We start from the raw sequence: 136,732 nt of genomic DNA, 5'->3' as shown, positions 1-136,732 counted from the left end.
GAATAATGGGAGCTACAAGTTGTCTCTCCATTCCACGGCGTGTGCTCCCGTCCTTGCACGGCCAAGATAAGCCTCGCTCTGCAAATTAAAATTTAAATCTTCCTGCTGCTAAAAGAATTATCTCAGTGCTACATCAGCTCAGTGCGTCCCCTGCCAAATAAAGTTCTCCAAAAGCCTTTTGCGGCACAAAACTGGGAATAATTTCCTTTTTCCTGGTCTATAAAACACAGGAACGTCCTACTGGTGAGGTGATCCCTGCTCCCAGCCTGGGAGCCAGCCCTCCCCAGGGCAGGGTCCCTGGATGCACCACAGCTCCCAGTCACTGGCATATAATTAGTCCATATTTTTAGTTCCTGGGTAATTCTCAACGGTAGCTGGGTCTATTAAACTTGATTCAGATGTGACAGCTTAAATTGTAAACAGCTGTGAGGAGTTTCATACTTAATTACCATATTTAAGGGGTTTTTTGCCATAAAGCATTTGCACTTCCATCAAGGATGTAAATAGCTCCGACATTCAAATGAGCTCTGCTGCTTCCCAGCCTTAATTGGCACTGATGGCTTTGGGGGTCTCCTCAACCCCCTGCCTGGGTTTTGGGGTTTTTTCTGGGCTTTTTTTGGCTGTACCCTGTGTGTGCCCCCCCCCCCCCCCAGGAGCTGCCAGGGGTGCAGGTTCCACCCCGGCTCATTCACAGCTTGGTAAAACAAACTCAGCCCCGAGGCTCGGGCAGTGCTGGGAGCATTCCCCGTTCCCTCCAGGTGCTGGAGCTGCTCCTGAGCTCTGCCTGCTCCTCGTGGAAGTGGCATTTCTGTCACTGTGGCTACACCTGCGGCAGCTGGAGCAGCTTTGGCGCTGCTGCAGCTCAGGGAGGGCTGGCAGGGAGGGTGTCCCTGCTGCTGCCACAGCCAGGCTGGCACGGGACAGACCCACACTTGGAGCATCCTGGAGCCCGTGGCCGTGCTGGGATGTCCTTCCTGAGCTCTCTCAGGGGCTGATCCCTGAGAGATGGTGGTGGTTCTGGGGGTTCTCCACGGCAGCTGCAGCAGAACCAGCCCGGGGCTGGGTTTGGGTCACGCTGAGGGGTGGGGAGCAGGGAGAGCCCCCTGAGGAGCAGCTGCTCCTCCCCATCCATCAGCTCCATCCCTGTGACATCCCTGTGACAGCCCTGTCCCTGCCTCCCCCTCCTTCCCTGGCACCTGGGGACGTGTCTACAACGAGCTGCATGTCCTACACAGAGCGAGCCTCTGCTCCCATCAATGTTTGATGGCTCTCCCAGCCCGGCAGGAGCAGGGACTGCTCAGATCCAGGTTAACACCACTCTGCAAAGCCAGTGATGGCAGTCCCTGCCTGCCCCAGCAATGTCCTGCCTCTCTGTCCCTTGCAGGCTCAGGCTGTCACCCTCACCGTGGCTCAGGCCTTCAAAATCGCCTTCGAGTTCTGGCAGGCAGCAAAGGAAGGTGAGCTCTGTCCCCTCTTCACGTGGAAGTTCAGGGGGTGGCTCTGGTGTCTTTCCAGCTTTCAAGTGCCTTTTCCCCTCGCCTCCCAAATGTCCAGGTTTCTCTGACAGCCCTGTAAATCCAGCCAGCTTTTGGCTGTGCTCCTTTCCTGCTGAAGGGCCTCAGGTGCCTCAGAGCCCTGGCACTGCTGGGATTTTTGCTTTCATCTTCCATGAGATGATAAAAGCACCCAGAGGTGGCCTGGCCAAGCTGTCCCCATCCCTCCTCCCTAAAAGCTGGCAGGCAGTGATGGGGTTTCCTTCTTTTGCAGAGAAGGAGAAGCGGGAAAGGTCCATCCTGGAAGCAGAAGGGACGAGCAACCCCGGATCAGAAGCTCCTGCCAGTCCTGTCACACGTGAGCCACCAGAGCAGAGCTGTGCTGGGGGATGGGGACAGCCTGAGGGATGGGGGATTCCCCCAAACAGGGATGGGAACAGCCTGAGGGATGGGGGATTCCCCCAAACAGGGATGGGGGATTCCCCCAAACAGGGCAGGGAACAGCCTGAAGGATTTTCCCTGAGCAGGGCAAGCTCCTGGGAGGGCTCTGAAGGCCAGGAGGAGCAGCACTTCAGGGTTCTTGGCTGCCAGCTGAGTGCTTCCTTCTCCCCCTTAAACATCTCCTGCTGCCACCCCAAATCCTGCCCCAGGCAAATTGGCTGTGACCCTTATGAGCTCAGCCTGGATCTGCACACCCGAGCTCGGGTTTGGGGTTGTGTCAGACCCCAGACACTCCCCTGAGGGAGGGGAGGTGTGTGAAATAAAACAATTACATAGTAAATCTCCTCAGGATTTGGGGCCTGGCCCTGGGTCCTCTGCTGCCTCCGAAGGGCAGGGCAGGGAGAAGTGGGACAAAAGGCTAATCCCTCCTCCCTGCTGGCCACGGAGATAAGAGGATTTGGCACGGTGAAAAATAGCATTGAACTGGGCTTGCTTCCAGGCTGGCACATCCTGCTTCTTCCTGGGAAGGCTCAGGACTGGAGGAATCTCTCCCAAAGGGTGGCACATTGGGATAATCCAGCCTGGGGCTGCCGTGGATGTAGGAATGGGCTCCAGCCTCTCCCTGGGGGATGCTGCAGAGCTGGGATGCTCCTGCATCCACCCCAGTGCAGGGTGCTGGGGAGGGTTGGAGGCTTCCCAAGGTCTGAACTTCCCCCAGAGCAGGATTTGCCCTCAGTCCTATAAAATACCTTTGTAAAGTGTTGTGGGCTGAGCTGAGGATGTTGCCCAGGGGCTCTTCCCACCTGGGAATGGGACGGCCTGGGGCTCATCCTCAGCATCAGTGGGCACCCAGGAGCCTTCCCAAGGGCTGCATCCCCCCTGGGAGCTCCTCAGGTGCCTGACCTGGGCACCCTGGATGAACCACAGCCTCCACTGGGGTGGGTGCAGCTCCTCAGTGCTCAGGTTTGCGGCCATCCTGGAGGAATTCGGTGCAGCCCTTTGCTTGCACTCTTGAAGGGAAGCGGCTCCTGCAGGAAGGTTTGGCTGTGTCTCTGCTCCTCTCCCCTCATTCCCTCTCTGCTCTGCCCACAGCAGCAGCCACAGGGAACTTGCTGGACTTTGAGGACCCTGCCAGATCCCCCCTGGGCAGCAGCACAGAGTCCCCACAGCTGGACAACAGCAGCTTCGGGCCCAGCCCCTCGGTCAACAACAACGTGGTGTGGGTAAGGGACAGCCAGGAGTGCTCCAGCTCCCATCCCGGGGCTTTTCCTGGGATAAACCCAGAGCTGTGGGGTGGCTGAGCTGCTCAGAGAGGTTTTGGAGATGCCCACAGCCGGGAAGGATCGCCGAGTGTTCAGCGCCTGCTGCCCTTTTTAGGTGTGAGGAGGAAATGAGCAGGACACAAAGGCCCGTGAGGAACGCTGCTGCCAGGTCCTTGAATATTCCCTGTTCTGGAGCAGCATTTCTCAGGGGTTTGTCACTTACCTGAGAGACCACCCAAGTGCTCTGTGCAGGGGCAGGAATCAGGACATTGATGGCTTTTGTTTACTGCTCACTAAAACCAGGTTATATTTATGTTCATTATTACTCTGACTTCTCCCTGCTCCTGTTCATGGCTGTGGGAGCTTGGATGGCTTCTTGGAAATGCCCTCAGTCCTCTGGCTGTAATTGTTTCGTGGATCTCTGATAGAAAAGTGATGGGGCAGCCCTGGGTGTGCATCCATCAGGGAGCCTCTCCATGCCCCAGTGCTCCATTGTCCCCTTCAGACTGGAGGAGGGTGGGGTTATATGGGATATTGGGAAGGAATTCCTCCCTGAGAGGGTGGGCAGGCCCTGCACAGGGTGCCCAGAGCAGCTGTGGCTGCCCCTGGATCCCTGGCAGTGCCCAGGGCCAGGTTGGAGCAGCCTGGGACAGTGGAGGTGTCCCTGCCTATGGCAGGAGTGGGAATGGGATGGGATTTAAGGTCCCTTCCCATCAGATCATCCTGGGATTCTCTGATCCCCAACCAGGCTGGGGCTGACCCTTGAAGCCCCACTTGACCTGGGGTCTCATCCCTGCCACAGACCCCGTGCCTGCTGGATTTTGGGGAATTGCAGGATAAGTGCCTTTGCCTGGAGCCCATTCCTCGAGCCTGGCGGGCCTGAGGCTTTCCAGGTTAAACCTGAAGATCAGCTCTAAGCCCGAATCAAATCCTGGAGGCTTATCAGCAATCTCCAATCCCTGCCTGCTTACAGAGCTTTCATACTTCACTTATTAATTGCATTAAGTCTGTAAGTGCCTCACAGGATTTGGGGAACAGCCCGGTCTGTCCGTAGCAAAGCCCTCGCACCGAGCAGGGAAAACCTTCCTCCCGAGCAGCTCCAGTGCTTTCCCTGGGAAACCCTGGCAGCAGAGCAGAGATAAAGGCTCCCAGAGCTGCTTTTCATGTCCCCCCCTGTGCCAGTGCAGAGCTGCTCTCCGTGATGCTGATCCAGAAAAGCCCCAAGGGACTCCTGGAGCTCTGTCCAGGTCCCTCCTCGTGGCAGAAACTGCGGAGCTGGGAGAGTGAGGGGTGGGTTAATCCCTGTGCTCCACTCGTGGGGTGGGTCTGGGGGCAGGATCAGCCTGTTTGGGGATGGAGGGAAAGGACCAAGCCCCGGGACCACCAGGAGTTCACCTTTTCCCCTGGAGCTTGGGCAGAGGAGAGGAGGCAGATTGCAGAGGAGGTGACTGAGGCACTCTGAAGCCAACAGACACAGATATTTTTTGTCTGCCTTGCTCGAGTGCAGAGCCAGATCTCTAAATACACTTTTGTGCAGTTCTCTTAGCAACTACTTGTCTCTCTTTTTATCTCTTAACAAAGGAAATGGATGATGGGCTCGACGAGGCGTTTTCAAGGTAATTCTCATCACTCCCTTCACGAGTTCAGCACTGGGGAGCAGCCCCAGAGACTTGACTGGGGACTGGCTTTTAATAATGCTCCTTAATCTAATCAGGGCCGTGATCTGACCTAGGCAGCTGCTCCATCAGTGCCTCAGCTGGTAATTGAAAGATAGGCTTTAAGGCTGCCTGATCAGCCAAATATTTTGACAACCTTTTAAGGATGGAGAGAGGCTGTGTGTGGTAGGGAATTTAATTCCCCGAGCAGTTGGTGTGTCTGCTCCCACTTGCCGAGGCTTTTTCAGGCTGCTGGTGCCAGCTTCTGGCACTGGGGGCTTTGCTCTTCCTCAGCCCACAAACTCAGCCCTCAGTCAAACAGCCCTCAGTCCGTGGGGTTTATTCCTCTTTCCACTCCAAATTAAGGAGTGGAGCCCGTGCCTGCTGAGCCATCCAGCAAAGCCAAACAAACCCGTTTCCTTTCAGGTGGGTTTTCCTGCCTGTCCTGTGGGGTTGGTGGAGTTTATGTGGGTCCCATCCTCCTCTTCCTCCTCCTCTTCCTGCCCCTCGGGCTGGGAGGTGCTAGAGGAGGGAGTGAGGCAGAGAAGGGTTTGCAGCAGTTCCTGCTCAGCCCTTGGGGTCTCATTTGGCTCTCAGGGATGATTTACAGCTTCCCCTTCCCCGGCAGCCTCGTCCCAGGCTGTGGCTGATAACGGGGCTGATGGATGTCCTGGACTCTCTGTTTTCCTCACCCCACGGGGTGCAGCAGATGGGGTTGTTTTTGGGGTTTGTTCTGCGTTGCTGGATGCTGAGCTGTCACATCACCCTCGGCCCTCTGGTGACTCAGAGTTTGGGCTGCTCATCCTCTGGCGCTCCCAAAACCATTCCTGCCACATCATCGCAGCTGCACATTGTCCTTCTTTATTAAAAATCAGGGCTTCATCTCAGGCTTCTTGGGACGTTGTGCCTCCCCCTGGATGAACCCCCAGATGGCTGAGTTAACCCCCAGCCCCCGTGCTGCAGTATTTTCACAGGGGGGGATTTAAATCACACAACAACAAACTGGGGCTTCTTAGGTTTTGTGAAACATCTGGGCTGAGAAGCTCTCCCAGCTGCTCCTGGGGCTGGTAAACATCAGCTGAGCCCTCGGAGTCCCGAGCCAGGGAGCTGCTGCTGGGGCAGGGCTGAGGCACTGCTCCTCTGGGGAGCAGAGAGCAGAGCCCAGGGGTGGCTCCGGGGAGGAGAACGCTGCTCTGCCAGGCCAGTAATCTGTGGGATGTCCAGCCTGCAAATTCCCGGGATGCCTGCAGGGGAATTGTTGAGAGAAGCCAGCAGCAAAGCTGCAACAGACTTGAGAGTGCTGCGAATGTTCTGTGCCAGCTCCCCCCTCCTGAGAGTTTCCATTCTGCTGGAGGGTGTTGAAACACGGAGCTGCAGTGCTGGGGGTGCAGCAGGCACGAAACCACCCGGGTTTGTGTTTCACTCTGTGCTTTTGTGCCCCCTCAGACTGGCCCAGTCGAGGACGAACCCGCAGGTGCTGGACACGGGGCTGACGGCTCAGGACATCCAGAGTGCAGAGACTCTGTCCCCTGTGGACTGGAACAAAATCGACCCCGGCACGGCAGAGAAGGACGATCTGTTCATGTTCTGAGGGCAGAGGCATCCAAGAGAGGAAAACCACTCGGAGCCTGTGGCCTGGATCGTGCTGTTCCGGGTGCTGTAGCCGGGGAACCTTCGCAGGGCTCTCCAGCAGCTCAGAGGATGTCACAGCCCAGTTTAGACCAAAGCTTCAGAAACCTAACGCGGATTTTTGTACCTTGCTTTTATCTAAACCACGAGATGCTCTTGGAGGTATTTATTCACAGTTTACAGGTGTTCCTGGGAGGTGTGGAGAGCATCTGCAGCAGTGCCTGTCCCTGCCTGCAAACAGCCTGGGCACCACCAAAGCCCCTCTGTGAGCAGCCCCCAGCAAAGGGGGGAGGCAAACGCAGCTCTGAGTGTTTCTAATCCACGGATTCGGGAACAACACATCACCTGCCTGGCCAGGGAGAGGGTTTGCAGCAGCTGCTGGCAATGTGAAATCAGAGAGGGAGCAGAGCTGGAGCTTTTGTGTGAGTGTCTGTGGCACTCTCACAGCTGTCAGTCACCCCGCGGCTCCCGGCTCTCCACGTGGGAATTGACGCTTTTTAACCCAAAGACTCTGCCAAGTTTTGCACTTTAAAACTCGAACTGAAAGCGATGGTCCGAATTGTCAAGGTAAGCAGTGCCTGGAACTTCTCCTCAGAAGCTATTTACCCAAAAAGAACCCACCCTGGCAATGCTGCAGCTCAAAGCTGACCCCTCACCTCTGACCGACTCGAGATCCTAAAGCTCCGTTGGCTTTAAAAGCAAAACCACCAGGGAGGAAGGATTTGTTTGGTTAAAATCTCTTGGAAAGGGCAGCTTGGGAGGCCCAGCAGCACCACAGATCCGTGTTCCCAGCTTGGCCCTGTGGGTTTTCCTGCCCAGGACTTGTTCCTGCCTCAAAGCCACGTGGTTGTTGCTCATTCTGTGGAGTTGGATCAGCAGGAGCAATACCTGGCTGTCCAATTAGCATCAGGTGCCCCTCCCAGTGGTGCTCCCACCCCTTCTCCCTGACAGCCACAGCTCCCAGGGGGCTCAGGAAGCTCCATCTACCCCTGGAACTGAAAATCAGCAATGCAGGTATAAAGTTTATGCTAATCAAAAGATTAAGTTTAATGATCCTAAACAGTCTCACTGACATCTCGCAGTGTTTGTGGCCTTATGTGAAGTGTACTAATCTGTTTTATAGATTTGTAACTTGGGTTTGAAGCACTAATTCATTCCCCAGATAGCTCTTTAGAACTCCCCTAAAACTGCTCGCAGGAAGGGAAAAAACCCTCTCTGTCAGCTGTAAGAATTCCTTGGGAAGCAGCTGAGTGACTGACTTAGATTGGAGATATTTTTTTTCCCCCCCAAGTGTGAGTGTGAGAAGGTGTTGAGGACTTGTGGAGCTGACTCATCACGGCTCTGATGGAACCTGTGCTCTGTGTGTCCTGCTCTGGGCTGTTTAAAGCAGCTCCTGTGTGCAGCAGCAGGATGGGAGGGACCTGCAGAGCTGTGCTGCAGGCACAGGGCAGGGACAGGAACCTGCTGCAGCAGCCCAGCAGTGCTGGAGGCAGCCCCTTGCCCCAGCCCAGGGAGCTCTGATCTCCCCAGGAAGCTGTGGGATGGAGTGTGAAGGTTTCTCTGACCTTTCTCCTTTCCTAGAGACTCCAGCAGCAGATCCTGGAAATGCACAACACTACCCTTGTGTGTTTAGAGTGCTTTTTTTAAGAAAACCTGACGCTGTAAAGAATACTCTGTACTGAGGGGAATAAAAACTCTGCCATTTTTTGAAGCCTCTGTGCTGGGTGATTTCATTCAATTTTCACTGTGCTCCCTTTAATGTGTGGCAGCTTTTGTGGCTCTGGTTGAGTTCTGTCTGTCCCTGATGCATGGCAGGATGTGATCAGAAACGTCCTGGGGAGGTGATTCCAGAGGCATCCAAGTGGGGAGAGAGCTGCAGCTGGACCCTGAGCCATGGTCTGCTCCCGAGGAATGCAGTGGGGCTGGATGTGGCCCCGTGGGATGCACAGAGGGAGCAGGACCTGTCCCTGTGTGGCTGCTTTGGCCTCCAGGTGAGGGTGGGAGGAGGGGGAAAAGAGGGGAGGTCAATGCTTCAGGCTCATCTGCGCACAAAGAGGAACATCAAACCCCAAATCTCTTCACTGGCAGCGTTCCTGAGTCACAAAGTGCTTCCCTCTGGGAGCAGCTGAGTTTGTGCAGTTGCCTTTTAGGTAAAGAGCCCAGCACAGCCCTGCGTGCTCAGCCCTCTGCAGCTCCCAGCTGCCCTCACCTCGGCTGGGAAGCACCTGGAGCATCCCTTTGGGGTGCTGACAGATGGAACCCGCGGGTGCCACCCCGTCCCTCCGGGTCCCTGCAGGGCTGCGGGCAGAGCAGGGAGGCTCTGCAGAGCCACCGCCCCCCCTCCCGCGGTGCTAACAAATATAAACCCACTAAAAGTCCATTTTTCAGCTGAAACTGCCTGTTCCAGGGTGAGCTGTCCCAGATTAGGAGTGCTGAGCCCTCATGCATAACTGATGGCCCTGCTGAGGAACAAATTGATCCCTCAGTTCTGATGTGACCTTTTTTTAACTGCCAGTTAAGGAACTTTCAGCATCCATTCCCTTCTCCTGCCAGGGAAGGGAGGAGGAATTCACTGCTGAGGGGTGGCTGTGCCATGAAAAGCAGGCTGGGGGCTGCTGGCTCAGCTCCCCCAGCCCCACATTTCTCCAGGGGGGACATGGGGTGACTTTGGTGCCTGTCCCTCCCCCGGAGCAGCCGCAGCAGCAGCAGCACAGAGGTGGCAGTGCTGTGACACGCTGGGCTGTCACCCTGCCTCGGCACGGGGTGTGGAGGGGCTGGCACAGCTCCTGGCAGAGCTGTAATTTCAGTGCCAAAGATCCATAAACTTCCACAGCACCGAGGGGACCCTGGAGCCCCCAGGAGCAGGTGGAATAACCTGGAGCCTTGACATCCCTGCTCCTCCCTGGCACCCACTTGGTGCTGAGCCAGCAGGTGAGAAAAACCCTACTGAGACACCAAAATATTCCCCAAACACCTCGTTTGTCCCAAACTTTGGCCACGACAGTTTCGGTTTTGGAGCCACCGCCGCCGTCTCTCTGGGCACAGCGGGGGAGATGCCCTGGGGATTTTCCTTCTCTCCCTTCAAACCAGACACTGCAAACCCCACACCTCTCACTCTCTGCCACCAAGGGTTTGTTTTTTTTCACCTTTCCAGCCCTCACTCAATCCCTTCCTCAGCAAACACCCCAGCCTCCACGCCGGGCTTTTCCCGACGTTCCCTGCCAGCCACAGCGGCGCTTTCTGTCACAGCTGCTCCAATCCCACGGATGGCAACACCACTCCAGGCAAAGTTTTTTGCTTAAAAGCCTGGCTGATGATACTTTGCAGGGAGTTATTTGCCTTGTACCTTTGTGTTTCCATCTGCCTGCGCTGATGCTGCTGGAACAAACCCCGGACTCGCTGCTTGTCAGGGCTTGTTTTAGCTCCGAGTACTCCTCCCTGCCAGCTCCCAGTGTGACATCCCAGCTCCCAGTGTGACATCCCAGCTCCCAGCCTGTCACTCGGCCACTGCCTCGATCACAGCCACGAGCCCCAGGTCTAATTAATGGAATAAAACGTGTAAAAGTACAAAATCTGCTCAGACGTGGCAATTCTATCACTTCTCCAACGCTGTCACAGCACGAGTAAAACTGACAGCAAGGAATAAAACAGTTACGTCTCTGGCATTTTTTATTACTTTTAATGTGCTGTCCTTTTTTTTTTTCTGTGAGTTACTGGAAATTTAAATTATAATGGTATGCTTCACTTAAAGAAAGTATCCATAGCAACAGGAACATCTAAATTATTGCAGGCTGATCACTTCTCTCCTGGAGTCACATCACACGCCTTTCAAAGGCAGTCCCAGAGGTGCAGGATTTTAATAGAATTTTTTTTTTAACCTTTATTCGCAAATAAACAAGCGAATACACAGCACTTTCTCCATCAATGCAATACCTACAGAAAGATCTAAAGTGAGTAAGTGCCAGCTCAATTTGCTACTCAGAGAGGGGGGCTCCAGGCTTGCTCCTGAATCAGAGACTTTTTCCTCTGAGTCAGTGGTTATTCCGTGTGAAACTGGAGAATTTCTGTGTGGTTCAGCTGCTGGAAATTCTCTTGAACAGGGGGAAGGCAGCAGGGGAAGATCACTGAGCCTGCAGCGTCGGAACTGTGCTTGTTTGATTCCAAGCTGGCCATGGGTTTATTTCTATTTTATTCTTTCTACTTGACAAAGGGAAATGGATGAAAACTCAAAGAAAGTGGGATTAGATGAAATATTGGGGAGAAATTCCTTCCCTGTGAGGGTGGGCAGGCCCTGGCACAGGGTGCCCAGAGAAGCTGTGGGTGCCCCTGGATCCCTGGAAGTGTTCAAGGCCAGGTTGGAGCAGCCTGGGACAGTGGGAGGTGTCCCTGCCCGTGGCAGGGGTGGAATGGGGTGAGCTTTAAGGTCCCTTCCCACCCAAACCATTCCATGATCCCCTAGAAAACAACTTCTGCTTGACATTTCAAAGGCGATGGGTGAGAGAACACCCAGGTATTTTGCTCCCTCCATCTGTGGCTTTTGGGCTGAGGCAGTTACAGCTTTCCACCCTTAAACAAATTCCTTCGCTTTAATCACGGCAAAAGCCCGAGTGATGCACGCGCCGAGCTGTCAAACGTGAGAAACAAACTCGCTGGAAGAAATAGAAAGGCTTTTTTTTCTTTAATTCCAATCTCAATTATAGGAATCAAATGCGTCATCTGGATCAATAGTAGGTTGAGATTGCTCAGCCAGGAAGAGTTTAGATATAAAAAGCTGCAGCTGAGAGCCTTCCTCCGAGCTCATGTGTTATTGTAAGTGAAACGATGACAGTGAGCCATGTTTGCAGCCTCCCTTGGACAGCTCAGGGTAAGAACAAAGCTTTGATCAATGTCCTCGTGTGCAGTAACAGGATCCTGAGCCCAGCCAGATCTTATCGTGGTCAGGAGCAGCAGGGATTCGCCTTTAATGTCCTTTGATCCCCACTGCCCCGTGGTCATCGCATCCTTCGGGTCTGCAGTTCACGAAGATCTGTTTGCAAAGAACGTGCAAATCACAGGGGAAAGAGGCAGCCTTTAAAAATACGGGATATTCCTGCTCACTTAACCTCTGTCCAACAAGAGCTGATGTGCAGAGAAGTGGCTGTGGCTCGCCCAGCCCAAAGGGAAACATTAAAAACCGGGAAAATGTGTCAGAATTCTTTGGGTGATTTGGTCGGTTTGTAAGGAAGGGTGGAGGTGGCTCCCTGTCCGTGGAAAAGGGGAGGGCTGCAGGTTTTGGGCACGGGGTTATCAGGGTGACAGCAGCAGAGGCAGTGACAGGAGCCAGGTGCATCTTCCGTCAGCGACTTTCAGATCAATGTGGTTTCACATGGGAGTTAAAAACAGTCAGCACAGAAGGTGGGTGGTTGAAGAGGGTTGAGAATGATGCAAAAAATCTGCTGGACCGGCAGATCCGGCTCAGGTTTGAAAATCACCCTCTCCACAGCTCCCGTGAAATCACCTTTTAATGAAGAGCCTGAAACAGGAACCTGTAATTTCGTGGTTGGTGCACGAGCCAGAGGATGATCCAGCTGACTCTGGCAGAGCTTTCCTGCAGCTGTGGTCCAGCTGGAGTCAGGAATATTTACTGGCTGTTGAGCATGGCTCACCCAGACATCCACAGCCCTGGCCTGCAGAGCCAGGCACGGAGCTGGAGCATCACTGCCCAGGCTCAGCTCCCTCTCAGCTGTTCGGCATCAGGTCAGGCCTCCCCCTCCACAGCTGGAGCCCTTCGACTCACAGCTTCCCCAAGTCCACCTCCTCACCTCTCAGAGGAACCAAATAAATCCCAAAGCCATGGCCACAGGCTCTGGAGAGGATTTGTCACTGTGGTATGGGGCTGTGCTGCTCTGCTGGTGATTTGCTTTTTAAATGGGGCCAGATTTGATCCCCCACATTTGTGTTTGAGGTTTGATGGGTCCATGAGAGTTTGGGGGGCAGTGGGTCAGCAAAATGTGGTTGTGTGTGAAAAGAGCCAGTGCTGGGCAGGCAGGAGCTTTGCTTTTAGGGGACATGAGAGGCTGGACTTGTTTTTCATGCTGGTTAAAGCATCGTGATCCAGCCGGCGGCTGGTGGTGTATATCAAGATTAAATTGGGGAAGGTCTGTCAGAATCTGGGTCACCTGCTCCTCTGTGGTCTCCCGTTTATATTTCGAGCTGGCCTGACTCACGTCTGCGGAATGCAATGGGAGAAGTGGGAAAGCTCCCGGTGCAGTTATTCAAGGGCTGCAGACAGGTAGGAACACACGAGGCATTTCCCAGCCCCGACAGGAGAGGCTCGGCTGCCACACCGGCTGTGCATCACCGCTGCTTCCCCCTGCCCCTGACGCTTTGAGCCTCTCCAGTTCTGCTTTTCGCGTCCTCAGGACGAGAGCGTGAGCTCTGAGGTGGGGATGAGACGGAGCAGCCCAGGCTGGAGCTGCTGCTTGCAGTCCCAGGCGTTCCGTGTCTCGTTACCCCCACTGCATGAGGAGGTGCACTAGTGCCGAGCCCCAAACTGCACCCCTTCCTCTCCCACCTGACACAGCAGCTCAGAGAGCTGCAGACAAGTCTAAAGCTCAGTTGTTTGCTCAGAGAAGAGGTCTGGGCTCCGGCTGAGTGCCCGAGAGCCCCGGGGAGAGCTGCCTGCGGCTGCCGGAGCCGCGTGATGCCAGCGCGGGGCTGGCCCTGGGCACCGAGCCGTGCGCTCCGCAGCGAGCCCGGACCCACGGCAGCCCTGGCGGTGGAGGAGAGTCTGTGACGGGGCTGCTGAGGGTAGGCAGCAGGCTGACCAGCCCCAGGGGTGCTGTGTGTGTCCCCACGCCGCCTCTGCCGGCGGCGTGACCCCGCTCTCAGCCCCGCTGCGGTGCCCTCGTTGTAACCCGCAGGGAGGCAGGGGTGTCCCTGCCCTTGGGTTGTCACTGCTCCTCCGGTGCTGGCCCTGCCAGCCTCAGTGAAATGTCATTGAATCCGTCTCTTCCGAGTGATTAACCTCCCTCAGAGCCTCAGGATGAGCCACACGCTGGGCCAGGAGCTGGGAAATGTCCAGGCTGAGCATCCCAACCTGCCCCGTGCCTCCTGCCGCAGCTCCGAGCGAGCGGGGAGTGACAAAGGCTCCTTTAAAGCTGCCTGCCCTGATGAGCTCGGGCTTTATCTGATTTGGGCTATCTCAGGGACGTGCTGGAGTGATAACACAACACATTATCTGCAGGGGAGCTCCTGGCTGTGTGTGAGAATCAGTAACGGGGGGAACCACTCTCAGCGCCTGCTCTGGCTGCACGGACATGGCTCAGAGATGTCACTTAATGACACCTGTGCCGAGCTCCAGGCTGCCACCTGAGCTATCAGGGCTCTTGAAAGCCACACACAGCTTTTCAAACTTGTTTTTTAAAAATAATTTCCTCTCTCTGAAAGGTCTCTCCAGCCCTGGCACAGCCCCGTATTCCCTCTCCTCCTAACAAAGTTTGATCCAGCAGGTGCCAAACTCCTTCTAAAGAGCAAGGAGGTGGCAGCTGCCTCGAGAGGAAAGCCCCTTCCTTGTGACCCGAGTGCCATCAGCCATGTGATCATCAGCCCCTGGGTTTTCCTGCTGTCTCTAGGACTCTCAGCAAAGGATGTCTGAGAGCTTAAGTTCCTCCTCTTTTATCTCTCAGAGCTCAGAGCCAGCACTGGGGTGTTCTGGGATGAAGTGCAAAGAGCCCTGAGCAAGTTTGGGGGAAAGCTTTGGAAGCAGCCCCTCAGCCAGGCATTAAAGGCTGAGCTGGGTTTGCCGTGGGCCGTGCACTCACAGCCTTCCCTGGGCTCTGCAGGCTTCTCCCAGGGTTTGGGATGCCCCTGGGTGCTGCAGCTCCGTGTCCATCCCACAGAGGAGGAGTCCCAAATCCTCCCTCCTGTTTGTCACACGGCCCAGGGCTGTCCCTGAGGGTCACTCGGTAGCCTGTGCCAGGGTGATGGCTGGGACGGCTGACAAATGGAAGCAGACACAAAGCAACAGCCTCAGATCTGCAGAGGTGACATCGCTCCTCCCTCCCAGGCAGCTAAAAATGAGCAATTCCAGCCTCCCTCCCCACGTCCTGCACAGCATTCCTTGTGCTCCAAGGGACATCAGCCTGGCCCAAGTGTCTCTGGCCTCCAACAGACCCAACACCTGGGGGAAAATCACCAGTGGAGAGTTGGCATTGCAGTGACCCAGGCTGGACCATGTATCCCACAGGTCTTACCAAGAAATTTTGGGTTTTTTTTTTTTCCCTTCCCAAAGCCAGGACAGGAGGACACAGCCATGAGACGTTCATTTCCCTACCTGTCCCTTCCCCCAAGACTCCTCGATCCTCCCCTCCCTCGCATTCCTGATACCCGGCAGGTATTTTTATAATCCCGTAATTGTTGTTTTCCCCAGCTCCCATTCTCTGTGTTCCAGCCTGGCCAGAGCCTTTCCCATCTGCATGCAGCCTGCGTGGCTGGAGCAGCCCCTCGGAGACCGGCACGAAAACCTGTGAGCTCGAGCAGCACAAACACCTCCTCTCCCCTTCTTTGGGCACTGGTGTGAGCTCACTGCTCGCCCACACACGGGGTGGGGACAGGGACAAGGCACCGACCCAGACAGGAGCTGTCGGGGTCCCTGGGGAGGATCTGCTCAGGCTGGGTGAGGATCCAAGGAAGATATTTTTGTTTTTTCCACATGGATTAAGCATTGCTCTGCATGCGGTTTTAAAGGAGGAAAAGGAAAGATGAAATAGAAGTGGTTCTGTGGGTGCCTGTAGGAGATTTGTCATTTCAAGGGATCTCTTGGATAATGTGGAATGATGAGTCTGAGCTGGGACCACACGGAGACACCAGGAAGGAAAAACATTTCCCTGCTTCACACCAGCAGCATAAAATTGTTTCATTTTCTACCGACCCAGGAAAAATTGAGAGGACACTGAGGGCATTTCTGAATGGACCTGGAGGGTGAAACCTCCCTCTCCCACCAGCAGCAGGGGCTGTGCTGGCACAGTGCCACCAGTAAAGAGCCCTCATCAGGTCCTGGGTGATACTGGAAGAGAAAACCCCTCAGTCAGGGGAGTGCCGAGCCCTGCCCAGCGCTGGTGCCGTGTCTGTGCCACAGGACGTGTTCTGCTTGCGGATGCCACGAGGAACACGGGACATCAGACTGGCAAAATGACAACAATTCGGTGCAGACCTCCCCAGGCTCCGGTTAAATATAGTGCAGACAGTGATTCATCCCAGCCAGCTTGGGAGTGACCTGTTTTGCAGGTCGGCACAGATGAACTTCACCCTCAAGGTGACTGAAAAGTTATTTTGGGCTGCAGAGAACCCTCTCCTTATTTCAGTGTTTGCCAGGGAGTTGGTGCAGTGCACAGCTGAAGGGGGTTTGGCCTTGAAGAGGGATATGGGCACCCAGGGAAAAGCTCATTTTTAAAACAGAGCAACAGTCCTGCCTTTCATGGGGAAAAAATAACCTGCAGAATAGGCCTGTGACAGCAGCACGTCTGCGAAGTGCGCGTTCATCTTCTGTCACAGCTTCAGCTGCCGCCTTCCCGTGATCATTTAAAATCCTAACTCCTGCTCCTGGCCTGGGTTCCAGTGGTGGGACACAGGAACTCCCACTCTGGGAAGGCTCCACAGGGACTCTGTTTTCCTGGTTTGGTTACTGGCTGGAGAGAGAAAAGGGTAACTCTGTAATTTGGCAAAGCAATGCACAGCCAAGCGCTTCAACAGCTTTGGCTCCTCTCCGCAGGGAACAGAAATATATTTATTGGAATATCTGCCCCATTAACCTTATCTTTCCTTCTTCTCTACACATTATTGACCTCTTTGAAGGTGGTTTAAATTCTGCTCACCTCGACAGCCCCTGGGGAGGGGCTGCACCTCCCAGGGATCCGTGCAAAACACGGGAGGAATTTCTCCCAGTGGATCACCTGGATCACTGCAGAAAGGGGCTGGTGGCACCTGAGAGGTGCCAATAAAACACTCTGTGTAAAAATCTCCACAGAAGATTCTCCTGACTGGCTCCACCCTCCAGCCTGAGCCACTGCACAGCTGAGGGATGATTTCAGCCCAGCCTTAGAAGCCACCTGAGGATGGCCAATGGATGCTGCTGGGAGCTGGATTTCATTGCCATTTTAAAGGACTTTTAGCTCTCTGGAAATGCTTCTTTTTTCCGCTATAATGGCAATATTTGTGTTATCCCATTCAAATGCTCTGAGGTGTTCTGATTTCTCTTGGCCTGGCTCATAGCAGCCCGGTTCAAAGGCATTAAAGGGAAATGAGCTCGGCACCAAGGGAAGGGGGGAAACACCTTTCCCTCCAAGAGGGATCTGTTTGCTGGCTCTGGGATGGCACAGGCTGCTCAGTGACCATGTGCAGGGCAGGGACTCTGCAGCCAGCTCAGGGTCTCTCTGCAGCCCTTCAGGAGCCCAGGAAACAGTTGAGAGGGGCTGAAGGTTTGACCCAGGGAGTTTATCAAGGCTTTCCTACACACAGTTAGAATCCAATTAAAGTCAGCAGGGTTGGGCAGTAACTTATCCTCTCTGTGGACAAATGGCCAGAGGAGCTCTGTGGCTCATGGAGTTATCTCTTGCCATTAAGTCTAATAACTCTGATTAATCTGACCCAAAAGGGTTTTATACTGTTATCTCTTGGTGAAAAAACCCCAAACCTCTGACAGCTGATTTGATAAGGGTTTTTGCAATGTCCATAAACTGGTGGGGTTTAGTGTTTGACTTGTCTCCTAAAAACAAATGTCCTCTGAGCAGCTCTCCACATGGTTTATAGGAAATTGGGGTTTTTCCCCCCAGTATTTTTAACAGATTGCTACAGAGCAGTGAATTAACCCCTGGGGTCTGCTAACCACAAGCTGGAAATGTGTCCTAAATTATTGTAGCACTTATCTATTAGTCCAGAAGAATTCACACACTGATCTTCATCTGGAACTCTCCCCGTTGGGAAAGATCCTCTTCAGACCCGACCAGAGCTGAAAGCTGCCCCAGCCCTGCTGAAATCCCAATTATTGATGAGGGGAGAGCCCAGGCAGAGGGGACAACGCAGGAGCTGTTCCTGAGGAGCTCTGAGGCATGGCAATGTATGGCTGTGCTTCATCTTTGGCCAAAACACAGAGCAGAACTGAAAGAACTCTTTTTCTTTTTGCCTTCTGGTCTGTGGACAGTGAATAGGATGAGCAGAAAGGTTTCTCCTCCCCTGCTCCCACAGGAGGATTCATCTCCCCAGCATTTGGAGATGTTGGTCCCTATTTTCTGGCTTGCCTTGAAGTCCACTTGCAAATGTGTTTATGTGATGAAAGAAGGGGTTTTTTTGTGAAATGTGCATTTGTTTCAAGGTCCTTGAAGTAAACTGAGCCCAGCCCTTGGAGGAGAGCAGGGATGGCTGCTGGCGTGTGAGGAGGTCTCTGGATGCAGGATTGAAGATGGATTGTGCACGTGGTCATCAAGTAAGTTGAAATTCAACCTTTGGGAGATTATTTTCCTTAAAAACGAAACCAGTCCTTCACAACTTCTACAAAGCCCAGCAGTTTCCAATGACATTGCTCTGGTTGGCTCCTTCTGTGGCTGGAAAATTCCTGTGTTTTCTCAAACAGGGTCCCCTGGCTCATTTCTGGGCTGTGCTTGGTCCCCACCCATGTCTGAGGACATTGTCACCGCCTGGGTTCTTTCCAAACAGTTCAGGGGTCTGCAGACTTCTTAGGAAACATTGAATAGCCAGATTTTACCTGAAAAAGAGAGGAGATCTTCCAGCTCCAGACAACTCCAGACAGAATCCTGCCACAGACAGCAGGTGGCTCATTCCCAGGAGCCATCGGGGCCAAATCCACTTTGGATTGGCTCCAGATGCTTCTTTGACTCAAACCAAATATTTAAGTTTGCTTGAAGATCGTTGGGTTTTCTTAATTCCTCTGTTTGTCCAAGACTGGGTTTGTTTCTCTTTCACCAAGTTCCTCCCTAATTTGCCTTCGGGTCTGGTTTGCCTGAGCTGCATTTCCTGGCAGGTGAAGTCTTTGGCTGAAAATTATTCTTAGACCTTTCCCACTTGGGATCTTATTTCTGAAGCCATCTAAAATAGGCTGTTGCTCCACATTTGCAAGAGCAAACTCATGGCATTCCTCTGGCCCTCTCCTTATTTAAGCAGGGGAAAATGGAACACAGACGTTCTGATGATGCTGATTTTAATGAAAAAAAGGGGGAAAAAGCTGCAGCCTGCTCCATTAGTCACCTGGTGTTACAGGAAAGTAATAAATTGAAATGTTCCTGCTCTCTCCTCCATGCACCTTATGTTGTGTTTCTGCCTTTGTACTATTTTTCAGCGTGTTTGATATTTTCCCTGGCACACAGGAGGCAGGATTGCTGAGATGTAGGCCTGTACCATAATTAAGCAAGATTCCTCCTCCTGTGAGAGCTCATTCCTACACAATTCCGGTGTGAGGGACTCAGAACAGGTTGTTATCTCAGATGTGAATGGGTTTTTTCCCCCCTCTTCTGGGATGGAACACGAGTCTGGCTGAGGTGATGGGCTTTACGTTGTGCAAATGTCTCCCTCCTGCCTGCAGAGAACCGTTGGAATTCTCAGCAAGGCTTCTGTGCATCCCTAAGTGTGACTCTTAACTCAGATAATTAATATCTTCTACATAGAGAAGAACGTGGAGTTAACAGCAAAGCAGCCAGACCTGCAGATCAGTGTGTGATGATGCCCCTGAATTCAGAGCTTTTTGGGGCTAATTATCCCATTTTCTGTGGTCCGAATGTGGCTGTAGCATTTCTGCAGCTCCAGGTGAGGCAGCTGCTTTCTCTGCCCTGGCCATTCACTCCTGACTGGCAGAGAGGGGGCTGAGGAACCCCTTTTTTGCAGGCTTAGCTCGCTAAAATTCTCTGAATGAAATCAGGGCAAGCCCCACTTCCAGTTTATCCACTTCTGTAACTTCAGCCTGCAAGCGTCCTCCTTGGCAGCACAGGATGGTCAGGAGGTGCTGAGGGGGTCATTTGAAGGAGGAGGAGAAAGGCTGCTCCAAAGAACATCTTTCTACACCTTCATCCTTCTCCTGCCTTCCTTTCCCACTTTATCCATCAGTTTTCCCCCACTTTGTGCGGGTCGGCGCCCCAGGCTGTGTCGGCTGAATTCCTCTGGGTTCTCCACCCACCCCGCACAGGTGACACTGCTGTGGTTGGATTACCATTACAATTCAGCCTTTCAGGTGTTTAGTTAGAGTAATTCCTGCCCAAACAACGCCGGTAATCCCTCAGAACTGTGGTTTAATCTGACAAGCAGTCCTGCCCCTCACTCCCAGCTCCTGGAGTAACTCGAGGCAGCAGCACTCAGCACACCTGCAATGCACGTTCAGGGAGCAGATAACGAGCTGCCTTAATTACCCAGCCTTCTCCGCAGCCTCCTGTCCTCTGCTCGTATTTCTAAAGCCTTAAAATAATCGATACCACACAGATTTCTCCTGTCCAGAGTCATTACAGGCCATCAGGGATTGTTTTGCTCATTCTGCCCGCAGTGGAGATGAGCCCTGCTCGGAGAAGCTCCGGGCTGTTGTTCGCAGAATGCCTCGGCCAGGTTTCAGTGTCTGGGCTTCCCCTTATCTGATCCCGAGCAGATAAACCAGGGGCAGCTGCAGTGGGCCTGACACAATTAATAACACCAGCCCGTGCCGCTTTCGGGGGAGGAAGAGCGGCTTTGGAAGCTTTGTCCTTCCCCAGACATTCCCGGCTGGACCGCGGGTGAGGCAGAGCCGGGTGGGAGCAGCGGGAGCCGCTGTCCCAGCGGGATGCTGAGATCAGGCTGCGGAGAGCTGAGCCCCAAACTGGGCTGCACGGCCCTGTGGAGTGTCAGAAATGCTGGGAGACGGCTCCTTGTTCTGTCAGCCCCGTGCTTGTTCCCCGGGAGGGGAAGGATCCCTTCGCTTCCACGGCTGGCAACTCCAGCAGGGTTTGTTGTCACCGCCTGCGCTTTGTAGTAGCTATCAGCAGGGTTTAGGTGTCTGGTTTACACGCCGGGGCTGCCCTGTTTTAGGGATGCGCTCAGATGTACGATCCCTTTCCACTACAGGGGAACAAGGCTGGGTTGTTGGGTTGATTTTCTTTTCCTTTCCTTTTCGTTCTTCCTTTTCACTCCTTTCCTTTCCTTCTTTTCCTTTCCCTCCCTTTCATTTCTTTCATTGACTCCCTTCTTTTCCCTTTTCCTTCCTTCCTCTGGCCTCTCCTTTCCCCTTTCCCCCTCCTTCCCTTCCCTCCCCATCCCCAGGCTGTGTTGGCTCTGCCCCTGCTGCCACTGCCACAGAGCCTCTCTCCCATCTGCCTGCTCCATCCTTTCGTGGCTGTGATGCCCAAAAATCCCCGTCTGGAGCCATTCTGGGAGCCAGAGAGGGTTTCTGGAGTGCTATTCCAGCACTGGGATTCATCCTGGCTGCTCCCGCAGCCAGAACCAGGAGTGTTTTCTGCTCTGAGAGAGGAATAAACATCGAGGCTCTTTACAAGATAGTCTGGAGGCTCGAGTGCAATAATCGGGCCAAGCTCCTTTGCCCTGAGTGTCATCTATCACTCTGTAGTTTGCTTCCTCACAGAAAGGTGGATATTAAATTCTATTTTTCTTACGCCCATTAAAAAAAAAAAAAAAAGTAATTTTCTCTAAATTATTTCTTCCAGAGCTGCTAAAAAACAAGAATCATAATGCAGCAGGACCCCCATTTCCCCAGTAATTACACTCTGCCTCCTAACTCCTTCAACACCAATTTCTCGATTTATTTGCCTTCCGTCTGGAACTGCAGTCACAGGCAGAGTTGGGCTCTGTCTTATTATTGCACAGACAAAATTGTTTTTAAAATGTAATTAAACATTTACCTTGAAGACAATGCTTTGTCTTCTTTAAGAAGCATAATATCTTAATTTAACCTAATCTAGAAAACCTTCCATTTCCAAGCTTTTACCTCCAAGACAATGTTATGCTAAACACAAAGCAAAACAAAAAGATTTCCTAATTTAACCTAATTAAAAGATAAGCCTCCAACTTTTCCACTGCCGCTGCCTGGAATGAGGAGCGAGGCTTTGGTTTGCTCAGAACTGTCTATTTTATCATCCCTCTGGTTTGTTCTCTGCTGTCGATTTTTATTTATTATCCTCCTTGATGCCCCCAAATCCTCTTAGGAAGTGGAGCTATCCAACCTTTCCCATCCTGGGGCCATCCCTAAGAAGATCAAGGGACCACCACCACTGGAACAGCAGAGAGCTTTGGTTTGGGGGGCTTTTCTTTGGTTGGCTTGGGGTTTTTTTAAAATAAGGATGAGACAAAATGCAGCCTGGTTGCTGTGTGAGGTTTCCCCAGGGAAGAGGAGGTTTAAGGAAGGTGAAGGATTATTTCTGTTCAGTCTGAGGTGAGGTGTGGGGAGAAGGCATGTGGGAAGCCCACGGTGAGATGGTCTCTGGCTGGTGCTGGTCCCCGGGGGATGCCCGAGGTAGAAGCCCTGCCAAAATCCATTCCTGCTCAAAATAATGGAACTGGCAGCTGCCTCACAGGGTTCTCCCCTCCTCCCGAGCAGAGCCAAACCCTCCTTCGCAAGCCGCTCCCGCGGGCCGTGAGGAGCCTGTGGAGCATCTGCCGTGCCCCGGGAGCGCCGGTGCCAACCTGCCAGGATGGAGCAGCCCCATCCTGCCCTGCTCTCCCTCGTGGTGCAGCCACAGGGCAAGGAAGGGAGAGCAGCTGTGCCAGGCTGGCTCCAGCAGCTGCTCCGAGCAGAGCACGCCGTGCCCGGGCCATGGTGCCCGCCTCTCCCTCACGCTCAGCAGGCCCTGCCTGCGAACCACGGCGGAAAGAGCGATTTCAACCCCAAATCATCAAGATGCAAATCCGCCTCGGAGGGTGGCCACCTTCAAGGTCTGCCGGGCAGCCACTGGAGCTAAAAGCATCACGGTTTTTTGGGGTTTATTTGGACTAAACCTGCAGCAGCTGTGGAGATGAGGGGAAGGTGAAGTAGGACGATCGCCAGCCTGGGGTCAAGGGCAGCTGCACAATCCTGTCATGGCACCTGCTTTATATGCCTTAAAGCACTTTTCACAGGAAAATGACAATATTAGCTGTGTTTCTGATTCTCAGAGAGCGTGGGGCCCTGCAGCACGCTGCCGGCAGCCCCAGCCATCAGCTCAGGTATTTGTCCCCCGCGGTGCCGGTTATTGTGCAGGAGGCACACACTGAGCACAGGCAGACACAAACAGCAGATGATTTCTTCCCTCGTAGCTCCAGCTCCTTTCCAGCCTACAAAATGTTCCCTTTTAGCTCTTCCAAGTTTAGTCACAGCCGTTCCCTGGTGGCTTCGTTCACCCTTTCCTGGGAGCCTCATCCTGTCCCCCTCCACCCATCCAGTTATTCCTGAGGGGTTTCAGATGCCTCTGGCTGTGGGTTATGCCCCTTTTTTACCTTTCATTGCTAGTTTTGCAGGTTTGAGTGCATTTTTTGTTACATTTACGAGCAGAAACTCTGGTTCACTGTCTTCCTCTCTGATACAGTACTAACTCACAGGGTCACTCAAATTTACCTGATGACACGTTGAAGGTTAAGGTGAGGATTTAAGGATTTGGGATTAACATGTACTTCACGGCACTTGGAACATGGGCTCGTATAAAAAAAAAAAAAAAAAAAAAAGGGGTTCCCAGGATGTCTCCAAGACTCCTGCTCCCCTCCTCGTGCCAGGCAGCGAGACAGTGCCCTCAGGGCCGTGGAACCCACAGGGTACGGGGCCCTTCATGGGGAATCTGTGGGCAAATCGGTGCCTCATATCCCTCACGGGGCATGAGGTTCGGGAACGGTGGCACCAGCCCGACCAGCACCTGCCAAGCTCTCACAGCCTCTGGAGCCGCCTCGCGCCCGCAGCCCCTTTTTAAAGTAGCGGCGCCCCCCCTCCGCCAATCGCAGCGCGGACGGGGCGTTCCTCGCAGCCAATGGGAAGCCGCGGCTGAAGGAAAGGGGCGGGGCCACCGCTCTCCGAGCTCGAGCCGGGCAACTGTGGTAAACAAGGGGGCGGGGCCCGCGGCTTTCCTGGCGCGGGCAGCAGCCAATGGCAGAGGCCGGGGGAGGCGCACCAGCCAATAGAGAGCGAGGGCTGGCGGAGCCGCGCGCGCTGATTGGCTGGCGCGGGCGCGGAGTGACCGTTGGCGGGAGGGGGCGTGGCGGGGGGCGCGGCGGGGGCGGGGCCGGGCGCTGTCGCAGTGAGCGGCGGGGCGGGCGGGGCTCCCGCGCTGCGCGTGAGGGCAGCGGGCAGCGCTGCCCCGCCGGGCCCCGCGCCGGGCACGGAGCCGGGCGAGAACAGAGCCTCCCGAGTAGCTGGGCGCAGTTAGGTGCTTCCTTCCTGGATGCTCGGATGGGCAAGGAGAGGAGCTGTCCGCTGGAGAGCGCAGCCGCTTCCCTCTCCTAATTGAACGGGCACCCGGGAGCGCTGGCAGCAGCGAGGGGCTGTCGCTTTTGGGATGAGCGGGCAGGACTGAGAAGATTTTGCTCACTGTAGGAGCCAGAGAGGCTTGGATTTGTCAGAGGGGTGAGTAAACAGCGCTAGGGGTAGGAGAGCGTCCGCCCCAGCGGGTGTGACGGTGCTTGGGGGGCAGCGCTGTCCCTGCCCGCAGGAGAAGCGGCGATTTGGGGGTCGCACGTAGGGTTTCAAGCCGTGTCCTGCTGCCTTGCGGGGTCTGAAAGTTGAGCTCTGTCTCTTCCACAAGGAGAGGATTTGTGTGTGGGGGGGGTATAGATAACTCTACCAGACAGAGATTTGGGAGAAATTTGCCGGGATCTATTTAGCAAAACCAAAACCCTTAAATTTTTGTTGTTGTTGTTGTTACTGGTTTTTTCCTCGAGAAGCTCAGCCCGAGCCGAGCTTTCCGCATGGCTGGTTTGCAGCCCCATCGTCCCCAGCCCTGCGCTGGCGAAGGCAGCTCCTGGCAGAGGAGCGGAGCAGCCCCGTCCCTGCCTGCCTGCGCTGTCCCAGGGCACCCTGCCTCTCCCGGGGTGTCCCAGAGCACCTTGTCCCTCCCGGGGTTCTCCGTCTTGTCCCCGGGGCTGCCCCGCCAGCAGAGCCCGGCATCCCGGCGCTGGAGGGGAGATGGTGCAGAGCTGGGAGCTGCTCGCAGACCGGAGAGCTGATGCCAAGTCCGGACAGAGGGAACCGAACTAGTGCCGCTGGAGGGTGGGGGACCGGCCGGGGACAAAGGCTTGTCTCGCCGGCCGCATCTTTGGCGGTGTTGAATGACCGCGCTCTTGTCTCCCCCCACCCCGCAGAAATGCTGCAGCATGAACCCACCGCCGCCTAGAGAGACGGGCTCGCACCGCCCCGGCGCCGCTGCCTGAGCCAGTGCCGGAGCACCGTCCGGCCGGGAGCCCGCACCGGGACCGCCGCCGCTCGCAGCCCAGCCCAGCCCAGCCCAGCCCAGCCCCGCGCCGCCGCTCGCCGCCCGGCCCCGGCGGGATGCGCTCGCCGCCGCCTTCATGCCGGCAGGGGGGACGCTGAACCGCCGCTCCGCCCGGCCCGGAGCCACCCACGTGCGATCCCCGGTAAAGGCGGCCGGTGGTGCTCAGGGCGGGCCCCCGTGAGCCTTTCGCCGCAGGAGCCAGCGGCAGCCCCCGGCGTGGCGGCGGGTCCCGCCCGGCGGCCGCGATCCGGTGCCCCATGGTGGTGCTGCGGAAGCTGCCGGGCATGCCGGGCTGGCCAGCGGCGCTGGGGCTGCGGCTGCCGCAGAAGTTCCTGTTCCTGCTCTTCCTCTCGGGCCTGCTCACGCTCTGCTTCGGGGCCCTCTTCCTCCTGCCCGATTCCTCCCGTTTCAAGCGCCTCTTCCTACCCCGCCGGGCCACCGCCTCCGCCTCCTCTTCATCCTCCGCCTCCTCGTCCTCAGCCTCCTCCTCCTCCACCCGCGACACCGACCTGCCCCGCAGCCCCCCCGCGGCCGCCGAGCCCCGCCACGCCAGCCCCGCCGCCCCGCGCCGCCTGCGGGAGAAGCTCCGCACGGCCGCCCGCATGGCCGGGCCGCCGGCCCGCACCGCGCCCGGCTCCCGGCAGCAGGTGCAGGGCGGCGAGAGCCGAGCCCAGCCCGCCAGCGCCGCGCCCCCGGCCCGGGAGACGCGGGCCCCGTTCCGCTTCGACTACGAGCGGTTCCGCCGGAGCCTCCGGCACCCGGTGCGGGGCGGGCGGCCCGGAGAGGACCCCGAGACCCGCGCCCGCAGGATGAAGATCAAAGAGGTGGGTGAGGAGCGCTCGCACCGCGCCGGCAGCGCTCACGGCCGTGTGCCCGCACAGTGCTCCCTCGCCTCCCTCCGTGGCCACGGCCCCCTCGGGCAGTCCTCGCCTCACCTCAGTGCTCACATCCCCCCTCGGTCGGCTTTCACCTCGCCTCACAGCCCCATCACCCCTCAGTCAGTCCTTGCCTCCCCTCACAGCCACATCGCACTCAGGCAACCCATGCCCTCAGTTTTCGGGGCCATGTCCACCTCAGCCCTCACATCTGTGTTCCCCCTCAATCAGCTGTCACTGCCCCTCACAGCCACGTCCCCCCGAGTCAGCCATCGTGCCCAGGTCCCTCCTCAGTCAGTCCTTGCCCCTCTTCACAGCCATGTCTCCACCTCACTGCCCCCACTCTCCTCACCCACCTTTCACCTTGCCCCCATTTCTCACACAAGCTGCCCGTGTCCCCTTCTCCCTCCTTTTCCCAGGGAAGGTGGCAGGAATTGGGGTGTCCCTTTCCAAGGGAGTGTCCCTGTCACTGAGCACACACCTCCACGCACCAGAGAGGAGACGTTAGGGCTGGCTGGTGGGGTGTGACTGAAATTAGGGAAATTTAAATGTCAGCTTGGTTATTAGGAGGGGAAAAGGGTTATAGGGGGAAAAAACTCACTTGGTGGGAGATGTTTCTGGTTGTGCAAGAGGCTCCATCTCTTGGGGGGGTCGCACAGAAACTGGGAGGTGACAGAACTTGGCTGGTCCACAGGGACGGAGGGACGGGATGTGCCCGCACAGGAGTCGGGGAGGAACGGGAGGCTCTGTCCCTGTAGATCCCTGTGGGACTGGCACTGGAATTGTCACCCACTCCCGGGAGCTGCCCTGGCCCTGACCCCGCTGAGGCGGGGTAGCCTCGCTGGGGGGGCTCCGGGGGTGTCAGGGCTCGGGGGGTTTGGCCCCGTGCCTCCGGATCGTGCATAAAAGCCTGGCAGCCTCACAGACATCACGGAGCAGGCTGTGACCCAGTTAACCAGGTTTGTGTGGGATTCGATTGTGGCTGTCGGATCCTTTGCCATGATGGATAACCAACTTGGAGGGAATTTTGCTCTCGGAAGAGGTGCCAATAAGTAAAAAGCACAGATTTAATTAAGCAGAGTATAAATTTCCTGGGTCTGTGCTCTCGCAGAGGTGCAGGCATCCAGCGACGGTGCTGCCCTGGGTTGAAGAGAGAATCAAGTCAGAGAATAACGCACCGAGGGCTTTCATCCTCTCCAACCTGCCTCTGAAAAACAGTTTTTAAAGCTCCCCCCTCCCGGTATCTTTGTCCGGCACTAAAACAAAGGCTGCACCTCTGGTGAAATTTCAACTCCTCTGCCAGGCGACCAGACACAACACACCCAGGGGTGCGGGGTTTCTTTGTGATCCCAGGTGGGATTGAGCCATCCTTTCCTGCTGCAGGGTGTTTGGAATATTCCAGCACCCGGCCCTCACGTGTGCCTGGATCTCTGCAGATTCCCACCTCCAAGGTGTGTCAGGCAGCACGACATACCCGGGAATATAACCCAGCTTCCACTCTGTGCAAACTAATCAAATGGAAAAAATCAAATTTAGGGGAAGCGAGTGGCATTCAGTCCTTCATTTGGAGTTAATTATTTTTTAAATATAGCATTATTTCAAGCTGTATGGATTCAGCCCCATCTGTTTCTAACAGCCATAATCAGTGCTGGGTAGCAGAGTTAGAGTTTTCAGGGATGAGAATCCATAAATATTAGTTTTATGCTGACAGCTAATTACTCTTCAAACAGAGCCCTTATTTCTTAAAAGTGCCTACACTTCTGTTTATTCAGAGAGAGAGAAACAAATATGGTGCTGAGATATGAGGCTGAACACGCCGAACAAGGGAGGGTGGTGCAGCCTGGGGAAGAGATAAGGTGTGTCTTCTTTTTGTTAATCAAAAAGACAAGAGGAAGACAAACCAGGAAAGTTGGAAGACAAATGCTGTGTAAAAAGAAGCAGATGGAGGGAAAAAAAATAATTGCAAGGAAGAAGTGATGATACAGCCTTTGGATTAGCAAATATTGCTCACATGATGTGAGATGCCAGCAGGGCAGGGGGTGGCTTTGCTGGCTGTTCTGAGGTGTGTGCAGTAGCTGCAAGTGGCTTTTCTCTCCTTCCTCCAGAGCTTTAAGTCCTGTAACTTGCTAAAACGAGTCCCAAACTGTCCTTGTGCTGGAAGCTTTGTTATTTTCTTTGCCTTCCCTCAGGCCATTCTCACAGGTCAGCACCTCTGTAAGGGGGAGGGTGGATGTGGATGGGATTTGTTGGTGTTTTTTTCCCCATCTGCCTGCCAGATGAAGGCCAGGAGGAAAAACTGGCGCGTGATCAAAGATGCCCAGAGGTGATGCCCAGCCTAGAGAGTTGGAGCTTTCTGTTTTCCACAGGACCCTTCAGTCTGAGGAATTCCAGCCAGGAATCCGAGCTGCTGCCCATTCTTTCCCACCGCCTCTGAGCTGCCTGATGCTTCAGCTAAAGAAGAGGCTGTTCTGTGTGGAAGGTGTCAGCTCACGTAGCCCTGCTAGACTTTTCCTGCTTGAAAATTAAGAGTGTGAAGCCCTGTGGCCTCTTCCACTTTGTTGCTGTTTGGGAAAGCCCTGTGGAGCGTGAGGAGCACTGGAGCTCTTTGCAGAGTGAGGAGCCAGGCTGGAGTGGATCTGCCTCGCTCATTGCTTTGCGTGCCACTTCCTCGTGGTGCAGAGAGAAAGAGAGGGGGCTCAGCCGCTGGAGGTGGCATGTGGGAGTCTGTTAAGAGAGTAAATGCTGCAGAGAGCTGGGCTGATGTGTGCGTGCAGGTACCTTTGCCTCATACAGACAAGTCCAGGGGTCAGTTAACAGTTGTTTTCTCGAGAAGTAAAAAAGAGAGCACCTGTATTGCACAGCCTTTGCTGCTAAAGGTCACCTGGAGAACGGTCTGGGATACACTGCTGTGTGCTCCTGTGGGCAGCCCAGGGCTGGGGCACTCTGACCTTTCCAGGAGAGCTGCAGAAAGCCAAATAACAAATCTCGCCATGCCGCAGGTTGGGAAATTTTGGGAGGGATTATTCATCTCTTAAGATGACCTCTGGAAAAGGTATTAGTTGTGTAATTGATCAGTCAGGCATGGCTTTGGGGATTAGCTGATTTTTTACAAGTGCCAAATACAAATCACTGATGCTCAGGAAAAAAAGAGAAGTGGTTGTAGCTGGCGAGTGACTGCAGAAATGCCACAGTGGGATTCCATATTTATTTGCTCTCAACAATTTCCAGATCAAATTGGCTCGGGGAAAAGTCAAAATTATTTCCCCTCCAACTGCTGCCTCTGCAAACTCAGCCTCAGATCTGAGGAAATCAGACCGTGTGGTTCCTGCCTTCTGCATCGTAACCAGTAATAAAGATTTTGCTGGTGGAGCTGAGCTGACAGTTTTGCTGATGATGGATGGAGCCAAACAGGCTGCTCCTTGCTGCACTCCTGCTGCGTTGGACTCATAGATCTCATAGGTGGGGGAAGCAGTGGGGAGAGAGGGAAGAGCATTTCTTTGAAGTGTTTTTATACTGATGCCTTTTCCTGGTCTTAAAATCAAGAGTCAAACACGGTTAGAAGGGGAAAAAGGGTTTTACTTTGGCATTTATTTTAAGGATCCTTAGGTGCACACATCCAGGTTGAATGCACCGAAATGCACCCCACAATGCCCCCCCAAAGATTGGATATGTAATTATAGGTGTTACTAATTAGCAGATCTATCAAAGATTCCCTAATGAGAGGCTCGAGTGAGCCCCCCTCCCCAAGGAACCTTCCCCTGGATGGTTCTATCTGAGTTTACAGAATGTGTTCTGGAGAGGACCTTGGGCTCTGGGGCACACTATCCTCTACCTACGAAGCTTCTGAAATGTTGAGTCTCCTGGCTGAGCAAACAAGTCCAAGAATGGAGGCAAAAAGCCCTAAGAATACAGGAGTTGTAAAAAGGTATAACAGGGGTATAAAAGAAAAGGCAAAAAATTATCATGGCATCAATACCAACCCTGCTAATGCCAACCACTGGAATGAGCCAGAGCAGAAAGCTCATCATTAAATACTTCTAGCTCAGCCGTGGGGTGTGAGAAAAATGTGGTCAGAGAGATTTACTAGTTTTTCTCCTCTGTTTTGGGTGCAAAAGGCATGTTTCCATGCCTGAGGTGTGAGAATGCCTCATGCCTGAACCTGGCAGTGTCCTCTGTCCCTTTTAAATAAGGGAATGTGTCAAATCCAGGCAGGGATTGTACCCCTGGCTCTGACACCTGCAATCTTGTTTCACAGTGCAGTTCTCTTCATCCTGGCTTTTCCTCCCATCTCCACCTCTACCTGCCTCACCTGGCTGTCGCCTGTCCTCTTCTGACACAGCTCTGAAGATGTGTTTGTTCTCAGAAATCACCCCCTGGGGGGAAGGAGGCCACCACAGCCGGTGTACGCAGTCACCCTGCAGTCACTCCACACATCAGCAGGTGGATCAGTCTTTCAAGCACAAATATCTTGACAGTTTATCACTAAAAGGTAATTAGCAAGAAACAGGGATGTTACCAGGAGCTCGGCTTCTGCACCAGGGAAGTCCCTTGGTGTTGGTTGCTGAGTTCCCTTTGTGTGTTTTTGACAGTTGTGACTGCAATGAAAAAAGTGCTCATTCTTGGGGCAGAGCTGGGGAAATGCTGCAGGTTGTCCTGAATTTGTGCCACAGCCCTGACCCCTGCCGGGAAAAGTCTGAGCTCTGGTGCTGCTTGCCTCTGGCACACCTGTGTGGGTGTGGGTGGTCTCCTGGAGCTCACAGGTGCACTGGGGGTGGGCTGTGATCACCAGTTTGTCAAAAGCAGGGCTCGCAGCAGTTCTCAGGCCGAGCTGGGCTGTGAATCCATTATTGGTCATTTCTGACCATCTCCTTTCCACAGCCAGCAGGACAAAGATGTCAGACTTCTCCCTTTGCCTGCACTGTGCAACTTTCTACTCTTCCGTTTGGAGAAAATGCCTTTTCTTGCTGTAATCTGGGGCTGAGCAGCACTCCAGGCCAGTCGTGTAATCTGTCCGTGGTTTCGGTACGTGAGGAGCACCACGCACAGTTCCAGCTGGAAATGCACCTCCTGTGCACATCTTCCTCATGGAGCACGTGGGAAATGCCTGATCCTGTGTGCAGGTCAGATGGAAACCCAGGGACTTCCAACAGACTCGCTCAGGCTGCTGGGGGTGAGGAAACCAGTTCTCAGTAAAATATTTACTATGATGGAGTGGAATTATGATCTCAAACCAGTCAGCTGTGCTGTGATCAGATTGTGATTCTTTCTCTGGGGTAGAAATACCTCTGCAAGAGAGAATTTCTGTGCAGTTTGAAGCACTGGCTGGCTCCAGCCTTGCTGGAATTTTCCTTTGCTGCACACTCCTCATGCATTTATTTACTGAACCTGTGTGAGGGGTACTGTAGTGTAAATCCCACAAATGGTGCATGCAGTGGGTTTTTTGCTTCAGTAGCCTCCGGTGGATTCATGCAAACAGAATTTAGACCTGACCTCGAGCCTGTTTCAGCTGTAGGGGATGCAGTTAATTGACTAAAAATGTATTTGTTCTGTTGGTAGAGTGCATGAGCACAGGAAATGCCTGGCGTGCTGTGATCAGCGCTGCAGAGCTGCTTGCCTCAGTGATACCTCAGAGCTCTCCCGAGCTGAGGGCACTGTGGAATTTGGGAGTGCTCTGCAATTTGCAGACACTTGCTCTTCTCTTCCCCAAATCTAGCACTGAAAGCACTTGTTCCACAACAGCTAAATTTGATGCTAGACTGGTTTCTGAACTGCCACTTAGAGCCAGCGCACGGCTCCAGCACTGCAGAGTTGTTGGCGTGCGGGTGATGAGTGACTGCGAGTGCTGGGCGTGGGGAGATGAGTTTCTAGGGTGCCCACAGATGTGTTGTGCTGAAGGACCTGCACCTTCCTGAATCACTTCAGGAAATGCACATCAGCTCCTTGAAGTTGCTTGGATTGGAAGCCAGGTTTAGGGCAGGGGGATGGAGCCTGGCTGTGAGCTGTCGGTAACATCCTGCTGTAACCTCCCTGCTCTGCTGACAGTCTGGGGCCTGTGCACGTCCAGGTCTTCAAATATTTACTAAAAAGCAGTCACCTGCATTAAGATTCCATCTTTCCAGCCAAAATTTTTATGGGCTTATGATTAACTTCTAATCAATGATTAAATCTGCCCCTTAATGGGAGAAAGATTTTCGTGCTAAGTGTTCTTTCCTTTGGTTCTGTATGCAAGGCTTTGCCATGTGAGGTTAATCCATCATGTTTGGTTCCCTCTGTGATTCTGTTATTGTATAGATTGTTTATCATTTTGATGTTTTTGAATATGTTTTCCCGTATTGAAAACAATTCAGATTTTAGATGGGGAGGCTGAGGGGGAGAAAGGGAAATGTACCTTAGTACTGAATGAGAGACTGACCTGAATATAAAGCTGACATGGAGCTGTCAGAAGGAGAAGGCAGGAAGGAATATTCACTCCTGTGGTGGGAAGAGGAAATCTTGGTGCTGGGAGCATTCTGATTTCTAAACTCAAGGAAGAGACTACATTTACATTCCCCAGAAAAATACTTTTCAGTGGATGCTGTGAGTGGATTTGGCATGAGGAGCACACACTGCCGTGATTGCTGTCTTTACTCTGGGTCCCCTGGCACTCGAGTTCATCATCTGACACCACATTTTGGAAGGGCTCCAGAGGAGCTGTCGTGGGCAGTGGTGTCTGTGAGCCACACATAATGTGAGGGCTTTGTGCATGATGGACCCAGAGCATGGCAGGAGACAGAGCACAGTGGGAACTGTGCTGGAGGACTGGATAATAAACATCCCCTCTTTATGGGACAGGATGGCACTCATCTGTACCCTGGCTGAAGGGGCAGAGCACCCTCTGGTAATTAAAAGCAGGACACTTTGTGTTCTGTTCCTGAGGGCAGATCCATCGTGGCACCGTGTGGAGCCAGCGGGCACCTCTGTGAAATGGGCACACAGTGCTTAATCCCTAATCCAGCAGGGGAATGTGCAGCAGGACTCTTTCCTCCTGGGCTCTCCAGCATTCCCTGGGAGGACACTGGAGCGTGAGTAACAGCGAGAGGTTGCACTAAACTGAAGTGACTTCCGTGCTTCCCTTTTGCATCTCCTTATCCTGCCAGCAGAGCTGCAGGGTCCCCTGTGAGAGTGAGTGTCTGCTGCGTGCTGGAGTCAGAGGAGAGCTGTGCAGCAGGTTTGGGAAGGGGAGGTGTGTTCGTGAGGCTTCTTCCCTGAGCCAAAAGGTAACGGAGTGCAGCTTTCCAGGAATGGGAGCCCTGCACGCTGAAACCCCCTCGTGTCCTTAGAGCTGTCATGCAGCTGGGGACCTTCCCCATCCTTGTGTTTGGGATTCCTTCTGTCACCTGTCCCTGCCCAGTGTCCCCCTTGGCTGGGCGAGCCAGAGGCACCGATCCCGGCCGCGGTGCCTGTTCCTCAGTGGAACAGCAGGAGCCTTGCACTGGCCCCCTCAGTGGGGCACTCTGGGGGTCTCCCAGTGCCGGCAGCTTGCACTGAGCTTTGGTTTCTCTGTGACCTCTCCCCTCTGTCAAACCCAATTGAAGTTTTCCAGCTCAGGAGTTAGCGGGGAGGACGGGCAGACGACAGCGGAGCAGAAAACGGTTCCTGGGTTTATTTGAGCTAATTGTTCTGAAGGCTGGGATTGAGTGGGAGCCAGGAGCTCATTAGTTCTGATCTGGCCTCCAACACTTGCCTTGCATGGCCCTAGAGCTGTTAGATTTCCTCTCTTAGATATTGCAAGAATAAGGCTGCAAAGAATATTAAAGGCAAGAGATGGAGAAATCCTGCAGCATCTCGTGCCAGCAGCGCTAGCACAGGATGATGATATATGGTGAATGTTCCTCCTAGAGAGTGTCCCTTCCCTTCAGAGGGACTCAGTGACAGAACTCCTGCTGATTTATGGAGCAGGATGGCTCTGCAGGCTGTCTGTGCTGAGAATTGGAGCCGTGTTAGCAACGTCCGAGCAGCCGTGTTTAAAGCAGGGCTCTTGCTCTAATTGTGTTAACATGATTTCCCTGGGCAGGGAGGGAAGTGCAGAACCGTGTACTTTGCGAAGTAACAAAGGATAATTATAAAGTAATCGTGTTTCATCCATCCTGAAACCCTCCTGCTGCCTGGGTTAGCCAGCAGGATAAAATACAAATAAAACACTTCCAGTGGAAACGGGATTTCTGGCTCTCCTTCCATCTGAGCCTCATTTTTCTCTAGAGTTAACTAGGAAGGACACGTATTTATATTGGAATTCAGCGCTGATGAACCCAAACAAACCCTTGGCTGCTTTCTGGTGCTGTTTTGGCTTTCCTGAAAGCCATTCTCCAGCACCAAGACCATGTCAGGGTTCCTCAGTGCTGATCCACCATGGCTGCATTCAATTATCTTATCTCTCAGAGGTTTGTTTTGGGTGTTGCTGATCCCAAACAACCAGAACGTTGTTGCTGCTGCCTGTGGCTCTGCCCACTCTCATCCGTGGCTGCGGAGCAGAATAATTTAAAAGGTTGATTTCTGAAAGGCAGCTCTGGCTGGCGTAGGATGAAGCCATAGACAATTCTGTTCTCTATCTGGTTCTTTCATTTCTGGCTTTCAAAGGTTTAAATAAAACTTGGAGATGAGTGTTAGGGTGGGATTTGGTAAGTGGAGGCTTGTTCCTTAGGCCTGAGCAGTTCTGTGGGTGCCGTTTCTGCACTGATGTGGAGTCTGTGAGCAAGGTGGTGCCTCCTGCCTCTAATTTGGATGTCTTTATGGCTCTTTTCTGTAGTTTATTACCCAGGTCCCCTCAGTGCTATTCCTTGCTCTATGCTGTCAGCAGCTCATCAGTCACTGTCGTGTGATGGCTGTGCTGGAGCAGTGCCAGGGCCTAGCCTTGATCTCTCTGAGGATGGGAGGTCAGGCCCAATGCAAGCCAGGCCCCTCCATCCTGCCAGCTGAATCCTCACACTGTTCTCACATCCATTCCACCAACCTCATTTTCATCAGAGATCCGTTGTTTGCAACCTGGTTTGTATGTATATTTGTATGTATTGTGGGCTCTGGCACTCTTGGAAGGGTTTATCAGCCTCTGGCTAATAAATTCGCTACTGTGGTCCAAGAATTTCTTGTACCACTTTTGTAAGGTGACAGCTGTGACACGTGGCTCTGGGAAGGCTCTGAGTGAGTTTCTTGTGTCTGTTATTAGCTATTACCTGTGATAAATTGTTGGGCTAATCTCAGCTGACTACTTAATACTTGAGAATTGCTCTGTTCCTCTCTTCAGAAGTTCTGATCACGAGGAGCTCTGCAAAAGGGAGAGGACAGCAGTGCTCCAATCTGTCCCTCTGAGCAAGGACTACAAAGACAGATGGGGAGCAGGTGAACCAGCAAGAAATCATTAAACTAAACTCATCCTCCCAGATTTCTCCTGCTAAGCCATCCAAGTGTGAGATGAAGCACGAGGTGTGCTGGCAGTCCTCAGCCTCCCTCTTTCTCCTGTTCCAGCATTTGGACTGAGACAAAGCCAGTTTCCAAACAGATGTTCCTCCTGCTCCCTAAATCCATTCTCACAGTGCAGAACAGGAGCGATGCAGGATAACTCTTGGCCTGTGTTTACATTTTTTTCTTCCCTTCTTTCCTTCCTTCAGTTCTCCCATCTGCTTCTGCTGTGTTTTGGGCCCCTGAGCCATCCGTGTGTCAGAAGCAATTCACACCTTGTGGGTGCTGGGGGGAGAGGCAGCTCAGCTGCTGGGCCTGGAGCGGGAGAGTGAGACTGAAATGGGGACAGTGAGAGTGAATTGAGCCTCTGAGGGAACCTGGGACAGGGCTGTTCCCTCCTGATGGGAAGGACTCCTTTTGTCTCTTACGGATGTGGTGGTTGTGAGGCTGATGTTCACTTTTTATCTCTGAGAATGCTTTGGAAACGTTCCCCTGGCTGAACGGGAGCTCTTCAGCTGTCCAGCCTGGGCAGAGAACCCCGGCTCTGGTGCAGCCTGATTTCCACCCCACACAGTGACTGTCAGGGTGTTGCTGCTGTGGGCAGGGAAGGCTTTATTCACCTGCCTCGGGATGGCTCTGTGCCAGATTTACACACAGATACTCCAGAGCCTGTTGAGTCTCTCTCTTCCAAGCCCACCCAGGATTCCTGCCATGCTCCCACATCCAAGGCTCGGGAGTACCAAGCCTCCTGTCTTCTCTGGTTTGTTTCTTTTCATTATTGATCTCTCTGCCACTTGTTCCCCAGCCTGTCAAACAGATGGGCCCAATTCTAGAGACTTCGTTTTTCTTTTTTCTATTTTCCTTGAAAAAGAAAAGCAAAATGTTTCCACACCTTTTCCTTTCCTTCCCTCTCCTTGCAGCATTTTGGGTTACTTATGGCTACAGCTCCTTTTGAGCATCCCCCTGGGCTGTGGCTCTCCAGAAATGAGAATCCTGTGCAGATGGTATCTGTAGGGGAAGGGAAAAAGCCTTCCCTTGTCATAATGCAGGTCTGTAAAAACAATCCTGCTTCGTGTTTGTGTTTTCATCCCCCTTCCCATTCAGTGTGGGGGGATTCTGGGGAGGAGCTGATGGATTCTGGCCTGGCTGTTCAGCTGCTGCCCATAACTCACCTGGAATGCTGGGCACTTTCTAGGAGGATTTGTAGTCTGTGTGTAATTAGGGATTTACAAGGCCCGTGTGCTGTACATGCTTGAAGGGAAGTAGCTGAAATGGAAGAGCCCTCAAGGCAGCCTGCAGGAATGAGACAGTGCCCAAAATCTTGAGAGCTCAGGAAATTCCCTGAGTGGTTTGTGCTGCAGGCACAAAACCCAGGAGGGGACTCGGAGGTGACATTTGAAGGAGTGTCATTACGAGGGAAGTAATTTTTCCCCCACTTCCCTTCCTTAAAGCATGCTGGACTGCAATAGCAGTCCCTGAGAAAAGCCAGACTGCCCAACCTGGAGTGAAAAGGACCTGAAAAAATGCAAATAGCAGTGTCACCAAAGTGTGCTGGTGGCTTTCTGGTCCTGCTGCTGTCCTGTGTGCCTGCAGGCCTGGCAGCAGCTCAGGAGTAGTTGTGTTTGACAGACATCTCCTAATACACAGCAAGAGTCAGCTTGGGAAGTGAACTGGGACATTGGGGTGTAAAAACCCCAAACCCCTTTTATCAGGACCTTGCATTTCTTCCCTGATTTCCTCACGCTTACAGACATTGCTCAGAGAGCTTCTTCTGCCTTCTGTGGTGACAGCAAGGGAGACCAGAACTATTCCTTTGGTTTCAAGCTCATCTTTCTTCAAGTGTCACCTCTTCAATTTTCAATCCTTCCTGTACCCCGCTATTCACCTTCTCTGAGTTTGCTGCCACAGCGTCTTCGCTTTGGCCTCCCTCACACAAGCCCCAGTCAGACCTGCCCTGCCACACTGACCCCAATCCTTTTTGCAGCGTGCCAGGATGACCTGTGGAGTGTCCATCTAGGGACAAACTCATCTCTCTGCTATAACAGGGTCAGCTTCCCTGGCTGGGGCTGCCGGGTGCAGACCGGACATCAGGGGTTGCATTTTCCTGCCAGCTCCCCAAACCTGGTGACAGCAGTGCCTGAGTGGCCTCTGGAGGTGATGAGCTTAGCACAGGAGCAATATTTATGGTGTTTATTGCTGGTGTGGCTGTGCAACACCAGCCTGGCCGTGCTCTGGAATATCCTGAGTCTGATCAGCTCCAGGGGCTCGCAGGGAACACGGAGCTGAAGTGTCAGGGTGGCCAGGAACACAAATTCCTTTTATTCCTCTCAGAATTTTCCCCCGGCTTTGATTCTGGGAAGCGAAGGAGCCGAGGCTGCAGCTCCCCTCATCTCTGCACTAAATCACCGGGTGCTTTGGTCTAGACTTGCAAATTTGTTCTCAAACCGTAGTCGGCCTCTTCCAGGCCAGCATCTCATTACAGAGCCAACTGCAGAATCAACTGCTCGTGCTGACGTTTCCTGATTTAGATGCAGCTGGATCCAGCTGGGGTTTAATGCCTCAGATAGCCCTAGAAGGGTTTTATTTTTTTTTTCCCCTCTTGACACCGTTAAATCTAGTTGCATTAGGAATTTAATTGGGTGTTAGTTTAATTGTGGTTTGAGCTGTTTTCTCCCATTCAGCTTTCCTAGCAGGGACTGAATCAGGGAGACTCTTGAGTTCTATTTTTGTCCTTGCTGCTAACACTGACAACCTTGAGCTGCTCTGTGCTGGGCTTTTTTCTGTCCCCCCCCCCAGTGCAAACCAGGCTTCCAGTCCTGCTTTTCCCCTGATTGTGGTGGGCAGGGGGTGCTTGGCTCTGCAGGTCTGGGCTGGAGAACTCACCATTGCCCAGCTGGACTGGCTGGCTGGGAACAGTAAGGAGAGCTTAAAACTTATGTTTTTTTATATTGTAACTTGCTGGAAGGTGATTTGTTCTGACTTCCTAAAGAATTTCCCCATTGTTCCAGTGATGGAGATCAGTTTTCTGAGCAGTGTCTTTGGCTGTTGTGCAAGAGAGGGTGAGCTGTGATAGCAGCTGATGGCAGAAAAATCCACCCTTGCAGGTTTGAGAAGGAGCTGCCAGAAAAAAATTGAAACCCCACTCACCTGTTGCTGGAACTGCTCTGTTACATTTACTTCCAGATAAAGCTGCCTGTAGCAAGCAATTCCCAGCTTCTATCTGCCATCTCCACTATCAGCTGATGTGTTTGCAGGCAGGAGCTGACAGAGATGGAGATTTTGGGTTAGAATCCTCCAGGAAGAGCTGGAGCCTCGGGGAGGAGTTCTGTGCCCAGGCTGCTGCTTTAGGTGTGGAAAATGAGCTGTTATCTTGTGTTTAAGGAAAACTTGAGTAGAACAGTGGCAGGTGTCAAAGAGGCGAGGCTTTCCTGAGCTCTGGGTGTCATTCCAAAGGGAGTATTTGCAGAAATCTGCTTTTGAGGGAGTTGGTTCATGACAGGAATCAGCCCTGTACTGTCTGGGAGGCCAATCAGCCTGGAAAGGGTGTGATCCCAGCACTCCAGGGACACCTTCCACTCTCCCAGGATGCTCCAAGCCCCATCCAGCCTGGCCTTGGGCACTTCCAGGGATCATGGGGCAGCCACAGCTGCTCTGGGCACCCTCATTGACCAAGCGAGCTCGGGCTCGAAGCACTTCAGCTGTTTCTTTATCCAGTGCACTCTGGATATTTCTGGGTTCAATACGAGCTGGGTATTTCTGTGTGCAGTACACTCTGGACATTTCCACCATGCCCAGGGGTCTGAGAGGAGAGGGCTGAGGCTGTGTTGTAGATGGAGGCACTGAGGCCCAGTGCAGTGGAAGTTGCCCAGAGGATGTGTCAGAGTGGTCAGTGGAAGGCACAGAGGAAGGAGCTGGAGTCGGGCTTGTGCTCTCTTGGCTTCCCTTTGGGAGCGACAGGCTCAGGTTTTACCCCTTTGCCATCAGTTAAAAGGATGAGTTTGATTTAAAGTGGGAGAAGAGAGGGGGTGTTGGATCAACAGGTGCCAAGGTGAGGCTCTCGTGGTTGGCAGCTGTGTGAAGGCCGATTAAATGGAAAGCTCTGCAGTTCCCTGAGTGCTTCATTCCAGGCAGGAGCTAACATGGCTGCTGGAAAACAGGCAGGTTAGCCAGCGTGTCTTTAAATTGCTCAGGTTCCTGTTGGGATCTATTGGATTTACTGTAATCTTTAATTATAAAGTGTAATTACTTTAGGATGGATTATCAATGTTGGTGTCCGTCTCTGGGAGTTGCTTGGTAACGTCCCTGGAGCTGCAGCTCCTCCTGCTCTGCACTTCCAGGCTTTTAAACCCAGCCAGTGGCAGCCTCTGGATATCAGTGTCTGCCTAAATGGAACATCTCCATCCACTGGAGTGAGCACACAGCCTTTTTGTTATCATTTTGCTGTTACATAAAAGCATTACCACGGACAGTGGCCCAGAGAAGTAACCTGAGAAGTTGCTCAGCTTTCTATTAAAGGCTTTCAGATGAATTTTTGTAGCATTCTGCCCTGCTGTTTGCATGGATATTTAGATCTCTATGTGATCATACTAAAGGCAGCAACACAAAATAAACATGATGCCGTTTCATTACCTTTTCTACAGATCCTGAATTATACAGGTTTATGCAAGTCTGATGAGGGAAAAATACATCCATTATTCCAAACAGAAATGAGTTATCCCAGTGTGTTCAGGCAGACTTTTTCTTCTTCTTCCTGCAAGACTGACAGTTCCTCTTTTTCTCTGCCTCTTGTCATCTGGCAAATTATATCTTATACAGCAGGGGAAGATGAATGGCATTATTGCAGCTTAAAAACCCAAACTGGGACAGGGCTGCCGTGGGGCAGCAAGGAGGTTAAAGGTGGGAAAGAGCAGAACAGGTCCTACTTTTGAAACTGATAGGACAAATAATCTGCTTCCAGCTGCAGGAAAAGGAAGAGAGGTGGGGGAAAAAACAAGTTAGGAATACAATGGGGAAAGAAATAATTAGAATTACACTCATTCCCCCCTCCTTTTTTTCTTTCTTTTTTCTTCCCTTTTTTTTTTTTTAACCCAAACTGGAAGTTTCTTTGATACTTTTTAGTTAAATATTTGAAGGGGAGTTGAAGGAAGGAGGCTAAAGAGCCACAGAAGTGGATATCTTGTGAGATAATGGCTTTGTGTAATGTTCCTTGGAAGTGCTTGAAAGGGGCTGATTGGTTGGTATATTTAGATTTCATCTTTTAAGCATTTACTAATTATCCCAGTCTAGATGGATAAAACTAATCAAATAGCTGTTTGGGAATGCTCTGCATTTGGAAATCTTCCCTGTTAACAAAAGGAGGGCAAGTGATGCTGGGGGGGAGCTTTTTCTTCTTTTTTTCCCCCCTCTCTTCTCTCCTTTTGCAAGTCCATAAACCCAGAGATCTGGAGTGGTTTAGTTATTAAATGTGCTAAAGATTTGCTAATCTCTTCAAAGTGAAAATGCTTCCTTGGTCAAGTTTTCATCCAAGACCTGTTTCATCATTACCTGGATCACAGCATCCTCTGAATGCTTTTTGTTCTGCTGCTGCCTCTAAGAAACACAGATGGGCTTGAAAGGCAGGTCCTTTTTGGGTTTGGATGGAGCAAAGCACGAGGAAAGATAAGGGTCTAAATGGTGAAAATGATAGTGCAGGTTTTCAGATTTCAGTTCTGTTGTTTCTAGATGATTTTAATACAGAATTGTCTGGCTGGGCAGCTGAAACTCTCCAAAGTAACAAGTGACTTACAGGTGAAAGAAAAGAAAAAAAAGAAAAGAAAGAGCAGTCTGACAAATTAAGTTATAAATTTGGAAGTCCCTGCTATAAATCAGTTGAGACCTGCAGTGATTAGAATACCAGGGCCACATAGATAATTACCTATTAGGTGGCAGATGGCTCACTGGTGAGAACAAAATCTAAAGTTATGGATCTATTTCCGTAATTTTTGTGGTTCTGGTACCATTTTTCAAATGCAAAGTGGCACAGCGTTAACGCTGATGTATTGTGATGTGCCAGGACTGGAATGGCATAAAATACTCACTTCTAATCCTGGTGTCTCATCAGAAATGTGCCTGGAACACCTCACCACACACATTCCCCTCCCAGCTCCATCCCTTCCCTTCCAGCCTGGAATTTGGGATCTCTGCTCAGAGGAAGCTGCTGTGAATGTGCAGTCCCCACTTTCAGGACTTTGCTGAGTCCCTTCAGTGGTTTGGAAGCTGAGGTGCTAAATTTGGACTGGAGAGGCAGCTGCAGGGAGCCAGAACGGGCAGAGTGGTGCAGATGCTTTTTTGGCTCTTCAGCTTTTCCAGTTGCTGCTTTTTGGAGCCGTCAGTGCAGAGAGGAAGGCTCTGGGATGCTGGGAGATGAAAAGCTGCCACATTCTGCATCCTGCCTCCCAAGTCTAGAGGCTTTAAAGGCAGCCAGCACAGCGTGCTTCACCTAAAGGGAACCTGGCAGCTCGATGAGGCAGCACTTCCAGTCCCATCCATGCCCTGTCTCCCTGATGATCAGCTCAGGACTGAGCAGAGCTTGAGACAGAAATCTTTTGGGGAGGGAACTTCTCGCAGCAGCGTGACAGAGACAGCTGGAAGGGCTGAATAGGCAGATGAGGAATGCACGTGTTTGCTCCATCAGCACTCGGAGCCCTGGGTGAAGCAGAGCACTGTGGAGCCTGGCAGGCCTCAGGCCCTCCCTCCTTGCGTGAGGAGAAGGGAAAAGAGGAGATTTCCCCTGCAGGAGATGTGGCTGTTGGAGGCTGACTGACAGGAAACCCCTGGGTAGTTTTCCATCACCTCCCTGGGATGGAAGTGTCTGCAGACTCTGGATCCCAGGGGTCTGTGCCAGCGTGGCAGAGATGGCTGGGTTCACTCTGGACCTTCTGGAACTGAGGGGTTAAAGAAGTTGAGGGAAGGAAATAACTTTAAATGTCATACTCATCTTAAAATGAGGCTGATTCAGAATTACAGCATTAGGAGTTCAGGGAACAAAGCAGAATCATTTCCACATCCTCTGCATGTCCAGGCTCCCTGTGTGCCAGAAGGGTGGGTCCTTCTTCCTCAGCTCTGATTGAGAAGAGAAATGAGCCCAGGAGGTGCCTGGCTGTTTCCTTTTGGTGCAGGAGCCCTGCTGCTCGCTGTGGGAACGCTGTCTGTGTGGAAAACACTGTCCTTCCTGCTGGGAGCCTCAGGATCAAGCTCTTGATACATAAAAGCCTTTGCTCTGCATTGTCCAGAGAGAGGCCAGAGCTCCTCAAAGATTCACCCTGTTACGTTCCTGGAGAGTGAGAACTTCCCATTTAGAATCTGCTGCCACTGGGGAAAAAACCCCAGAGATTTGGTAAAAATGAAGTGAACACCCCGAGTCATATGACTGGGACAGGTTCGAGTGTGTTTTGTGGAGGGTTTCTTCCCCCACCCCAGGTCATTATTTAGTTCCCTCAGAGCAGAGCTCTCCACTGACTAATTCATCCCACACTGAGTTTTTAAACCCCAAATTGACTTTGTTTGTCCAGCATTCCATCTCCTGGTGGTGTCGGAGCCTGAATGTTATCAATTGATTCAGCAAATGTTTATCCTCCTCCATATGAACAGCTCCAGGAAACTTTGCTTTGGAAGCTTGACGTTTAAAAAGGAGGGGGGAATCTGGGGATGTGGCTTCTTGCTAATTAAGGAGGATACTGCCAGGGGCTTGTGATGCTGGGCTTGTGAAACACACAGCTGGAGGGAAGAGTAAGAACTGAGATGACAGGAGGAATTTCAGACCAAAGTAACCTGCAGATTCTGATCCTGAAATAGAGCAGCAAATGCTGCCACAGACATGAGACGGGAGCACTCTGTGGAGGAAGGATTTGGTTTAAACTGTCATTTTCCATCAAAAGTCTGGTCTGAGGGAAGTGTTTCAGACTTCTCTTATCTTTGTTGAGCTCGGTGGAGAACGTGGTTGATTCTCTGAAGCCCCTTCTTCCCCTTTGTTATCTTTTTTCCCAGGGATTTAATCAAAGGATGTCAGGTCAGTGCGATGCTGGGGTGGAACTGCTCAGAGCCAGGCTGGGGGGTTACAAAAGGCAGCTTTATTTAAGGCACTCCTTAGAAGCTGACAAGTCCCAGTCTCTCCCACATGAAGAAAGGACACTTGTAGGTTTAATTTTTCCTCCCAGCTGGAGCCAAAGGGACAGGAGGACAGAAAAAGCTGTGCTGGGGTGTGTGTGTGTGTGTTGGAACTTGCACAAGCAATGCCTCGCAGCCCTCGGGGGAAGGTCAGTGTGCTGGGCCCGGGCAGGACAGTTCAAACATCCCAAAAGGAATTGTTTGAGTTGGAAGGGGTTGCTCAGAAATCACCCAGGCTGTGTGCAGAGCTCTCTGAAGAAAGGACTATAGGGTTTTGATAGAAGATAACAAAATGTCACGGATTTGCCCTTTGTGAATGTATTCTGTTAATTAATAGAATGAAAGCCTCTGTGCAGTCCTTAAGGCCAGCTTCTCCCTGTACTTAGGGACAGATCAGCTTTGGCCTTACAATTTTAGCCCATTTTAAGAACCATTCTAAAACACTGATGCTCCCTGAAAAAGGTTGGAAGTTCAGAGATGGAGACAGCTTTCTACAATTCCCGTTTGGTTTGCAGGGCCAAGGGGGAAAGCGGGGTTTTGGTGTGAGATGTGCCAGGTTCTCCACCAGAAATGATGAGTTGGAGACTTCATCCCACCTCTGGATGCAGCCCCACTCCTCGTGAATTAAGATTTTTATAATTAATGGACCATGGGTGTAGCAGTGAGTGGGGCAACTCCCATCGATTCCCACAGCTCAGGCTGGAAAATTCTCAGTTCTGCTAACTGTTTCCATTCCCTTTTCCCCTCCCAGATGATGAAGTTTGCCTGGGACAACTACAAGCAGTATGCCCTGGGGAAGAACGAGCTGCGCCCGCTGACGAAGAACGGCCACATCGGGAACATGTTCGGTGAGTTGGGCTCAGTTTACTGCAATCTCACTTGGCTTGAGCTTTTGAAGGTCCCATGTCCAAGGCAGCTCCTCTCTCTGCAGTGCTGTGAGGTGTCTGTCACAGCTTTGATCTCGTCCCTCTTGCTGTTGGTGTGAAGCAAGGCTCTGAATCTGTGTCCTGGAGGTGAGCAGGGCTGGGAATCTCATCCCGGTGCCAGCCTGGGTCACCTCTCCGTGCAGAGCCAGCACAGAGTGCAGAGAACAGAACTAGAATGAAAGTGTCTTTATTAAAACATGAAGCCAGCCCAGCACTGACAATGCTGCTATTTGTCTGAGCTTGTAGGCTTCAGGACCTGACCGAATTGAGCATTTTCTCTCTCGTTTCTCCACTGTTGAGCAAGATGTGAATTCCATGAAATATTGAGTGAATCAATATTAAAAGCTCCTTATGCTACGTGCTAACTGGCTTGTATCATTCTACTCTTTAGCAGATTACCTTTTTTTATGTGAGCCACTTTCAGTGCTATTCCCCTGCTCATTCTGGTCGGATACTTGTGGTATTTTTGGGGTATTTGTTGACTTTTTGACAACATAAATTGTCTTTTTACTCCTCTGCACTCAGCATTTCCCTGCTCTGCTCCCTGAGCCCCTGCCTGTGCCATGGAGAGCCCAGCACAATCTGCTTAGGCAGCCCTTCCCTCTTCCCTTCCCTCTTCCCTTCCCTCTTCCCTTCCCTCTTCCCTTCCCTCTTCCCTTCCCTCTTCCCTTCCCTCTTCCCTTCCCTCTTCCCTTCCCTCTTCCCTTCCCTCTTCCCTTCCCTCTTCCCTTCCCTCTTCCCTTCCCTCTTCCCTTCCCTCTTCCCTTCCCTCTTCCCTTCCCTTCCCTATTCCTGCTGTGCAGAGGGCTCTGGGTTCCTTTCCAAGGGATCTGTTGTGCAGAGATTATCTCCTGGAGTTCCTCACCCAGATCAGGGCACAGCAGAGTTCCTCAGTGGACAGGTTACCCATGAGCTGATTTCCTCAGTGCAGAGGATGGGACCAAGGGTCTGGAGAACCCTCCCATCCTGTTTTACACCCTGTAGGTGTCCAGGTCCTTCTCCACATCAGCTCCAGGACCTGGGGGGGACCTTTCAGGCTATGGAGATCTGCTTTGTGTGGACCCCAACCCTAATCCTGCTCAGCTTTGGGGGCTGAGATGTGGGACAGGGAAGTGTGAAGGTGGAAGTGGCATCAGGTGTCTCTGACACTGTCAGCCTGGAGAAGGTTTGGGGTGACCTAATTATGGCCTGCCCAGCCCCACTCTGCCAAGAGCCCTGATTTGGGTGGGTTTGGCCTTTGCTTTGCTCTTCCTCCAACCCCCTCCAGCAGCAGCCAGGTTCTTTACTTGAGCATTTGCATGGAGTTCAGCACCAAGTTGAAGCATTTTGCAGCTCTTCCACTCTGGCAAGCTTGTCAAAATTCCTCAAGGAGTGTGCCAGTAAACAGACAAAAATATTGAAAGCTTTAAAATGCATTTATCGTGCTAAAACAATTGACAGTACTTAGGCTTGTTTGTAGTGTGCCTGTGAGCACTCTCAAGGAGAATGCTTTGGAGCACGAGGATTTGCAGACAATTGCAGAAAAGCAGCTACATGGTACATTTCAGCCTTTTAATGGGCTTTTCCTGCTTCTAACTGTGCCTGCTAAAGCAGGGCAGCATCAGGCAATCCCTTGGTGCAGCCCTCTGCCCCTCTTGCCCTCAGAGACTTAGAGAAACGAGGGCAGGGCACTGTGGCCGTGCTGTGCTGCCCATTCCCCCTCCTGTCACATCAAGTGTCTTTTTATTCCAAACTCCAGATGGAAAGGAGGCAAACCGGGTGCTCTCCAGGCTGGAAATGTCAATATTAAGCTGAGATTTCTCTGCAGCTGCTTCCACGTGGGAGGGGAGGAACCTCTTTGGGGCTGTTTTCGAGCGTGTTTGTGTGCATGGGAAGCAGTCAGCTTCCTGAAGGGCGATACATTTTGCTGTTGTGGATGTGCTGCTGCTGCTGCTCACTTGGAGCCTTCAGTTCGGCAGCCTCAGCCTGGGGGGACCTGTTCTGGATCAAATATTTCCTCTAATGCAAGGAGAAATACAAATGAACTCTGAATTCTGCTGCTACAGTGTCCTGCTTCTCCTGACAGCCAGGAGAGAGCATTCCTCCTCCTTTTCCTGCCCAGGTAGAAAACTCTTGGATCCCCAACCCAGTTAATCTCTCCAGAGATCCAACTTTGCCACTTCCCAAGTATTTTCCAACTACTCCACAGGCAGCATTCCCACTCTCCTGGACTTTGATCTGGTGACTTGGTCTCGCATTCCTGCTTGTGCTCAACATTCTCCAGCTCCTGTTTCTAAGGCATCACTTTCATCCAGGCTCTCCCACGTTTCTGGACAGAGTTTATTTGCACAGAACTCCTGTGATTGCTGTCATTTACAATCACTGCAGCTCAAGAGCCCTTTCCTTAAACCCACAAGCTGTGCTCCTTTCATCAGCATTAATTATTCATCAGTGATGCTTGCGATAAGATGTGCCACGCTAACCAGCCCTGCCCGTGCCCTCCAGTGGGGTAAACATGGGTTAGACTTTCAGATGTGCGATGATTTCCCTGGAAATGATGCCATGGGAGTGGGCAAGAGCGCTCCACGAGGGTGGAGGGATGATCTGTGCTGGAACAAACCCCACATCACAAGGTTCCAGGGGCTCCAAATGCTCCTAAAAGGCTGCACAGCGGGAGGGGGTTCAGGATTTCCTGCAAGAGCTCTCTGTGCAACTCAAGGAAAAGCTGCAGAATGCCAGGCACCGTTCAAATCAGGCCCCAAACGTGCTGATTTAGGAACATTCAGGGGAAATGGCACAGCTGAGCTTGTGGCTGAGGGCGAGACTGGAGATCTGCAGGTACAAATTCTGCTGCCAGTGCTGATGCAGTTACTTTAACCCTTCTCAACCCCCTCAGCACTCCTGCCTTTGGTGCTGTAAGCATGAAATTCACTGATGTTTGCAGGTGGTTGCTGGGGAGGGCAGCAGCTCTGTGTGTCACAGCCCCTGAGATGCACCTGTCACCGTGAGCTCCAGAGCACTGGATTATTATTCTGCCCACTCCCCAGCTCTGTCAGAGCCACTTATTTTTCTGACAAAATGTTTTTAAATCCTGTTAGCTTTACAGAGCTTCTGTAGCTACGGGAGAGTGAGCTGGCATCTCGTTCTGCTCGTGCATCAGCTGAATTGTCAGTTACATTTTGATTGCACAGTCTTTTAACAATGATAAGGTGAGAAGGCTGATTTTCAGATATCTCTTGAAGTGTGCAGTGCTAGCAGCAGAAGAATCCTTCTTTGACTCATAACCTGAGCCAATTTGCTCTGAAATCAGTGACAGCAAGTAAATATGGAACCTTGCTGTGCTGCTAGGTGCTCTTCACCACCTAAATGCATGTTGGTATATTAATTTCAGTTTAAAAATAGCAAATCCCTAACCAGGTTTCTCCCCTTTTTCCCTCTTTCTCCACTCGAAATCATGCCTGAAATCATGAATTGCCTCGTTGCAGCCATTGCTCCTCTCAGCATATGCTGAATTTCTGCAACGTGGTGAGGCTGTGGAGCTTCAGCTGATGTGAATCCATGTGACAGCTGTCACAGCCAGGACACTGCCAGGTCACCAGGACCGGGTGGCAGAGCTCTGCCAGCAGCTGGGTTGAAAGGACACGAGGTGTTTACTCCTCATCCTGCAGCAGGGCCCTCGTGTTGCTCCATGTCTGATTGCCCAGTGACAGGGGACAGGGTGGAGAAATTCCTGGAAAAATCCGTGGCTGCCTGGGCTGTGTTTGTGTGCTGGGCTCAGACTTTGGCCTGAGCTGTTTGTTTTGAGGATAGGAGGTCACTGGCCTCAGCTGCCTGGAAATGGGGCTGGTTTGGCTCTCCAGGATGGAAAAAGGGGATGAAATGGCTGGGGAAGAAAAGCAGTGACCACAGGAATATACCCAGAGAGGCCTCTGCAAAGGACCAAACTGATTGAGGTCCAGAACCTTCAGGTTTCTTCTGCCTCACAAATGCCACGAGACTTGTTCCCTGCCCTGTGGCACGGTGACCTGCCGTGCTCAGATCTGGATGGAGATTCCAGGAGTCCCACTGGAAATTCCAGGAATCTCCACTGCATTTAACACCACCAAGCTGCTGTGACAGCAGCTTTTAACAGCAGCTGCTCTGGGGCTCCCACCTCAGGTGCTGGACCCCAAAACCCCAAAATCTCCATGTCCTGGGGTTAGTCCCTCCAACCACCCCGTCTGGCCAGCTGAGCCAAGCATTTTCCAAAGAGCTGCTTCCTCCATCCAGGGTTTAGCCAGGATTTAGCAGGTAGGAAACACACCCACCTCAATTAGAGGCGACAGGAGTTGGTCTATGAATATATAACAGAGGAGAGGTAATTGAATGAAAGTATTAATTCAGCAATATCCCCACCACCAGAAGAGAAACGGGAGCCTCCATTGTGCAATCACTTGCTGCACCTTTGCTCTTCTGTCTCTGGGTCTCTTTCCCTGTGATCACAAAATTGCAAAACCCTGGAGAGTCCTTTTATGTGATTAAAATAATAATAATAATAACAATAATAACAATAATAATAATGGCTCTCTTAATTTTTATGCTGAATTATGCCTGCTGCCTATTGCACATGACATTGGATGCTTGGCTCCATGGGCTCTTTAAAGAGAAAAATACCTTGTAATGATGATGTTGCTGGAACTCTGTTGCTCCCTGGCATCATCTTTTTTTTTTTTTTTCCATGTGTAATGTTCCCCAGATGAATAATTTTCAGGAGGGCATTTTGAGTTGACTTTGGCTTTTGCTGTCAGTGAAATCTGCAGCAACAAACTTTATTTCCTGGCAGCAGGAAGCAGGGAATCAGGATATCCTCCAAATCCCAAACTCACTGGAGTCTGGCTGCATGTTGGAGCTGGCATTTAATCCCTTTTGTGGGGTTTTTTTCCCCTGTTTTGAGATCAATCCCGAGCTAATTAATCCTTCAGGAGATTTGTCCCTACTCCGCTCTCATCTTGGGTCCTGCTGGCAGTGGTGGCTCAAACATCAGAGCTCCACTGAACCCTAAACCCCACACAGGGGTTTACAGGGGCTCAGCTGACTTCTCAGCTTGAAATATTGATTTTAAAAGTTAAACCAGAAAAAACCCCAATGTCTCAGAGTGGCCTCCAGCCTTCCTCAAACACCTTTGCATCAAACCTTGGTTCTGGGGCTGAGCAGGGCAGTGACTGGTGAAAAAGTGTCCTTTGAACCGAGTGGATTCGTGTTAGATTTACGTCTCAGCAAAAAAATAAAGGCAGAAAGGAGAATTGGGTGGAGAAGCTGAGATGTGAGAGCCCAGACTGGGGGATCTGGGGACTCTGGTCAGCACAGTTTGGCCTGGGCCAGTCCTGAGCAGCAAACTGGGAGAGCTCCACGTTATCTCCATGCAACCCCATTAATCATCCCGGCTTCCTCATGAGCTTCCTGAACTTTCCACTGACCCCAAACAGAGTCTGGAGCTTAATGAGGCCTAAAAGTAGGAGAGAGTGTCTTGGGATTTGTCAGAAGTGCTTCGCACAGCAAAACGGGGGAGAAGGAAACAAAACAAGAAATAGAAAAACAGCCATTAGAGTAGCAAATGGAAACAGGAAAAGGGAGAAAAATGCGTTGAGCTGTGAGTGGAGAGGGTTCTGTGGGGCCTCTTTGGGCTGCTGAGGAGAGGAGCAGGCAGAGATGTGGAGGAAGCCACACATGAGCGGCCCCGTGGCCGAGCACACAGGGAACAATCAGGCTGGAGCTATTTTGTTATCCTTTTTTCAGGCTCTGGGTGTAATTTAAAATAACAGTCAGCTCATCTTCAAGATTTTTCCTTCTTTCCTTTTAATATTTTCTTTAAGCACCCCATTATGGATGTTGCCTGTGCCTCATTCTGGACACTAATTATGCGGAAATAATTGTCTAATCTTCAGAGATATTGAGCGTGTGATTAAAAGGCAGCCAGCTGAGAGTGGGTGGAGTTGGACTGCTCTCAGATCCAGCTCTGGATTAGGAGGCTTTGGTGGCAACTCCACAGCAAAAGCTGAGTTGGAGGCTTGGCACTTCCAGCTGGTTTGAACAAACATCCTGCACCCGCTCCAGGGACCTGGGCACGGCTTGGGAATTGTATGGAATGTGCTGCTGGACGGGGCTTGGAGCAGCCTGGCAGGGTGGGACCTGTCCCTGCCCATGGCAGGGGGTGGCACAGGATGGCCTTTAAGGTCCCTTCCCACCCAGACCAGTCTGGGATTCCGTAGGGAGGGAAATGCCACACCTGGAGCTCCTGACTGCCCTGCTTGGGCTGAAGGTGTCTTTTGGGAATGCTCAGGGCCGGGTGTCTCCTGGCCCCTGTTTGCAGGCTGCTGCTTTATGAGATCTTTTGCCAGAATCACCAAATTAAGGTTGGAGAAGACGCCCAAGGCCAGCCTCTGACCCAGCACCACCCCCTGTGTTCAGCACTAGGCCACGTCCCCAAGTGCCACATCCACACTTTGCTGAGCCCTTCCTGGGCTGTGACTCCACCACTTCCCCGAGCAGGCAGTTCCAGTGCTCAATAACCCATTCAGTGACGAGGTCTGCCCAATCCCCCTCTGGCTCCTGCTTTATTCCAGGAGGAGTTTGCAGACACGACCAGGAACTACAGAAAAAAACAGAGCAGGTTAAGAATATTTTAAAAATACACTTTTAGCTCTGCCTTTTAATGTTGGAAATATCTTGAGACTCCTGGGTTTCTTGCCTTTATCCCTCTGTATTTTAGCTTGTTCTTCTTTATTCAGAGGAGATGGAAACTGTACAGCAAAAAAAAAAACCCACTTACTTTGGTTTTAATTCACTTGGTTTCCACTCTTGAAACTTCTGAAGAGATTAAGCAGGTTCCAAACTGGCTTTGCTGTGTTGGATCTCACATTTAGAACTTACCTGCTTTATCACATCATTTTGTGCCGCTGCTGAGGTTTCTTTCCACCCTCATTATGTATCTCATTGGATATTCATCTGGATTAGTGTTAGATTTTGACATTTTTCTCTTCACCTCCAGGAGATCATATATCAAATGGGTCCTGCTACAGCATTTCTTCCTCTGTAATTTCTCCAGGTGCTTGTTTCTGATATTTTGTTTTCATCTCCGCAGCCTTTTCAGGGGAGAGAAGTCCCTTATCTCACTTAATCAGTGGGTTTAACTTCCTCCCACAGGACATCAACTTTCAGATTTGTCACTGCTGCCAGGGCTGGCTCTGTGTGCTCAGAATGTTGTGGTAGGCATTTGTCACTCGAAGACCTTTATGCTTTCAGAAAATACTTCCTTTTAGCCTCCCAGGATTGTTCCTGTCTCTAGAGAGGATATTTTGGAAGTTCAAGGGAATCCCTTAGCCTTTGCTTGAGGCATCAGTGTGAAACACGGGGAGGATTTTTTTTGGACTGACTAAAACTGTTCATCCTTCTTCTGATGTTTTATTCTCAACAGCACTTCTGCACCCTGACACACTTTATATGCAGCTCCCAAAAGGGGGGAGGGGGGGGAAATGAGAAAAAGCTCAGTGCAGGAAAATGAAAGCGTTTCAAGAGAAAGTTCTAAAGGCAGAGGTGGTTTCCTCCCAATTTCAATATACCCAGAATTTACCTCTCAGGTACAAACACAGGATTAAGAAGACCTGAGTTATTCCTGTTTCTCTCCACAGTGCTTTTATCTGAACACAGGATTGCACTGGGATCATTTCCTCACAGAGCTGGGGGGTGGGAAAACACAAACTGTGTGAATTCTGAAGTGGGGGATCACAGCATGCCGGGGCTGGGCTTACAGCAGCCTTGATTGCTCCATTTCATCTCCATTTCCAAGCTCCAGTCTGTGCTGTGTTCTGCCAGGAAGAGAGGGAATTCGGGAACAAAGAAACTGAGGATCAAGGTTTGCCCTTTCATGGACTTCTCCTTCAGGCAGCTGGAACTGGAAGTCGCCTTCAGGCATTAAAATTAACACCTCTTGCCTCGGCTAGAACATTCCTTCTCTCTTGGCAGGCTCCATCCTGGTTGCTGTGGGAACCAGCATTTTTAATTTCCTGACTTGTGTGTACATCCCAAATTGTAGCTGTGATGTTCTCTGTCACTAAGGTAGCTCTGGGGAAGGTTTGCAGGGAATGGAGCCATCAGAAAGCAAATTACAGAGCACTTCCTTCCCTCGGGACCACTCTGCTGCATCTCCAGGGGGCATCCTCAGGAGGCTTTTTGGAGACCTGCAATTCCCACTCGTCTCAGGGAGCAACAAAACACAAAAGTAGCAGCGAGGGGTCATTGAGTCCTTCCCTTCCCGAGGCTGGAAGGTCCTGGCAGGTGATCCTGCTCCAGTGCTTTCCAGCTTTAAAGCTTGTCCTGGTGCCTGACCCTGCTCTCCTGCAGAGTTAAGCTGGGACTCCTTGGCCTTTCCCTGGCCATGTGCAGAGTGCTTGTACCCTCCCGTTCTTTGCAGCATCTCCCCGTGTCTTTGCAAAACGTTGTCAAGTTTCCCCAAGGCTGAGCAGCCCCAGACCTTCCCAGCTTTAACTGCACATTCCTCCTGCTTCCCTCTGGAATCTCCAGATGCTGCTGGAAGGAGACTCTGTGCCCTGGCCTGGAGAGCAGGGCCCTTTCTTGTGTGTGGGATATTATTGCTCATCCTGGGGTGGGCTTTGCTCCTTTTTCCAGCGTTCCAGCATTGTTGATTTGAGCTGAAAATCATTGGTTTGAGCTGGAAATCGTTGATTTGAGCTGGAAATCGTTGGTTTGAGCTGCATTTCCGAGGGCTGCAGCCTGGGTATGGCTTTCACAGAGTGCTGCCTCACCATTTATTCCTTCTGCTTCATGGTTCGTTGTGCTTCCCCCGGGGCGGAACGCGCCGCGTGGCCTTACTGAATTGCATCCCGCTTGTTCCTGACTATTTTCCCAATTTGCTGAGATTATTTTGATATCTAATCCTGTCAAGCAGCATGCTGGAGAGCATTTGGAGGCTTTCAGCTGGGGTCTTGTTGGTGTGACTTTTAACAATATGGGAGAGAAAGGGAAGAACACGGACAGATGGTCCCAAGTGATGGAGTTACCGTGGCTTAATGTGTTTGTGCTCATGGTAATGGACCATTTGCATTCTCCTGACCCACTGCATTCACAGAGAAAATGTGTTCAGATTCTTCCATCGATGATTACGAGGGTTCCAAGCTCAGCTCATGAGTGCTCAGCAGGTGGCCAGGCCGGCAGCTCTGTTCCATACTGAACAGCAAGGTTAATCCTGTTAATTCATTTGGAGGCAAAGGGTTTCATTTCTTTCTCTCTGAGTTCTCTCACACCTGGGCTGGTGTTAAGGACCAGATCCTTTCTGGGAGGCGATGTTGGCTGGGCTGTGGATAAAACCACGTCAGGGATGGGTGGTTTTATAACCCAACCCCGACGTGGTGCCTGTTCTGCAAAGCCCATCCGGAGCGGAGCGGATCTGAGGGAAAGTCACTGCCAGGAGTTCCAGGCTGTGCTGTCATAACACATCTGCCACTTTTTGGGAAGTGTGTTTGGGAGATAGAAGGGCACCTTCTGATTGTTATAATGAAGCATCTCTCCTTTGAATTGAGGTGAATTAGCAGTCTCTGCTCGTTAACTGCTACCTGTGGCTCTGGCAGAGCAGGATAATAGTTGCAGGTAGGATGTGTGTGTTTGTTTTAATGGGCCTGTTGGGACCCTTCACATTAAATGCTGCAGGTCCTCAAGGAGGTCTGTGGAGGAGCAATAAATTGAATATAATCAGATTACCTTTAACCACTCCAGAATTAATTTCAAGCATCCAGAACAGGGAGGCACCAGCAGTGTTTTGCCCCAGATGTTGTCTTCCGCTTAACCTCCTTGAACTGCTCCTCCCAGAAGTGCTCCTGGCTTGTCAAATGACCCATCTTTGTCAGAAGTAATTACCTCTGCCTCGCCAACATCTGAGCCCCAAAACCAGGAGGAAAACTCCTTCCCAGAGGAGCATTTGAATGATGATCACTTCCAATTTCCTGCCGAGCTCTCCATGGCCCACAGAGCTGCCTGCAATGGAGTCTGTGTGTCACGGAGACAGATGGGAGGCACGTGGAGAGTGGATTTGCAGTATCTCTGCTGTATCAGGGATTGTGTTCCCAGGCTCAGTCAAACCTCCCCCTCCTCCGTGACACTTTGAAACGGGAACAGTTTGATTTGAGCTCCAGGAGGTGTTGGAGTCGTGCAGGGATGAACCAGAGCTGGTTGTTGGAGGATCACTAAATGTTGAAAGATGGTTGGAGAAACTGGGGAAAAGAGGATTAAACTGGGGAGCTGCTGCCAAGTATTAAATACTTAAGAATCAGTTGGCAATAGGTGCTTATCAAATGTCTCCTCTCCCATTCCTCTGAAGGAAATAACTCATCTGAAGGGCTGGTGCTGTGACAAGCAATTCGTTTCTGTGCTGAACACCTTTCTTTTCTTTTTTTCCCAGTGCATAATAAGAATATTGCTAACCTGCTCTTCTCCAGGCTCTGCCTACTTTGCCACGTCCCTAAATGAGCCCAAGCTCTCGTTTTGTGTCTCTCACCCATCACTGGTTCAGGGCAGAGCTGCCACTGCTGCTTCAGCTTGAACGATAGCCTTAATTCTTCAGGGGAGATTGATATTTGAAAAACATGAGTGGTTTGTAATCCAAAAAAGCCATTTCTTCCCCAGCTGGAACACACTCTCTATTAAATTTGATCATAGCAGCCTAAAAGGCAGCACTTGAAGCTGCCTGTCTGTGGTGCCAGCTTTACCTGTGCAGCCCATATGCTGTGGTGCAGGTGGAACTGGGATTCATTAGCACTTCCCAGGAGCTTGGAAGATCTCTCCTGTTGACAGCAAAAACCAGACTGAGCTGTCGTGTGAGCCAGATGTTTGGGTGATTTCCCTCATGCCAGCCTTCAGAGTTGCTTGGCTGTGGGTGGGAGGCTCAGCTTGGGCTGGCAGATGGAGCTCTCGAGGCCGTGCTGCCTCTCAGTCGCTTTGCTCGCTCTGCTGTGCCCTGGGCTCTGCTTCTTCCCAGCCACGTGCTCCAGGATTATTGCTCTGCTGTTCCTAAGCATCTTTTCAGGGAATGATCAGCACTTGGACCTTTCCTCAGCTGCGGGAAGTGTGGCTTTAACCACCGTGCAGCGCAGAGGGTTTGAGTTGGTTTTGGGTGTGAAGCTCAGAGAGCGGCGGAACCTCGGCGTGGTCTGAGTGATGTCCCGTGTCTCATAAATGCACGGAATTCCCATGGATCCAGAATCCACATTCTGGGAACTGATAGCTGAAGAGGTTGCTAGCCTGTTGTTGGTAGCCTGCAAAGCAGGGCCAGCATCCTGTGACTGCTGAATCTGCCAGGGATGGTGAAGAGGAAGAGGCCAGAGCAACATCAGCTGAAATCAGAGGGGGAATTGTGTTTTGGGAAGATGGGGGCTGCTTTGTTGGGATGTGGAGGGTGGGTTGGCACAGGGTGCCACCCTGATACCCCTGTGGATGGCTGCTCCCAGCTGAGGGGGCAGCAGCAGGGACAGGGCGAGGGACAGAGCTGCCCATGACCCGGCAGGGCTCTGCCAGGTGGCCTTTGCTGCCCATCAGGGGAGCACTTTTGGCATGGAGAGTGCTCAGGGGGTGACCCTTTGACCAGTACCTGGAGAGGAGAGTGAGGAAGATTAATGTGAGGAAGATTAATGTGAGGAAGATTGGAAAATAACCTTGGCCATGAAGTGTTTTTTGATGAGGTCCCTGAAGTGTAGGTGCAGTGGTTTATTTGGAAAGCAGAGAAAAATGAGGTTACTCAAAAGCTAATGGACTTTTTTTTCCTAACTCTGCAAGAGAATGTGCTGATACAAAAAGAAATAGATCTCTTCTAATTCTTGGACTATTGCTTTGTCCCCTCCATCTCTCACTTCTGCTACCTTGTTGCTCAGACGTAATTTGTTTAGTTTGCCTTAAATAAAAGGGAATGTAGTTACTCTGTGTTACAGCTATCAGGTTCACAGACAAAAAACTCAATAAATAAGGCTCTGGCAGGGCTGTAGCTCAGGTCTGGTGTTTCTGGCTTCATCTGCAGTAGGTACCACTCACAGGCAGCTGAAGGACTGGGCTGTAATGGGACGATTGTGGACTTAACTGAGAAATGTTCTTTCTTCCAGAAGAGAAAGCCCATTTCTCAGTTCCATTTGGATTTTGTGTTTAATTTGTGTCAGCTGGACCAGTAGTGCCAGCCCTGTCCTGGGGATCCCTGACAGCTGGGGTTGATCCTTGCAATGGGAGCAGAGTCACTTTCCACTGGAGAGCATCTCCTGGAGCTGGAGTTTATCTTCTGTGCCCATCCCTGGTGTGTCAGTGCTGGAAGGAAATGTTAAAAAAGCACCAGTGGGGAGTGTTTCTGCACCATTCCAGAGGGGAGATGGATGGCTGGTGCAGAGTGCTTGGGAAGAACAGAGACACCAGGTCGGATGTGGTGGGTAAATTAATTTTTATTTCTCTAACCAGCACATTCTCTTTCTTTAAACCCTCTTTCTTCTCGTGCTTTGAGGAAAATTCCTCCTGCTTTTTTTGGCTGGCAGGAGAAACTAAAGCCCAGAGCAGGCAGGGAGCTCTAGCCTAAACCCAGATCCCACCTCAGGAGCTGCAGGCTCCCAGCCTCTTGTCGTGCCTGACCCGGAGCGCTCTGCACAGGGACTGGCAAATCTTGGCTGCGGGGCAGATTTTTCCAGGAGCTGCAGTGATTTTCACAGTTTACTTTGTTGCCAAGATAATCCTGAGCTGTGTAAAACGTCTCTGTGTGGATTTCTCCCAGAATTGGACAGTTTGCCACCAGCCAGGAGGAGCTGTGTGGTGACGTGGTCCCAGGCAGCTCCCAGGCTTCTCACACAGATCTCAGGATAAATGTCAGGAGTCCAGGCTGCTCTCCAAGCCCTGTCAGGGAGAAAAAGGACCAAAAAGAACAGGAAAAGCAGCACTTGGAGATGGTCATTTTTCAGACTCCTGCTGTAACAGGGCACTGGTTTTAATTGAAGTCTTCAGACCAGCAGAACCAAGGGGAAGGGATCTCGTGTGTTCCCTCCTGCACCCCGAGAGGTGAAGGTAAACAACCAGTGACAACCAGAGCCCCTTGCGCCTCGGCAGTTAACAAGTTCATCATGTTTCATAGAAACTGCATCCTAATTTTTATTCCAAACAAGATTTCAGCACTAATTTCTGTTTTGACAAATGCGGTTTGACATAAGAACAGTGGGAGTCAAGACCTTTCATTTTTGATCTGGGTTTACATTGCGCTGATCTAAATTCCTCCCCCTTCTGCTCTTGCCTTTCAGTTGTAAACTCTGTTATTAAAGTTAGCAAAGAGCTATTTGAAACTCCCTGTTCTGCAGCATTTAAACAGTCCTGCTGTATGCAAGATTAAGTCTGATATCTTCCTAATGGCTTGTGCTGTTCATCTGAGGCGTTGGCACAATGCGTTACTGTACGGATTTTGAAATGGCTTTGTTGGAAATGAAGGATTTGGTTTCTGTTCGCTGCGTAACTTCATAAAGGGTTCTTTGCCAAATGGCAGGACCAGGCCCCCTGGGGCTGAGGGCGTTAGAGACGAGGTTCCCCAAGCTCCCTGCTCGCTGCAGGGCTGGTGGGTGTGGGTGAGGTCAGCGTGGGCTTCCATCCATCCCTGGGGCAGACAAGTGATGGCTCTGAGCAGAGGTGATACAGCACAAGGAATTTTCTAGGGGAAGGTTGGAATCGTAGGATCTTTAAGGCCCCTTCCAACCCAAAGCAGCTTGTGAAAGGATAATTTTATTTGAGCTAAATCCTGGCACCAGGGAGTGTTGGGAAGCTGGTGAGGATACTGGTGAGGATGCTCCCATCTCCTGCTGCGTGGGAATTCTTGCACCGTGTCCAGCTTTCCAAAGGCACACGCTGAACTCCTCCTTGTTCCTTGGACCTCAAAGCAAACCTGGTGGGAGGTGGGACAGGGAGAGTCCTTCCTGTGGTGTGGGGGTCTTTGCAGGGTCCTCGTGCTCCGTGGCTCCCCAGGCACGGAGAGTGTGATGGATTCAGGCAGAGCCTTTGGAAGGATCTCTCCTTCCTGAGGAAAAGGGCTATTTCAGACCCCTCTCATGCTGAAGCATCCTTGGGTGCTGAAGCATCACTTTTGTGGCTTTTTTTAAGGCTCTCAAGGGACAGACTTGCAGCTGGGAGCTCTTCAAGTCTCTCTCTGGCCTGTGATACTCCGTGGGGGCTATTTTGGGAAGAGGGGAGCGAGGGAAGGCAGCACTCTCCATCCCTCCCATCACAGCTGCTCATCTTTGGAAAATCAGACATTTGCTAAGCTCTGGGTGCTGGACAAGTGCTGGGGTTAGGCCACTTGTTTAGGTGTTGGGAGAGGCAGGGGCAGGTGAGTCTGGACTTGGACACGTAGATCCCCAGCCTGTAAACACCTCACCCCAAGGGGTGTTTCATTTGGGGCAGAATTCCCCAATGACTCCAGAGCCTGAGTCATTTCCCACCAAAAAAAAAAAAAAAAAAAAAAAATTAAGAAAAGAAGAAACAAAACAAGGCGAAAACCCCCTCAGAGCCACCAACGCCAGCTCCTCTCCACCCAGCACCTTCCCCCAGCGTTATGGTAATGAAGTTAATGTTCATTAGTGCTCTCTGTGGCAGGGTTCAGCGCTGCTCCTGGGGTGGGTGGGAGCAGGAACAGAGCAGCCTTGTTGCCCACACTCCTCTCTCCATTCTTCTGCTGCACAAAAGAGCAAATACAGGGTGGTACTGGCCCTCCTTTGGCTCAGGGAGAGATGAACCTTTGTCTGCTCCCATCAGCTGCTGCTTCTCCTCCCCTGATCATCACTCAGGGGCCGACTCTGGGCAGAGGCCCTGTCACCAGAGCTGCTGTGACATTCAGTTAGAAATGCTCCCAGACTTCTCAGTTCCTCCCGAGGTCCTGGTTCTTCTCTCTGGTCCCAGTGGGACAGGAGTGGATGATCCTGGGGGTCTGTGATTCCGTGGCTGTTGGCTCACTGGGCAGTGAGGAGCTGCTGGAGGAGCTGCTGTGGATCCCAGAGCGGTGCCCAAAGACCCACCTGCCCTTTTGGGATCAGCAAAGTGACTCTGCCTCTCCAGGGTGAAGGTATCCTCACTCCAAGCCAGTTTGGGGGCAGGATCAGGAGTGGCTTTTCATTGCACACTTGGGTTTGTAGAGACAGGCAGAATCTCAGACATGGGGTCCTGATTAAAAGCCACGCTCCCAGCTCTGGGTACTTCCTGGAGGGTTTCTTTTGAGGGTTTCTTTTGAGGGTTTCTTGGTTCCTACTTTAAAGCTCCCTCAGAGCAAGTACAGTGAGGCTGAAACCAGCAATTTCGAGATGAGGGTGTCAGCAAGAGTCAGAAGTGACAGAGAGGGGTTTGATTTAGTTTCGAGCTGCCTCCCCTTTGATTACACCCCTCCCATGCTAATGTGCAGGTCTGGAGAGGTGCTGGTTTTGTAACTAACCCGAGCAGGAGGTGTCAGGAGGTGTCACCAGGCTCCCAGGTGGGTGTGCTCGTGCTGTAAGGAACGTGCTGGGATGTGCACACACCAGCTCTGACAGCTGCTGTGTCACAACTCTGTCCTGGTCTGATGAAGCAGAGTCCGAGCAGGAAGGAGGGAAGATGCTCCCCTAGCAAAGAAGTAACAGGCTGGGAGTCAGGGACCCTCTGGGTGCCCTCTGTCCTGGCCAGGCACAGACACAGCCAGGTCCTGGTTTGCTCCGTGGCTGAGGAGGGAAAGGAGCTGCCTTTCTATCCCTCTGCTGAGACCGGAGCTGACACGGCCCCTCCTGGTGCTGGGAAGGGCTCTGGGAGGAGGAAAGGAGTCACTGAGCATTTGCAGCTGCTTCAAAGCCGGTGCAGAAGAAAGGAAACACGGCCCAGCCCCTGGTACAAAACACACAGCCCGAGGTTCTTCTGATGCAGAGGGTGAGGGAATATTTAAAACAAATGTTTAATGTGACACAAAGACAAAGCAGCAGGGGAGCGAGCTTTGCCCTCCGCTCTGTCAAACGCAGGAGGAAAGCTGAGCCACTCCGAGCAGAGAGCGGAGCATGTTCCCAATCCCCAGAGCAGCTCACGGAGTTAAAGGCCTGACTTGCTAAAAACATAAAAGGCTCTGTCAATTCCAGCAATATTTCTCACTTCAATTAATCATCCCAGAAAATGGTGAGTTTATTGTCTTTGTCTCCATTTAGTGTGAGCAAATCCAACTTCCCTCATTGTCTCTCTGCAGATTATGAAAAGCTTTTGTTGATTATATCATCAAATTAAGCCGAGCCCAGCAGTGTGATTTTCCTCTGAGAACATCACAGTAACAGGCTGTGCCTTAGGTGCCACTGCCCTTCCTTCCCTGTTTAAAATGCTTTCCCTGCCTCCCTGTCACGTCTCTCCTTGCTAACGGGAAAGTGTATAAAAATCACATAATCATTAATATTGAAGAATCATTAGGGCTGATAGAAGCCGCGCTGCCTGCGATGATGTTGTTTTTCATGGTCAGTGCTTTTGGCAAACATTCCAGGCCCACATCAGCCCAGCTGTTTTTTTAGAGCCCACCAGTTGATCCAGTGACTGTTTTACTCCATCCATCCATTGCTCCCGGAGATGGCTCCAGTTAGATGATCATTTCCCAGGCCTGCGGGGGTAAATGGATTTCTGGAGGCTGTTTCAGCTGCCTCCCTCCTCTCACACAGCCCCTGCTTTTGATGCAGACAGCATCCGAAAGGCAGCAATCTGTAGTTGAGCAGTAAAGTCCTGGTTGGGTTTTTATTAAAGCAATGATGTGCTGCCTGGCTGAAAAGTGTCAAAACTGCAATCTTGTAACATCAACAAAATAAGGCAGGATCCTTCCTTACGGGAGGGGAATGCTGAGGGCAGGAATGAGCCCGGAATGGGTGGATGGTGAGCATTGCTCTGGGCTGGAGGGATGATGCACGTCAGACACAGTCCCTTTGTCCCTTAGTGAGAGCAGACCAAAGGTTCATGGCACACAATTCACCTTTGCCTCTCTCTCCCCTCCGCAGCAGTTCCTTGGCAGTGCATCCAGCTGGGTTTTCTTCTCTTGAGCAGAACTGGAACTGAAGTAGCACTGGAGGTGTTACAAAAGTGCCAAACCCATCTGAGCATGCAGCGAAAGGCTGGGGGAATTTGGGGGAGCAGTTGGAAGTCTGTGAGTGAGGAGGAGGAACTGACCTGAGCCAAACAGAAATAAGTCTCAGGAGAATCCCTGGGCACGGCAGCGAGTGAGTCTTTGTGGAGAAGGAGGTGATGGGGACAGGGTTGGTACGAGGAGCTTCTGCTGCAGAAACAAAACCTGAACCTCATCCAAGCATCTTTGCTGGCAGAGATTCCCAAAGGTCTGCCAGGGGGTGGGTGGGAATGTGGCTCAGCTGAGCAGTGAGTGTGTGTGAGGTGGTGCAGAGGCAGCCTCAGGCCCGTGCTACACCCCAGAGGATGGCTGGTGATGATTCCAGGCTGGAGCCCTGGATGAGTGGTGATGATTCCAGGCTGGAGCCCTGGATGAGTGGTGATGATTCCAGACTGGAGCCTTGGATGGCTGGTGATGATTCCAGACTGGAGCCCTGGATGGCTGGTGATGATTCCAGACTGGAGCCTTGGATGAGTGGTGATGATTCCAGGCTGGAGCCCTGGATGAGTGGTGATGATTCCAGACTGGAGCCCTGGATGGCTGGTGATGATTCCAGACTGGAGCCTTGGATGGCTGGTGATGATTCCAGACTGGAGCCCTGGATGGCTGGTGATGATTCCAGACTGGAGCCCTGGATGGCTGGTGATGATTCCAGACTGGAGCCTTGGATGAGTGGTGATGATTCCAGGCTGGAGCCGTGGATGAGTGGTGATGATTCCAGACTGGAGCCTTTCACATGAGGGTTTGTGTTGCTGAGTTGCCCAGGGCTGGGAAAGCAGGAGGAGTGTTGAGTCAGGATGGGCTCACACCCTTGGCTGCCCCAGGGCAGGAGGAGTTTCAGGGAACCTGAACAGAAATAAACCCCTGGCACTGAGCTGTTCCAAAGCAGGGTTGTCACATCTCCGATTCCACGGAATGGAATGTGTGGGGCTGTGTGCCCACACACCCTGCAGAGTCTCCTTGGCACATCAGTGCCTCCCTGGGAGCTCTGTGTGCGTCAGACAGCGCCTGGCAGGACGTTTTTTACACACGGTTGGTCCAAGTTCCCCGTTGGAATTTCCTTCAGCTGCACGTGTCCCATTGCCATCTGCTGGGGAATGGGCAGCGTGCTCGCAGGGAAGGTGCTGCTGGACAAGGGAAGGCCCCTAAATCACCCACTCTGCTCAAGGCTCACTGAGATTCTGGTCTCTCAGCCTCCAGGAGAGGCTGGGGTTTGTGTCTGGGCTGGTCATGGCACGGTGCAGGAATATTTGTGCCCCAGAAAAGCAACTCTGCATCAGGGCAGGAGGATCAAAGTCCTGCCTTGGGTGCTCTTGCACAATAAAACTCAGTCTCTCACAGGTTGTGCTTGGCAGGGGGTTGGAGAGAGGCTGGCTGTAGGTTTGCAGCTAAACAATGGCTAAGGCTGGAATTGCTGAGCCACTTTGGCCAAGACAGGACTGGAAACAAGGCCAAGGCTTGCAGTTGTGACTGGGGGCTTCAGGTGTGGACCCTGAGCTGTTCCTTGGGGGAATTCTTCCAGAATTCAGAATTCTTTCAGGCCTTTGAAGATTAGACCTCTCCAGTTTTGGGTGGCAGAGCTGAGCAGCCCTGGTAGGAGATCCCACCCAGACACCCCCAGCACTGGGAGCTGCTGCCTGTCCCAGCCCCCCCAGGCTGATTCAGAGCTGTGCCTCCATCCCTCTGTTGTGTTCTTGCCATGCAGGAGGCCTTCGAGGAGCAACTGTGATCGATGCCTTAGATACCCTCTACATCATGGAACTCGAGGAGGAATTCCAAGAAGCCAAGGAGTGGGTAGAGAAGAGCTTTGACTTGAATGTGGTGAGTCAGCTGCTGGGAATGCCTGCCTGTGTCACCTGAACAGCCAGTCCTGATCACTGTCTTCCCTCAGAGTCATCTGGGGAGGGAAACCATGAGCTCTGTGAGGGAAGAAACCACTCAGGTGGTTATTTTCTTTTTGAGGCCAAAGGGAACAGTGCAGTGATTCACCCCAATTTTCTGCTGGTCCCAGCAGGGGCTGCCGGATCAGCCTCACCGTGTCTGGCTGAAAATAAGGTTCAGTGTTTAATGGTTCTTGTGTTTTGGTCTGGGTTATGGAAACAGACACTCATTATTAGACACTCCAAGGAAATTTTGCTCATCAAAGAGCAAGTTCTGTTTCATCTCAGGTAAATGTCTGCCTGTGATAAGATGAGTTTCCCTGTTTGAATTAGATGAAGGTTGTAAACCCAGCTCCCCTTGTCTGGGCCCTTTGTTGATGCACTGCTGGGACTTGTGTGACACCTCGGGGGAGCACAGAGAGAGCCAGGGCTTGGAAGGAAGGGCATCCCCTCTAAACATGGCCAGAGGTGCTTCTCTCTGGGGCTCCTGGAGCTTTCCTGGACACTTGGAGCTGTGTTGGGACTCTGGGTGCAGCACAGCAGTGCTGGCAGCTGAAGGGTGCTGTCCCTTCTCTGTCCCTGGAGCCAGCTCCTGGATTCCTCCTCCCCAGCTGATGGGATCTCATCAGTGGAACACACAGGGAATGTAAAAACCAAAGTGCAGCTTAAACTTTTATTTGTTTAATGCCAGTCTAGTTGTTGTGAGACACGGTTCTCCCACGGGAACAATGCCTGCAGCTGCCTTTGTGGAGAAGCATCGTTTGGGAGGGCACCACTGGCATTCATGGATTCATAAAAGGCAGCCCACATCTGATAAATCTGGTGAATGGTCTCAGTCTGTTACCGAATCGATAAACAAGGGACAAAATCAACTGGGAGATAATTTATCTGGATTTCATAAAAGCTTTTAATCTTGGCCTGCAGAATAGATTGATCTGTAAAGACAAGAGTGAATGCTACGGATTGATCTGTGGAGTCAGGGAGCACAGCACAGGGAGGCAAGGGGGAAATTAATTAAATATTGCCCTGTACAAGGAGCTCTTATAGTCCAGAAAGGCAAGACAGGGACTCCAGGACCCACAAGCTCTGCATGAAACTGGGTGCTGCGATCTGTCTCCAGCAATTCCACTCCTCATCTCCAGGGAGCTCTTGCTGGGATTTGTGAAGGGCACAGGTTCAGGTGCCCCTTGCTCACTGCAAGTGCTGTGTTGGTGGAGGATCTCTCTCGTTTTGGGGTCTGGCTTGGTGCATCTATGTGAGGGTGGGAATCCTTTCTCATGCAGGTTGGGCAGCCAGGAGCAGGTATTTTTGATAGGGCTGTTTTGAATGCAATCCTTTTGACATTTGCTGGTGATCAGCCGAGGTGGTGGAGCTGAGCTTGTCCCAGGTGAGAGGGTTCTCAAGGGATGCAGTGAAGCCTCACTGGGTGTGGGGCACAGGGACACCGTGCAGCCTCTCTGTCCCCTGACCATCACAGCCCCTCTGACAGGCTCTGCTCCCCTCTCAGCCTGCACAGCGAGTCCCTCAGTGGCAGAAAATACCTTCCTGAAGTGAACTGCATCTGCCCAGTGCAGGGCCTTCTCCACAGGTAAATGGAGAAAGTCGTTTTTCCATGGGCTTGTACAGTTTTCCTTTAAATAAAATGTTTCAAGGTGCAAATTTTTATGTCCAACTGACTCACAGCTCTGACTCAAAATAGGGCTGGAATGGCCTGAAGTTGGGGAGTTGGCTGGAATGGGGAGGTTTAGGTTGGTATCAGGGAAAGGTTCTTCCCCCAGAGGGTGCTGGGCACTGCCCAGGCTCCCCAGGCAATGGGCACGGCCCCGAGGCTGCCAGAGCTCCAGGAATGTTTGGGCAGCGCTGCCAGGGATGCCCAGGGTGGGATTTGGGGTGTCTGTGCAGGGCCTGGAGCTGGATCAATGATCCCTGTGGGCCCCTTCCAGCTCAGCAGACCCTGTGATTGTGTGATCTGCCCTGCCTGACTCAGGGGCTGTCACAGGTGATCAGTGGGGTGGTCTGGGTCACTGCAGAGCAAAGTGCTGTGAGATGGGCCCGGAGCTGTGGGTGAGGGCTGGGGACCGAGGGCTCTGCAGTTCCCCTGTGCACACCCTGCTCTCAGGGCTGTCCTCGTGTCGTTGCAGAACGGAGAAGCGTCCCTGTTCGAGGTGAACATCCGCTACATCGGAGGGCTCCTGGCCACCTACTACCTCACTGGAGAGGAGGTTTGTCCCCACAGCTCTGAGTGTCCCTCACAGCGCCCAGGAACGAGCTGAGAGGGCTCTCCAGCAGCTCTTCTCTGAGCACCAGATAATCCCCCCATAACAGGCTAAACCCATCGTTTTTGTGAATATGGAAATGCCACTAATGTTCCTTTAATTAAGCCTCACATAATTACCTTGCACACACCGTGCACGGCTCATTTGCCAAAGATCTTTTCTCCTGTGGGCAATTCTAGCGAGCCACGTTTGCAGTTGGACACATTGCTCCCCGGGGAATGCTGTTTGTGGGGATCTTTGTACTTGTTCCTCTCTAGTCCAAGTCGGGTGAGATTTCATCAGACACCATCCCAGATCCCGCCTCGGGCTAAGGAGGGCAGCTGCTGAGGGACAGGTGCTCCACACTCCGCTGATCAGTCCCTCCAGAGCAGGAATTCCTGAGATAAAGTGCCCTGGGATACAGAGGAGGAGGGTGACAAACAGGGCAGGGCACCTGGATCTACACCACCTTCTGCTGGACGTGTCCAGGGGCTGGAGTGAGGTGATCCTCAGGGTCCCTTCCTACCCTCAAACCATTCTGGGATTCCATGGTTCTGTCCTGACGGCCCCTGTGACAAAGTGATGCAGCTCCAGAGTGTCCCCCTGGGTGTCACAGCCCCTGTGGTGGATGCTGCATCCCCCTGGAGCCCTGGGTAAAGCAGGAGGATCTCATTTCCACTTCCCCCCCTCCTCCCCAGCCCTGCCAGAGGCCGGGGCATAATGCCATAATCTGTTTGATAATGTGCCTGGGCTGGAATTTTACAGCTGGCTGCAGGGAGATGAGGAGATTATTCCTTTGCTCAGGGAGTCTTTGGTGAGCTGAAATTCTGGTTCAAAGGGGAGTTCTGTGAGGACTGGCCCTAAATGAGAGCTCAGCTCTGGTGCTGCCCCACCACAGAGGGTGGGGTGGCTCCTCGTAGTGACACCATTGATCCAGGAGCAGCTCTGTTACTTCAGTTGCATTTTAAATGAGTTCCAGGAATGACTTCCCTCTGTGATTCCCCTCCAGGGAAAACTCTCAAAGACTCAGTGCCCCGACTCAGAGTCTGTCTCAGTGACAGCTTCAACAGGTTTCAGATCAACAGAGCAAAAAGAAACCACATTAAACCACAAAACTCCAGCAGTGACCTCTTGAAGTCCCATCGACAGCTGGGGCAGTGCTTGTCACTTACCCAGTCAGTGTCACCGGGCTGAAAGGCAAAAACCAAGTCCCTGTCTCTTGCTTTCCCTTCTGAACCAACCCCCTGTTTCCATGTGAGAGCATCAAAGGCCTGTGAGCCCACAGGAGAGCTCAGGTTTCCTCAGTGCTGTATTTTTAGAGCAATAAATTCCTGCTTTCTGAGAGCCACCACGACAGGGCTAGAGGTAAAAGGCTTGTGCTTTATCTCCTAAGTCACTTAGAGGCTTCTCCAGATCAGGACTAATCTCTGCAGTGAAGATTAGTGCTTGTATCAGTTTGTCCCAAAATAATTGTGTGTGCTTGCTTTGTGCTGCAAGCCACCATAAGCTGCAATTTGACTGGAAGGCCCAAAACGGAGGCATTACAAATGGAAAAGGGGCAGCTTAGGCATGAAACCACGAATCCTTCTGGGCAGAGAGCTGCAAGGAGAGGATGGTTCGTTTTTACGGCAGGAGATGACACGGGCTGGGCGAGCCCACGCTGTAAATCTGACGGTGCTTCAGCCTAGAAAGATTCCTTCTGATTGTACCTCAGTCATTCCAGCTCCTTGTGTTCTCTGCCATCCTGGGAACGGGAAGAATTTGGAGAGTACTCTTAGGACCAGCTCAGATCACAGGGTGCTGGGCTGTTGTGAGCTGCTCTGGTCCAGGCTGAGGCTTGGGCAGGGGACTGGGTGCTGGTTTAGTGCAGATTTTAGAGGAAATTTAGAGATGCCAAAGGTCAGTGAGACTTGTGGTTCAGATCTCTTGTGCAGGGGAACCAGGGCACAGCACACCTGGAACAGGGGGTTCTTAGACTGCAGCACTTCCAGTGTTTTACAGCGGTGTGTTTGGAGAAGGGGACGTGAAGGAATCCTGGGTGACTCGTTTCATCAAATATTTATCCTCTCTTTTAACAGGTGTTCAGGAGTAAAGCTCTGGAACTCGGAGAGAAGCTCCTGCCAGCCTTCAACACCCCCACTGGAATCCCACGTGGAGTCATCAACCTGGGCAGGCAAGGCACATGTCCTCACAAGCATTTCCTTTAGTTCTGGGTGTTTGGGAAGGACCAGGAGCAGCAGCAGCAGCAGCTCCTCAGAGCTGCCCCCTCTAGAGCAGATTCCTCGAGGTCATTTGCCTTGCCAGCTCAAACCTTGGCAGAGATTGCAGGTGACTCAGGTCAAACCCAGCTGTGTTTTATTAATTTGGGGCTGTGCACAGTTTTTTCCTCTGCCTCCTGACAGGGCTCCCTGCTGCAAGAGCATTTTCCTCACTATCATCTGCTTTGAAAGGTGATTTTGTAGTCTGCTCGTAGCATGGATTTTTGTGGTGTGCCCAGCTAGATGCGTGTGAATTTATCCAGGAAAAACGGATTAAAAAAATAGGAAAAACTGGGAAGGGGGGTGGATGGGACTGGCTGATGGTTTTGGTGCTGGAAAGGGGGGAGAATGCAGAACACAGCCCTCAGCCAGGCTCTGTCCTTCCCTTAGAGCCCCCACACTCAAGTTGGTGATGCTCTCATAGCCAGGGGAGGCTGAGTTCAGTAAATCCCTGCAGAAGGTCGGGCAGCAAACAGAGGCAGAGCTGGAGCTGCCCTCCTGCTCCCTGGCTCTCCTGGCAGACAATGATTTGCTGGTTCTGATGCCTGCAAACAAATCCTGCGGGTGAGAGCTGCGGGAAATGTGGGTTAACAAAGCCTTTCATCCTCACCTCTTGTGAAACTCTGGAAGTCATTATTCAGCCCTTAGCCCAAATCTCCTCCTTGGCTCTGCGAAGCAAAAGACTTCCAAATATTTGGCTCACGCTGCTGCGTTGCTCAAATATCACTGTCACCCCTCAGTTGTCTGATGTGCTCAAGATCCCGGGGAAAATTGGAGCCACCAGCACGGCTGTAATTGTCCTTTTTTACAGCACAGACACATCCTGCTTCCTCTGTGGCTGATAAAGGCTCTGCATAGACTAACCTTTCACAGAAATGCCAGACCCTCCCCTGCCCTTTGTGAAGACAATTGAAGCAGCCTCTGTCTGCTCAGACTATTCCCAAAATGTTTTGCTGATGACCTTGAGTGAGAGCAAAGAAAATCAACAGAACACCCAGCCCATACCCAGAACCCCATTGCTGCCTGGAGCTCTGGCTGTGGGGCCGTGAAACTGCTGTGAGGGCTGGAGTGGGAATCCATTCAGGAGCAGGGATGAGGGGAGCTGTATCCACAGCCTGAGCTGCTGTAGGAACACGATGAACAGCCAAAGGCTGTAAACCCACAAGGGAGGGGAATTAGTGTGGAAGTGGAAGCAGAGGAGGGTGAGGTGAGGCTGTGAGACCACACTGACCCGAACAGTAGGGCCAGAACAAAGCCCAGAAGAGTTTTGCAACAAGGAGTTCTCCCTCCAATCGTGGTTGTGCAAGGATGTGCTAATTCCAGAGAGACCTCACCACCCCAAAAGGAGGAGGGTCCTGCAGCATGTGTGGGCCTCTGTTGGTGGCAGCTTGGGGGCGTGGGTTTAGAAGGACATTCAGAAATTGGAAACAAAAACCCCCCTGGCATTGAGTCAATTCTGCACATGCATTTTTGAGGGCTCAAGCACAGACAGCCCCCCCAGCTCTTCCATAACCAGCTGGATTTATCTCCTCCTGTCACCTTTTCCTCTGGGGTCCCCTCTCTGCTGTTGAGCTTCCCTGTGGCCGCCTGCTTTCCGCTGGCTCTGTGTCCTATCTCACACAGCCTTGTTTTCCATCCTGCTGCTCCAACTGCCTCGTTGTCTGCCAGGGCCTGGAGTTCTGTGTCTCCTCCAGCTGCTGCTCTGTGCTCTCTGTTCTGCACTGTGATCTCTCTCCCTGTGCCTCCCGTGCTCTATCCCTGGCCCTGCTTTCCCTCACGTCTCCCTAAACCCTCTGTACCTCCGGATTTTTCCTCATCATCCTCTCCTGGCCTCTCTCCTGACTTGGCACTGCTTTTGCTGCTTTGGATCCCCATGAGGGAAGGCGATGATTCGACATTTCAGACCCACTTATCTGGGAGATAAAGGAGGTTCTGGGCACGTTCTTTTCTCTTGGAGGCCAAGGTCCTTTAAACAGTAGCTTCCTCTGAGCTGTTACAAAACACAGCAGCTGTGAAGGCCCAGTTTGTCCAGCCTGTAATGCTGGTAAAGAATGTTTTCCTGCAGGGGGTCACTGCAGGCTGCTCTTTAACCCAGGGACACGGTGCAGATGGGCTCTGTTTCCTCCAGACTCCTCTCCACGAGCCTTGCTGTGCTGTTTGACCCAAGGCTCAGGCTCCCAGCGGCACATCCCATGCTGGCTGTGGTTTTTGGGAGGGCAGGTCCCTGGGACAGGGCTGTGATGATCACTGTGACCCCACAGAGCTGCTGTGACAACAAACACAGCCCCACTTGGCTGCTCCAGCCCCGCTGAGCGGGGAGGGCAGCTCTGTGAGGCTGTGTTTGTTACAGCCTCCCTCCAGTGCAGTAAATAAAGGCAAGTAATTGACCCTTTACAGGAGCAAGAGCACCCTGGGGCTGCTCCAGGGTCAGCAGATTCATGCAGTGCTGCGTTGGATCTCACATTTAGAACTTACCTGCTTTATCACATCATTTTGTGCCGCTGCTGAGGTTTCTTTCCACCCTCATTATGTATCTCATTGGATATTCATCTGGATTGGTGTTAGATTTTGACATTTTTCTATTCATTTCTTTATTAATTTATTAATGCCACACTCGCCTGGCCAGGACTGGCTCCCGACCCCGCCGGGGTTCTTGGGGTGCCCCTTGGAGCCGCGCTCGGCGCTCCCGAAGCAGAAGTGCTGCTGCAGCCTCTGACCCTCGGCAGGGCAGGCTGAGCCCGGCACGCTGCTGATCTAATGGCCCTCTTTGCCTGGAGGCAAGCAAACAGCTCAGGACCTGCGATGCTTTTCTCTACATCACAGCCAGGGAAACTTCTTCTTGGGGTTGTTTTTTTTTTTTTTTTTTTTCGTTCTCAGAAGGATCATTAGTTTTCACCTCCTGTAAACAGCAAACCCTTCTCCTCTCCCAGCCAAGCTTCCCGGCGCCATCTAGTGTCACCCCCACCCTTCCCTGTCCCTGGAAACCTGTCACCTCCTCGGGATTAACTGCAAGGAGATGGAAAATCAAAGCCACGACACCTCTGAGGTGGCTCTGGGCCAGCACCCGCAGAGCCTGCTTTGGGACCGAGTCCTTACACACAACCCCATATCCTTCAGGACATTGCCCTGTCTGGAGGGTTCCAGAGAGGCCCAGAGCTGTGGGGTACCAGAAGGATATTTTATCCCAAAATATCTGCGTAGGGCAGGGTGTCAGTGCTCTTCCAAAGCTGTTTTTCAGCTGAGCTGTTTGGGAGGGATTCCTCTCCCACAAGAAATGCAGTTTGTGCAGTCTGTGTGTTAGCCCAGTCCTAAACAATCTCTGTAAAACTACAGCTCCATCCCACTGGAACTGATCCTGAAAACCTGTGTCTGTCCTAAATCTCTCTGTGTGTCCTTTGATGGCCCTCATGACACCTGGGGTGCAGCACGTGCCCCTGGCAAGGGCAGAGCTGCCCTGGGACAGGGCCACCGCAGGCTCTGGCTGTGTTTTCCTGGCAGTGAAGGCTCCCTGTTCTCTCCTTGCAGTGGCATGAGTTGGAGCTGGGGCTGGGCATCCGCTGGAAGCAGCATCTTGGCAGAATTTGGGACCTTGCACTTGGAATTCCTGCACCTCTCTGAGCTCTCTGGCAACCCAGTGTTTGCAGAAAAGGCAAGTAACCCCCAGCCTGGGCCTCTTCATCCTCCTGGAGTGTTTTTCCCAGTGTGGGTGAAGTTGTGTGAATTTTACTCAGACGAGGGCATGGCCAAGATGAAGCCATCAGGTGGGTGCAGATCCCTCAGAAACCTGCTTTGAGGGAGACAGATTGTTCCAGGCAGAATCCAAACTGCCCCCCATGAGCCCAAGGGAAATGGGGCTACTCCAGAGTGCCACAGTGGGGTAAAACCAGTAGGATTGCCCAAAAACCCTTCCAAAATGATGCTTTTCCAGGATATGTCCAGTGCAGGTCTGTCAGCTGTGAAACAAGGAGGGAATTTGAAGGAGAGATGGGAAAAAAAGGAGGAAGAAGCCAGGAGAGCAGAGTGGAGCGAGGATGGAGTGGATGGAAAGCAGTGAGGGTGGGATGAGCAAGAGGAAAGTCACAGAGGAGGGAAAAGCAGAGGGTGAAGGGAAACAGGAAACTCTGTGGGAAGATAAGGAGAGGCTGGGGATGTGAAATGAAGAGACAAGCCCGAGGTTCCTGAGGACAGGGATAATGACAAACTGCTCCCAGGGAGGGGGAGGCGAGGAGAGGCCAGGGAAGGGAGCAGTGAAGGAAAGAAAGGGAATGAGGGGAGGGGAGAGATGAGGAAACACTGGAGATGCACTGCTGAAAACCAGAATTGCATCCTCATTCTGGGTTCAAACCGTGGCATTTTGAGCCAGGGTCAAACCTCTGTCCCCAACCTAATGGATTTTCCTCTTCTCCTCCTGAGCCCATGGAGGGAAAAGGGTAAAACCTTTCTAATGGACTCTGCTGGGCTGATGTGTGCACAGAAAATGGATCATATCCACCCTGACACCCTCAGAGAGGGAAAATGTGGGATGGTGTGGGCTCAAACAGCCCAACCTGTGGGAAATTACTGCAGAGGAGCAGATCAACTCATGAACTCCCAGCTTGGGACTTGGGTGATTTTAGCAGGAATTAAATTCCATCTGTGTCTTTTACTCAAACCTGTCATTAATACGCCAAGCTCCCAAACTCCAGTAAACATCATGGAGCCTGACAACTTCCTTGGAAGCACTGGCTTAAACCTGTAGCCAGCTTTTGGCATGCAAATTGTCAGATTTTGTAAAAGGTTTAGAGTGAATTAGCTGCTCTGTAGGTTATAATAGAATATTTATGCTGCATGGAGTTTAACTGGGTCCCTTAAGGGAAAGGCCGATTGGATTTAATGGGGGTGAAACCAAGGGAGGCTTTAGAGAGTTAAGTGCTGGCTGTTCTGGGGTGTTAAAGGAACTGTCTGTTGTTGAAATTAAAGGCCCCAATTCATCACATTAAGTGACCACATGGTGAATTTAAGTGCTGTGTGAGTCACTCATCCCTGCCACTCCTTTCCCTTTGGATCATGGAAAAAATCACCCCTGGCATTGCTCACATCTCACATTTCCACCCAGATCCCCAATCACAGAATCAGATTGGGGTTTGGGAGGCGCCTTAGAGCTCCTCCTATCCCACCCCTGCCATGGGCAGGGACACCTTCCACTGTCCCAGGCTGCTCCAAGCCCCAATGTCCAACCTGGCCTTGGGCACTGCCAGGGATCCAGGGGCACCCACAGCTGCTCTGGGCACCCTGTGCCAGGGCCTGCCCACCCTCACAGGGAAGGATTTCTCCCTAATATTTCATCTAAACCCGCTTCCTTTGAGTTTCAATCCGTTCCCCTTTGTCCTGTGCAGCCCAGCAGCCCTGGCAGCAGAGCAGTAACCCCACCCTTGTGTCTCCTCTCCCACAGGTGATGAACATCCGCAGGGTCCTCAACAGAGTGGAGAAGCCGCAGGGCCTCTACCCCAACTTCCTGAGCCCGGTGACGGGGAGCTGGGTGCAGCGTAGGTATCACCCTGCCTCCCCTCCTGCCTGCAGCATCCCAGAGGAAGCAGCAGCCCAAGCAGTGCCGAGGCAGGCAGGCTGTGGCACATGTGATAACACAGCCTTTGCAGGCTGCAGCGCAGCAGTTGTGCACTTACCCCATCAGCCCTGTGTCCAGCTGAGTGTCCCACGTCCAGAGAGAGAACCAAGGCCTTCCCTGCACAGGGGAGGGTCCTGGCACATGGTCCAGCACACAGGGATTGGGAACCAGCACAGCCCTGTGGGATCCTGCACGGAGCCCACAGAGCTGCTTGGGTGAGATTCCCCTCCGGAGTGGCTGCAGCAAGTGAGGAACCACCTGGAGAGGCAAAGGGCTTGGAGGAGTCGTGGATCCCCCTCAGATCCAGGGATGAATTCTCCTGTGTGCATTCATGTTCCTGTTACCATGGTACCCCTGCAGAGAGTGATTTGGGAAGGAAGGATGAGATAAGAATGTTTTGTTTTCTCCTGTTGGGAACCCAGCACTGGAGATGTGGCACGAGGGAGATCCTGGCTCTGGTGTGCAAGGGGAGCCAGAGTCAGGGAAGGTCTTGGAGAGAGCGGGGGAGTTCTGGAAGCAGTGCCCCCAGGGAAAGGTAACACACAGAGCCCCTTCCCCACCCAGGGAGGAGACTGTGCCCCTCCTCTTGGGCCACCCAGGGGCAGAAGTTCCTGGGGTGGGAACAGGAGATGCCACTTGTGCAGCTGTGCCCTGACCTCCACCTTCTGCTCTGTTACTGATCTGCTTGGTTTGGCTGCTGGATTTGATGTTCCTTTGTCAAAGCAAAGTCTCTTTCTGCAGAGGCTAGTTTGAGCCTGTCAGTGGGTGACATGTATTATTTAGGAAGGTGACTCTGAGTCCTCACATTGCCTGGTGTCCCCATGTTTTGTTGCACTTTTTGCCGGGCTGGATCACTCCAGACCTTTCCCATTGTCGCTTTTACGGCTCTGGTGGCAACAGTGGCTGAGACAGGGACAGAGCTCTGGCTGTGAGCAATCCCTGACCTTTCACTGGCAGGGCTGGTCCCAGCAAAATGTCTGGGAGGGTCACAGTTTTCCCATTAAACCAGAGCTGCCCTTTGGTGCTGTGAGGAAAAACCAGGTTTTTGTTCACCCCATTGATTGATCCTCGCTCAGGGTTATCCCATCCCTTTGTCAGCAGCTCATCTTCCCCTCTGCAGAATTGCTGTTCCATGTTTCCCCTTGAAGAGCTGATCCCCCATCCCCTGCTGCTCCCTGAGGTTCCCTTCCCTTTGGGTTATTCCTGCTGGCAGCTGCCAGTCCCACACTGCACATCTGGGCAGACACCAGCATCAGTTCTGCCTCCTCAGTGCTGCTGAGGGGACGAGGAGGAGTTCCTGGCTGCTCCGTGACTGATCCCTATGGAATTTTGGGAAACTGAGGAGCTCTTACCCAGCTGGGTGCAACTCTCAGCTGGATACCCAGCCCTCATCTCTTCTGCCATGAATTTAATTCTATTTTCTGTCTGCAGATTTCCCTGCATTGCCCTGAAGTTGCTGATGTAAAGAGGGGCCTGTTGGTGCTTCTCAGAGCACATCCAAAGTGGCCTCTGACTGCTTGTGTTGGGAGAGGCAGATTCCTGCCAAAGGCCTGGAAATTTCCTGTCTTCCACAGGCTGTTTGTGGCAGCTGCTCAGGATATGACCTTGGGATCTGACTCCAGATTCCAGGGAGGGAGAAGAGTGATCAGCCCCTTCTGCAGCTCCAGTGCTGCTGGGGAGAAATAGATGAGGACCAGAGCAGGGAGGCATCTGCAGCCTGCTCCCCGGAGGTGCCAGGCTCTCATTTTCTCTCTTGTCATTAAAGCTCTTTGCAGGAAGCTGTTTTCCTTGAGATTGCTGTGATTTTCTTAAAAGGTGTATCTTTGACCTGGCTGAATGAGCAGATGTTGTAAGTAAAGAGGCTGTGCTGCTCCTCAGTGAGTGCAGTTGTTACCTCTGGGAAATGAAAGCCCAGTCCCCTGGTGGAGGCAGGGATTTGTTTATGCAGAGTGCCTGGGAGGCAAACGCTGCCAGGGCTGCTGCCATATGGAAGGCAATTATGTACCAGGGCTGCAGCTTTGGTGAGTTTATGAATGACACACTCAGGATCACAGAGCTGCTCTTTAAAGGCAGGCTGTGTTTGCAAATACTCTGCCCTCCCTCCTCGCACGGAAGCCGCGTGTTTAATCCCATTGTTTTGCCATGGATTATTCCCTGGATCATTGGACACAGTGTGTCAGGGATGTTTGCTCTTCAGGTCAGGAAAATGCATGGCTGTTGGTTTCTGCTGCTGGGAGGATTTAGCATTTGGAATAAGCCTCGGGACTTCTTCTGTGTGCAAGGAGAGGGGAAACAAAAATCTGAGCAGCTCTGAGCACCTGCTCCATGTGCTTAGCTGGGAGATGAGGATGGTGCAGAGCCAGGGGTGGACACTGTTAATTAACAGGGATGGCTCAGTCCAGGGAGGGTAATTTGTCTTGCTCTGCTAAAAATGGGACTGCTTGACTGCTTTAAAGAGTGAGAAGGCTGCTGTTCCCCCAGGGGTACAGTTTGAAGCTGTAAATCCATCCAGCAGCTCCCCCCAGGCACAAACCTGCAGCCATCAGGCCCATTTCACACTGCAACCCCTCAGCACCTCCTGCAAGGTCAGAGCAGGGGGTGCTCTGAGCAGACAGCCTTGGAAGTTTGATTTCTGCAGGGGGAAATATGCAGTGCACATCCCTGTACCTGACTTTATCATTTTAATGTGCCAGCAGCCCCCAGCCTTCCCCAGGGCTCAGAGTCCCTCCGTGAGCCAGGAATACAAATGGCACCACACAGGAGTGTCTCCAGCAGCCCCTTGCTGGCAGCTCTGTGGGATGCCACACCTCTCCTTCCTTTCCTGAGGCAGGGAGACAGCTCCCAGGGGCTCCATCTACACGGAAATCTATCAATACCCACCACTGCTTTTGGTTTATGAGGGCGGATTTATGATGATGGCTCCATAAACAGGAAGCATCTTCACGTTGCAGTATAAATAACGTGTAAAATAAGGCCTCTGAATGGTTCTGGTAAGGGATACTAATGCTCTGCAAAATGACAGAACATTTTTCTTCTGATTGCACTTTCCACCTTTCTTCCTTTCTGAAAAGCAGTGCTGCAAGCTCTCCCCAGGAAGCTGGGAAGAGGAAGGAGAGAACAAGGGCATTAAATAGGACATGATTGTTTCCCTTTGTAGAGCAGCTGCTCATTGTATATCACGAACCTGAAGCTCTTTTCTGGCTTTCCCACCACAGATCACGTCTCCATTGGGGGGCTCGGGGACAGCTTCTATGAATATCTCATCAAATCCTGGCTGATGTCAGACAAGAAAGACTCTGAAGCTAAAAAGATGTACGACGATGCCTTGGAGGTGAGGAGCGAGGTGCTGCTCTGTGGTTTTTGGGGGGGACACGGTTCATAAGAAGGTTTCGGACCTTCAGAATAAGTCCTTGGATTTCCTGGGTACTCACTCCTGTCACTAAGTAACACTGAGTCAGTTTTACTTACTGTCCACCCTCTTGAAATGCTGATTTTCATCCCTTCAGGCGATAGAAAAGCATCTGGTGAAAAAATCTGCGGGGGGCTTGACCTACATCGCAGAGTGGAGGGGTGGCATCCTGGACCACAAGATGGGCCACTTGGCCTGCTTCTCTGGGGGCATGATTGCCCTGGGAGCCGAGCACGCCGCGGAGGAGAGGAGGCAGAGGCACATGGAGCTGGCTGCAGAGATCACCAGCACCTGCCACGAGTCCTACGCACGCTCAGGTGGCCTGGGGGGTCCCTGGGGTCACCCACAACCCCAGGAGAGTGGGGTTTGCCTGGCAGGGGTTTGCTCTGGGCTGTTCTGTGCCTCAGCCGCATCTGCACCCCTGGGTGGGGCTTTCTCTGGGCTTTCCTGGGATGTCTGGGAGGGACAGAAATGTGCTCTGTGGAGCAGCAGCTGGAGCAGAGGGACAGGCAGCTGGGAGCTCCTGGGGCACAGCTGGGGCTGAATCCTGGTCCTGCCTCAGCCACAGTCCCACAGGACATCCCTTTGCAGGCAGGAGGGGAGGATTAGCAGGGATTAATTGCAGAGTGTCCCATTATGGAGCAGAGCAGCTGAGAAACCCAGCAGGGCAGTGCTGGACACCTGCAGCTGCTGGTGGGAACCAGAAGAATGGAGTTACTGAGCCTCTCCCAGCTGTCTGAGTCCTCATTTCACAAGTACAATTTCCTTCCACCATGCAGAGCTTTGGAGAACAGTGAGTGGAGAGGAGTGAGGGACTGGGTTGGTTCTCTGCCTGCAGGAGCTGCTTTGGACACCACTGCTTTCTTTGTAGGCATCCCTGCAGCTCCTGGGAGGCTGCAGGCAGCTGAGGCAGCTCTCCAGGACCTTGTCAGGCACAGGTCTGTCTCCACAACTGCATCCAAGGATTGTTCCACACCTTCCCCACACCGGCCAGCCCAGTTTGGCAGCTGGTGCCCAGCATGTTTGCCCAATAAACTTCAAGCTAACCTGAAATGATGTTTGCAAATAATTCTTTTTGCCCCCCTCCAGCACTTACAGAACTAAAACAAGCCATGTGAACTAACAACCCTGTTTTCCAACAGGGAGAGGGTTGGTGTCAAAAGCACAGATCTGAGTGCTGGAGAGTGCTTGCAAGACACTGGGATTTTTAACTCAAAAAGACCAACATACCCCGATGTTCTGTTGATAAAAGCAGTGAAGTTGGTTCAGCCTTTCCTGATCCCTTCTCTCCAAAGGCGCTGCAGAAGAAAAAGCTTTAGTTGAGTGTTGGCATCCTGAGCAACATAACAGCACCTGGACAGTGCCCCTCTCATGTGCTCCCCTCTCAGTGCCCAGTTCTGTGTGTGCTTCTCCCCAGATACCAAGCTGGGCCCCGAGGCCTTTCGCTTCGACGCGGGCAGCGAGGCCATGGCCACGCGGCTCAGCGAGCGCTACTACATCCTGCGGCCCGAGGTGGTGGAGAGCTACATGTACCTCTGGAGGCTCACCCACGACCCCAAGTACAGGCACTGGGGCTGGGAGGTGGTCAAGGTAAGGCTGGGGAGGGCACAGAGCTCTGCAGGTGGCTGCATTCCTACAGAAAGCTTCGCTTCGGTCGGTGGAAGGAGCGGAAGTTTTTTAAATTGTGTTAAACACCGAGATACGTCAGAAATGCTCAAGGTGGGGTTGGATGGGGCTCTGAGCAGCTGGGTCTGATGGAAGGTGACCCTGTCCATGGCAGGGGGGTGGAATTGGGTGATTTTTAAGGTTCCTTTCAACCCTAACTGTTCTCAAACCCATGAGCAGTGGGGCAGGAATACACAACGTGCCTCAGTTTAGGTGTTATTTCCGTTGTGGATGTTTTATTCTCCCTTTTGGGCTGCACTGCCATCTATCAGCCAGCCAGTTCAGGTGGCTGGTGTTTCCCTCGCTGTTCCACCAGAGCCAGCCTGGTTCCCAGAGCCTGGAGTAACCCCCACGCCCCTCGGTGAGGGACAGAGGCTGCAGGAAACCTGGAGTTGGAGTTGTAAACTGGCTTGGAACGCAGCTGAGGGTGATGGATGAGTTACTCCCCACTGCTGCGTGTTGCTGAGGTCTCTGTTCCTTTCCCAGGCCCTGGAGAAGCACTGCAGGGTGGAAGCTGGGTTCTCTGGCATCCGGGATGTTTACACCACCACCCCCACCCACGACAACATGCAGCAGAGCTTCTTCCTCGCAGAGACTCTCAAGTAAGTCTGGGCTCACAGGGGCCTTCCAGAGCAGCACAATTCCTGCAGCATCCACTTAATGAGCCTCAGATTAAAAAAGGGGAGTCTTTTCTTCCAGGGAGAGGTGTCCCTGCCCAGGGCAGGGGGCTGGAACGAGATGAGCTTTAAGGATCTTTCTAACCCAGCCCATTCTGTGGGGAAAACTGGACAAGGCAGTGGGTGCTGCAAAGCTTTGGGAGTTTCCTGCTGCAGAACCACTGCTGCCATTGGCACCCTCGAGGTTCCTGCTCAGGTGCTGGGTTTGAAGGACTCTGCTGTGACCCAGAGCTGGGTTAGGTGGGAAGGGTGGTGATTTTCCAGGGAGTTGGGAGGGTGTCACCACGTACAGAGGCAGCCATCACCTGTGCCTGCCTGGAGTCCCTCCTGAGCTCCTTTAACCCCTCTGTGTCCCTCTCCCGTGGCTCCAGGTACCTCTATCTTCTGTTCTGTGAAGATGATGTGCTGTCCCTGGAGGATTGGGTGTTCAACACCGAGGCTCATCCCCTGCCCATCAACCACACGGACTTTAAAGCAGCAGTGCAGCCCTGAGGCCCCTGCCCGGCTCCTGCTCCCCCAGCCTGGGCAGACTCTGCTTTTCCTTTCCATTAAAGGAATTCCTGTTGTTCCTGAAATGGTATTTGGGGGCACTAGTCCAATTCCGGACAGTATTTTCTTGGGAAGATGAACCATGACTAAGCACCTTCTTTTCCTCTGTGAGGAGCTCTCTTAGGCTGATGATGAGATGTTTATTCTGGGCCATACACAGTTCATAGACATTCCTTTATACAGAGAATTTATATGAAATCCACTGATTTTGCTTTCTAGTGGCCAAAGGACTGGAAGTTTGCCATAAAATAGACTTTACACACACACACACATCCTCCTTTCCTTCTTCTGTTTCATTTCTGCCTTTTATCTGCTCCTGGATTTATCACCTTTCCAGTGAACAGTTTTCAGTATTCTGGGATTTCTGGTGCTGGGCTTTGGGGGCTCTTCAGGAGGGACAGGAGAACGAGGAAGGGCAGTCGTCCTTGGTGTGGGAGAGCAGCTGGAATGCTTGGGCACGGGTGAGGAGCCAGCTGAGAACTCAGGAGTGAAGGGAGGACAGGGAAAGGTGACGTTTTAGTGGGAAAAGAAGAGGATCAGACCCTCCACACACAGGAGCAGCCTCAGGTTGGAATTTGCAGATTTGCAGGCCCTGCTCCTCGTGGGGGACTTGAACCACCCTGATCCCTGCTGGAGGGGTAACTCAGCAGGACAGGAGCAACCCAGGAGGCTCCTGGAGTGGATTGGTGATAAATTCCTCCTCAAGTGACAGAGGAGCCAACAGAGGGGCTCTGCTGACCCCAAACTGAAGATCCAAGGCAGCTCTGGCTGCAGTGGCCATGAGATGGTGAGTTCAGGATCCTGAGGGCAGGAGGGAGGGGGAAAAGCTCCACCCTGGGCTCCAGCAGAGCAGACTTGGGGCAGGGAGACCCCAGCGGTCCCCTCCAGCCTCAGCCATTCTGTGACTCTGTGGTGTCAAAATTGTAACTAAACCAAAACCTGTCTGCAGGATTCTTGCTCCTGATGTATTTTTTATATACTTTTTTTCTGTGCTCTTAAAACACATTTACCACCCATCACATCTCATTTAACTTTCCTTTATCGGGTTTTTTTTTGTGTTTTTTACTTTTATTTGGAGCTAAATGTTACGAGTCACTTGTAATAATTTTACTGCTGTAATAGTCAGATCTGTGAAACAGAATAAAAGTCTTGTAAAATAAAAAGCCTGTTGGGGTTGATCCTGTAAAAGACTGGTTACTCCATGCTTGGAATGAGACAATGCTGGTGAATTTAAAGAGTTGTGCACAGCAGAAGTTGATTTCTGGGGGAATCCAGGCAGTGTTTGACAGCAATTCCCAGCTCTCTGAAACAGCTGGATCTGGGATCAGCATTCCCTCTGATCACTGCAAAGCTCTGTGGCCCTGGGGGATGGAACATTTTTGTTCATTCTTGTGACAGCCTCGTGACAGTTGGTTCATTCAGCAACTTGGGGGAAATAAAGTTGCTTTGAGGAAGTTGTGAAAACAGAAAATGTTGTTTCTAAATTCCTGCCTTTGTAATTCCCTGAGAGAAATAAGATTGTCAGATGGGGACTTAGCATTATCCCAGGGATAAAGATGCTGGCTGGTAAGCCTGGCCTAGAGGAATGGTTATTGGTAAATAAACATCTTGGGAGTGAGCTGTGTTATCCGGGAGATTTGGGGATCGGGAAGCTCTCGTAGCTCAAAGGATTTTGATAATGGATTAAGGGAATTTCTTAAATAAGAACGCCCTGCTCTTGGAATAACACAAAACACTTTGCCTGGCAGAATTTAAACCCCCAAAATAAACAGCAAGGTTCTGGTTTCCTTTAGGAACAGATCCTGGTGTTACCTGAGAGCTCCATGGTTGGCTTCCCTTTCACACGAGTGGCAACATCCCACACCCTGCCAGAGGAAGGTTCCTGCAGCTCAGCAGCCACACCAAAGGTCAGGAGGTGTTTGAGCTGCCCTGAGGAGGCAAAGCTTATCCCTGACTCTGCTCCCAGGAGCTCCAGGCCAGGCACAGCAGAAGCTTTTGGTTGCAAGCGGCCGCACTCGAACGTTTCCGATGGTGCCGAGGCAACTCTGCAAACTCCCCTGCCTGGGCTCCCAGATATCCCTGAAATCCCCAGGGATTAAGCACAGGCATCAAGCTCAGCAGGACTTAAGATTTACTCCAAGGATCAGCTTTGTTCCAAGGCCTGGCCCTGATCCACACCAGGGATTTTTCTGTCCCACAGCACTGCAGGTAACGGGAATGTTTGTCCTGCTGTGCCTTGAAATGCTGCTGCTCCTCCCTTCCCTGAGCCCTGGCTGGATGCTGCTCCACCCTGGGAGCCCTCCCTGTGGAAGCAGGGGCTGCATCCGAGCCCAAATTCCTCCTGCCAGGTGGGATTTTCCTGCCCAGAGGGAACCCCTTGGTTTCCAGACTTGGAGGAGGTGAGTAAATGGAGTTGCACTGAACCAGAGGTTTGGCTGTAAATGCCTCACGGGAAGGATCTGGGGAGATGTGTGTCCTTCAGCTGCTTTCCTGCCTTCCAGGCTCAGGCATGTGGGAATTCTGTTGGGTTTTGGTGGTTTTTTCCTGCTTGGAGTCACCAGGCAGTGCCACCAGCCTGGGTTATTGCCCATTTCCCCTGGAACATTCCACTTCTACTTCAGAAGCTGTGATTACCATCTTAATTTTCACCATCAGAGCTTGTGGCCCTCCTTTATATCAGAAGGAATTTCCTGTGAATGAAGTTCTGATAACAGAAAGTTGCATCAGTGGTAGAGATGAAAACTCTTCCCTATCACTTGTACAACCACGGGCTGCTGTTGCCTGGCCTGCACAGAGATAAGACAAAACCATCCAGAAAACAAATGCACCTTTTTGTAACCCACACTTCATTTTTATGGCATTATTAAATTCCCTGGGAAGGCTTTCAGCAGAATTGGTTATTGGATTCAAAAGCCTGGCAGCCAGAGTATTTTTCCACATAGGTTTTGATCTGATCTCTTTATCTGATTGTTTCAGATGTGATGCACAGCCCTGGCTCCCAGTGCCAGCAGAGTCCCAGCAGCTCCTCCTGAGCACGTTCGGGGCTTTGGCCTCGTTCCCTGTGGAGCCTGCAGCAGGGCTCGTGCTGGAGTCAGGAACCCTCTCCATAAAACTCCTGCTTCCTGAAGGGTTTTGTGCAGGATTGCAGCCTCCTGAGAAGGAAAGGCCAAGCAGGAGTTAGGAATGAAAGACACAGGAATTGGCTCCTGCTCTGCACTGAAGGGTTTGAAATGCCTCAAACTCCCATTTCCTTTGCTGGCCGTGCTTTTTCTGAGATGAACTCTCTGGTTTCCATGGCTGTGAAGCTTTGTCACCTCTGGTTTTCTTGTCCCCTTCAAACCAGACCTGGATGTTCCTTGTTCCTCTGAGGTTTTCATCCCTGCTACCAACCCCTCACCATTTTCCTTACTTTCAGCCCACCTTTTTCCCTTCTGACCAAGGGGAAGTCTGGAATAGTTTTTCCTGCTGGGTGGAAATCTTCCCTGTTATGTTTTTTAGGATTCCCTTTGATACAGGTGTGCCTGGGTGGGCCCCAGAGCAGATGTGTGGGTATTTAACATTCTTCCTGAGTGCTGTAACCCCAGGACTCAGCAGTGGAGAGCCAGGAATTGCTGGATTTGTTCTCTTTTCAGGAGCATCAGCTCCCAGCAGCCACCCTGAATTATTTTATTTCCCCTTTAGTCTTTCATTCTCTTTCCTATCAAATACTTCCCCCATTTCTCACCTTGATGTGGTGGCTGATGACACTGGAAATGGTTCAGGTGTAAAATGAGCCCTTCTGCCTCTCATCATCCAAACAGAATCACCTCAGCCCTGCCACCACCCTGCCAGGTCCCCTGCACCAGCTCCTGTCCCTGCTCCTGCTCATTTCCCAGACAAACCAGGACGTTTATCCTGTTTCAAACCCTTCCCATCCTGTTACATTCCGTGGTTCGTGCTGGGTTATTCCAGGGAAGCAGCAGCTCTGCACCCCTCGCTGCCCAGCCTAATGAGCCTGGGAAGTTTTAAAGCACATCTGCTCCAAGTGCTGAGCTCATCCCCACCTGTCCCCGCTCCCAGACATCATTTCCATGCTCTGTTAATCCCGTTCCTCCCCACGGCCCAGGCACTGGGTTCTTTGATGAGTTTTATGGACGTTTTCTGCTGTGGTGGAGCAGAAGGAACCTTCCCCTTCCTCCCTCAGTGCAACAACTCTGATGTGAACCACAAATCTCCCACTTGGTTCCATTGCTGGGCTCCTCTGCCTGGTCCCATCCTCATCCTCCCTCCTCCATCCTCCTCTCTTAATGGCTTGGTCATGCTCTCCCTCTTCTCCATCTCGAGAGTTCTTTAAACCTAAAACAAAAACGATTAGGCAGGCTTAGGAGACAGCAGAGCTTCAAAGGATTAAACGCTGACGCTTCCTGCTACCCTGGTAGAGATCAAACACTCGCTGCTGTTGGCCCTGCAGCGGCAGCGAGCGGCACTAAATCATCCCCAGCAGTCGGGCATTCGGAGCGGGATTGGAAGCACGGAGCAGCAGGAGGCTGAGATATGGGGAGGGATTAAAATGAATAAATATGTGTGTCTTGGCCCAGCCACCGCTAAGGGACAGCGTGACAGCAATGCCACAGCGTGGAGGGACCTGAAGGGCACTGAAAACATGGGGAGGTCGAAAAGTTTGGGGTGGAAATGACCCAAAATGTGGCACGGTGGTAAAAATGACCCAAAGTGTGGGGATGATGCTGGAGACAGGAGGCTGAGCACTATCACCCAGTCATTCCCATCCCCTAATTCTCATCTCTGGAGCTCAAACCTCAGTGGAATCACTGCAAGGGAACCCACTAATACCTGTTTTGTTAAAAAAATGCCCATTTTGGTGAGCTATAACCAAGCAGAAGAAGTGCAGGATATGGCTGGTTTAGAGAAGTGCAAAGCAAGTTCAGGGTTTTGTTCTTTTTGGGAAAAGCTGAATTAAGAACCAATGACCACTGGCAATCTGGGGACACGCACAGACCCCACTCTGCCATTGATAATAAAGGCAAAGCCCACAGAGAGCAACGAGACCACTGAGGACGAGGGGAGAGAGCCCTCACAGCAGACATTTCAGGCTAAAAAGTGCTTCTTCCTGACGAATGCTGTTCATTTAACATTAAAACGTGGTGTTTTCCTGACGAGCGCCGGTCATTTAACACTAAAAAGAGGTTCTCCCTGACCGAATGATAGCTACTGAACACTAATAAGGGTCTTCCCCTGACCGAGTGATGGTCATTGAACACTAAAATACGTTTTTCCCTCACCGGGTGCCGGTGATTTAACACTAAAAAGGGGCTTCCTCTGACGGAGCGCCGCTGATTTAACACTAAAAAGGTTTTTTTTTTTTCCGCGGCCGGGTCCCGCGGGGCGGCCGCGGCCCCTCCTCGCCCGCCTGACGCCTCCCCCGGCCGGGCGGCCATGGCGGCTCCGCGGCGCGGGCCTGGCGCGATGGCGGGGCCGGGGCCCGGGGCGGCCCCTCCGCGCCTGGCGCTGGCCCTGGCGCTGCTCGCGGCGCTGGTTGCCGTCAAGTACTACCGGGACGCGGAGACGGCGCGGTGGCAGGTACCGGGCAGCGGGCAGGGGCGGGGACGGGCCCGCGGGGACGGGCGGAGGGAGGGGGAATGGCGGGCGCGACCCGCCCGGGCGGCGTGAGGGGAGGCGGCGGCGGCCGCGCTGAGGGAGCGGCGCGGGTGGCGCCGGGGCTGAGGGGGCCGGAGCCGGACTGAGGGGGCCACCAGGAATCGGTGGGGTATGAGGTGGCCATAGGCAGGCTGAGGTGACCACCGGGCATCCCAGGTGGCCGCTGGGGTTGAGGTGACCACTGAGCTGTGGTACCACACTCAGCGGACGTGGGCTCGAGGTGACCACTGCGACGCTGAGGCTCTGCGACGCTGCGAGCTTGAGGCAGCTGCGGGGATTGTGGTGGCCACCAGTGACCAGCAGTGACCAGCTGCCCCCTTTGGTCCAGCCCCTGGCCCTGCTCTTGGCTCTCCATCTCACGCTTCCTCTGCTGCAGCCTCCGAAGGTCACTGAGAAGCAGCAAAAGAAGGGAGGGTGTGAGCTGGAGAACAGGAGCGGTTTTTTCTGGGGTTTGTGTTTGGGGTTTTTATTTTAAATGAGGCTGATTGACTCTTTTTTATTGTAATCCGTGTAATTCCAGGGGCTGCAGGAGCTTTGGAGATCTCCTTTGTTGGAGATTGCGCTCCCCTGGCTCTGCACTTCAGCCCTGAACATCTGAGGAGATTCTGGGAAAAGAGCAGATTTCTCCTTCTTGATACTCCTCTAGTACAAAGAGAAGTGTTTTTAAAGGTCATTTTTAAAGGATGCCTCTTTTCTTTGTCTCTTCTTGCATCACAAAAAGGGACAAATGGTTTAAACAATTTAATTAGAAGAATTTTTCCAACAAGGACAGGAGGGTGAGGACATTCTCACAGCCTGACAGGTCTGCTGGAGGTTTGTTTTTTCTGGAGGACTGGCAGACAATTGTCACTGGGTGCTGCTGGAGAGAAGAACAAAATGTGAACAGCCCAAGGTTTTTATTTTTTTCTTCCTCTTGCTTCAAACATATGTCTTGTCTCTTCCTATGGAAATGTTTATTTAGCTGAACAACCCACAAGCAGGTGGGAGAGGAGAACTCTTTGTGGAAACCAGAACTGTTCCTCTACTGAACAGCTCAGTCCTATCCCTCTGGCCCGAACAGGGAAGCTGTCTTCCTTATAATCCCAGATTAGAAAGAGAAAGGTAAAAACCCACAAGCTCTGGGAGCTTTCTTTAATGTGAATGTTATCAGAAAGCAAAAGGCCAAGCCCTGCCATCTCTCTCCACTTTCAAACACGGCTTTTGTTGTCCCTGGTGACCACATGCAGCAGGACTGGAGTGTTCTCCGTGGGATCCTTTGTTCCTCTGTGGGTGGGGTCTTACCTCCAGTTGGGTGGGGTCTCCTGGGTCCCACTGATGGCTGCTCACTGCCCAGCCCATGGGTCAGTGCAGCTGAGGGACGTGGCCGTGGCTCTGTCTGGGCATTGCCTTTGGGGTGCTCGTGTCCAGCACCTGTGATCCCACCTCACATCCTGCTGTCTCAGCCAGAGGTGTTCCCGTGTCCCTGTGGGGCACAGCTGGTTCTCCTCCTGCCTCCAGCCCCGTTCACTGAGGGGAAAAATGACTTTTCCCCACCTTCCAGCAATGCAGATTCCAACCTGCTGTGAAAACTTTGCCTCCCATTCCTCGTCCCTCGAGGTCTGTGCCTGTGAAGTGCTAAATGAGGAGAGGCTCTAAAAGATCCATCGGGGGGCCAGTTCTGTGCTGAGGAGAGCACGAGGCAGTGGAGCATCCCTTCAGAGCCCAGCACGCATCCAGGACAGCCTGCTCTGCCTGGGGGAGGCTCCTGCTCCCCTCCCAGAGCCGTGAGCTGGCTCCCAGACCGGGAGTGATCGCAGTTAATGAACTGTGTGCCCAGCACAGGTGAGATCTGGAGCTGGGAGAGGTCCTGGAGCCTGGCACGAGGCTTGTGTGACCCTGGGAGATGTGTCAGCACCTGAGCCAGGTGCTCAGCAGAACTGTTACCTATTTCCAGAGCCAAGGGTGCTCATCCCCATTCATTCAGGGCACAAAAGCAGGTTTACTGTGGACAGTCCACAGTGGATTGTCCCTGTGCTGAAATAACCATCTCCCTTTATTTTTTCATGTCCTTGGCCATGTCCTCATCCAGATCTCCGTTTTGAGTTCCGGGGTCTTTATTTCAGTCCTGGAACTGCCCTGGAAGGCTCTTAAGTGCTTTTGTAGCTGCAGTTGATGGGAGCAAAGCCTTCCAGGCTGCACTAGTGCTGCTTCAGGCTGGCAGGCAACAGATGGAAAATAAACTGGTTCAGGAGCTCTGGGGATGGTGGTGGTGCTGCAGGCGATGGAGAGCAGGCACGGATAAACAGCAGAATGCAGAGTGTTTGTGCTCCCAGCTCCGGGCTGTTCCGGGGGTGGCAGGGCAAGCTGATGGATCCTGGGGGATGTGCCAAGGGCTGGCTGGCAGTGAGGGGCTCCTGTCACCTGTTCTTTGTCTCTCCCTCCTCTCACACCAACGTGGAGCTCTTGTTCTGCCTCCAAGTTGTCCCTTCAGACTGCAGAGTGGAAATGTCTGGAAGCATCCAGAGCCCTTCTGGGCTGCTCCAAGGGAGAAATCATCTTGGTGAGCCCCGTGTGGGCTTTGCAGAGGAAAAAACTGAGGCACAGAGAGCGGGGATCCTGTGGAAATTTCTGGAGAAGACTGTGGGTTTTGTGACTCCCTGATGGATGGCTGGGGGAGCAGGAAGCCAAAATATTCCATGCAGTCCTGAGGCTGGAGATTTGGAGGGGCACTGACCGGAGCAGGGGAGTTGTGGGCAGTAATGCTGGCATGGATCCCACCAGGAATGGAAGTTACTGATTCCAAGGGCTCAGCTCACTCTCTCTGTGCTTTTGGAATGTGGTACTCACATATTTGACTGCCTTTGTTTCACTGCACATCAATTTATCCCAGCAATCACCACCTACCTCCAGGTGCTCCTGGTATCCACAGTTTTAGGACTAACTAGCTGGAAAAAGTGGGGAATTTTTCTGACAAAAGACACTGGATGTGAGCACATGGTTCAGTTGGAATTACTCAGGCAGATGTAGGTTCAATATCCTCGTGCCAGCAGTTCCTGGACACCAATCCCTATTGCAAATAGCACCAAATCCTGCCAAGGGGCGTTAATCTTTTCCCTGGATGTGCTGGGAGGAATGGGGATTAACTCTAGAGGGGCCAGAGTGGATTTCTGCAGGAGGTCCCAAGGAAATCTCACTTGCCTCTTCTTCCCAAACCAGGAGCTGGCTCTGAAGTCCCTGGGGAATGAGGGCCTGTTCCTCTTCTCCTCCCTGGACACAAACAAGGATCTGTACCTGAGCCCCGAGGAGTTCAAACCCATCGCTGAGAAGCTCACAGGTAGGTTCCTGTCTGCCTTCCAGAGCCCTCCCTGCACAGAGCCAGACATAATGAACTCCACAGCTTTAATTCACTGAATATTTTACTCACTTTATTATTTTCTGGGTGCTGTTTTGGGTGTTATTTACATGAAGAGAGGCTGTGGAGCTTTGCACGTTGTTGAAAAGGCTTAAGCACCAGACATCACTTTGACAAAGTGCAGTTTTTATAAGGTGGAGGATCCCTTGCTGGACTAGCAAAGTACATAAGTTACTTTGTCTGGAGCTTAAAGGGGATTTGGGGTGGGTGAATGCAACAAATACAGCTCAGCCCAGGCCAGGCCAAAGGCATCAGTGAGTCACTGATGGGTGAGTGTTCCATTCAGCTGGGGCAGCCTCTCCTGGACAGCAGTTGTGGGAGATCATCTCTGGAGACTGTATCAGCACAGAGCAAATGGCTCTGCTGGTGCCAGGCAGGGAGAAGTGTGGGGATGACAATGGACAGTGGGGACACAGACAGTGTTTGCTTGTGCTCTCCTGGACTGGCTCCAGCACGTGCTGGGATGGCTCTGAGGGGCTGTGAGTCTGCCTGGCTCAGCCTGGGCTTTGGAGTTAGGGAAACATGGAATTCTGGAATGGTTTGGGTTGGGAGCAACCTTAAAGCCCATCCAGTTCCACCCCTGCCATGGGCAGGGACACCTCCCACTGTCCCAGGCTGCTCCCAGCCCCAATGTCCAACCTGGCCTTGGACACTGCCAGGGATCCAGGGGCAGCCACAGCTTCTCTGGGCACCCTGTGCCAGGGCCTGCCCACCCTCTCAGGGAACAGTTACTTCCCAATATCCAACCTAAACCCACCCGCTCTCACTTTAAAGCCGTTGAGTTGGTCACTAAAAGGAGGACTCCTCTTTAATTCACACAGCCAAAGCTGGGCTGGGGATGGGTCTGAGTTCTGCTGTGTGGGGACAGCTGGGAAGCTCCCAGTGCTCCTGGATTTGCCTGGATAAATGTGTAACCACTTCACAATTGCTTAAAAGGGGAGAGAGGGGAAACAGCTGCTTGAATTCCTGTCCTTTTGTCTAGGGGTTGCTCCTGTCTCCGAGTCTGAAGAGGAGGAGACGCCGGATCCAGATGGGGAGACTTTGTCCATTGTGGCCAAATTCCAGCCCTTGGTCATGGAAACAATGACGAAGAGCAAGGATGGCTTCTTGGGAGTAGGTGTCCTGCAGGCCACAAATTCTGGGATAAACACATCTGGAGGGCTGGGAACAGCACCAGGAATATGTTGGGAGGGGGATGTGGTCGTGCTGAATCCCATGGGATTTGCTGTGGCAGGGAACTCGCTGCCTCCCTCAGCATTTCAGGGTTTCAGCGCACTCAGCAGCACCGTGCCCCAGTTAGAACAGCAGGAATTGGAGCTGCTCTCCTGCAGCTGAGTGCAGAAGCAGTGGTGTTACATGGCACATTCCCCTCTCCTCTGTTACTCACATTCTTGAAGGCTGACAGAACTGTTTGGTGGGTAGGAAGAATGTGGGATGTGATACGCATTTTTTCCCCCATTTTCTGAAGCCTCCTTACATCCATGACATCACTGCACGTTGGGAGAGTCCAGTCTGGGCTCTGACAGTGTTATTTGTTCACAGATTTCTCACGTGGCTCTGTCTGGGCTGAGGAACTGGACGGCCCCAGCAGCCCCCATGAGTGTCCTGCTTGCCAGGCAGTTTAAAGCATTTCTCCCTCCAAAGAACAAACTGGATCTTGGGGATCCCTGGTGGATAATTCCCAGCGAATTGAACATCTTCACTGGGTATCTCTCCAACAACAGGTTTTACCCTCCACCTCCCAAGGGCAAAGAGGTGAGATATGAAACTCACTTTCTGTACACCTGAGGTGTCGTTGCTGTAAATGTTCTGCCTCATAGCCCAGATGAATCAGGAATCCCCAGAGGGATGAGGCTACTGCAGTTTGTTTCCCTGGACTTTCTAACAAAGCAGAAAATCAGGAGCACCTAAATTGGAGGTAAAACTGAGAGCAGGCAAAAGCTCTGGGTGTCTGTCACAGCCAGATGAGGCTGACTTGGGTAACTTCATCTTGTTTGTTAATTGTGTGGGATTTGAGGATAGCCTTTCCCAGAGAGGGTTATTCAGAAAGTACCTGTGCAATCATTGCTGCTGGAACAGTGGCCAGGTGAGCATTTAGGTGACAAGTGGGACTCTGTGTGTGCTCAGCAGGTGAAGCCTGGCTGTGCATCCCCTCCCCTGGGTGCTGGGCAGGTGCTGGTGATCACTGAGCTGCTGCCCCTTCCCAGCCTGCTGGGATCTGTGATTGCACTCCCACTCCTTCAAAGGCTGAGGCATGGGCAGAGGCAGCCTTGCAGATCAGTTTGCTGTTCTGCCTGGGGTGATGGAGACCTGCAGACCATGGGAATAGCATGGAAACCAGGGAAGATGGATTGATTTGTGTCAGCAGTGCCCTGCTTTGTCTCCTTGGCGTGTGATTAGGTCGGTCTCTGAGCTGGGTTTTAAATCACAGCCATTCCCTCACCTTGCTTCTCAGGTGGATTTGGGGTTGCTTTGGAGCTGTGTGGAGGAACAGTTCTCATTCTTGCTCTCACAATTCCTTCTCCAGGTCATCATCCACAAGCTGCTGAGCATGTTCCACCCGCGGCCCTTCGTGAAGACGCGCTTTGCCCCGCAGGGAGCCGTGGCCTGCATCCAGGCCAGCAGCAGCTTCTACTACACCATAGCATTCCGGTGAGCCCGGGGGGCTGGGGACACTCCTGAGCCTGTCCTGTGTCCCAGGGGAGCGGAGGAGGCTGCTGGGAGCCCCTGGCAGAGAGGACACGGGTCATGGCACGTGCAGGGGTGTTCCCAAGTGACACCAGAGGTGTTCTGGCTGGGAGGGAGGGGAGGGTGGTTCAGTGTCACTGTGCCCACATGCAGGACATCACCCTTGGAGCTACCCCTGCTTGAAAGGGGAGAGTCAGACTAGCAAGAGTTTTGTTAGATTTTGGTTAATCAGGGCGTGTAGTGTCTTTCTAAGGGGGAGTCCACAGAATTGTTTCACTGGGAGTGTTACACACAGCTTTTATGTGTTACACGCAGCTTTTATGTGTCTGATCAAGCTGGAAGGGAGGCTGAAGGGGTCCTGTTCTGTCCCTGTACTTCAAGGAATGATCATGTATTTCATCCTTCCTGGATGCCCAGTTTCAGAAGGCATCAATCCAGGAGATGCTCCTGACCCAGGACATCTGTTCCAGTCTTTCACCCTCTTTATTGTGTGACATGAAAAGCTTTTTAAGCTCCACCTCTCTTGCCCAGTTTAGGTTCATAATTTCGGGTGCCTGGAGACAGCTTTTCCCTGCTGTCACCTGTGGTGCAGGATCCCAGCTGATGCCTGCTCTCTCCTTTCAGGATCCACGCTGAATTCCAGCTGAACGAGCCACCAAACTTCCCGTTCTGGTTTTCCCCGGGGCAGTTCACAGGTTACGTTGTCCTGTCCAAGGACTCTTCCCACGTCCGGGACTTCAGGCTCTTTGTTCCTAACAACAGGTACAGCTGTTCCCCTCTCGTTTCTTGGAAAATCTCAGTGATTTGAGCTCTGCAGTTGCCTGTAAATGCATCTCTGCATTGCTGAGGATCCCTGACCCATCCAGGGTCTGACTGACTCCGCAGTAACTGTCCCTTGGTGCTGGGAGGATGGGGAGGGGCAGGCAGGGTGTGGCAGGACTGGCAGTCCCAGTGCCTGGCTGTGAGCACTGGAGCTCAGCAAGGCCTGATGCTGCTGCTCCAACAGATTTTTTTGCTTGGAGTCTCACAGGTTAAGGTTTTGTGTGCAGAGCTTTGCACCAGCTCATTCCTGCTCTCTGGCAAGGAGCTGGAAGTGTTTTAGGAGGAAGAAGCTTCAAATCTCTTTGCCCATGACGGGAGTGGAAATTCTATTACAACGTTACCCTGGCGACTCAACCCCGGTGGCTCTGTCAGCACATTTCTTACAGCCAGCAGACACTTTGGGCTGTGCCAGCAGCCTTTTGCATCCAAAAAAAGGCTTTTAAAAGTTCAGCAGGATCAGAATGTGGGAGCGAAGTGCTGGGAAGGAAGAGGGAGCAAAGACATCTCTCTGCTGTCATTTGACAGAGCTCAGAGTTGCTGAGTGGGTGCCTGGGCCCTGGTCCAGCAGGGATCTGGTGTTCCTGGGCTGGGGCAGGGAACACGGAGATCTCCAGAGGCTCTGGGTTCAATGCTGACCCTATAAGAGGATGTTCCCGTTTGTTTGGGGTTTCCCATGCACAGCTTTAGCCCTGCATGACTCTTGGGTTCCCCGTGCAGGTCCCTGAACGTGGACATGGAGTGGCTGTACGGGGCGAGCGAGAGCAGCAACATGGAAGTGGACATTGGATACCTGCCTCAGGTCTGTGGCCTCTCCCAGTGCTCCACACGTGTCCAGCTTCTCCTCAGGGGTTTGTGCTGCCAGGGCCCTGAGCTGTGGAACCTCTGGGACCCCCATTCCTTGGAGCTTTCTCTTGATCATTTCAGTACAACAATAGAATTCCCACTTACCTGTGCCTGTCCTCTGCAGCCATGTGGCTCCCTATTCCCAGTTCTTGTGATATTTTCCTTTTTCCCTCAGTGTGGGTTGAATCCTAAGCTCCTGGAGAGTTTTTCCTTTTTTGAAACATTGCCTGACAGGCAGGAGGGAAGGTGAGGAGCTGAACCCAGGCCCTGAGCCCAGAGCAGGGTATGAACAACAATGGGTCTGGATTTAGAAACTGCACAAGGTTATTCCTCTGTTTTGTGGTAATCCAGGCTCTTGGGACAGGAAACATAAGCCCAAATTCTGAATGCCTGAATTCAACAGTCCCATTTTCTCCTAAACTAGATTTGTGTTTATTTTTAATTGCCCAAAGTCGGGAAGGCAGATTTAATAGAATTATTTCAGCTGTACCAGAACACGAACCACAGGGAAGCTCCTGGGCAGCTTTTCCTGCTGCTCCCTCTTGTGGCTTCCCAGGGCTGAGCTGGTGACAGGAGCAAGAGCTTCCAATTAGCCCCGCAGATCCTAATGATTTTAAGGATCTGGTGTCCCACAATCAGTAATCTCCAGTGGGAAGGAGGGAACATAGAGTCTCTGCATTTCCAATCCAGAGAGTGCAGCCAAACTGAGGGAAGTGAAGTTCCTTTCCTGGTATTTCACTGGTAAAGCGCAGCTCCAGGAGATGGGAGATCAAGCCAGGTCTTCATTAGGAGCTGCACAGTGTTGTTTTGGATCTGTATCCTGTCCTGGAGCACAGAAGAACCAGGAGAGGGCTGTGTGCAGGGTCCAACCCAGCCTGTTCTGCAGATGGAGCTGGAATCCACAGGGCCTTCGGTCCCTGCCGTGATCCACGACGAGGACGGGAACGTCATCGACAGCAGGGACCCCTCAGGGGAGCCCATCCAGTTCGTGTTCGAGGAGATCACCTGGCAGCAGGAGATGCCCTGGGAGGAGGCAGCCCACAGGCTGGAAGTGGCCATGTATCCATTTAAGAAGGTGAGGAAGGGGCTCTCGCTCCCTTGGCACACTGATCTGGGGCAGATTGTCCTCCCTGAGCCATCCAGTCACCTCGAGGGCCAGCAGAGTCCAGAGGCCACAGCCTGAGCAGCGTTCAGGGCACTGGGAGGGTCTGAGCACTGGGAGGGTGTCCCAGGGCATTTGGGGTCACGCAGCAGCACAGGCAGGAGCAAAGCCTCCATGTCAGGTGTCCCCAGGATAGGATTGTGAGTGTAGGCTCATCCTTCCTGCCTCTTATCAGTGGCTGCTGCTGGGATTGTGGAGCAGGCAGGTAATCGTGCTGCTTACAAATGGTTTTTCCTCTGGCATTACTTCTGCAGCACCCAGGTGCCTCTGGACCGAGCTTTCCTTATCAGCAGAGAACACACGATCTGCCTGTGCCTCTGCAGCCCGCAGCCAGACACAAATTTATAGCTCTGGGTGACCCACACTATTTAACATGCCAGCAGCCTGTGGAGCAGATGGCTACTGCCTGTCACTGCTTCCTTGGCTGAAGGGACACGTTTCGGTGGCTGCCTCCTGGTGCCTGAGCTTACAAATGTCCCTTCAGACTGCCAAGATGTTAATGTCGGTTCCTTTCATTTGAGCAATTGGAACAGTGTCCGTGCAGAGTCCCTCACAGCCAGTTCTCAGGCTGTTTCAAGAGGTTTTGTAATAAATACCTCAAGGCCAGATTTCCCCAGCAGCTGAGGTGGGGTTGCAGACAGCCTGGCCACTGTGGTGCAGATGTTCTCTGTAAGATCAGGGCTCTGCAGGTGCCAGAGGGACCACAGTCTCCCCAGGAGCTGACGTTCTTCCTGGGGACATCACCGCAGTTGTCACTCGTTTAAATCTGTAGGTCCTGCTGCAGATTGAACTCTGTGTGTGTCACCCCTGGGTTTGGTTCCTTCAGAGCTGCTCCTGTTTGAGCTGGGCTGTTCTGTGCCTGTTCTCACGCTGTCCTTCTGCCCCCAGATCTCCTACCTGCCCTTCACAGAAGCTTTTGAGAGAGCAAAAGCAGAGAAGAAGCTGGTGCACTCCATCCTGCTGTGGGGTGCCCTGGACGACCAGTCCTGCTGAGGTGAGGACATTCCCAGCATGGCTGGAGGGATGATGTGGGAAGAGCTGGGGGTTGGGGAGCTGCCCAGGAGCCAGCAGTAAATGTTGTGTCACTTGTTTTAGCACTGGAGGTGCTGAATAGACAAAGGCTGGGAGTGGGGAATTGCTGATGTGAGCTCAGCTGCCCAGTGGCAGCACCAGGACCTGTCTGAGACAACCTGTGAGTCAGGTGCCTTTGTCGAGGTGGAGACATGGATCTGGCCTTTCCTTTCCTCTTTCCTGTTGGGGGAGAGGCAGCATTGGCAGGGAAAAGGGGCACTGCTCACTCTGCCTTGTCCCTGGCACCTGCACAGGAGAGGCCAGAGCCAGAGCTGGCCTTGGGGCTGTCCTGATGTGCAGCTTTGCCCCCTCAGTGCCTGAGAGCTGCCGTGCCACATTGGGCAGGAGGGATGGGTGGGAGGGGAAGGGTCTCTTTAGTCCTGTCTGCCCTGAAAATCCCTCAGCACTGGGCTGTGCTTGGCACGAACAGCGAGTGGCACTCGGGGTGGCTGCCATGGCTCACTTCTCCTGGGCCTGCTGTGCCTGGCTTGGGCTCTGCTCTGCTGAGTCCTCTCTGCCAGCAGCACCTGTAGGGAACAAAAGCCATGGGAAACTGCCAACAAAGGAGCAAAAAGACAGTGGGGAGGGCTGGGGGGAGCCAGAGTCAGCTGCCACTCAGCTTGGTGGCATCGAGTGTGGTGACAGTGACCTCAGGAAACACAGCAAAGCCTCCTGTGCCTCTTCCTGTGCCAGGTTCGGGGCGAACTCTCCGGGAGACCGTCCTGGAAAGTTCGCCCATCCTCGCCCTGCTGAACGAGAGCTTCATTAGCAGCTGGTCCCTGGTGAAGGAGCTGGAGGAGCTGCAGGTGAGGCTCACACCTCTGCTGGGGGTGCCACATGGTGCCAGGGGCAGGGGGAGCTCCCACCTGTGCCAGGGGGGATTTTGTTCCAAGCCCCCCCTGTCCTCGGCCACTGCAGGGGCCAAGCAGACACCAGATGGAGGCAAGCTGAGAAGTGGCACAGTGAGCCCCTTGGCTCTGTCCTGGTGCCAGGTTTAAAGCTAAACCAGATGCTTCTCCACGAGACAGCCCTGCCCAAGGCCTCTGGTGCCATCAACCAACTGACTTCCCTGCAACCCAGGGGACAACCAAATTACCAAATAACTGTCTGAGCCCTGAGTCTCCTGACTGAGCCTTTCCCCACTTCTGAGCCTGTGCTGTCAGCTGGGATCAGTCACAGAGCTGGGGTCTCTGGGAAAGGCTGGGATCAGACTGTTGGTGTGCCTGTGATGGAGTGATTTTATTGTCTGGGAAGAAAATCTGCAGCTGAAATGTGAGAGGGAGCCTGAAAGGGAATGGGAGAGCAGCCTGTGAGAATGGTACCAGCTACCACCACGCTGCAAAGCATCTCTCTGGTCCCTCCCTCCCTCTCTCCTGTGTGCTGTGTGCTCCCCCTGTGCTCCCCCTGTGCCATTCTGCCACTTTTGAGGTGTGCAAATGTGTGGTTTTGGTGTCTCCCTGCAGAGCAACAGAGAGAATGAGTTCTACAGCAAACTGGCCGAGCTGCACCTGGAGAAATACAACTTCCCTGTGGAGATGATCATCTGCCTCCCCAACGGCACGGTGGTAGGCTGGGCTCTTCCCCATGGAGTGTGTTCTCTGCAGGGTCTCCACTGCCCCAGCCAGGCCCTGCCCCTTGAGCCTTTGTCCCTCTACCCAGAAATCTGAAACAAATGAGATTTTATCCAGAGGCAGAAGAGCAGCAGCTCTGGGCAGGGGCAGAACAGACTTGAAGTGTGATTCCTCGCTGTCCCTGAGCTTTGGGAAGCCACTGTAGCTTTGTTTCCTGCACCCATGGCCCTTTGTGCTCATCCTTTGAAGAAAATCCCCTGAGCAGCACCTTCCAGCACATTTCTCTCTCTCGTGACACCCCAGATTGGTCACAGCAGATCAGCTGTTCGTGAGCCCGCACACTTTGGCTCTGCTGTGCTTCCCAGCAGCCCCCCCAGCCCTTCCCCCCTGGATTTGAGGAACAGTTCCTGACACTTGGCAGCATGGTGCTGTCTGTGTCAGCTTCTGGGCTGAGCTAATCCTGGCCAGACACCTTCAGGGTCCCCTCGCTGTCTCCATGAAGCTGTGGGCTGTGACATCCTCAGCTCTGTGGTCAGCAGCCACAATGGGTCAGTGTCCCCCTTTCCCAGCTCTGTGGGGCAGCAGGAAATGTGGGAAGCTCAGGTGCTGGTTTTGCAGCACCCCAGGCTCCATCTTCGCAGCTCTTGCTCACAGACATGATCTGAGCCTCCATGATTTCTCCCAAATCACCTTCATCATCTTCTTAACCTAAGCAAAGGGTCAGCACTCTTGGGAGAAGATCACACATTTTTCCCTGACTGTAAAATTCAGATCCAAATCCTGGTTCCTGAATTAGCATTTGCAAAGAATTAGATATTCTGTAAGAGCTGTTACAGCCTTGTCACCTTTGTCCTGGCTGGAGGCCAAGGCAGCATGTGGGGAATTGTTCTGACCCTTAAAAGTCTCATCTTTTTTCCTTGCCAGATTCACCATATCAATGCCAACTATTTCCTGGACATTACTTCTATGAAGCCTGAAGATGTTGAAAGCAGCATCTTTAGTTTCTCAACCAATTTTGAAGACCCTTCAACTGCAACTTACCTGCAGTTCCTGAAGGAAGGGCTGCAGAGAGCAAAACCATACCTGCAGTCCTAGAAACAGGCACCTGAATGCCCCACTGAGATGGCCAAGGACTTCAGAGATCTGGTTTGAGTACAGCAGCTCCTCCTCCTCGTCATGCCAGACGTTGGTGTTGAACTGCAGGCAGTCCCAGGACGGGGCTGTGCTCTGGGTCTTGGTTTGAGGCCGAGTTCCAGGTGGTACCAGTTTACACAACCTGCCCTTTTCCGTTCAGGCACATTTTTACAGGAGGGAAAATACTTGAATACGTCCCCAGTGCACCTGCCTGGGTGTGCCACCCACCCTCATTTCTCTGCAGCTCCTGCTGAGACTGGTGAAACTGGTGTAACCCCAGAATTCCTGATCTCCAGGACTGTTGCTGACTGTGGGGAGCAGCACTGCCATTCCGACCGAACACTCGTGGTGAGAACAGAATCCAGCAGCCGTGGGCAGCCCCCTGCTCCCACCTCCGGCCAGCCTGGGGTCCAGTGGCAGCTCTGGACGTTGACAGTGACGATCTGTGTGACGGGACTGCCGTGGGAATGTGCAGCCAGGAGCTGGGGATGAGCTCTGGAGCAGCCCCCAGCGCCCTGTGTGACCTGGTGGCCTCACTCAGGCGGGGTCTGTGCCCCTGAGGGAGATGCTGAGGGTGGCACGGGGACATCAGGAGAGGACATGAGGGCATTAAGGTTTGGTGCAGCTCAGAGGGGTCAGGTGAGAAGCAGTTTGAGAGCCCCCAGGAGCTCCCCCAGTGACCCCTAAAGGGCTAAAGGGCACAGCAGTGAGCAGTGTCCCACCCATCCATCCCAGGGCTCCCGCCCCAGCAGCCCTGGGAGCTTCTCCCAGGGTCCCCTTGGAGCTGGTGCTCTGTCCATGTTTGCTTTGAGCTTCCAGGTCGTGCTGGGTGAGGAACTGTGAAGTTCCCTCTGGGAACTGTCCTGAGAGCATCACCTGGGTGAGAACTGGGCAGTTCTAAAAGCCAGAAGTACAAAAGATACTTTCAGGAATTTTTTTCAAAGAGATTGTTCAGACACAAAGCCATTATCCCTTATCTGAAGCCACCCTGAGCAGTTGCTCCTACTCTGTGCCAACTCCTGGATACAGAGTGAGCATCATTTTGTAATTTGGAGAAGGAAAGGTTGTAAGTGAAACAGGTTTTAAGGCATATTCCTACAGACATGTGAGGAGGCAAAGCATCTTCAGTAGCTGCCTGCAGCCAGCCCTGGCTGGTGATGCTTTTTCTGCTCTCTGAAGCACAATTTTATTGGACCAAATCAAATTAAGGGAAAAGCCTTTTTTTTTTTTTTTTTCTGACGAGGTATTTTCATTCCTGAGCTCCAGGTCCTGGGAGGAGCTTGGGGGTGGCAATTCCCCTGTCCCCACCCTGCCCCAGCCTTCCTGTCCATACCTGAGCCTGGGCTTAGCAGGACCTCTGGGCTGAACCAGTGTCACTTCACTAATTGCTCTAGTGAGGTTAATTAATTAGCCGGGGATGTTTCTCAGTGTTGGCTTTGTAACTATGCATTAGCTCTGCACTTCCTCACAGTCCAGTGTGACAGGCTGGGGTCTGGGCGTGCCAGAGCCTCCAGGCAGCGTTGGAGACAGAGCTCCTGTCCTCCCTCCGGGGATTTTGATCCCTTCAGGGCTGCAGCTCGGAGGAAGCCTTTGGGATCCCACAAAAGTACCTGTTTATTCCCTCATGACCTCCCTGCAGCCTCCTCCGAGCGCTCCTGGGAGAGCCCGGGAGAAGGGGATGAGGCTGGACAGTGGCAGAGGGAGCCCAAAAGCCACCCCCAAGCTGGAGCAGCCTGGGGGATCCCGAGGGGCCCCAGGGGACCCGCCTGTGTCCCTTTTCCCCCGTTAGGCTGCCAAGCTGCTCTGTCACTGCCCCTCCGCTGCCGTGGGCGGGCTGCGGACAGCAGCCGCTGCCTGAGGCCTCAGGAACTCGTGCCAAGCGTTCGTCTCCTCTCTGTAACCCGTTCACTCCGTACATTCGGGTCCTGCTGTCCTCCCCTCCCGTGCCTTGTGACGCCCTGGCCCGAAACCCGCGGCGGGCCCGGGCCGATGTCGGCCGGGAGGGGGGGACGGGGCAGGCCCGGTGAAACCATCGGGTGAAACCATCCGGTGAAACCATCCGGTAAAACCATCCGTGCATCCTCCAGCTCGCCTCCGCTCTCCTTCCTCCGCCGGGGGCTGCGGGTGGGCGTGGGGCGAGCCGGGGGCGCGCTGCTCCGCACCGGGCTGTCCCCAGATGTGCCCCCTGCACCGGGGTGTCCTTCCCTGCACCGGGATGTGCCCAGATGTGCCCCCTTCACCGGGGTGTCCTCCCTGCACCGGGTTGTCCCCAGATGTCCTTCCCTGCACCGGGATGTGCCCAGATGTGCCCCCTTCACCGGGGTGTCCCTAGATGTGCCCCCCTGCACCGGGATGTGCCCCCTTCACCGGGGTGTCCTCCCTGCACCGGGATGTCCCCAGATGTGCCCCCTTCACCGGGATGTCCCCAGCTGCCCCCCCCTCGCTGTCCCCTTGCACCAGGATGTCCCCAGATGTCCCCTCCCTTCACCGGGGCGTCCCCGCCGCTCCCGCTCCGCCCCGGGCCCGGCGCCTGCGCTGCGCTCCCGGAAGGGCGCGGGGCGGGTTCTGGTTCTGGTTCCGGGCGATGGCGGCGGAGGGGCCGCGCACGGCGCTGGGAGCGGGGCCGAGCTGCGCCGCCGCCCCGCAGGTACCGGGGGACGCGGGGGGCCCGGGGGAGCCGGGGGAGCCGGGCCGGGGCGCTGCTGCAGCTGCTCGGTGTGTGTTGCAGTGAGAGACGCGGCGGAGCGGGTGCGATGAGCAGCCGGCGCTGAGCCAGCGGAGATGGACGCGGAGGCCGTAAGTGACACCCGGACACTGCCTCTGTCACCTGCCCCGACCGCTGCCCCGGCAGCTGCCCTGGCACCTTCCCCCGGCACCTTCCCCCGACACCTCTCCCCAGCCAGAGAGCTGTCATCTCGCTGCCCCCCAGCTCAGGGGTTCGGTTTAAAATACTCAGCAGGAATTTCAGGTCTGTCAGCACGGAGCAGTGCTCGGGCACAGAGTGCAGAACGAGCTCCAGCAATAAGTCAGTTCTTGGGTGTGTTGTGGGCTGAGCTTTGTCATTGCGGTGTCCTCTTGTCACAGGAGCCTGTGAGTGTCAAATGGGCAGAGCATTTCACCTTTTGGACCCAGTTCAGAAGTGTCCAGAGAGCTCTAAAGCAGTTGCTATTTCTGAAAACAGCCTCCGAGGCTGTTCCCTATGGCCTAGGGCTGGGACAGGCATTGGATGAACTTGTCCCTTGCTGTTACCCAAGAAACGTTCAGCCTTGTCCCAGAATGGGCCAGGTTGTAAGGGACCACTGGAGGTCTCCTGGTCCAGCCCCTGCTCAAGCAGGACGTCCTAGAGCAGGTTCCTCAGCACCATGTCCAGTGAATGCCTGCAGGGAAGGAGACTCACAGCTGCTCTGGGATATTTGACAGCGCTGCTTGTATTAGAGATGGTGTGAAGGCAGGAATGTCCCTTAAATGACACTTTCTTTTGATGCCATTTTCCTCCTAGGCCCTTGATGTGTTGCTGTTTTCCTCCTTTTGCTAAGTTTTCCTTTGTGAAAATACCTGCTGGCAGTGAGTGCTTTTGCTGAGTGCTTTTAGTTTTCAGTCCTGAAGACACTACGCCCACGTTCTAAATGCCCCTGTACCTGTGTGACTGTCACCTGTGTCCAGCTGAACACAGTTCTGTGAAATGGGGACCTCAGATATCACCAGGTTCTCAATTAAAAGTGAAGAGATAAATAGTCAGAGATCAGACTCCTGACAGTTTATGAGAATGGATTCAAGAAGGGCACCGACTTGAGAAATTAATTGTGTGCTGTGGGTTCTTGTAGACCATCCCCATCTGGCAGAACAAGCCCCATGGCTCAGCTCGCAGCGTGGTCAGGATGATCGGCTCCAACCTCCCTCTGAAACCCTGTCCCAGGGCCACCTTCGAGGTGAGTGACCCCTGGGCTTGGGGGTGGCTAGAGGAGCTGGGGCAGGACAAGGCATTGCATCAGATGCTGGTTTGCCCCCAGATATCTGCAGAGTTGTAGCCACTAAACCTGCACCAGTACAGTTCATTTTAAGATTTTTTTTTTTTTAATAAATTTGGTTTTTTTAATTCTCTTTTTGTAAAGTGGTCACTAACAACTTGAAGGAAATCCCTCCTCAGGCAGTGTCTGAGCTGGAAGAGATGGAATGGTGGAGCTGCTGAGCCAGGGCTTTGTTGTGTGACCTCCAAGGAGCCTCGTGCCCCGTGGGCCTGTTCCCTGAACGCTCACAGGAGTCCCTGACTCACCCTTGGAGTGGCAGAGTGTTGCACGTGGCCTTGGCAGCGCCTGGCCTGGATCAGGTGTCCCCTCCTGCCTCAGACACACAGCAGGAAGGAGCAGGAGCTGACACAGGGAAGCACAGCAGTGCCCAGAACCGAGGGCTTTATTTCCCAGCCCAGAAAACTTAAAACAATTGTGCAAACTGAAGGAAACCTGCTGGAGCTGCTGCTGTGCCAGACACAGCTGCCACCGAGGACAGGGGTTCTGACAGCACACCTGGGGCAGCTCCAGGAGAGCAAACACCATGTCCTGAGCAGTGTTTCCTTCTTGCCAGGTTCTGCCAAGTGTCTCAGATCTGTACTTGAATGATGTGCCCCCCGTGCCCACCTTGGCTGACATCGTGTGGATCGCAGCGGATGATGAGGAGACCTACGCCAGGGTCAGGTTGGTTTTTATCTGCTGGTTTCTGTCACAGAGCTCAGGCCAGACACTGCTCAGATGACCACAACTTCCAGTCCTCTCAGGGTCTGATGTGGTGCCTCTTGAAAGAAGTTTTTCCCAAGAGAAGGAGGAAAAAAGTGATAAAGTACCCTGGGAAGAATTCCTGTAGGAAGTGCCAGGAGCCTGTGCTGTGCCATGTGTCACTGGCTGCTCTGTGCAGAGCAGCTCCCTGCTTTGGGGTGTTTCCTGGTCAGGAAGTGGAAGGGTTGAGTTCTCCCAGGACTGAAATGACCTGTCCAGCCTGGCCTTGGACACTTCAGGGATGAGGCAGCCACAGCTTCCTCTGTTCCTTGTGCTGCAGAGAGCTCGTGCAGCAGCACAGCACATTTGCACCTCTGGTGGTGCACAGAGGCTTCATTTGTTTTGTTGGAGGCTCTGCTGCCCTCAGGGGAGGCCGAGCTTTGTCATGGAGAGGTTTGGGCCTTGTGGCTGACAGGTTTTTGTCCCCAGAAGTGACACTCGGCCGCTGAAGCACAAGTGGAAGCCGAGTCCCTTCACGGTGATCCAGAGAAATGCCTCAGTGCCCAACCTGAGGAAGCAGGAGGAGAAGCTGCTGGCCCTGAAGAAGCCTGGCTTGCCAGCCCTGAGCCGAACCACAGAGCTCCAGGATGAGCTGAGTCACCTCCGGAGCCAGATCGCAAAGATCGTGGCTGCAGAGTCAGGTGGGGTCACGATGAGCTTTATTTCTGCTGGGGGCTGGTGTTTCCTCCAGGCTCACTCAGGGCTGTTTCCCAGCAGAGCCATGGGGGGATGCTGGCTCTGGGGGCAGCTCAGGGGCTGTGTTTAGTTCTGTTGTGTTGGGGAGAAACCGTCCCACGTGGTTTGCTGTGAGTTCACCAATCCACCTCTTGTTTTCTCTTCCAGCCTCTGCCCAGATGACACCAGATCTGTTATCTCCAGGAAGCTCAAATGCCTCTTCTCCTGTACATTGTTTTGGACCCTCTTTCCAGTCCACCACGTCCTTTGTGATCAGCGACATCACGGAGGAGGAGGCTGAGCTGGAGAGCCCCGAGCTGCCCTCGGTGTCCGTGCTCTGCTCCGCCGCCTCCGAGAGCTGCCGGCCGGAGCCGAAGGACCCCGACGACGACGACTCCGTGTCCCTTTCCAAGGCCAGCAGCTTTGCTGACATGATGGGAATTCTCAAAGACATTCATAGGATGAAGCAGAGCAAGGACTTGTAAGTGCTTCCTGAACTCTCTTTTTATTTTGTGTCAAATCCCTGCAGAGCCTGGACGTGGCACCGGCTGCTGGTGCTGCTCTGTGGCCTTCATTGCTGGGGGAAAGGCCTGTTCAGAGCAGAACGTGGTCACTCATTCCTGGCTGTTTTCCTTTCTGGGATAGGAAATAGTGGAGAATTTTCATGGGGGAAATACCTCTTTGGAGCAGAACTTGGTAACACATTCCTGGTTTGGTTTTTTTTTTTTTTTTCCCTGGATAGGAAATAGTGGAGGGGAATTTAAACTGCTTAGCCCAATGTTTGGCTCTTCCAGCTTGTTGACCTGACAGAAAGCTGTGTTTGCCCAGATGCAGACCAGACCTGTGTGTGTTGGCAGCTTTCAGAGTGAAGGAAGTGCTGGTCTTAGCCCACCTCACATTCCCAGGCAGCTGGGAAGCTCAGCAGCTTTTCCAGCATGGAATATACAGGGATTTAACACGTGGAGCTTCTCAGCTTCTGTGGTTCTTCATCTGGCTCAGCTCTGGGCGTGGGCAGGGTGAGTTTGCACTTGTCTCGTGAGGAATTGACAAGTTCTGATCATGAGAACTCCTGAAACTGCTCCATGGACAAGATCCTGCCCAGCTGAGAAAGTTCCTTCTCCAGTGCTGGCTGTGCCACCTGCCTTTCACACGCTCAGATCTCAGTGCTGAAGCTCAGTCTCCACATTTTCCATTCTGTTGTGTGAGATTCCTGGCCAAAAATACCCCGCTGGGTGGTGGCTGTTCACAATTGCTGTGCCTAATTCGGTTTGAAAGGAATCAGATTCTCAGCACTGAAAAAATTAAAAGTCAGATGAGAGGAACACATTCAGCCTCCACACCCAGAGCATCCGGGGGTGTTACACCTCCATCTCCCACAAAATTCACCCCTTTGCTCTGGTTTTCCTGAGGGGAGCTGCCAGATCCCTCTCCTGGGATGCAGGGTGGGCAGAAGGACCCCAGGACCCATCCCCTCGATCCTTGGCTGATTATCCAGGGCTGGGCTGTGCTCCTGCAGGGAATGCTGCAGCACCAAGGCTGGAGCTGAACCATTTCCCCCTCATCAGCTTCTCTGCCTCAGCCTCTCCTGCACAACAGCAGTGGTGTTTTGGGGTTATTACAGCTTAATTAAAGCTGGCTGAAGAAGCTGCAGGTAGCTGTAAAATTCAGTTAATTACTGATGTTCATTATTTGTTGAGCTTTAATTCCTACTTCTGGTGCAGTTGTGGAGCAGCCCCTGTGCTCCCCCAGCTATACTGGGCAGCACTGGGAAGCCTGAAGAGGGTCAGGTGCTCTTTAAGTGGAGGAAAAAAGGTGCTCAAAGATGCAAAAGATGCTTGAAAAGATAATTACATCCACGCTTCTCTGCTGCTGCTGTGTAGGACTCGCATCTTAAACTCAGCTTTGGTGTTTAAACTCAGCTTTTGTGTTTAAACTCAGCCTTGGAAGCTCCAGGAACGAGTGAGGAACTTGCAGAAATGTGCCTGTTTCAGCAAATGTGAACTGAAGCCTGCTCCAGTGTCTGGTGGAAATATGCCAGGGGGATTTTTTTTGGTGTGTGTCTTTTAGGAATGTTTAAAACTCCCATCGTGTTTTCTGAGCAAGGGAAGACTTCAGCTACGAAAAAAATAAAGCTCTGAAATTATTATTACAGGTTGCAAACAAAACCATGGTACCTGAGGGAAAAGAAGTGAAGCCTCCTGTAAAATAATCTTCTGAAAGGAGCTGCTTGTGTGAACTTGGTGGAGGAGGCAGATTGCTCTGAGAACAGGAAAACTCGTGTAGTGGAAGGAAATCCACACCAGCCCTGCTTTAAAATGCCTGGAATCACCAATATTGAAATAGGAAAGCAGAAATCCATAGTGCGACAAAATTAAGGAAGAAATAGACACTTCTAGACCTTCCCCCCAGACACTGGGTCCTTTATATGGAGGGGATGTAGGTTGTAAATAACTAATGAAGTTTTGGGTCGATTACTTATTATTAGCACAGTGGAATAAGAATTAGGCAGAGCTTTGAGGGTGAGATTTCCAGGATGCCCCTGGAGCCACAAAACGAGCTCCAGGTGAGTTCCAGGTTTTTCAAGCCAACACGAAAGGGCTGAATTTTCCCTCTTTTTGTTGTTTTGTGGTGTCTTTCTTGCACCTCCTCCACTCGTGACAGCATCTGATGATAAAAGCTGCAGGAAAACACTTCGAGACTCCAGGCAGAGCTGTCAGTCAGGAATTCTGGCTCTTGTCTGGACTGAGTGCCAGTGCTTTTGTCCCCCTGCAGGAACCGCCCTTCCATGAAGGAGGAGGACCCGGCCGTGCTCATCGCGGAGGTCCTGAGAAGGAAATTTGCCCTGAAGGATGAAGACCTGGCCCTGAAGGAGAAGTGATGCTGCTGGCACTCAGCTCTGTAAGCAAAAGTGTTTATGCTCCCAAAATCTCCTCCACAGTAGCTGCCTTCTCCTAAGGATTGAGCCTTTCGCCTCTTTTATTAATCAGACATGGTTTGTGCACCGGACACTTAATTAGGAAAGACCCTTTGGGTTTGATGTGTTTTCCATGTGTTGTTCTATTTAAGAAAAACCTTTTTAAGAAGATGGAAGCTCTTTTCCACCTGTGTTTTGCTGTTGGTGATTGATGAGGATCTCCTGGAGTGCTGCTGGATGAAGTTCTTTCTACCTACACTTTTCCTTAGGTTCCAACTGAGCATTAACCTGTGAGGATAGAACCAGTTCCCATTTCCAGTATGGACAGGACAAACCTCCAGCCCTTTGTCCTGAGTACGGTACAGAGCTGCTGAGAATGAGCTCGTGAATGCTTCCAGCTCTCCAGGGCTTTGGGGGCTGTTGGATCATGGTGGGAAAAGGCGTTTTTCCCGAAAATCCTGGGAAAAACTTGGGTCTGAGGGATTTTGTGTGCCCTGGGTATTTCTTATCTCACAGATCAGCCCACAGTTGCATGACAGAATGGCCTTAATTTCTTGGCAGTAATTTAATGTTCCATTACCAGTCCTTGTACCCCAAACCTGTGTTTTATTTAGCCTCCAAAGGTCTATTTATTGACGCACCAATGCAAAGGGCCGAGCACCCCAACCAGACCAGGGAAGGAGGAGCTTGGCCTTGGCTGTGGCTGCAGTTCCTCCTCACTCAGAGAGGTTCCCCTCAGCTCCACGTTCCCTGCAGTTCCCTCATGGCTGTATTTAAAGTTTGATTTTTTTCCTTTATATAAAATGGAGCCTTAATAAGACACCGCTGGTCTGTGGGGTTCTTGATGTGCCCGGGGTCGGGGTGGGGCTTGTTTGGGGCAGGCTGAGCTGGTGTGGAATCCCAGCTGCTGCAGCTGAACAGATTCAGGTGCCAGGGGCTTTCTTAATCCACCTTGATTTCCTTGAAAAATTAAATCATCATCCCCACCTTAAAAACAAGAGAGGAGCCGTCTGTGGCAGAGAGAAGGAAGACGTAAGAATTAATCATTTTTATAGGGAGCTCCTCCCCTCCTGGATGCACCCCCAGAGCCCCTGGATGAGGTGATTGTTCCCCCTGTCCCCACAAGGCTCCTCTGCACGGGGATTGGGTGGATTTTGGGGCCTGCCTGTGGAGATGGAGCTGGCAGCAGAGTCCCTGCCCTGGGAATGTGGTCCCTGCGCAGCCTGGGCAGGACAGGACAGAGCCCCAGGCTGCGATCCTGACTGAAACACTCAAACCCTTACAAACTCCAGCATTTTATTTGGATCAGAGCCAAGTTCAGAGAACGGAGAGGTGCTGAGGGCTGCACCAAGGGGTTCACTTCCCCAATTCTGACCACTTCCTTCACAACAGCCGCACTCTGCTGCTGCCCAGGGCGGGCTGAGCTCACTCACCAGTGTTTAATGACCCTGTTCCCTTCCGAGTCCTGCGTGAACAGGGCCTCCGAGCCCAGCTCCAGCTGCAGCCCCCGGGGCTGGCTCTGCCTCGGGCTGGAGCTGCCCCTGGCCCTGTGAGCAATGACCCTGTTCCCTTGGGAGTCCTGGGAGAAGAGCTCCCTGCAGGACCCCCCCTGGGCCCCCACCGTGTTCTGGCCCCATTCTTTGAGGGGAGAGGAACAAACCCCTCTGGGAGCAGCCCCTGGGATAGGATTGGTGTTCTCAGTCCCAGCAAAACCCATCCCAGAATTAACTCTGCTCCAGTGCTGTGGTTTCCTGCTGCCTGAGGCCGTTTCTCCAGGAAATAACCAGGATTTGTTCCTGGGAGCGACGATCCCGTCGTGCTCCGAGCCCTGGGAGAAGCTGCAGCACCAGGAATCCCCCCCAGCCCCACAGGAGCCTTTGCTCTGGCTCTCAGACTCCATTTGGAGCTCTGGGGGTTCCAGAGGTGTTTGCCATGCTCGTGACGTGCTCTGCACCCCCTGCTCAGCTCCAGAGGGCTCTTCCCGGGCTCCCTCCAGCTGTGGCAAGGCCAGGATCTTCACAGGGCAGGCAGCCAGAGGAACCCCTGTGTCCTTACAGTCTTTATTTGGGGTGCAGGGACTCGGCCTGGAGTTTTCTTTGTCTCTTTCATCTGAAAAACAACAGGGAATTAAAGGTTAAAGCAGCCGCATTTCTCAGGGTTAATCAGCACCCACAGCATCACTGCTCTCCTCTGTGTGTCCCTAAGGACTGTCACCCAGCACCCCACAATAATCCCCTGCTGCTGCAGAGGCTGCTCTGAACAGCACCCAAAGCTCTGCTCTGGCTCCCATCAGCCCCTCAAGTGAGACATGAGAGCTGCACCTTCAGCTGCTCCTGCCCTCGGCTTTCCTGCCAGGTCCCCTCTGCATTCCCTTTAAAAGCAGCAGCTCAAAGTTACCAAAAAACCCCACAGAACTCCCCCGTGAAGCTGCCCTGGCCTGATGGAGGCAGCAAGTGCCACACTTGCCTCTGAAACCATTTAATATAAAATCCAAGTTCTCAAAACCAGCCAGTTCCTCCTTCTTGGGCCTTCAAACCTTCACCCTCTGCACCACAAAATGAACTTTCCTGCCCAGCAAAGCTGCCAAGAGATGGGTTTGTACCACCTGAACCTCCTTCCCCCAGGGCCCCAGGTACCTGTGTGGGAGCTGAAGAAGGTGGGGATGGTGGTTTGCTTGGTGCCAGGCTGTGGGAGCAGCACCGGGGTGCCTTTCCTCTCGGGAACTCGGGTGGGTGCTTTGGTCTTGGCGCTGGGGGGCTGCGGGAAGAAACAAGTGAAAAATATTAATAAATATAAAACCAGCTCTACCCTTCTTCCATCGCTGTGGCACAGCTCCCACCTCCATTACACAGCATCAGAGCCACTGGGGTTGGAAATCCCAGAATAACTGGGGTTGGGGGGGGGCTCTGGAGATGCCCCCTGTCAAGGCAGGGTCAGCTGGAGCAGGGAACACAGGGACAGGTCCAGGTGGGTTTGGGATGTCCCCACAGAGGGAGACTCCAGTCCTCCCTGGGCAGCTGTTCCAGGGCTCTGTCCACCCTCATGAAAAGAAGCTTATGTTGAGGTGGAAGCCCTTGTGGTTTAGTTTATGGCCATCGCTCCTCATCCTCTCACTGAACACTCTGGCACCATCCTCTGACACTCCTTGGGGATATTTTCCGGATTGACGGGATCCCCTCTCAGCCTTCCCTTCTCCAGACCGACCAGGCCCAGCTCCCACAGTCTCTCCTCATCAGGGCGATGCTCCAGACCCCGGAATGAATCCTTCTCGATGGAATACAGGATTCAGTGGACCGAAATGCTCCAACCCTTCCCCAGGAGCCCGCGGGGGGCCCCCGGGGCTGGGCCGACCCCGCCGCGTCCCCTCCGGCTCCCCCGGGCCGCTCCCGGTGCCCGCCCGGGCCTCACCCGCGCCGGGCCCCGCTTCAGCTCGGCCGTGTCCAGCCACACCCCGCAGGCCTCGGCCGGGGCCGCGCCGCCCCCGCGCCGGCGCCTCATCCCGGGGCTCCCGGGGCTGTCCCGTTCCCGGGTCCCGCTCCCGGTTTTTTCCCGGTCCCGGTTTCCCGCTCGCGCCGGCCCCGCCCCCACCAGGCACCGCGCATGCGCCGCCGGCAGGGATGGACCAATGGGAGCCGAGGGGCGGGGCCATTGGCGGGGTGAAACCACGCCCACACGGGCCCTGCCCTATATAAGGGGCGGCGGCGCCACGGTCGCCTCAGAGCAGCAGCAGGGGAGCGGCGGCGGCGGCGGAGCCGCGGCCGCTGAGCTTTGGCAGGAGGGGCCGGGACACAGCGGCTGCGGCAAGGCCAGCCGTGTCCTGCCCCGCGTTTGCCCTCTGTACCCACATCGGGGCGGAAGCAACACCTGTTCCCAGCCCTGACCCAGCGCTGGGGGCCCCGGCCTGCTCCTGGGGCTCCTCCATCGCATCAACCCCTCCTCTCCCCATGCTGTGCCCATCCTGCTCCCACAGGGTAAAGCACAGGGCCCTGCCACTGCATGGACAGCTCTGAAAAACACCCTCAGCCCTATAAGAGGAGCCTGAAATGATAATAAATTAATTTGTCACCTTAGTGGTTCAGACCTCACCTTGGTTTGTTTCCATGGGTTAGATTCTAACAGCAGCCAGACGGCCTCTCCTTACCTCATGCTGGGAGACCTGGCAGCTTCCCAGAGCCTTCCCCAGCCCATCAGGGCACACAAAACACTTTGTTCCAACTGTTTATTCAGAGGTGGACTGAACCCGTGTACCATTCTATGAGCAAGCTGGAACTTATGCTGGATTTAAAAAGCATAAAAAGCATCTCTTACTTTCATTCCCTATAGAAAGCACTTGCTGAGTAACAGCTCATGAAGCAGCATCTCGAGGCTTGGGGCTGGATTTGGGCTGAGCTCACTTCTTTACTCTTCTTTCTTCAACTTCTCCTTCACCCTCCGGGCCATGTAGGCGGCTGTGAGGACAGAGCAGGTGACAGTGAAGAGGAACAGGGCAGAGAAGTCGTGAGCCAGGTCCCCCTGGAGGGAGGAATAGATCTCCCTCCTGGACTCGTAGTCCAGCACCACGGCCTCGATCTGCGCCAGCGTGCAGAGCACCAGGAACACGTGGAAGATCTGGTGGCTCTGCCCGAAGAAGTGGCACTTCCCGGGGAACCACTTCTCGGGGTAGGGATGGGAGAAGAAAAAGGCCCCGATGAGGAAGAAGAGCACCTGGCACTTGTGGTAGAGCAGGGCCAGGTCCGGCCGCGCCGAGGTGCAGATGCGATGGACCACGGGGCTGATGTCCAGCAGGTAGGCCAGGCCCGAGGGCAGCTCCTGGCACAGCCGGCCGGGCAGCGGGCAGGACGGGTGGAAGCGGAACTTGGCGTAGCAGGAGCCGGCGCAGGACAGCCAGGCCAGCGCCGCCGCCGCCGGCAGGAAAAAGCCACGGATGCGCTGGTGCCAGCTGGGCTCGATGGCGTAGTAGAAGTGGCCCAGGGCGCTGCCGTACTGGTAAACAGCCACCCCCACGTAGTCCATGAAGAAGAAGCTGTAGTGCCAGAACTCGGACTTGGCCTGCAGCAGGTGGGCGAGGCTGCTGAACGTCAGGTAGGTGATGGAGGCGGCCAGGATGATGAGCAGGGGCCGCGCGTGCTCGTCCTGCCCGAAGTCCACGCGCTGCCAGAGGCGCTGGAAGCGCAGCAGCAGGACCAGGGCGGCCACCAGGTGTGACCAGACGTTGATGGCCTCGTTGTGCTGCTGGAAGAGCGTGGAGAAGTAGTAGCGCCAGGTCTGGCGCACGGGCCGGTAGCCGCCGTGGATGTAGGGCTTCCAGAACACCGGAGGCACCTCGGAGCTGCTGAGCGTGGCCGGGGCCAGCGGGCCCAGCAGCTGCGGGAGCTGCTTCACGTTGATGAAGAGCCGGCTGAGCTTCTCGGTCACCACCGTTGCCATGATGAGGCCAAAGTCCGGGTCCTCGCCGTGCAAAATTACCTTTGGGAAGGAAAGAAAGTTTTGCTGTGGGGTTTAGTAGGGATTTAAACATAAAAATCGACCAGCAGGGGCTGTTCAAATGCTTGGCCCTAGAATCCCCCACGACAGTGGCAGAAAGGAGGCTGAAGGGAGATTTAAGAAGCCCTGAGGCGCCTCTGCTGCACAGACTAGGTGGAGGAGCCCAGAGGACATGAGTATGGGGTTAAATGACACAATAATGAACACACCAGGACACAGCAGTGCCTGGCTCACTGCCCTTCCCTGTAGTTTGGGAACTGCTAAACAAACCAAGCATCTCAAACAAACCTCCCACTCCAGATTTCCCCTCCTGTAAACTGTTTGCAGGGTTTGTCCTTACAAATACCAACAAGCCATGTTCCCACAAGCATCAGGGTGACCTGCTCTGCCTCACGAGGGGCATCTGAGAACAGAAATAACCAACACCACTAACAGGGGCTGCAACTCCTGCATTTGGAGTTTTACCTCCTTTTTTCAGCTCCTGATTTTCCAAGCAGCTTCCCACAAAAATGTGGCTCGAGTGAGTTCATCCTGTTGCACTACTGAGGTCCAGCAGCGTCATCTTTGTGAGCAGGAATTTCCATATTTACATTTTGGAAGCTGCTGTCCTTACCCAGATAAAGGCAGCCCTGCCAGCTTGTTCAGCCTTCTCCTAAGAACTTATTGAAGAGAACATGTCCAAAATGAGATTCTCCCCCCACGTTACCTGCTCTTGCTCAGACAAGTCCTGAAGAAAACCTGATTCACTTCCAACTCCAGTGCTAATTTATGCCTCAAGCCCTGGCAAGTGCCATCATTTCAGGGACAGGAAAAGTTCTTCAAAGTTTGGGAACAGGAGGAGGTGGGGATGGGACTGTTTGTTTTTAAAAGCTCTCTAATTTCCTCATCAAAAACAGGCTGTAACTCATTCCTGCCTGGATCTGAGGGGCACAGATGCACAAAAATCCAGGCTCTTTGCTGCTCCATCTCCCTCCCCACTGCCCTTTGCCCACCTCGCCTGATTAGAGGCCCCACATCTCAAACAGCCCCCCCGGCTGGGGCAGCGCCTCACAAAGGGTGATCCCAACCTTCCCTTGGCCTCCCAAACCCTCCCGAAAAGCTGCGACTTTCTTGGGCTGCCAGGGAAAAATTCACCCCCTGAACCTCTTCCGGACTCACAGCTCCCGCTCTGAACCGAAACAGCCCCGAGTGCTGCCACAGACAGACGGCAAAAGTAGAACCTCCCAAGTTCAGCTGTTTTGACCTAAATTCCACGGGCAGTTCGGAAGCAAACACTGCCCGGAGAACTTACCTCGGTGCCAGGGCTGCCGCTGCCCTCGAGGACACCCAGGTGCAGGGGAGGGGGCTCAGCTCCGGCCGTGTCCGACCCCGTTCCGGCTCCCAGAAGAGAAATTCCAGCGGGAAAGGCGGCCTTGTCTCTGCTCGGGGAGATGCCGTGTCAGGAGCAGCGGGGAGCAGCCAAGCACGAGGCAGGAAAAGGAGCAGTGTTTACTTCAGCTCCTCCAAAACTTGTCGGAGCAGGACTTAATTTGCCGAGCTCTTCCCAGCTACCGAGCCTTGAGCAACGCTCCGTTATGAAGGGAGCACATCCTGGAAATCCTTCAGCTGCCTCGTACTCCAAAAAACACCCTCCGCCTCCCCACGAGCTGTCGATAACGCTGCCTCAAACGCCTGGCGTTTCCTCCGGAGCGCTTCCTTTCCCCAGCAGCATCCACCCCTCCCGCTGAATTTTTCTGTGATGATAAAGACTCGCCCCCGGCTGTTTACATCCCTGTTTGCTCCCGCCACACAGCGGCACCCAGCCTCCCAAGGCACAGAGAGCTTTCATTTTCAAATTACCACGGGTTTCCTCCAGCCCGGGGATCAGCCCCTGACCCACCTGAGCCCCCGCAGAGCCGCAGCTCCAGCCCTGCCAAACCCGGGCAGCGCAGGATCGTTCTCCCTCCCCGGGGATGCTTCCCCCCGCGGGGCGCGGGTGGGGATGAGGATGAGGATGAGCAGGGCTTTGGGCCCCTTCCCCTCGCGGTGCCCCCCGGGACCCCCAGCCCCGCCCCGGCACCTGCAAAGCGGACCGGACCCGTCCGGCCTCAGCCGCCGCCGCCGCCGCCGGGCCCGCCCCGCCCCGGCCCCGCCGCTGCCTCCGCCCGCTGCTCCGAGCCGCTGCCCCTCCCTTCGCAACCCCGACACGGCTCCAACATCCCTCCCTCCCTCCCTCCACAGGTGGCAGAAGCTGTGGAGCTTTTTTTTTGTCCTTTTTTTTTTTATTTTTAAGGAATCCGCTCCCAGCCCAGCCTTCCCCAGAGGGCCCCTGAGTTCTGTTTTCCTGCCCTGAGCATCCCCCTCCCTTGCCCCACTCTCAGGTCATTGCTGTCCTCTCCCTCCTCGCACCCCCCAGTCTCCCTCCCACCCCTCAAAATTCCCCCCCGGGAGCACTCAGAGACCCCAGACCCGGCTGCGGAGCCCCAGCTCAGCACAAGCACGGCAGATACGCGAAGCAGAAGGAAGAGGAGGGAACAGAAGGCCCCGTGCCGAGCTCTGACAGCTCTGGCAAGTTCAAACCTCACATTTAGCATCGCTTTGGGCTCCAACGCCATTTGGGGTTTGGCAGTGCTGCCATTCTCCTCCCCCACATTTGGAGAGAGGAGAAAAAACCCCACATGGCATTTGGGACACTATTTCTCAGCAGGTGACTACATTAAAATGAAGATCTGCGGGTTTGACTGCTGATTGTGCCTCATTTTGTACTCGGGAGCTGCTCCAGGGCTCCCTCCAGCCTCCATCACGCCGTGCCGGGTGTTCAGCCTCTCTCCTGGGTGCATTCGCACGCCTGGGCTCAAAGTTCAGCTCTGTTTTCCTGCGCTCACCCCGCCGGCCGGACCCTGACCCCATCCCCATGGCCTCAGCTTACACGATGCCGGACAGTGTCGGGACGAGCCGCCCCAAGCCCCAGAGCCGCCGCCTCCCTCCCCAGCAGGGAGCAGCACAGACTCTCTCTTACCTCGAGCCGCAGAGATCCGAACGCTCCTGGAAATCCCTCCGGGAACAGAGCCGCTGCAGCATTCCCGGCCATCGAGGAGGGCTGTGCCCCACTGCTCCTCTCGCGGATCAGCTCCAGGGTAAGAACAGCTCCGAAGGGCCCGGTGGGACACGGGAAAAGCTTCCCGAACTGAGGCTCCATCTCCATCACCGCCCACACGAGAGTCAAGTGGTCCAGGACTCCGTGAGTCCCTTAAAAAACCAATTCCCTACGGATTTTCCATCCTCAGGTGTCACCTGGGCAGCACCAGCTGCTCAGGGTATGGAGTTAAACTGGAAACAAAGCCGGGAACCGAGCCAGGGTCGAGGACAGAGGAAGGACTGAGCAAGTGTCCCTGAGACCAGCAGCACCAGTGCCACCTCCCCAGGGCTGGGACAGCCCAGGAGCTCCAAGGTGTTTTTTTGGGGAGGTTTGAGGTGCCTGTTCACAGCCCCAGTGCAGCCCAAGTACCCGTGGGTGGCCTTAGGGGAAGGGTTTGGGGTGCAACACAGCAATTTTTCCCCCAATCATCTTTCCTCAGAGCACGAGTACAGCCCCTCCCCTTTCTCACAGATCGGGCTGTGGCAGGTGCTGTGCTCTGCCCGGGCACATCTGCGTGACACCAAGACAGAAACGATCCCTCGCCCCAGGAGCCTTTCCCTCGGGGCTGCCCGACCCTCCCAGCACAGAGCAGGTTTCTGCCGTGCCCCACAAGGGCAGGCTGCCCTCCGTCCTGTGGGAACAAGGGCCGTTTGTTGGGGTGTCCCGGCGCGGGGAGGTGGCTCGGGGCCCTCAGAACACAAACACCCAACAGCTGACAAGGGCTGAGGTGTCACACAAAGCTCTGATTGTCACAGCCGGACAATGCCAGGCTCTGGGGCACAGCAGCCGTGCCCAGGGCAGCAGGGAGCCGCTCCAGACCTTTCCATCCACCCAGCCCTCGGCTCCTGAGGAAGGAACTCGGGATAACAGCACTGTGCAGCTTTATTGAGTCACTCGGTTACAGCAGTATTTTAGCAGACTGGGACAGTCAGAGATTTTTGTTTGAAGTGTAACAGATATTCAGCATGGAACAGTTACTACAGATTCCTTGCACAAAGGTCTTACAGAGCTGATACAGTACCCGCCATCAACCCAGGAGCGAGGGCACTGGCGTAGAAAAGGATGCAACAAGAAGAAAAAGCTACACTGGAAAAGACAACACTTTAGAAAAGTGACACATGGAAGGTCTCCCCTCTAGCCCCCAAAGCAAGTGTACAGTTTGAATCTAATTTTACAGTTCTACATCAGTTTCTAAGAAACTTAAAAACCAAATATATAACCGAACCAAAACCAAAGATAAAACCACTGGCCAGTACAGTCTTTGGATATTTGGAGGAGGGGGAGAGTCAGTTTCCAGAACGGAGTCAGTCGGTCTCGGCCTCGCCGGGGTCTTTCCCTTCTTTGTTCTTTCGAACCTCTTCCACATGCTTGTCCTGAAAAACAGCAGCAGGAAGCTGTGAGATCCTGGGAAAGGCTTCCCACACTCGGGGGACACCGAGTGGGTACAGGGTGCAGCTTTAGGGGAGAAGCTGCTCCAACTCCATCCCTCCCTCTCATAAAGAGCTGGAATTCTGCAAACCCTTTTGCAGATTTCATATCCAGACCACACCACCAACAGCTCTCCCACCTGTTCACAGTACCCTCCTCACTTGGATGTTTTTTGGGGGGGATTTTACCCACTTTTCCCAGCAGGGAGCATGGACGGCTCCCTTTCCCAGAGCTCCACACCCACCTTCTCCCGCAAGCGCTCCAGCTTGGCAGCCATTTGTGCCTCACGGTTCTCTTTGTTGGCTTCCATTTTGTGGGTCAGCTTCTCCTCTGCCATTTTGCTGAAGTTGTTGTTCTCCTCGATGGCTTTCTGCAGCACCTCCTTCTCATGCTCCCGCTTCTCTGCCAGCTGCTTCAGCACTTCTGCCTCGTGGGACTGACAAGACACAGGGCAGGCTCTGAGGGCAGGGCAGGGCACCCACAGGGGCCACAGGAGCTGCCCCGGCCGCTCAGAGGATTTTCTGCTGTTTGGCTGCAAACAGGAGCCCGGTGCTGCAGGACACAGCTCCCGGGGCTTCCCCCACCCACCCACAGAACCTGCAAAGCTCAGTTTCTGTCATTACTTGCAGATTTTGTTAAATGGGATCTTTCTGGAGAGAGAACATGGATTTTTTTGATGTTAACGTTGACGGAACTTTCCTTGAAGACTCTCCCTTCTCAGAGTGGTGAATCATTGGGATTCAGGTCAGGCTGACTTCAATCAAAGCCTCGCCACCCTCAAGGGCTCCAGGCTGCACCCCCAGCCACATCTTTCATCACTCAGACAATTTATTCCCAAACTTCTCATTACAGATTCACTGCTGCGTTTTCTAGGAGAAAATTAATCTGTTCTGGTGTTAATAGACAAGAAAAACAGCTTCTTCCTGAAAGAGCTGCACCTCTCAGCTACGTTTCCTCCCAGTTTTCCTTCAAAATCAGTTTGGAATCAAAGCCATGGTTCTGCAGACCGTATTAAAGCTTCCTAAGAGCCCCAGGGATTCCATTAACAAGTTCCACTAATATTCCACTTGACATTAAAAAAAAAACCCCCACTTATCCCAAGCAACAAATAAAAAAAGAGCCCAAAAACCCCCAAAACTGGCAGAGCAGAGCTCACTTCAGCTGCTCCAGATCTACCTTGCGTCTCTCCTCTGCTGCTTCCAGCTTCTTCTGGATCTCTTCCAATGACACATCCTTCTTCTTTGGGGGAGACAGAGGGAATTCTGCCACAGCCTCTTTCGAGGGGGGGCTGAGGATCAGCTCAAAGGCCTGCCCAGAGGCTCGCTTCTCCAGCTCCTTCACTTGGATATCTGGGAACGGGGGGAATAAAGCCAGAAAAACAGCATTTTATGCAGGAACTGGCTCAGGTGACACTAGAAACAGCCTTCCAAAATTCAGCACCACGAAGCTCCCTGAGGGAGGGCATCCAGGACAGGAGTTTTGTTTCCAGCACAGCAATACTGCTCAAAAATGGGGCAATTTTCTTTGCAATCCTTCCTCGATCCTACATCACCCAAGCACCTGATGTTTTATTTTAGCCTTCAACATCCCAAGCCACGAAAACAAGTTCATTAGCTCAAATCAAAAAATCATTCTCTATCCAGTGACAAACCTGAGGACGAATTTCCAGGCGTTTGCCTGGAACCCGAGAGAGCCAAGAACTAAAAAAATCCAATTTTTAGAGAAATCTGCAGGCAAGGCTTTCTCTCCCAAGCCTGCACCAGGCTCGTCAGCCCTGCACGGTGTCAGCTGCACCCGCGTGGTCCCTGAGATGCCTCGGTGACAGCCAGCTCTGCCGGTGGAGCAGATGGCTGCAGGGAGCTGAAGCCCATCTGCTGCCAGACTCCTCTTTTGGGGTGTTTTCACAACCACCCAGCTTCAACAGCCTCACCCAAGATGGGAGAAAAAGCCTGGTGGTGGCAGCTTATTTCACTAGATTCGGGTTTTAAGTTGTTCCCGAGGAAATTAAGAGGCAAAAAAAAAAAAAAAAAAAACCAAAAAAAAAACCGACAAGAGCATTTAGCACATAATTCTACCTACCAGAAGTAGCCATGGCCAAGAAAATAAGAGTCCAGAAGCCAACCCTGGGAGAAGGTCAGTCGGGTGGTTTCCTAGATAACAAAGAGATGTGCTTTTCAACAGCCAGCACAGGGATCCTGCTCCTTCTAATAAAAACTGCTAAACATAATTAGAGCTGCTAAACAAAAGGCAGTCAAGGTAGGTCACTGCAGTCAGTGATTCCAGGCATTTTGTGGGGCTGACAGACAGTGCTGGGAATACTGGGGAGGTTATGGAATTACTGGTGTTGCAGGATCTGTATGATATCCAAGCATCTTCAATCTGTTCTATTCCACCGTAATTAAGATACTCAAACAAAGACCCACGTTTTACCACGGCGCTGTGGGGATTTCACTGCTCTCACACACAGATAAGAGCTCTCCGAACTTAAAAATGACGCACTACAGGACAGCACAGCCAGGATTCCTGCTACTCCCTAAGGATCTGAAATGTGCGCAAGCGAGCTCATTTAAAATTCGCTTTTAATTGCGCAGCTCAAGTCAGATGCTTCACACCGCGGCAGACAGCGAGGGCGCACACCGCCCAGGACACCTTGCGAAAACGGAGCGCCGTAAAAAACCGCCACAAAACGGTCCAGCAACCGTCAAAAAAGAAAAGAAAAAACCGGTTTTTGGGGGGGGGGGGGGTGGGGGGGGTTTGAAGGGGCGCCGCTGCGGGGCCCGGGCGGGGCCGGGGCGCGGAGCGGGCGGCGCTGGCACCGCGCGCGCCCCCGGGCCCCGCCCACCCCGCGCCCGCAGCCAATCCCCGCCGAGGCGCCGGCCGAGGCCCCGCCCCCGTCCCGCCCCCGCCCCACCAACCGCACCGAATTCAAACCGCCGGGGAGAGCGCGCGCGCGCCCGCGCGAGGGGGCTCGAGGGAGGGGGCGGGGCCAACGCCAACATCCGGGCACCTGCCGCCCCCCGCCTCAGGTGCGGGGCCGGCCCCCCCCCCCCCCGCCCTGCCCGCCTCAGCCCCTCAGGGGCGAAGGGGACGGGGAGCGCTGGGGAGCGACATGGGGACAGGGGGCTCCGAGAGGGTCCCCCACGGCTCGATGGCGTCGGGGCGCGGTCGCCCGGACACCGCCCCTTCCCCAGTAACAATGGCGTGGAGGGGAGGGGGCGCCGCTGCCGCGAGTAGGGCGTCGCCCCTCGCTGAGGGACAATAGACACCCCCTTCCCCTCAGCTATCGGGGCGCGGAGGAGACAGGGACACATACGAGGAATGCCCCCCATTGTCTCCCTTCCCTTTGTCACCGCGATGCCCCAAAATCGGGCGGCGACGCGATGCCCGCGAGCGGGGACAAAAGCGACCCCCGCCTCGAGCGCCTGCGAAACGCCCCGCAGCCCCCCCTCACCTTGACACCCACCCTCGGGACCACTCCGCCGCCCCCATCAACGGGGCGCCGGACCCCCGTGAAGCACCGACATTTCCTCCCTCCGCCTTCTCAAGGCGCGGAGGGCGCGGCGGGGGGAGCCCCGCGGCCGCGGCCCGCCCGTGCCCGCTCCCCGCTCCAGCGGCCCCGCCGCGCACCCACCTGCCCGCGCCGCCGCTCCGGCCACACTCAGCTCGCGCCCGCCCCGCCGCGCACAAAAGCGCCAAACAAAGGCACGTGACCCGCCCCGCCCCGCCCCGATTGGCCGAGCCCGCCGGCACGTGCCGCCCGTTGCGGGGAGGGGGGGGGGCTCGCGCCCACCCCTCACAAGCGTCCCCCCCCCCAGTGGAGGCCCCCCCGCCCCTGGCGCGCGGGGCATGCCGGGAGTTGTAGTTCGCGCCCGGCCGGGGGCGGCGGCCCCCGCGCTTGGCCCGGGCCGGGCCGGGGGTGCGGGGCCGAAACGCGACGTCCCCCGGGCCCCAGGGACCTCCCCGACCCCCAGAGCCCCGCGCTGGGATCCCGCTCCTGCCCCCAGAGCTGCTGGGACTCCCTTTGTGTCTCGCCCCTGCGGTGGGGAGGACAGGGGCATCAGGGCTGGTGCTGCGGCCAGGGGTGTCCGACCCCACAGGGGGAATGGTGGGAGTGGAGCTGTGGCTGGGATGACCAGAGCTGCGGCCACCTCGTGGCCATGGTCACCTCAGATCCATGGTCACCTCAGAGGCACAGCCACAGATCTTCAGGCCGTGGCTACCTCGGAGCCACAGCCACTTGCCTTGAGACCTTGGTCACCTCTCAGACGCGGTCACCTACATAAGGGCATGGCCACCTTGGGGCCACAGTAACTTCAGGGCTCTTGGTCATCATCGAGATCACCACCATGTCCCTTCGGTTACCTCGGGGTCACAGCCACCACAGGACAACCCCAAAGAGACCCCGCAGTGTTTTGGGGGCCAGGCCACCCTCTTCCTTGGGGTGACACCAGCGAGCCCGGGCACATCCAAATAAAACATCATTTGTGCAGATTCCATGGAATGGGCACGGTGGCTCCACACGGATCTGCCCTAGGAGTGTTCCCTGTCCCAGGATAACGCCGCTGCCAGCCCCAGAGGAGCGTTTCACTCCCAATCGTGCTTCACACACATTCACTCCATGTCCATATGTTCCACACAAATGAATCCCGTGCAATTCCCGTGGTGGTTTCCACGCTCCAGCCACACCAAGAGTCAATCCACACAAAAGGCAGATGGACACACAGCAAAATCATCTGCTACAACCCCAGCCCAGCAGCCTCCACACCCACAATCCCAAAAAAAGGACTTTTCTGGGACCCCCCCTTGTCGTGCACCCTCTTAAACCCAAGGATTTTGCACCCAAAAAAGAGGAATCCTACCTTGCGGAAGGTTAATATTGTGACAGAAAGGCAGGAAGCTTTCAAAACAGAGATTATTTTAAACACTTGCCCTGTTTTTTGCTGATCTGACGTCTATTTCCATGGAAACCACATCCAGCCGCCGAGCTGCTAGAATTGGGAGAGGCTTCTGCCGGAGTGGGCATGGGAAGAGCCATTTTCCAGCTGCGTGGTAGAACCTTTTCGTGGGATTGACGGGATCCCAGGTTCAAAATCTGAAACCTGAAGCGGCCTCTTGGCCCTTTGGGATTGTTCCTGGCAGCTCCGTGGGGCTCCCGGCTCCATCCCAGGGAAAACACATCCATGTCCCCCGCAACACACGTGTTCTCCAAGGAAACGTCTTGAGTGCTTGGATGAAACGTTGTGGGAGACAAAGCAGCCAAGAGCCCCTGCCACCAGGCTGTGTTTCACTTTATCATTTATTAATTATCGCCCGTGCAGCCCAACAGTGTGTTGGAGGCTTTAATATTAATGCTTTTGAGTCAAATCAATGAGCTTATCCTGGGATGATCCCTGGATTTCCCAGAGGAAACGAGGCTTCCTGGGCTTGGGGCTTTTGGTCTGGTACCTGTGCGAGGGCCCTGAGTCAGTGCTCACCCCTGGGGAGAGGAGGAGGAAATTCCCTTTGCAGCTTTTGAAGGAGGGATGCAGGCTGAGATAAAGCTACGAGCCATGCCAGCGCTTCCCAGCTGATTGTCTGGGGAAAAAAGGAAGGAAAAAATGGAAGAAAAAGACCTGACTGTAGCTTACCTTCCTCTGCAGATTGGCTTAAAAGCCAAAAATATTTCCTTCGGGTAAGAACTGTCTTATGTAAGAGGCAACTTATTGACGAGCTGGGAAGAGGATTTGGGACCTGCTCTCAGCTCTGGCATTTTCCATGCCCTATCTTTTAGGATGAGGCTCTTCCCCAACCCCTTTACAACACCTGCCACCACCGGTTTTGATTTGAACCAAAATCTTTGAGCTCTGTTGTGATACAAAGAGAAACAAGAGCTCCCAGCAGGTGGAAAGACACGGAGGCAATCTCATTTTTGACCTTGTTGCAAGAGTGGTTTTATTTTGGGAACATTTCATAAACCCTGTTTGTTTATGTGGCATTTATTTTTGCCTGATCTCGAGGAGAATGGAGTATATGAAAAGCTTTTATTTAATTTGCATTTGATTTGTGTTTATTGACACATTTAGTGCGGTTCCAAGCAGACTCTTCCCTCCTCAGCATGTGGCTGTGGTAGTTTTTATCAACTGGATTCCTTACCACCAACAAAAGCTTTTTTTTTTTTTTGCTTTAATCCCAGTTTTACCACTAGAAGAGCAAGCAGCAGTGGGAGAAACATCCTCCACACGTCCCACTTAGCCCCAAAACGGGTTGGAGAAGAAAAACACCGTTTCAAGCCCGAATTTAACATCAGAATGAATTTCCGGTAGATGAATTTATGCCTTTTGAGGAAAATAAAGGATCCCAGCAGGACCTGCAGAAGATACTTCCAGAGCAGAAAGGACAAAGGCTCTGTAAACTGGGAATATGACCAGTGGCTGTGGAGAATCCCAGCTGGTGATAACAGCACCCACTTCAAATCGTGTCCCCTCTCAGTGCTCCAGGGGGGTTCAACCCCACCAAAAACCAAACCCGAGGCCCCTCAGCTCTGGGTGAAACACAAAAACCCAGGTCTCAGCAGAGGGCTCCTGGTACGTGTGAATTTAGGACGTGACGTGATCAGATTTAGCCCAAAGATTAAAGCCTCTCCTCTGATGTGCTTATCAAAACACCCCACAAAGAGACTGACATAATTAGGTGACAACTCAGCCCACGGCAGCTCTTTTAACTTGCAAAAATATTTAATCTCCAATAAGAAAATGTGGTTTCTGAGTATTAAATTGCCAGCCTTAAGCACTGGTGGTGGTGGGGGGACTGACAGCTTATTTGTTAATCAGAGGATGTTTTAGAGCACCTTGGTTAGTGATACTTGCAAGGGTTTGCTAGGGCTGGCAGCAGCCCTGAATTAGCAAAGTTTATTTTAAAACTAGAAATCCAGTATATTATTTGACCTGAGTGGATCAGTTTAAGAGATTTAATAGCCAGCCTGCTGGGGGAAGCAGGATTTTAAGAGGAACTCAGAGGTAGAGAAGGGCTCCAAGATTCCTTTCAATCCACTCAATGGTCTTAGAGGTTTTTTCCAACCTTAAAAATTCTTGATCTTCAGATAAAAATACACTTTAATCCAAATGAAGCCGAGGAGCCCACGGAACTGAAGAACAAACCAAGACTTTTAGGGAGTGTCTCCCTCACAATGAAAGCTTTTCCACAGGCAGGAAACGTTTAAGGTAATTGATATTTGTTTACTGGAGGTGTTTAGGCTGGTACTATATTTATGCTGAAAAACACCATTAAGAAAATGTTCCCTTCGGAATAAATTTGCACTTCCCAATGTGCTGTTGGAAATAATGGAATTTTTGCGAATCAGACAGGTTGTTTTTTTGAGAAATTCACTCGGAATCTGTAAATTCCTCCCTTAAATGAGACGAGGAAAAGCGCTGAGCACAGATGGCGACCGCGCCTGCAGCCACAGGGATGAAAATATCAATTAATTGCTTTGATATTGGGGCAACAGAGCCCTGAAATGTCCCGTTCACCCCTTCAGATGCAGCCACGGGGCTGCATTGCCTGATAGCCAAATTCTGTGGTGATGGGTGTGACGAGGCTCTGGAGAACAAGAAGAATGGGAGATACGAATGAAATAAAGACAGAGGCTGCAGGAACACTGTTCCCCTCCTAAAAAATACCCAAACACTCAGAAAGGGCCACAGACCCTAAAATAAGGCTGGGGGTCCTCACCACGAGCAGCTTCATCCCCACTGCAGCAGGGTCTGGTTTTTCCCCTAAACTGATCTGCCTTTGACCCAGCCTGGGTCAGGAGCAGCAGAATTCCCTTCCCAGCCTGCCCGTGGATGTTTCCCACCCTTTAATCCCTAAGAAAATGGGGGTTCACAGGCCCAAACCCCTGCCTGCTGTTCTCCCCCAGCTCTCAGCTTTGCGAGCTGCCCCTCGGATAAACCCGAGCTCGGCGGCACGAATTCCACAAGTTTCTTGGAAACAGATGGCTGGGGAGAGGCAGGGGCGAGGGAAGGGCTCCATCACGAGCCCAACTATTATTAGAGAGCAGAGGCTTCGCACCAGCCCCGCTCCCGCAGCCGCTCCCGGGCCCCAGCGCTGATCCCGCAGGACATTCCCATCCGTGCAGGTGCGTTCTCCCTGCCTGGAGCAAGCCCAGCTCCGTGTGGGTGCTGCTCCCACCCCCGCCCCGTGTCCAGAAACACATTTTGGGAGCCATCCTGGAGATCCCCTCACGCTGCTCCCCCCTCTCCTCGCTCCCAACCCGGCCTCGACGCATTTCTCTGCACCCTCCCCGCTTTTCCCGTTCTGCTCCAAACCCGAGCCCGCAAATTTGCATTCCCATATGGAGCACCGGGAGCTTCTGCTATTCCAGGAAGCCCGTAAACATCTCGCTGCCGAGGGTTCAAAAATAGCCGTGCTGCTCCGAGCGGCATCACCCTGCGAGCGCGGCGGGCTGGGCAGGAGCACGAGGGAGAGGGCTCCGGGTTTGGGGTTTTTCCGTGCGCTAATTCCATTCCCAGAGTGTCAGAGGCAGCCATTTCAGCTGGGATGCAGCAAAGGAGACGGTGGGATTTTGACAACCACATGGAATAGCAATGCATGGAGGAGCTATAAAATATTCAACAGCCACAGAACATTCCAGCACAGACATTTGCCATGGATCTTTGGAAATGGAGGTGGGGGGTGGGGGGGAGCTGAAGAAAGGCTGGGTATATCACTAATTATTCCCCAGCTCCTTATTAGTTGCTTGAATTTAAAATATGGATTCAGCTCCACCAGCAGCTCAGCAAGCCCATTGTGCTATTAATACTTCCCTGGCGTGATATGGTTAAAAATACTCCCACCCTTTCAAGACAAAATGTGGCTTGGAAGTGTCACGAGGGGAGGAGTTGAGGGATGGAAATCCTCTTAAAGGAATATGACTTCCCCAATATCGAACAAACAAAATGAATGGGCTCGTGAGAGCCCCCAGACTGAGCCTGTTCTCACAAAGAGCAAATCTGAAAATAATTCTCAGTGCAGAGCTCTCGGGCCACCTGAAATCAGAGCAGTTTCCCAGGCAAAATCGGTGCACAGCCAAATGGGAACAGGGTTTTATTTTTCAGGAGCTCTCCCGCCTGGGGAACAGGTGGGTTTGCAGCTCTCAAGTGCCTGGGTCCTGCAGACTCATGGCATGACGCTGAAATTCCAGCCAAAAGGCAGGATTTTGAAGTGTCCCCCCCTCCTCACATCCAGGGAATGCAGGAGATCCCAGAGCAACAGCCACAGCTCGTTTTTCCGTGGAGTATCTGTAGGCATTTATGGGTGGGATCTATCAGACACCGGGGCCTCTTCCCACAGGATTTGTGAGCCAAGGAATTGAGTCTGGGTGCCGGGGCTGTGGCACCTTTGGACTTCAGTCCAGATCTGCGTTTCCGCATTTCAGATCCTCTCAGGACAATGAGCAGCTCCCCTCCCATCTGCCCCGACAACTCCGCATCCAAATGGGTTAATTCCTGCTCCCTTCCCCTGGAATCTCAGCAATACCAGCGTGGAAACAATACCTGCACTTAACATTTGCTCCGTGCTGCTTGATCCCTTTTTCCCCCCTACTAATTTGAGCCCATGATAGATCAATATATAAATTAGAAGACAAAAGAACCCGACACATGCACTGTGGCTGGGAGAACAGACAAAGCCAGACTTTCTGGTGGAAAAACATCCATCTTTTATACAACAAACCAGCAATCTGCTGCTCTACGCCAAAACCAACACCATGAGAGGCACCCCCGTGCGATGGGCAACACAAGGGCTTTGTTTTAATTAAATTAAAAATAAATAACCGCCCCCAAAAACAACCCCCAGGCAAAGCCTTGTGTGGTGAACGTTGTCAGAGGGTTGTGATTGACACGAGACAGCCTGAAGGGGTTTGGGGGCTCTGGTGTCACCCAGGGAGGGCTGTTGACAGTCTCAGCACCCTGGTCTGGGGTGAAAATATGAGCTAAAGGGTTAAAAAGGAGGATTTGGGGTCTCCTCCACACCCAGCTCCCCACTTTCCATCACACTGAGGGGAAAGGCAGGAGCCAGCATCCACAGGCTGAGCTCAGCCTGTCCTTCCTAACATGGGGGAAAGCTGGATCTGGACCAAAATGCATCATTTCAGTCTGTCTCAGTGGCTTTTTCAGAGCAGAGAGACCTCACACAGCCCCTTCTCTCCCTCAGTTTCCCTCCTCAGCCCTTCTCCCCCCTGTTTATTCAGGAATCATCCCTGGCGTAGCAAGAGACAGCTCTAGCCCGAAATGGGGCTTCTGCTGCAGAGGGAAAACTGCTGGAAAAACCAATTGTGCCTCAAAAATCCCCTGGGTGCGGCTGGCTGAGGGAACAGGAGCCCTCCTGGCCCGTGGTGGTGCATTTTGGAGGGCAGGGAATGGGGGGAGCACCGTGCCTGCAGCTTGGAGCTGCTCCAGATCCCGAGGGTCTGTCCTGCCCCAGGGCCCAGCGTGGGAGGAACGTGGGAAGATTTCGACGTGGAGCTGACTCCCTCGTGACTGGGAGCATGCAGGCTCCTCAGCTTGAGGATTAGATGATAAAAATTCACTTCAGAGAACAAGAAACTTGATTTTCCTTCAGGATTTCACCCAGAGCAAAATTGTGATTTTTCCAGTGGGGAAAAAAAGGAAGTCCAACATGAAAGCAAGTGAATACTCACCAATCAAAGGGATTTTAGGGAATTCTGCTCAAGGAGGTGCTGCCTGGGGTTGGGGTGGGGGCAGTGCCGCACCTGTGTCCACGCTGGTTTTCGGGGCTGGACACTGAGCCCCCAGAGCTCATGTGTCCCCACTGCTCCCACTGGGCTCAGCTGGAAGGGTCCTGCACCTCCACGGGCTGTTGTGAATCCAGGCCTTACTATTTCCTTCAAAAACACAAGAAAAAGGGAAAGAAAAAACAAAAATCCACAAAACCCACGAGAGCCTTACGGTAATTACAAGGAGGTTTAACACGTGTCTGGATTTGCATTAATTAAATCGACGGGGAAGCTCCAATTGAGCAAATGAGGTTTTCTGTAAATGGCAGCGAGAGCTGGAGCTGGGAACTCCGGTTTGCTGCAGGATGTGCAGGGATGTGCTGCTGGAAGGGGCTTCCAGGAGGCAGGGAGCCGCAGGGGTGGGCAGGAGCTCTGAGGTGTGAGGAGCTGGGAGCGTGGCTGTGCTGACTCTGTGGGATTTCAGCTGCAGGAGTGGGAAGCTTTGGGGTGGAGGCCGGTGGGAGAGCGCAGAGAAGCCGTGGGGAGAAGGAATGTGCCCATTCATACCCCAGCCATGCTGCAAGCACAGCTGTGAGGGGAATATCAATGGGCAGCGCGGTTTGTTTTGTTGGGGGTTTGGGGTTTTTTGTTTGTTTTTAAAGCCACCGGTTTGAATGTCTGAGCGGGGCAGCCACACCGGGATGCTCGGCTGGAAGGGAATCTTCCAACATCCCTCGGGGTAGGGGGAGGCTGGGCTGCCATCCTGCAGGTGGGGGCCCCCAGGGCCGACCTCCCAAAGTAATGGGGTCGGTATTTCCTTCCCACAACCCTGAGAAACAAAATCCCTCTGGATTTAGGGGTGCAAAACCCGCTAGTTCACATTCAAACCCAAACCTCGGTGCTGGCAGCCCAGAGGTGCTGCTGGAGGCAGATCACATCCTGGCATAACCTTTAACTCCTGCTTTTGGCCACAAAACCTCCCTGTGTGGCACAGGCAGCCTGGAGCAGCCCAGGACACCCCAAAGAGTCCCATCCTGTCGCTGGGAATGATCTCAGTGCCTGACTGGGAAGCACCAGCTCCGGCAGAGCTCTCGCAGCCCCTTCCTTTCCCGTCAGCAAAGCAAGCCCAGGAAGCTGGGATTGGGGATGTGCTGGGTTTGGGCTGGGGCAGGGTTAATTTCCCTGCAATGGCTGGGCTGGGGCCGTGTTTGGGTTTGTGCTGAACGCAGGGTTGATAACACAGAGATGTTTTGTTGTCTCTGAGCAGCCTTTGAACAGTGCCAAGGCCTTTCCTGCTCCTCATGTCATCCCCGGGGACCAGGCTGGGGGTGCACAGCGAGTTTGGAGGGGACACAGCCGGGACAGGTGACCCTTACTGACCCCAGGGGTATCCCAGACCATGCTCAGGATATAAACCAGGAGGAAGAAGGATGAAGGGGGGAACGCTGGGAGGGATGGGTTTGTCTTCCCAACTCGCCCTCGGAAGTGTCTGAACCCCTGCTTGCCCATGGGAAGCAGGGAATGAATTCCTGGCTTTCCCCTGCTTGCACACACAGCTTTTGCTTTCCCTATTAAACCGTCTTTATCTCAACCCACCGGTTTCCTCAGCTCTCTGATTCTCTCCCCCATCCCAGCGGCTGCGTGGGGCTGCGATTAGAGCACGCCAGGGAAACACCTTCCTGGTGAGCCCCGCTGGGATTTGTGCCGCATCCTTCACGGCCGCTGGCCCCGGGGCTGCCGCTGTGATGGAGATCTGGAGCAAAGCGCTGCTTGGGAGAGAGCCTGGGCGAGGAGATGGCTCCGGGCTGCATTTTAAAGCAGATGCAGTGAGTCAGTGAATTAGGAGAATGCCCTGCGAGGGCTCCTGCACCATCCCACAGAGAACAGAGGCCGGTGGAGCAGAGGGAGGAGGGTGTCTGCCCTACTCAAGCGGCCTCAGGGCTTTTTTGAACTCTTTTCTGGCAGGATTTTTCTTCAGATGCACAGAACCAAGGCGGGAGTGTGCTGGTGGCCAGCTCTGGAGCGGGGAGCAGAGGGATGTGGGGCAGAGAGGAGGATCCCTGGCACCGGGGACGGGAAGGAGCAGCTCCCCGAGAACCGAAGGGTTAACGAACGCCAGAGCCCCCCCTGAGCAGAGTCGGTGTCTGCCACCCCCTTCCGAAAGCCTTTACATAAGAGCCCTGCAGAATTTACAGCCTGTCTCAGCTGTGCCACGGCCGGGCCGCTCCCCGGGGGCTGCCAGCGCCGAGCCCGGCCCCGCCAGGAAAATGGGATTTGATTTCTGCACCAGCCACTGTCTCTCACTGTTACACCGGGACCTGTCGGGCTCTGCGCGTCCCCCCCCGGCTCAGCCGCACGATTCATCACACCCAGCGACCTTGAATGTCCCCCAGCACGGCAGCACAGCCCTGTCCCCACGGGCTGCCACACCCCAGCCTGAGCACAGGGCTGGAAACGCTGGTTTAGGTGTAAAACGTCTAAAAATTAATATCTGGAAGGTTTGAAAGCCGCTGGGTCTTGTGGTCCTGCTCACATCAGTCCTTTGTGTGTCACTGGAGGAGACATTAAAGATGATGTCCTGTCTGCTGGATGTCCCCTCTGCTGCTGCAGGTGCTGTGCCTTCCCCCGAGGTCATCCTGGAGCATCCTGGAGCATCCCCAGCCCCAGGGCTCGTCCTTCACTCAGTGGCTGGGAGCTGAGGACGTTCCTGTCACGGTGGCACGAATAACTCCGGCCCTGGAGGAGCGAGATGCTGCTTTTCCATTCCCTTCCTCACCTGGGAACGGGCTTTGCTGGCGCTCGTGTCACCCCCTGTCGCCTGCAGCTCCGCTCGGGGATGGCAGGGGCCGGAGCTGCGGCCGCCCCGGTGTCCCCTGCCCGCGGCGGGGACAATGCAGGGGCAGATGGTGTGGCAGGACCGGGCCGCTCCCAGCAGCTGCCGAGGCGGCGTGTCCAGCATCCCGCTGCCTCTCCCACCCCAGAGCCAGCCAGGACCCCGGGCAGGGCTCTGCTGGGGTAAATCCCCGCAGCTCCCCCGGCTCCAGCCCTTCCTGGGCACGGCTGAGGATCGGACCCGCCTCAGAAAGCGCCCCTTGCTCTGACAGCTCTGGTGTGACCCGGGGATGTGCCGTAGGTGCTTCCAGAGCTTTATTCCCACTGCCAGCACGTCCCTGTTTGCAGCAGCGTCGCTGTTCGTGCTGCACAGCCAGGCTGGGCTGCTTCCCTTCCACCCCCGAGGCCGATCCCAGTCTCCATCCCACATCCCTGCGCTGCTGGGGTGCTCAGAGACTCCTCCTTCCAGTCAGCCTGCTGAAAGCCATCCTCCTTCTTTCCCCCTGCAGAGTTTAGGCGTGGAGTCAGCCATCTGCACGGATTTCCAGGACAATTACAGGATTTTCCTTACCCTTGTGCTTGGAGCCCTGGCGCTGCATCACTTTTAGCAGTGGCTGAACCACCCCCAACCCACAGCGAAGGTGTGGATGGCCTTTAAAGCCCTTCCAACCCAACCCCCTCTGTGGTTTCATTACTCTGCGACAGCCAACTCAGCCTTTATCCCTGGGGATTTTATTCCCTCAGCCCCACAGCCCCCACCAGTGCAGGCACAGGAGCAGGGAGGGCTCTCCTGGCACATTCCCCGAGCACCTCGGTCACCAGACGTCCCGTGGGCACTGTTCCCAGGTCCTGCTCTCCTCAGGGGTCCTCCTGCCCTTTGTGGCTCCTCCATTCCGGGCAAGAAGGAGTCACTTTCCCAATCCCAGCCCCCAGCAGTGCCCTCGGAGCAGTCACAACTGCGAGCGGCAGAAGGGCACGTCCGGAACCACCGAGTCCCCGACACCTTCCAGGAGCTCGTCCCACTGACCAAACTCCTCCTCCAGCTCTGCACGGGGCACAGATGGTGTCAGGGTTACCACAGCCTCCCCTCCAGGTGACCACAGCCTCGCCAGGAGCCACCAAGGGGCAGCCACCGGACCCCTGTGCTCTGGGAAGCACCAGCCCCAAGCTCTGGGGGGCAGCGGCCACCCCACAGCCCCCCCAAACCAGGGAGCTCTCGTGCCCCCCCGAGCCCCCACCCTGCTCCCCCACCCTGGGCCGTACTGAGGTGCCTCTGCAGGAAGGCCAGAGCCGCCCGGCTGGTGATGGCCAGAGCCTTGTGGGGGTCCAGGGTCCCCCTGCTGCCGAAGATGCGGCTGAAGAGCTTCCCAGTGATGAAGGCAAAGTCGCTCTGGTCCTCGTGCACAGTTCCCCTGGACAGGGGAGGGATGTGCATCAGTGGGATGTGCATCAGAACCCAGAGGTTCTCCTGCTGGGACACAGCCCTTGGGTGCTCCCTCCCCTGACTCACAGCACAGTCACAATCCTCGTCTGGCTGTTTCTGGAGCTCAACCTCTTCATTTTGGCAACGCTCTCCGGAGTCTGGAACTTCTCGGTGTTGATGAAGAGCACGGGCTTGGGCACCTCCGGGTACAGCACGTTCTCCAGAGGGAACATCCAGGCATCCAGAGCCACGGCACACCTGGAGCAGGACAGGCACCCACCATGGCTTCGTTCCCACTGGGATGAGCCCCATGTCCCCAGAGACTCTGCGGCTCCTCATCCCTGCCATGGCTTACCTGAAGCTGGGCTCCTTCACCAAGGCCAGCACTGCTGTCACCCCCCCAAAGGAATGGCCCATGACGGCCACTTTGGTCAGATCAAGGCTGTCCTGCAAAAGGGAGAGGGCTGAGGAGTCTGAGCCCAAACCTCACTGCTGGAGGTCACTAATTAGGGAAGAAGAAGCCAAGGGAAGATCAGCAAAGCCTCCCTGCAAGGGGGGAAAATGCCACGTCCCACTGCTGGTGTGATGGGACCTGGCTTCCAGGGGAGGAGAGGCTCCAAGAAGCCGAGGGGTGGAAGGCTGGGGCTCTGCACGGACCCTTCTTGTCCCAGGAGGAAAAGTCTCAGGCGGCCAGGACTGACCCTGCCACCACGGGGCACCCAGAGCCCCCCCCCAGCCAGACCTGGATACCTTCAGCACGGAGAGATCCCAGTCCTGGTGAAGGATGTTGGGGACAGATCTGCCGCCGGCGATGCCCTGGAAGAGCCGCAGCGCCCGCACGCATTCCTGCGCTCGCTGGTGAACCTGCAACAGTCAGCCCTTCCCTGGGACACCCAGCTCCTCCATCCCACAAACCTGGGGTCGGATCTTCCCCCCAGTGCCCAGCCAGGCTCGTTCCTCCAGTGCTTCCCTCCGAAGGGGCTCTCTCTGAATTGCACCAGAGGCCAAAGCAGGCGTGAGGCGGCAGCGCTGCGGCTCCCACAGGGATACAGCGCATCTATTGGGATGGTTTCTTTTTGATGTTTGCTTTTAATTAAGTTAATCTGGTAGCAGACGGCTGGAGATGAGCAAAAGCCTCTGCTCTGGGGAAGGAGCAAAGGAGGGAAAGCCCAGGATCCTCACCAGCCACCCCCAGCCGAGCCACCCCCTGCTCCAAACCCCCACGGGGACCCCAGACCCCCTATCCCAGGAGCAAACCTGGGTGTCCCCCTGAAACCCAGCCCAGGGGATCCACCCAGGAGCATCCTAAAATCCCAAATGATTCAGGGAGAGGATGCCCTGGCTTGGAGCCACTTTGAGGCCACATCCTCTGGTGCTCCAAGGACACCAGTGCTGGTGTCTGTGCACATTTAAGGTGACAAGTGACAAAAAACTTCAATGCAAACCTCTCTCCTGCTCCCTGTAACAGAAAATGCCAGAATGGAGATTGACCTGGAGATTCCTTCTATTTATCACTTACTTCTCTTTCTCCCTCACCATTTCTGCTCGTGGGTTCAAGAAAACTGTTTCCCTTTTCTGTGCAATGTGCCATGAGGCAGAGCACACACAAAAATAACAGGCTGGGAGGTGATTTAAGGCTGCCAAAAGCACCTCCGTTCCTAGAGAGCTTTTCCACGACTAATCTTCACTTGCTGTTGTCCTTTTAAATGAGGCAGAAACAAACAGAGGGGGGGAACTTGGCTCAGCAGGAAGCCTTCCTGCTCCCCAGCAAGCAGCTGTCTGGGATAATCCCAGAGAGACAAAAGTCCAAGTGGGAACAAACCCAGCAGCCGGTGCAGAGTTGGGCTGGGCTCAGAGTCCTGTTCTCCCCAGGGTGTGGGGGACATTGTCCAGGGATGTGGCTAAGCCCAGCCTGGGTCCTGCCAGGGTCAGCTGGAGCCGGACAGACGGACCCCAGGAGGCAGAGAGAAACAGGCTGAACAGATTTTTCTCATCTCCAAGGAGAAAGCTCAGCCCCAGCATCGTGGCAATACAGGATTGGGAAGAGCATCCCCAGGGATGCAGGGCCAGCTCTGTTTGCAGGAGGGATTTCAGACCTCCCCTCTGCCCACCCTGAACCCCCCACCCTGGTACCTGCTTGTTTCGGAAATAAAACTCCTTCTGCCCTTGGGGCACCCTTTGGAAGGGGATCCACTCCTCTGTCCCAGCCTCTGCCGTGCAGAAATAGGTGGTGGCAGCAGAATGGTCCCTGTGGGGGCAGGAGGGACACCGGCAGCTCCTCCCCAGGGCATGATGTCCCACCAGCCCCAGCACAAATTTGGTGGGGACCTGGGCACCCCACCTGTGCTCCAGCGCTGCCACCACGAAGCCCCAGGATGCCAACTCTGTGCAGACCGAGGAGTACATGGTCCTGGAAGGGAGATGGGAGCAGAGGGGTCAGGGTAGGTCTGAGTGGGGCCACAGAGGGCCCCTCACATCCCTGTCCCAGCCCCGTTACCGAAAGGCTCCCAGGCCGTGGGAGAAGATGATCAGGGGGTACCCTCTGCTGCAGGGCTTGAAAGGCCCCTTCCAGCTCACCGGGACTTTGCAGGAGCCTGCGGGGAGGAGAAACCCCCAGGAAAGGGGGGCACACGGGCCCTGGGTGCTGCTGCCGCTGCTGGAACAGGTCCCTGCTCAGCTCCAGCTCTGCCTGCAGCATCCACCTGGGCACAGGGGGTGGGCTTGAACCCCACCAGGGAGGGGTCCCTAAGGAATCCCCACCCAGGGAGGGGTCCCTAAGGAACGGGGAGCCCCCAGGGTGGGGCTGTCCCCCCTCACCGATGGCGATGCTGAACAGGGCCGAGCACCAGCGGCGGCCGAGGGTGACATCAGCCAGTCCCCCACAGTACTCGGAGCGCGGGATCCAGAGCGGCTCCGTGGCCCCTGCCCGGGGCAGGCACGGGTAGAAGAGGCGAAGGAAGAGCCCCTGAGGGAGACAGGGAAGGGGGACACAGTGGGGACACCACGGAGGGGGGTGGCCGTGTCCGAAACCAGCTGGCTGCGGCCACCCTGCTCTGCATGGAAGCCTGTCCCTGTCCCCATCCCGATCCCCGTCCCCAGCTCCGTACCTGCCGCGTGTGGCCCACCATGACATCCGTACAGCCCACCTGGTGGGGTCCCTGCCCCGCGGGCAGCGCCAGCATCCCCCCCATGCTGCCGGGCCTGGGCAGAGACACGGGGTCAGTGTCCATGGTCAGTGTTCATCCCACCCCAGGGACCCCGACTCGCTCCCTCCTCCTTCCCCACCCCTCTCCCATTGCCCAGACCCCGGGCAGTCCCCAGCAACCCCAGCCACTCCCAGTTCCACCCCTGTGCTCTAATTCCCACGGGCACAGCCCCTCGGGGCTGCTCAGGGATGAGACCCCCCCGTTCCTCTCCCGGGCGTGGGATGGTGGGGCTGCCCCATGGCCGCCCTGCTGAGGGTCCTGTGACCCCTCGGGGACAGGGGCTGGAGAGGCCGGACACTGCAGAGGGGTCAGTGCGGGGCTGGCACCCACGGGAGCCCCCGAGCCCACGGGGGACGGGACCCTGCATCCTCCCCCAGCGCAGAACTACAGCTTCCAGCAGCGCCCGGGGCTGCAGAACCACAACTCCCAGCATGGCCCTGGCCCGGGACCACGGCTCCCAGTATGCGCTGGGAGCCCGGACTACACCTCCCAGTACGCTCAGGTGGACTACAGATCCCAGCGCTCCCAGTGCCCGTCTCCCAGAGCCGTCCCTGCAGCTCCCAGTGCTCCCTCCAGCGCTCCCAGTCACCATCGCAGCTCCCCGTAGTGCGCCAGTTCCCAGTGACCCCCGGTTCCCAGTGCTTCTGCCAGTTCCCAGTGCTCCCCGCAGCCCCCAGTGCCTCCCAGTTCCACCCCAGCTCCCAGTGCCCTCACCCCCGCAGCTGCCAGTGCTCCCCAAGAGCTCCCGGTGCCCCCACTCCGAGCTCCCCCTGCAGCTCCCGGTGCTCCTCTCAAGCTTCCAGGGCTCTCCCAGCTCCAAGTTTCCCTCTGTGCCCTCCCAGCTCCCAGCAACAACCTCCCCAGCACCCAGTAGCCCCCAGTCCCCCCTTCCCAGACCCCCTCCGCACACACCAGCACACCGGCTCACAGCTCCCAGTACGCCCCAGTGTACTCTGCCCTATCGCTCCCAGGGCCTCCCGTGCTCGTGGACTACAGCTCCCGGTAGCCGGACACGGAACAGGAACACGGCTCCCAGTATCACCAGCACGAAATCACAGCTGCCACTGCCACCAGGACAGGACACGGCACCCAGTGCCACCACTGCAAAACCACAGCTCCCAGTGGCCCCAGCGCAAAACCACAGCACCCAGTGCCACCAGTGCAAAACCACAGCTCCCAGTGTCACCAGCACAAAACCACAGCTCCCAGTGTCACCAGCACAAAACCACAGCTCCCAGTGGCCCCAGTGCAAAACCACAGCTCCCAGTGCCACCAGCACAAAACCACAGCACCCAGTGCCACCAGCACAAAACCACAGCTCCCAGTGTCACCAGCACAAAACCACAGCTCCCAGTGGCCCCAGTTCAGGGCACAACCCCAGTCCCCCCATCGCGGCCGTGGCCCCTCCGTAGGGGCTGTGGGGAGCTGCACCCCAGCCCCAGGGCTGCCCTGTCCTGTCTGCACCCAGCCGGGTTCCTGCCCCCGGGACGGTCCCCTTGTCCCCTCCAGAGGCCAGGGGTGCTCTGGGGCTCTCACTGCCCATCCTCGCGTTCTCTGTCCTTTGCTTAATCCGCTTTCTGGAGCTAAAGCGGCCCCAGGCCCTCAGTAATCCCCTCTGCGGCCAGGGATTAATTCCCTGCGGGGCCGAGCCAGCCAGGCTGGCAAATAAATATCCAAAGGTTTGGTGAAAACCGTCTCTACCAAGCTCCCACACACGCAGCCCTACTCCAGACTCCCGGGAGTGCCTGGGGAAACTGAGGCACGGGCTGGGTGCTGGAGAGAGTCCTGGCATTGTCGCTGTCTGTGTCCCCTGGGTCCCTGGGGCTGGGGCAGGGAGAGGGGACCCCAGCACAGCCCCTCAGCGATCGATCCAGCCGCAGGCTGAGGCTGGCGGGGCTGTCACACCCATGGCCGGGATCCAGCGCTCCGTCGGGTCCCGGCTTGCCCAGCCGTGGAGGCAGGGTGGAGGGCGGCTGCCGTGGCCGCGGATGCCGGGATGGGGTGGGAGAGACGAGCCCCGACCTGTCCCTGCTGCCCGGCCCAGCCCACGCCCGGAATGGGGTCAGCCCCCCCAGCAAGCCCAAATCACCGCAGCAAAGCCGCCCTGGGAAAGGCTCCTGGAT

At 53.7% G+C, this 136,732-nt stretch overlaps 8 protein-coding genes across 14 annotated transcripts in view; 4 read left to right on the top strand and 4 right to left on the bottom strand.

The window, feature by feature from the left end:
* Window positions 1–8,191, top strand: part of LDLRAP1 (low density lipoprotein receptor adaptor protein 1) — a 14,357-nt gene extending 6,166 nt beyond the window's left edge. Inside the window, exons 5-9 of one of the 2 annotated variants that reach the window (XM_082296748.1) lie at window positions 1,385–1,457; window positions 1,768–1,851; window positions 3,030–3,157; window positions 4,778–4,812; window positions 6,298–8,191. In XM_082296748.1, the coding sequence (XP_082152874.1) occupies window positions 1,385–1,457; window positions 1,768–1,851; window positions 3,030–3,157; window positions 4,778–4,812; window positions 6,298–6,442 (465 nt within the window). In that variant the 3' untranslated portion in view covers window positions 6,443–8,191. Of the gene's footprint in view, window positions 1–1,384; window positions 1,458–1,767; window positions 1,852–3,026; window positions 3,158–4,777; window positions 4,813–6,297 lie in introns of both variants that reach the window. The other variant, XM_082296747.1, reaches the window with a different exon arrangement.
* Window positions 8,192–23,780: 15,589 nt separating this feature from the next.
* On the top strand, window positions 23,781–80,830 carry MAN1C1 (mannosidase alpha class 1C member 1). Of its 3 annotated transcripts, XM_082296649.1 has the most exons (14): window positions 23,781–24,028; window positions 24,763–25,717; window positions 44,100–44,196; window positions 63,117–63,232; window positions 65,433–65,513; window positions 67,625–67,719; window positions 71,330–71,453; window positions 73,236–73,329; window positions 76,625–76,740; window positions 76,916–77,135; window positions 77,690–77,756; window positions 78,236–78,408; window positions 78,970–79,085; window positions 79,532–80,830. In XM_082296649.1, exons 2-14 carry the CDS (start codon window positions 25,151–25,153, stop codon window positions 79,553–79,555), a joined length of 1,890 nt encoding a protein of 629 aa, XP_082152775.1. In that variant the 5' UTR covers window positions 23,781–24,028; window positions 24,763–25,150; the 3' UTR covers window positions 79,556–80,830. The 3 variants fall into 3 exon arrangements, with proteins under 3 accessions (XP_082152775.1, XP_082152774.1, XP_082152776.1); XM_082296648.1 differs by lacking the exon at window positions 77,690–77,756; XM_082296650.1 differs by lacking the exons at window positions 77,690–77,756; window positions 78,236–78,408; window positions 78,970–79,085; window positions 79,532–80,830 and adding an exon at window positions 77,464–77,673.
* Window positions 80,831–85,172: 4,342 nt separating this feature from the next.
* Window positions 85,173–98,237, top strand: SELENON (selenoprotein N; the record flags this gene model as incomplete). Its single annotated transcript, XM_082296651.1, has 12 exons — window positions 85,173–85,286; window positions 88,560–88,677; window positions 89,738–89,868; window positions 90,298–90,510; window positions 91,283–91,407; window positions 92,068–92,205; window positions 92,983–93,064; window positions 93,995–94,183; window positions 95,159–95,264; window positions 96,035–96,147; window positions 96,805–96,906; window positions 97,837–98,237. 12 exons carry the CDS (start codon window positions 85,173–85,175, stop codon window positions 98,005–98,007), a joined length of 1,602 nt encoding a protein of 533 aa, XP_082152777.1. The 3' UTR covers window positions 98,008–98,237.
* A 2,365-nt stretch (window positions 98,238–100,602) lies between these two features.
* Window positions 100,603–107,226, top strand: MTFR1L (mitochondrial fission regulator 1 like; the record flags this gene model as incomplete). 4 transcript variants are annotated; one of them, XM_082296667.1, is made up of 8 exons in its annotated part: window positions 100,603–100,693; window positions 100,775–100,842; window positions 101,871–101,975; window positions 102,628–102,737; window positions 103,245–103,456; window positions 103,659–103,971; window positions 106,263–106,388; window positions 106,674–107,226. In XM_082296667.1, the coding sequence occupies 6 exons, from the start codon at window positions 100,828–100,830 to the stop codon at window positions 106,366–106,368; spliced, it is 861 nt and encodes a 286-aa protein (XP_082152793.1). In that variant the 3' UTR covers window positions 106,369–106,388; window positions 106,674–107,226. The 4 variants fall into 4 exon arrangements, with proteins under 4 accessions (XP_082152793.1, XP_082152792.1, XP_082152791.1 ...); XM_082296666.1 differs by having other exon boundaries at window positions 106,557–107,226; XM_082296665.1 differs by having other exon boundaries at window positions 106,263–107,226.
* Window positions 107,227–107,833: 607 nt separating this feature from the next.
* AUNIP (aurora kinase A and ninein interacting protein) lies at window positions 107,834–109,902 on the bottom strand (the record flags this gene model as incomplete). Its single annotated transcript, XM_082296491.1, has 3 exons — window positions 107,834–108,513; window positions 109,041–109,161; window positions 109,813–109,902. 3 exons carry the CDS (start codon window positions 109,900–109,902, stop codon window positions 107,834–107,836), a joined length of 891 nt encoding a protein of 296 aa, XP_082152617.1.
* Window positions 109,903–110,802: 900 nt separating this feature from the next.
* PAQR7 (progestin and adipoQ receptor family member 7) lies at window positions 110,803–113,254 on the bottom strand (the record flags this gene model as incomplete). Its single annotated transcript, XM_082296658.1, has 2 exons — window positions 113,180–113,254; window positions 110,803–111,870 (listed from the first exon to the last, which is right to left on the bottom strand). Exon 2 carries the CDS (start codon window positions 111,829–111,831, stop codon window positions 110,803–110,805), a length of 1,029 nt encoding a protein of 342 aa, XP_082152784.1. The 5' UTR covers window positions 111,832–111,870; window positions 113,180–113,254.
* Window positions 113,255–116,166: 2,912 nt separating this feature from the next.
* STMN1 (stathmin 1) lies at window positions 116,167–120,080 on the bottom strand. The gene is made up of 5 exons (XM_082296673.1): window positions 120,066–120,080; window positions 118,514–118,584; window positions 117,611–117,783; window positions 116,679–116,870; window positions 116,167–116,379 (listed from the first exon to the last, which is right to left on the bottom strand). The coding sequence occupies exons 2-5, from the start codon at window positions 118,524–118,526 to the stop codon at window positions 116,311–116,313; spliced, it is 447 nt and encodes a 148-aa protein (XP_082152799.1). The 5' UTR covers window positions 118,527–118,584; window positions 120,066–120,080; the 3' UTR covers window positions 116,167–116,310.
* Window positions 120,081–130,930: 10,850 nt separating this feature from the next.
* Window positions 130,931–134,594, bottom strand: PAFAH2 (platelet activating factor acetylhydrolase 2; the record flags this gene model as incomplete). Its single annotated transcript, XM_082296664.1, has 10 exons — window positions 130,931–131,025; window positions 131,244–131,392; window positions 131,491–131,661; window positions 131,759–131,850; window positions 132,154–132,267; window positions 133,537–133,651; window positions 133,745–133,813; window positions 133,901–133,997; window positions 134,221–134,368; window positions 134,511–134,594. 10 exons carry the CDS (start codon window positions 134,592–134,594, stop codon window positions 130,931–130,933), a joined length of 1,134 nt encoding a protein of 377 aa, XP_082152790.1.
* Window positions 134,595–136,732: the final 2,138 nt, after the last annotated feature.

This window comes from Coloeus monedula (genome assembly GCF_965178545.1).
Source record: "Coloeus monedula genome assembly, chromosome: 24".
NCBI classification, from domain to species: Eukaryota; Metazoa; Chordata; class Aves; order Passeriformes; family Corvidae; genus Coloeus; species Coloeus monedula.
This window is presented reverse-complemented; position numbering and strand designations above follow the sequence as displayed.

Bases quoted from the DNA above. Each gene is read 5' to 3' on its own strand.
- MAN1C1 (XM_082296648.1), top strand. From the start codon at position 25,151: ATGGTGGTGCTGCGGAAGCTGCCGGGCATGCCGGGCTGGCCAGCGGCG. The intron at 63,233-65,432 runs GTGAGTCAGCTG...GTGTCGTTGCAG, and splicing joins AGAGCTTTGACTTGAATGTG to AACGGAGAAGCGTCCCTGTT. The intron at 65,514-67,624 runs GTTTGTCCCCAC...CTCTTTTAACAG, and splicing joins ACTACCTCACTGGAGAGGAG to GTGTTCAGGAGTAAAGCTCT.
- STMN1 (XM_082296673.1), bottom strand. The intron at 116,871-117,610 runs GTAGATCTGGAG...GTGTCTTGTCAG, and splicing joins CAGCAGAGGAGAGACGCAAG to TCCCACGAGGCAGAAGTGCT. The intron at 116,380-116,678 runs GTGGGTGTGGAG...GCTGTTTTTCAG, and splicing joins TGGAGCGCTTGCGGGAGAAG to GACAAGCATGTGGAAGAGGT.